Here is a 126289-nt window from a genome sequence, read left to right as displayed (position 1 = left end):
TTCAGAGCTCTTCATGACATTTTTCTTCTTGTCTACCATATTCTACCACACATAGACGCTTCTGTTTTGCCAACCACTTTTAGCACACTGGAATATTCTAGGACTTTGTATCACAACTTCCATAGATTCATCTTCTCCGCACCTGCTTATGTCTCTCGACAACAATTCTGGCAAGAGATTACTTTGCCAATTAGACTGTTTATCAGGACTTTATTGCAATTATGTCAATGGCAAACTTCATGTCACTGAAGACAGGATTTCAGTCACCAAAAGACGACACTTCATACTGAACTTAATATAGCAGGAAGCCTCATATCTTTTAATATAGTTAGAACTGAAACCAGCTACATACCCATTTGTAATAGCACAGCGTCCTGTCCCAACAATAGCAAAGAAACTATGTCAAGTCAAAGGCTTTTAAAGTCTTATCTTGTAACTTAGCAGACAAAAGCAAGAAACTGCCAAAACATGGCTATCAATCTGTGGATCAAAGTTTGGTAAATGCTGTTTTAAAAATATCATCACAGCCAAGTCAGAGATAATAGCCTTTCATGTGGTGTCTCTTCACTCATAAAAGATTATTTGAAGCACTACATCCATAAATGTGCACATATATCTTATTAATGCCAACTGAAATTATACTTGGGTGTGGAGTACAGAAAAGATATCTGAATCCTTCATCTTGAATCAAAATTACAAATCATATATTTAACAAACTCATTTTAAAAAAATCTTTATGCACTTCAGCAGAACAGGAAAGATAGAAATAAAATACTAAACTGGGTTTTGGTAAGGTCTCTTATTGTAGGTAAGAGCTCTCTATGTCAGGATAAAACCTCAGTAAAGCAAGCCAACCTCCTTCTTGCCCTTCTCACGTACACACCTTACAGACACAAACACAGTTACTATCTTGCAAGGGCAAAACCCTCAGAAATTATTAATTTTATTAAACATTCTGCCACAGACTATGCCTTTGGGTTCAGAAGAGGCTTTGACCCTCATGGTAGAAAAGTAAAGAAACAAAGACCTCAAAACAAATGGGTGGTATTGCTCAGACTAACCCAGTCTTCAGAAGTACAGTTTTTTCATTTTCCTTAGCAGCTCCTCTACATGGGAGCAGCAAAAGCAAGGAGACTGAATGAGTTTTCCATTTCGCAGAATACATACTTATTTGAATCAAGGGATTGGTTGGACGTTTTGGGTTACAAGTGCTTCTGTTGAGTCCAAATAGGAAAACAGACAGCTTGCTGCTGCCCTTCCATTTGCTAACATAATTTAAGTGATAGAATTGAAACTTCATGATTATTTCCATCATTCACATGCCGTTTAGTTCAAGTTGCTGGTACAATATTTAAGCTATGGAATGAACTGATATGCCAGAGAATATAAATCATTATAAATCCTTCCATTCATGGAATCAGAGACGGCTTTTAGAGGCACTTAAATAGTGTCCACCTTGAAGGGAAAAGAATCTCAACTTAAATATCATGGGGGAAATCTGTCTAAAGACAGAAATATTGCAAGATCCAATATAAACGCATCAGCTGAGCACAGTTAAAGAATCTTAGACTCATCTCTGCAGGTACAGAAACCAGAAGATACCCACCACATAGTCTACTTAAGAGATGCAAATCAGTTAGTATGGCAGTGTCACAGTCAGGGCTCCCAAAGCCTCAGCAGGCTCTGAAAAAACTCTGAATTTTAACAAAATAGATAAAATCTCTAGGGCACATTAAAAACACATTCAAGAAAAAAAAAAATTAAAAAAAAAAAATCAAAAAATAAACAAACAAAAAAAGAAAAAAAAAAAAAAAACAAACAAACAGACAAACAAAAAACCACCCAAATACTTAAACATAGCATTTTAGAAGTTGTAAGAGGAATATAATGGCTTTTTTAGACTATTTCTACATTGATGAACAAATAGGTATTTTCAAAAAAAGAGTCAGAGTTGGCATTATCAGCTTTTGTTCAGCTGCAATGCTAGATTTTTGGATTAAAAACTGACAAGCAATCTGTATACAGATCAACACTATGGTATAGGGTCACGAAGTGCTTTTATAAATAGCACTAATAGCTTATGCTGTTTCTTTTATGAAGAAAGGCAAGAATAGCAACAACCAAAATATACTATACATACAGAGGAATTCCTCATTGTACAGAAAAAGCTGCAACCCAGCAAAATTTCACGTAGAATAAGTATACTTTGGCAAGCCATGACGTGCAGTTTTCTTCAGCCAAAAGGCACTCACTTGAACTTTGCTTCACCTCCCCATATGAAACTGGAAATGAGGACGACTCTTACTGTGCACGTGGTGTAGATAGAAAACTTTGTGGAATGGATCCTCATATCAGACATTTTACTTCATCGGGCTAAAGTGGGCACTCAGGTGCCCATAAGATACAAAGGTACTGCACGAACTGTATTAAAAGTACATGTGAAACAAGTATATGCACTGGAAATGAGAATGGCACTGAATAAATTATTTGTTTGGGTATATTGGTTTTCCTGGTATCTTTGTGGCAGACGTGTTAGTTCAGTGTCATTTACATTCAATATGATAAAAAGAAAAGGTTTCAATATAAGCCTTTCATTAATAGTCACAGAACACTGAATAACTGAGTATAGATGAAGTTCTTAATAGAGAAACCACAGCTATCATCTTCTAAAATAGTGTGAGAAGCCTCTATAGTCTCTACAAATGTCATAAAAATTATTTTTTTCCTAACACTAACTTCAGTATGCTTTTTTTAAAAAATATCATTATCACTTAACTTCTTAACTCTTCAAAATTAAGGCACAGAGAGGGAAAGGATTTGCAAAAGCCAGCCAACCAGACAAATGCAGAGAAGAATGAGATCTCCCACAGTCCATCCTACTACTTTTGACCATTAAAGAAAGGTTTTTATACACATTGCATTTGGGGGGGAAAGGGGGGGAAAGGGGGGGAAAGGGGGGGAAAGGGGGGGAAAGGGGGGGAAAGGGGGGGAAAGGGGGGGAAAGGGGGGGAAAGGGGGGGAAAGGAAGTGGAGCACTCCATGTTCAGCTCCATAGAAATATTTATATTCTTATAAAACATCCTCCATGAAAGGAGGCTGATAACAGAAGCATTGATTCAACTGTAGTAAAACCACAACAGTTTCCCCTCTTGCATGAGCAGATCTCATAAGAAATGCCAACCTTTCAACTGTTTAAATAATTTTAGAATCTAAAGCTCCACACTCTGAAGATCAGAGATGAGAGCTAAAATCAAGGGAAATAGTCAGAAGGAAATTGTATTATCTGTTTTTCTGGCAATGACAAAGTAAAATCACTGGCACACTTTTTAATGTACTCTTAGGTACCTGACAGCACAGGCTACGAAGACTGTAAACAAGGATTCAGAGATAATGAGCTTCATGACTGATACAGGTTTAGGGCAAGAACGGATCACATTTTCATACAGAGTCTAAATGGGAGCCTCCTCTGCCAGTTCAGTAAGATAAACTGGCACTTTTCTCCTGCTAGTAGTTGTAAAGCTGAAGCAAAAAATTCATTCTGCTGAAATACTGAAATCCAAGTATGTGAATTGGATAAAGGCTCTGGAATGAACAGGACTAGTAAGGAAGCTTCTGTTGTCAGCCTCCTTTCATGGAGGATGTTTTATAAGAATATAAATATTTCTATAGAGCTGAACATGGAGTGCTCCACTTTTGTATACCACCGCCCAGCTTTTACCTACAGTAGAGGAGCAACATACATTTGCTGATTTTCAAATTCAAGCTGCTGCCTAGCTGCAGGAAACTGAGGATTATTGGTTGATCGGCACTTCAAGGCCTTCCCAAAAGTAGAACTCCAATCCCATCCTTCATTTTTGAGGCCCCGAGATCAGAGTCCACATTCACACATACGACTACTGCAAATGAGTACAAAACAGATCAGTATGTATTGATGACCCTGAATGAAAACCAGTGAGTTCAGCAATCCACTCTACATTTCATGTACACTTTCACATATACATCATGTGAATCCTGTTATTTTCTGAGGCACATGTTCATTTCCAGTCCTTTGTAAATCATGCTCTATTGTATTAAAACTGTGGAAGGCCATGAGTTATGCTTAAAATGTAATACCTCTCAGAGCTGAGGGATCTACAGCTGGCATAAGGAAAACTAGTCTTTTTGTGGTCAACTGAACAGACCTGTTCGGTTTCAGCAGACAGAATTCAAAAGATCACAAAATGTTTTGGGTTGGAAGGACCCTTTAAAGGCTATCTAGACCAGCCCCCCTGCAATAAGCAGGGACATCTTCCACTAGATCAGGTTGCTCAGAGCCTCGTCCAACCTGACCTTGAATGTTTCCAGCTACCACCTCTCCAGTCAATCCCTCTATGCAAGTCAAAAGGCACTTAATACTTCTCCCGTGACAGGTAGAAATGGTTAATTCCCAGACAGCTTTCTATATAGATCTTCTATATTTTGATAAACTTCTGAGAAAATACCCACTGTAAGGCTAACTGGTTCCCAAATACAGAGAAATATACAGACAGATGCAGGGTTCTGTGACTAATTTGCGTATTCCTTTTGACAAAATTTAAGTTTTACTTAACTAGCAGAATCTCAGTAACAACTCTTAAGTCAAGCAAAGGAACAGCATGCATGCCTTCATTACTCAGGGACCTGTATTGCCTGTTTGCAACAGAACCAGCCATCTCAATTGCCAACACCTCGGGTTATCATGAAATGCTGCAGTTTCAAATTAAATCAAATCTCAAATGGAGAGCAAACATGCACAATCTGACCACATTTGGTACTGGATATGACGAAGTTTGAAGTGAGTAAAAGGGTATATTCTCAAGCCCATGGTGTCGAACTGGCACTAGACCTGGGAAACACTTTCAGACCTCATGCTACCATCTCCCCCTGTGTCCTTGAAATGACTATAAAAGGCAAGATTTCCAGTAGGCTATCTTCCATATAGAAGCTTCCATTGTAGGAGGATGGATTTTTTGAGAGATCTGAAACCTGATTAGATGCTGGCTCCAAACCTCTGGTTGTTGATCTGCTTTCATAAAATTAAAATTTAATCTCCCTGCCAGGTCTGTCATAATGCTTCATGCTGTAAACTTCAGACGCTCTCATTACGCATTTGTAGCTTTGCATAGCACAATGGAACTAAGACTTATTAGGGCCTCTAGCCATAATACACAGAAAACTAAGTAAGATTCTAAATAAACTCCCTTTCCCTGCTTCAAGTGGCTCTTACTTCACTCACTGACAATACAACCCCAGGAGAGAGGTAACAGACAAAGGAGAACAAACACACAAAAATATTTGCCTTACTCTTTCAAAGCAGTAACCAGTGTCCCACTGTTTTCATAATCTTTGCTATGTCAAAGGCCACTTATGTTTAACTAATTAAAAATAAAGCCAAGAAAGAACAAACCAGCAGGGTAAAAGAAAATGAGAAAAATAAAATAGATTTTGGAAGTACAAACAAAATGGAGTAAATGTGAAAAAGGAAAGGGCTAACATGACTCAACAGTACAACTCCCAGATGGTCTAAGGAGACATTTTTGGATATAAACGTATGAATGAAATCACATTAAACAAATATTACCCTTGACATTTTTCACCCATCATTTTATACCTTTTCCTGGAATTTTCCATAGCAGCTACACTTCAGTTTGCAGCCAAAGTCCATCAGCAATTTGAAAAGAAACTTTTTAATTTTTTTAGTCATAAAATATACTCCTGTTGAGAGTAAATAATTGACGAATTTATTGGTTCTAGTAATATCATTTCTAAGTAACTGTAATTTCTACATGTCCAAATATTAACTTGAAACAAGCATTTAAAACAAAACCTCAGAAATTAATTTTGAGTTTGGGAGATAATTAAAGAACCACCAACTCCTTAGCCGGATAATAATAATATTAGATAATCTATTACTGCCAACAAAAATGATTGATACCACTTAAGGAGAAAATGCAGAGAAAGTGAGAAATGCATTAATTCCAATAAAAAACCAAACTGCCTTTCAACTGAAATGTTGACAGAGCAGCCGAAACAGTAAGTTGTGTACTAGACCAATACATAGTAGCCTAAAATGGTAACACACAAGAAGAAAGCTAATACTATTTGAAACACCTCACTGTAGCAGAGCACACCACTCCTAATTCAAGGTATACCAGCAGCCTGACCAATGCCAAAAATCACAGGAGACATCAGAAAGGCAGTTATGGGATTTCTTTCTTCCCACTAACCACTGTCATCTACTAGTTTCTTTTTGCTGCAAAAGGATTTGTGTTTTCTTGGATCCATCTAATGTACATGTCCGTGAGCATATTGCAATTCAGAGGAACACTTACCTCTAAACCACACAAACTTCTACACCTTACTGCATTGAGTTCCACAGATTGGGAGTTAAAATATTTGTTTGCATGGAGAACACAAGTAACACCCTTTTGAGGCTTGTAGCTATGCCTTCTTATTATAGCTGCAGTCATAATAAGGATAACCTTATTCGGTGCCTTAGAACAAATGAAAAAAAATATCCTGTGAGCATCTCCGTCAGTACACAGTGGGGAATCTAGGCCACATTCCAGGATTTGTTATTTCTGTAGAGCAGGCTTGCAGGTCATTGTCTCACACATCCTCCACAGAGTGCAGCCCTCCAAAAATTTCATTTCTGTTTAACTCTGATGACTTTAGTGATCTGGTTTCAAGGGTTTTCCCAGAAAAACAGCCTCAGTGGAAAACAACAGCAGTGGTGAAATGCAAGGGTGGGAACTTGCAGTCTGTGGAGCGGTGGGGCCATGGCAGCATTTCACAAGCTAGTTTTCTAAACTATTGAAGTTACCACATCATCACAACAGGAATTTATGAAAAATTAATGTAAGCCACTACACAATGCTTCTGTGATACTTCTGATTAATCTGGTCGCTCTGGAAATTACTGTAAAGCACCAAGGACAGCACAGCATAATACTAACTACTTCAGGTAAGCTTTTCATGGCATCCAGCTTGTTTTTGAAGCCACATAACTTAATATTTGAAATGAGTTTATCAGGAATTGTTGTGCCACAACAAATGACACATGAAGGTTGACTTTGAGCTCAACTATTCAGATATGGTGAAAGTTACAGACACCGGTATTAGCTAAATAGAAAGGCCTACTGACACAAGCCACAAGCTTGTGCATCATCAACAGAATCCATGGGGCCACCAAAGGAAACGTGCTCAATCTGACACTTGGAGAAAGTTTTCCTCAAGAGATGTTCTTTCAGTAGGAGGTCTTCAGCCTCACCATTGCTCCTGCTGAGCAAGCAGGAAAGTTAACACAGAAGTCCCACTGTATCCCACACATCTGACTTTCCTCTACACTTTCTTCTAACTGCTCTTTCTGTCCTATCTTTTCACTCAATCTTCAGTCTAACTGCACCATACAAAAACAACTCCACAATAGGATACAGCTTATCCCACTCTTCTCAGCTGAAGAGCAACAGGGAAAGTTACCAACAAAACACCAAATGAAGAAACACACCACAGCTCAACACAGCACCTTTCAAGTGCAAGTTCAAAGCATTCATCCATGCATGATCACAGCTGGTATCACAGCTTTAATGCTTTCACTTTTGGTTGTTTAATTTTTCCTTCACTGACTCTTAGTCAACTTACTCATAAACCAGCATAAAATATCTTCAGCTATGGAACTAAGCCTAACGGAGTCTGAGCTGTCAAGATCTTTGACCACATTTAATGGTTCTGCATCATGGTTACACCTTGTTCTTTCTAGGGGATTTTATTTCTTCAAAAACTAACCTACCATTGCCTTGCTCTCAGAGCTGTGAATAGTTTGGAGAGAAACAGACTCTAAGTTGCCACCAACAGATCAGAAAGGCATAGAATTTGATTTTTATGAGCACTGGTCTCGCATGTCTCCCCAGACCAGGCTGTCCATAAAGCATTCTAGCATTACATTTCAGTAATGACTGATCTAATCACTCCCTAGAGGACCTAGGGTCATGTTAGACTGCAGTACCTGACACATGTTCTCCAATTTCATTCTTTTCCTTGAAAGGAAAAAATTAAATTATGGGTAACAAGTGAGTATATCAGAGACTGGTTTGATTTCAAGCATTGAAACACCAAGATGTCACCATGAAACCATACCAAGGTTGTTAGTTTCCTTTCTCTCAAATCAATGACATGAAATAAATATGCATTTTCCACTGACAGAGATGTCACCTTGTTTCAAATTTACTTGAAAGCAGCTGTACTTTAATACATTGAAGAAATCTGCAACATCTTACAGTAAAACAACTATAAGACATTATCAAGTTTTACAGGATCCTCGAGATATCTTCATAAGTACATTTTTCAGTCCAGGGAAGCAGTACTGTTATCTTAGCTACTGAACTCAGTAGCTGATGAGAGGCTGACGAGAGTAAAGAGAATCACGTTTTTAATATTAAATATATGTTTTTTCTGAGGCAGAAAAGGCATGAATCTAGTACCCAATACACAATGAAACAGGTAAATAGTACATAATATAGCAGAAGACTTCAAACATTCCCCAATGCTACTAAAATGAATGAAAAAAAAAAAAAAAAAAAGGTGAATTTTCTGATGGCAAAGTCAGTTCATTTTTCAATTTGTGAAGGTGAGCTTCAAAAGGTCTGGATCTGCCTTAACAGATAAGCTTGAACTTTTGGCTGCTTATCTGAACAACTAGAAATCTCATGAGAGCAGGCATTTTCATGAGCTTTCTAATATCTCACAATATAGGGCAGTGGTGGTAAAAGAAAAAGAAGAAAAGAAAAAAGCAACTTCTCTTATAGTATTTCATAGCTATAGATTTCTAAGCCTGGATGAAATCTAGAAGAGAACACTAGAATGTAATGCAGTAAAAAAGAAAAAAGAACATTTTAAAACTTAAGTTTTGTTAAATGAGGCCTGGCCAGAAAATAAGAATTCCTCTAACCAAAAATGCTGCAATTGCTACAGCTCTGTTCTGCATCCAAACAAAAATTTTAAACTTCAAAAATAAATTTTAAAGGACAGCAGAATTAAAGAAGCCAAGACTAACTCAGCAATTACAGCCAACAGCAAGGCATTCATTTTACAGTTACCCTCTTTGTTTCAAATCTAGAAAGACAGAAATTTGAATCCATGTCTACAGTAAAAATTCTAATGCTGGGTGTTCTGGAATCATTTATTTAAAACCTTTGCCTCCTTCTACATTCTTTGAAAAAAGAGCAATGATTCATTTCTGGTTTACTTCTGCCAAGCTATATAATGAATACAAGCTCTTACAGTGATTACAAACACCTCCTACCTGTAACAGCACTATCATTTTAGTCTACTTTTACTTACCCATTTCCTTACTTGGCAAAGATATAGATATAGATAGATAGATAGATAGATATCTTTGAGGGATGATAAGACTGACAAAACTTTTGATAGAAAACTGCATTTTCAATTAAGTTTTGGGTAATCTGGAGTAAAGTTCTTCCTTAAGCATTTTCAATGCAAGCAGAAATGTTTTAATTTTTTTAATTAGTTTTCTGCTGCTGTTTTTCCTGATTTCAATTTGGCTGGAACTGCTGCTGCTTGCCTTGTTCCAGTTTCTCCTTGAGTTCAAATGGAATATGGTATTCTTTTTGGTGTCTAGCTAGGGTGCGGTCCAGCCACACCCATTCTTCATAACTTTCTCTGTGACAATATGGCTAACACATTTCTAGATCATTTCACTTTCAAAACTTAACACTAAACAAGCATTAGTTAAAGCCTCAGATGTACATTTTCATTTAAGAAGATATTAGGAGCCAAGTAAATACTGTTAGTGGAAGAAAAACTGGTTTTGGAAGAATAACCAGAAGACTAAGCAATGAAATGCCAAAGTTAGAAAGCTAAAGTCCTGTTAACAGTCAGTGCTTTCTAACAAATGAATCCCCACGTGAGCTGAGGGAGGAACCAACACTATTCTGGGCCAACACACTGCCATATTCTTGAAAAGATGATCAAGGACAGGGTACCTTTTGACTAATGAGGTAACTGCAGTAGGTCAGCTTCAAGTCATGTTACCAGATAAGCAGTGGAGGTAGATTCCGAACTGCCAAGTAATCACTAAGCATGAAACCAATTTTCAAGGCAGTAAAACCAGCATATCCTTACTTTAAAAGCATGTAACACTACAACAGCACACAACTAAAAGTACATCTGAAAAATAGCAGGAAGCAGTGGTCTGTCAGTATTTTCTGAACAATTTGAGTGAGTGTAACTGCCCATTATCAGAAACGTGGTACACTTGCTACTCTTACTTAAAAGGCTAGATGCTTACATTGGGACAGAAAACTATCTGTTGTATTTGGCACGCTGTGACATTCTCTCTTCTTGATAATATTTACATCTCCTAAAAGCAAGAAAAATGTACATTGCTTTGCTCCATCTTGTATTGGCTTTGTTTAACTACAGAATCTTCTAAGGGGACAAAAGTACAAGGGATTTTTCTATAAACCATAATATTGGCAGAATGTCAATGTCATACTTAAAAGCTTTTAGATCCAGATTTAAAAGCATTTCAACTAGTCAAGGAAAGAGATGAGATGGTCAACAGCACTCTCTAAATAACTTTCTTGGGGCAATAAATTAAATGCTTTGAAACAAAGTCAAAAAGATTTATTAGCCAGCAACTTCATAGACAGCTACCTAGGATTTCCACAGAACTGCTTATATGCCAGAAAAGCTGAGAGAAAGACTTTAGAAAAGCCACCACATTGTAGTAAGTAACATACCTGATAACTTTGTGTTATTGTACTAGCAAAACAAGACAGACTATCTCAGCAGGGCTCATAATTGCAAGCAACAAGTATTAAAGAAAAAAATAAATTAAAAAATATATTAAATCCATGCCACTCTTAAGATTTGGTTTCTGCAGTATCAACTGTAGGTGTTTCATTCAAGTATATGTTTTAGGCTTACCTTGATGATGTGCTCATTGTAGCAAGTTCCAAATCTGTCAGGTCATAGGCTGCTCTTTGAAGAGCTTGAAAATTTATCTCAGGGGAATTTCACCAAGATCTCAGCAGTAAAACTAGAAGAAATACAAAATGCAGTTTAGAAGTCTCATTTTTAGGGGACACCAGCCTACCTAAAAGGACAACAGTTTCAAATACAAGACCTCCTATGGAATCAAAAGAATAATAAAAAAAAAAAAAAAAACAAAAAAAAAACACCATAACCCCACAATTGTAACTGTTCACTATAATTATGTAGAAGATTAATGCATGTTCTCATAACATAATTTCCAATACAGGGGGTAAAACTGCACTATCCCACTAGGAGTACTACACAACCAATATCCTACTGTTCAACGTTTTCAGAATTTGTTTGCCCAGGTTCTAATCCCAATTTCTCATATATTAATGGTAACCTAAACTATATACAATTTGCTAACTAGAAAGAAATAAGGGGCTTTTACTATGGGTAGAAGTGGGTTAAGAAAAAAAAACAACAAAATCTGTTCGTTTTCTCTCAAAAATAGAAGGTTCTTCTTGTCTCACTGCAACAGTAAATAACTGAAGTACTCAAAAATACAAATAAAGGTTTATATAGTTACAGAACTTTCCAGATAAAGTTTACAGGTGATTTGAGTCAGGATTAGTTTATGACCAAGTATATTAGTAGATTCTTGCCTAGAGCTACCTTATAGATTCCAGATTTCAGTGATAAGCCATCTCTACTTTCACACACCCCAAAATAACCTAGGTCCTAGATTTGGATATATTAATTGTTTCTTATGTTTTTCTTCAGAGCCTTGGGTATCAAAAGTGTCACTGCATGCACAAGTCTGCTCTTTGTTAGTAACAGAATAAAAAAATCTTCTATTATCACACCAAATCTTTGTGCTTGCCATAATTTGAAACTAACCCACCCTAGTCCCTGTTCCTGAGTGGATCAGAAAACAAAGGCAGACCAAATGTCTGACCCAACTATCACCTCAAACTGTTCCTCAAGCTCTTCCGTTGCACCAGTACACCTGCCAGTTGCTGCTGTGTTTATACACTTCCAGTGAAGCTGACAAGCAATACCACCACAAACAACATTCAGCAACTTAACTGCCCCTTGCAAGATAACTACCAATTTAAAACTAAAACCTGTATCTGATGTAGCTGAAGTTATACCTATTAAATGAGGAGGAGAAAGATGGGAACTCCATGATGCATCACAGTCACATATGGATCGTATTTTCTCTAGCAGCAGAGCATTTCACCAGAGGTTACATGTTGTAACCTGAATCTGCAGTTTGAACGATATACTCTGAATTTTAAAATACAGTAAACGGTTTCTCTCCAGGTGGGCTTTCCTGTATGAAGTGCACAACGCGGTCTCTCCTCTCCCCGTGCCAGTGAGGCAGGCGCTCCCATAGGCGAGCAAGGTTCTCCCAACAGCCTAACGCTCCTCACTCGCGGCCCAGCGCCCCGGCTAGGGAAGCTTCGGGCTCTGCTTGCAGAAACCGGCGGCAGCCGCCGGTGCTGCAGGGAGCTGCTGCCGCCCTGCTTTGGCCGGGGCACCGCCGAGCTGCCGCCGCCGCCTTCGCGCCTTTCCCTGAGGGCAGCGGCCGCACGCGCGCGCCCGAGCCGCCCTGCACCGCCCAACCTCGGCGCGCGGCGCCCACGGAGCGGCCCGGCAGGCGGGAAGCGCCGGGCGCCCGCCCCTGCCCCGGCGCTTCCCCTCAGCCCCTCCGGCCAGGCCGGAGCTGTGGAAGAGACACGGCAGTCAGTTAGTCAGAGCACACGAGAGGCGCGGGGTGGGGGTGGGGGGGAAAGGCTGAACTGAGGTGCCGGCCCAGTTAATTTGGAAATGAAGTTGGGGCTTGCTTCCCCCTTTCCACACCGGCCTTCCACAGCAGCGCACCTCAGGAAGAGCTGCACGGCCTCGCCAGCTCCAACAACTGCTCGAGGCACCGGAGCACTGGTTCGCTGGAGAGCTGACCCGTTGGGGTAACAGCCTGAGCAATGAGTCCCAACTTGCAGAAGCTGACAGGATGGCAAGTTAAATGCTTATTTAAGTCTCAAATTTGTTAATACACAAATAGTCACCTAGCAAACAGATCTGCAACAGTCTTAAAGGGTTGAGTGCTCGAGACTACATCTTTGTGCCTCATTTATAGTGAAAAAAATCTGCTTATACGCACTTTTAGCAAGTTCAGTAACAGCTGTCATTAGTATTTGGTATTAATACTTCAAATGTGACATCCCATTGCTCTCACCCCATCCTCTACAACTGCCATAGAAGAATCCTTGGAGGGCCTCAAAGGTGTCCAGATTAAAAATGAAGTTCTTAAATTCTAGGTAGTCTTATGGATCTTTATACAGACAGCGTCTGGGTCTTCCCCTCCCACCAACTGTAAAAAGGAAGAGGTAGTGAATAAAGGAGAAAAGAGGGCAAGAGAAATAAGAGGTTTGGATACAAGCAATGAGTGTTTTCATAAATGTTCCTGTCTAATCAGATTCTGTAAGTAACTAGAGGTCAATGTCTACCATCTATTCTTCTAAATCTATTATAAATCTATTCCATCTGGAATTAGATTCACAGGTAACATGCCTATAAGCAAAAGTCGTTTAGTAGTGCGGAAGGAAACAAAGGCAGAAGGGATCCCCTCCACCTTCTCTTTTATTGCCTACAGGCCTGCCTAGGTATCAGCTGTAGCATTTGGGGTAGAGGGAAGATGAGAAATAGCCACTTATTGTTGCAAATTCATCAGTAACATTGCCACAATTGTCTAACTCAGTAAATTCCCTCTCCCCAGATACCAGCAAAGCTAAAATTACTGTTTCCCCCTTACTAGCCAGGCTTCTGGACTAGTTTCATGGTGGAAAACCCTATTGATACTATTTTTAAGAAAAACATTTTACTGATGGTAACTTATAAGCAGTTAGTAAATGCAGTAAACTGGAAAATTAACTAATGTGTCTTTCTGTGTAAAGAATTAGAACTAAGCTAACCTTTGCACTTGCTGTTTGCTTTGTGTCTAGTCTCAAAGTGTATTTTGTAATAAAATATCACAAATGTTCTCAAAGAATTAACATTGTGAGAGAAATTAAGGTTATATTTATTCCTACAGGTATACTTTATTGTATGGTTATTCTTTAGACAAGCTTTTTGAGAAAGCCTGCAGCCACATACAAGCTATTGGAACTGATTAAAGAACACGGCCCTGGTTCAGTGCTGTAAGACCACCATTTAACATGTACACGTGGATAATCCTTTTTATAGTGTCACAAGGGCATATGTACTGAAGTACCACTTGCTCAAGCAAACTATGCCCAAACTCAAAGACAGTAAAACCTCATTTGTTGTGCTTACTTTATGGCAGTGGCTTCTACTCTGACAACTTGTTGCTCTGTCCTCAAACTATGAAAAAGTTTTTCTTTCACCTATCGTAATGTGAAATGCTTCGTCCATTCAGTAAGGAGAAGAAAGTAAGGTGAGTACTCTGGGCACTGCCTGTAGTCATGCACCCCCCTTCAAGAGTGCATGGCTTACCATTTTTAGTAATCTTGATATTGTCAAGTTTTCTGATTGCTGGAAAGTTTCTTACAGTACATGTAGTTGCTAGCTGGAGTACCCTAGAATTTACAATCCATTTAGGAGATCTACTGTGTATCAGGGGTTAGAATAAAAATTCAAATCCCTGTAGTGCACTGCAGCATGAATAGAGAGTAAAATGTTGTAAGAGCAATACCAAGTTATAGCAGATCTATTCTGCAGTTTCTCATTTTCTCGTAGGCTGCGCAGCACATTGAAAAGCTTGAGTCTTCTACTTCTGAAGTAGATTCCTCTCTGTGCTTTTCATCTGGTCTGATTCAGCTGAAGGAATTCAGTTACAGCAGTTAACATTTTCTCACATGCACAAGGGACAAACAAGACTGTTTATACAGTTTGCTCACTGTTGGAAAAGCAATTGAGGCTTGTTTGTTGTTGTAGTGTTTTTTAAGACAAGCTAGAACTGGGGTATTTAGCCAGAAGTTGCCACCTTTTACTTCCTTAGTGTTGCACATGGTCTAACATGGGAATAGATTATGAAATAAATGTTTGGAAGTTAGTCAAGCAAAGGACTGCTGGTTACTACATTATCAAATTATAGGGTCTGTTGTAGGAAACAAGAGGAGCAATTTCATGTCCTACATTTGTTTCCTTCCAGAGTCACTATGTGAAGTCAATCTTTACCTCAGCATCTATTTCTTGTGATCCTGGCCACACAAATCATGAAAAAGTCAGCTAGATAAATGAAATAGCACACCTCAAAGCAACAGCTGTCAGCCGAGGACACTCTTAGCAGGTAGGGTAGAGCTCTCTCCAGTTCCATCAGTTAGGCATAAGGGTAACCAGCAGGCTCTGTAATTTTGCAAGGCCTATCTAGTGCCAAGACTCTTCCATACTACTTCAGAAGAGCAGAAAGCCTGTGCAGGAAGACACATGCATCTTTGGAAGGGGGAGGATATGTTAAGATTGTATAAAGCCCTGACTTCGGAAGGGTCCAAGAAGTTTTGTCATCGCAGGGAGTCTTCGCTGTACTTTGTGGAAGACCTACAACCTTGCCAGTATTCCAATTCCCCTGTGACAAAGTGCACTGTACATTGTTAATGTACATGGTTAAACTTGCATTCACAGAAAACTGAACTTAAGTCATGGCATGGGGTCTGTCTGTAATGGTTTCTCTGTTCCCCTTCATACTACAGTATCCATTGTAGTAACAACATAAGTGAAGTGTTTTAGCTCATTAGAATGAGGAAACATTTTTCCCTGGGCTGGCTCAGCAGGATGGCCTGCTGACTCAAAGCTAAGACTGAAATCTCATATTCCAGGGAGGAAGTAAAGGGTTGCTATCTTCACTCACCTTAGCTCCAGTACTCTTCATGTGAATCACTCAGCAATACACACCTTCATTGTTCCTATAAGCACTGAGTAGCAGGAGGACCGTGCAATTCTAAAAGCTTTGTCTTAAAATTCTTTGCAATCCTCTCATGGGTCATCGGACCTCTTTCATGAGTCCCAACAGAATAGTAGCAACAAGGACTAAATCCAAAATAGAATCACAGGGAAAACAGAAAATGCATGATACTGAGAAGGCTCACAGGCAACGTGATCAGATAAATATCCCTTACTGCTTTTCCATACAGCAGCTTTATGTCAGACAGCATTTCCAAGCACCAGATGAATCTAGTGAATTGTTAGGATCTCAGTAAAGTTGGTATACCCATTTTTATTGTTAAATTTTTTTTCTTCTTAAGATGATACAGACCATGAACTCTCCTCTACAGACATTACCAGCCTAGGAAAAACATCTGAATTCAAGCTAAACAATGGGACTATGTTGTCATCTATAAATATTACCAGGAACAAAAACTGTAGTGAGGGTGAGGAGTTACTTAAACTAAAGGGCAGTTTTGTTATGAGAGCAAGTGGCTATAAACTGGGAATAAATCTGGGTTAGAAATTAGAAGGCTTGAGAGGAGTTCTTGAACTAGACCTCCTATCTTAGAAGCTAAGGACAGAAAAAAAAAAAAAAAAAAAAAAAAAAAAAAAAGTACACCACAAACCACCAAACCAAAAAAAAACCAAACAGCTATTTGAAATGTATAACTCAAATTTGAAAAGAATGCATCCTGTTTTCCCACATTCACAGTCCTCATCATTTACAGCTTACTAACTTTTGGGGCAAGCCAATATGCTGCCCTAAACTCAGTATATGAACCAGCTATTTTATCTCTGCTGTTCTAAGGATATTCACAGTGCACTTCCTGACTAAAGAAAGTCATAGTCGTTGCAAGTCTAAAATATCAGAATTTGTATCTTTGGCCATTTAAGTACATGAGCTGAGACATCTTCCAGGTGGAATGTAAAGACATCTATGAGGAGAAGAAATAGGGTATTTTGCTAGTAATGAAAAATATAGAACAAAATAAGTTATCATTTCAATCATACGTATGCAGTTAATGTAAAGCCTTCTTCTGTGAGGTTGTTCAGGCTTCAGCAACTGCTCTGGATTTCGTCCTGCCAGCAATCCTCCTGGAATTCTCCACTATTCTTTGTGGTAGAAAATTCCTAGTGGTGGGGAATAAGGGCACCTCTTTCTTACTTTCTTCAACAATCACATTAGTAATAAAGTGAATATAACAAAGTTGTCTTGGATGTAATAGTACTATTAACTGAACATCACAGATGGACTAAGCATGAACAAAAGTCACAATGGTTAACACAAAGTACCCCTGGGAATATTTTGATATTTAGGGAAGAGGGTAGAGCAAGCATAGTTTGGGAATAGGTTCTTTACTGCATGACAGATTTCAGCCTTTTGTTGTCTCTCATAACATACTCCTCCTTCCTTGCCTTGCACTTACTTCCTTTCTTCACCATGAAGCACTATTGCAAAAACCCTGTTGGCCTTACAGAAGTTAGTTACTTTTCACAACTTTTCCATACATTCTTCCCTCCTATGGATGAAAGAAATCCCACAATAGCACATTAATGAGGCTGTCAAATGAGGTGTAATAGTTGATTATTTACTGCAAGAACCAGTCTTTGCTATAAGTGAAACAGTAGAGGCTAGAGTCCTCCAAAAATACCCATATTTTATTTTGTTTTCCTTGTGGACATCATTAAAGAGGTATCATCACCTGCTCTGCTAGGTCTCGAGGATGTATCTCTGGTGTGTATCAATTCACAGGTGGTTGAGTTCTGTATTGTTTAGAACTGCAGGGTTTACCTTGCTTTTATTGGTGGCAGGAGCCTTGAGCAGCCCCTGTCCCTTCTGAATCTGAAAACTCCCAAGTTCCTGTCTAAAACGGTAGTTCACAAAGAACTGGGAACTTAATATGGCCACTCAAAACAAAAACCCACAAGCTTCCTGAAGGCAACTTCATGCTCAAGCAAAACTAAAGTGTGCTTAGTGCTGCCTCCTGCTCTATCAAAAACATGGCTAATTTTAGAACATCTAACTTGAACCTTGATTTCTTAGTACAGTCAAGAGCATTCTCCATAGATGTTTATAAACCCAAATTCACAACAGGCTTGCAATTATCACAGAAACGTCATCACATCTCATCCCCTAGTTGGGTAAAACACACTTCTTAGCCAAAACAGATTTAATGAGACAAAATAAATAGTATACAAAAACTGTATAGAAATACAGCCTTCCTTTCCCCTCCGTACCTTACACAACCTTTAATTCTGGTCAGCATAAGCATCCACCGTAACTGGCAGTTGTTCCAACCCAGTAGGAGCACACTCCCTACCAACCACATTCTGACTGCAGCTCACGTACAACAGACTATCTCAATAACTAGGCTAAGAGAATTAATAAAAAGACAGGCTATTTGAGTAGAGGGGAAGGCAGAGTTTGCCTCCTTCCTTTTATGTTTTACTCTCTTAGATTTAATATCTTTAATTTCAATCAAATTAGTAGTTGTCTCCCCACTTAAATTTTTCAACCACACCGCTTGTCAGCAGTATATTCTTCCCAAATCAGACTTACTACCAGCTCGCAGGACAACTTTAACACTGATTACTTCACAACTGTCTATTTGCTTTGCAGCTCTCATGGAAAAAATGCAACCGGTCCCAGTTCTGTAACAAACTTTCAGTGCAATAGTAGTAGAGATGGATGCCATCAGTCATGAGTACCAACATTCCAGACCCATTGCTACACTTCTTCCATACAGCACCAGAAAAAGCTTTGACATCTTTCTTGAAGAAATTATGTCAATAGAATCATTTATTCTGATACAATGGCTGTCAAAGCAATGATTCTGTGGAACAAAAACTCCTCAAAAGCTTTTGTCAAAGATCTACTTTGTTCTCAGACAACTCATGTGTGTACCATGTACACATCTGGAATAGGGCAACACAAATCAGATAGACAAGGATGCTGTCAAATTTACTTAATTTCAGGTTGTTAATCATCAAGCTTCATCATACAAAAAGTCTTATTTTGTACTTTGTCTCCATTTGGGAAATGTTTTTATAAACAAAAGTTTTTCTGCATAATGTGGAAATTTTGTCCCTCAGCCAGCTCTGATTATGGTTCTCACACTAAATATATCATGAACATGTATTTTGGCAGTGGTAAAATTACCGTCTTCCAAGTATAAAGAAAGCAGAATCCTGCTGGCTTGAGCTGTCCCAGCTCCACCTTCATTTCATTGTCCTTACTGTTCCGCTGTAAGACTTTTTTTCTATCGCCTCAATTACAGGAAAAAATCTGGGTGTACTTGAATCATACATACCACTATCCTGCAGCTGTCCATTTAGAAAAAATACTGTATACTTACAGTATCCTGAAAAATTAAGTATTTCAAACAGAAGTCTATGCTAAGGATACCGAGGTTTTTTGGTTTTGTTTTGTTTTTTTTTTTTTTAAATACAGCCATGAGCAGAAGCAGTGACAGCAGGGGGCACGACTGCTGAGAGATTACAGCTCTGTGACAACCTTCATACCACTGACCTAGCTTGGTTACCACTAATATGTATTCCCAACAGATGAACTGGTTCTCTAAGCCATAAAAACCAGCTAAGCTGTTTAACTGCTGAATCTTTTACGCAGGCCAGCCAAAAATAATGTATGCTCTACATGTAAGCCATTTGTCTTTACATATCTTTTCCTTCACTGTAGGACAGAACTACAGTTCTCAGATCATCATGGCACACTGAGTAAAAAAGGGGATTTTCCATACTCTATCATGGAAAAGGAGCTGGGTAGGAGCTTTTTCCAGTGCATTTGCAACCCTTGCTGTTTAATTCTAGTGCAATAGTTCATATTTGGAGGACGCAGGAAAAGCAGGAGACTAAAGAGGCAATTCTAGCTGAATTGCTTTTTCCAGAGTAGCAATTACTTCCTCTCATAGAAGCAAAAAGAATAAAAGACCTAGAATCATTAGAAGAGCAGGTGACAGCAAGACAAATCATACTCTTCCTCCCCTCAAGTAGTATTATCATCAGTTTAGAAAAAAGCAGAAAGCAAGGCATTGCAGTCATGAAGAGGTGACAACCTGGAAGTTATCAAATGGGGTACAACTCTAGAAACAGAATATTTCAGAGTAACTGTATGCAAGACAATCTATAATATCTTTCAGTCACAGAGAAAAGATTAGCTTCTTCCTTCACTCTTCCAGACGTTTTACAACAGTGCAGACAAACAGATTTCATACAGGGTATCTTTAGCAGCATTTCAAGAACACTACTGCAGGCTAGAGCTTCTGCTAAATAGCTATGCTGTATATGCCGTATTTGTGTTTTACTGTGTGAGTTCTTGACTATTCAGAGTCAGTGGTCCCTGATATGAACTCCAGAAAGGAGAATTTCTCCACAGACAAGGATATTTCTGTTAGTAGACTCTTGTTAGTAACTGTTGTTGCAGGCTTTTGCTCTCATTACCACAGAAGATGTAAGAACTAAGCTATGTGAGATAATGTCACCACATCAGAGAAGTCCTTCTGACATTTAATCAGTTCTCCCTTAGATAGCCCCTTCACATATTGATACAAATCTTGTATATCCTGAAAGGCTCTTAAAGAAACACAGTCTCTGCAACATTTAGGGAGATGTTGCTGAAGAGGCTACTCAGCAGTGAACTCTCTACTTGCTTGAAAGCAATCTTAATAGAAGTTTGCAAATGTTAAGGTAGGGAAAGGTAAACAAGACAGGCTTTTGTTGACAGTAAACAGCAAATCTCACTGGAGCTTTCTAGACTTTATCTTTGGAGCTTTTAGGACTTAACATCTCTTGCAATAGAATATATATAGGCTACTGAGCCTGCCAAAGTCACCAGTTCCATTTTACACATTAAAAGGCTCAAAAATAAGGGCTTACTGTACAACAGCACACTTAGGACTGAATATGAGACCTCTCTGAATTGGCAGTTTCACCTTTTCTGACGCATGCTTTGTGAACACAGCGCACTGTTCACAACCCATGAAAAAGCGTAATGCTACAAACAAGCTCTTACAGATCACTGTTACAACTCTTTTTCCCTCATCTCCCCTTCCCAACCTGAGAAACTTCAAGGTCAATACTCAGCAATGTTGATTTCAGAATGAGTTTCATACTTGAAAAGCCCAATCAACTTAATATTCGTCCACCACACCCTTCTGACCATTTCCTAAGATAAATCACAGAAGTTTTCCCATAGACTAGCCAGGTTTTTCACTCAAAACAAGATTTAACATTGGTATTTTCAGTAAGCCCCAACAGCGCACAGTAGCAACAGGTTGCCTTTTATTCTGATTACTTGCAGATCAAGTCTTTGGTTCTCTTTACTAGGTTCTATGCTAGTTTGTCCTCCTCACTGTTTCATGCACCTGCTTCTTAAAGGATTGAACTCTGCAGTGACTCCGGGAGCACAGGTTTAACCAAGCAGAAGTCTTATGTTTGTGCCAGATCCTACACAAATCAATGGCAGCTTTACTTGATGCTGATACTGAGGCACCAGAAATTCTTGGGGAAGAAGAGAAAACTCTTTAGGATTACCCCAAAGCTAGAATGACAAGCTGTAGAATCCTATTGCCTGAGCTGCAGTCAGCTTTTTCTTGGAGAGTACTTCATATTTTGCTTTGACTGACAGTAAAAATGCAAATGTATGGCATTCTAACACCTCATTTCTCCTGTAGCTGTGAGCCCTCACACAAGACTCAGATTTCTGTCACTAGCTTAGCTGTCTAGCAGGGCCTGGTTGGTTTTCTGTAGCTGCAGGACATCTTGTGAAGCCTCTAGGCTGTTCCCTCAAATACTCCTGTTCTGGCCTCTGATAACCAGGAAAACAAATAAGTGGCACCAGCAGCATTTCTATTTCTCATTTAGGCACCTTTTCCTAGGGCACAGTGTTTTGAGAAGCTCCACCTATCCTCCAGCTGAAAGCAATGTTCTAATGTTTGGCTAGCTCTGCAGGAGCTATCAGCAGTCAGTAATGCAGGTATGCACATAAACAGGGCAGAGAAGATAAGACAGCTTGTTTAGTTTGTATCCAGTTTATCTTTTGTAAGAAAACTAAGTCTAAGCTTTTCACCACAGAAATCTCTAGGCCAATGCAGCCAAAACAATGGTAGCTGAAGGAGCCAAACTGCTTCTTGCATTTCTCACTCTGTAGGAAGACATTTTGATTGAATACTTTGGAGGCTTTGAGCTTTTATTCCTTATACCTTTCCCAGTTAGCTCTCCTATGAAACTGCCTGTAGATCTTGGGTTTTAAAAAGAGTGATTTAGCTCACTGTCCTACAAGATGCCTTGTATATATCTTGCCCTTCTCTTTTCTGATACCTGAGGGGCTTTTCCACATGTTTATCCTTATAGGGCTGCTCTTTCAGGAACTCAGTCATGTCTTGCATAACCTTATAATCATGTTTAAAGCAAGTTGACTAAAGAGAAAGGACACCAGGGAACCCATTTCCATATTTGTTGATGATAAACTAGTCAGTAGAATAATTGGATTTTTCTATCTGAGTTACAGGTGTTTAATGGGCTTGCCTGCTCCCCAGTTACTAGTCCATAGTAGAAGTTCGCACGCTTGTTAACTCACTCCAGAGTGCCTAAGGTCATACTCCTTCCTGTGGGTACCTACATGTGAGGTAACACAAGCCACCCCTACAGTTTCTTACAAAGTTTATTCTAAAAAGACAGAATAAATAACAGACATTTATAGAGACATTATAGCTGCTCCAAGAATCCAGTTGTACCTCCGACAAGTTTGCTATTCAGTCCTTCAAAAGACTAAAGTACTCCAGAGCTCAACATAAGCTAGGAATCAGGAACAGCTTTAGTCATGGACATCACATGCGTTACACAAAATGCTTCTCACGAAGTTGTTGAGCAAGAGCTGTAGTCTTGCAGAATTCTCACATAGATATTTGAAGTACTGCACCATAAATAGCTTAAGATCCTTAATAACAGATATCTGCAGCAGAGTACTAGGGCTTCTGGGCAGAATCACAGAGTCTTTTAGTTTGGAAAAGACCTTTAAGATCATCAAGTTCAACTGCAGAAAAAGAGATACCATAAAATAATCAAAATCACAAATTATACTAATCGTAATCCCTCCAAGCACCAGAGAAGGAGAGTTTGCATTCATATGGAACAGTAAGGCACATAGTTCTTTACAAGTCTCAGAAGACAACTAGTACTTCCAAAGAGATAAAACAATGAAAGATAAACAACTAACCAGACAAAGACACCCCTAGCATGCAGTACCATGCTGTTCCCAAGATATTCACTGCTAGGGAAGAAGCTCTGCTATACATGAAACTTTATTTTAACCAGGTCAGAAGTTGCACTCACCAGAAACTTAAACAACACAGCTACAGCCTTGAGAAAACAGAACTATTCCTACCACAGGTGGTATTAATACTCATCAGGAGAGCTGCAGACCTGAATGTCAGTCACTGCTGGCCTACAGAAGCCCCAATTAGCTAATTATCATTGCTGCTCTCTGGTTCTGCACCACCTGTGGTGCCCCCAGGTGCCCTCTCTGACTATTCAGGACTCTTTCCCAGATCACCAGGAGTAACCCACTTTTACTGAGGAAAGAGATCCCTTCTCTTAGCGTTAGCAAGAGTAGGTGCTAGAAGAAATGAACAGCGGGCCTAACAGTGGTGTCCAGGCAAACAGGCCACTACAGAGTGGCACTGCTGACTATTTCTATTCACATTTTGTCATAGTGATATGGTGAGCATCTGGTAAATTCTGTTTAAGAGCCTTTTTCTTTAAAAGTATCAATTCAGTGAAAAACAAACTCCTTCCTGAAAGCAGCTGTTCAAATGTGAAACTTCATGGAGTTACCAGAGAACACAAAAATAACACATTTTGAAATGTGGCAGAATAAGTAACATTCAATTGCACAATTCCAGTGGTGAACAAGAAATTACATAAATTCCGAAGGCTCCTATTCCTGCGGGAAGTCCTGAGAAATATGACATCAGTATACTGAGCACATCCTTATTTTCTTTGAGAATTCAGAATGGCTAAAGAGACTTGTTAGAGATATGACATACATAATGTCACTTTCCCAGTGGAAATTACACCCATTCATAACACGTTTAACATTTATTACAAAAAAAAAACAAACAAGCAAACAAACAAAAGAATAATAAAAAGCATAGGCATTTTCCTTGCTGCTGAGCCTGACTGCAGAAATGTTCTTTTACTTCATTCAGTTCATGTACTGAGAGTGGCCGTGACACCATCTGTGCTGGAGTCAGATACATTTTTTGCTGAGAGCAGAGAAGAGAAATCTTCACTTCTCCCTGAGGATGTACATGGTCCATCAGGCAATGATGGAGACAAGTTTTATTTCACATTCCTGGTACAGCAACAAAGACAACATGAAACCCAGCATATTTTTCACTATCCTTTTGAAAAGAATGGTTATTTGAACACGGGACTATGGGACCTGCTGACTGAAAGAGAAGATGGATTTTTATGTTGCTACTATCTGTTTGGTTTTCAATGGTAAAGCAAGCAGCATGAAGGACTGTGTACTTATGCTAATAAGTAAAGTTTTCAAATGTAATTCTGATGAGGAGAGGAGTTAACACAAGAAAAACTCTAGCCTCTTCCTTTGGCTTAGCAGAGGTACCTGGACCTAGTTAAGGTTTCTTTTTTGTTTTATTTGTGGTACAAATAACCTGTGGAGGTGCCCTTGGCCTGCAAAATTTTCATCCAAATTCCATTTTAATCCAGTAACTCAAACTCACAATATTGCATTTGGAGTAATTTCTGATTTTTAAACTGAACATTAAGCGTCCATTTTAAACTGAATTTAACTGAAAAAGGTGCCCAAACGAGCATGATGACATCTGAGTTTTGTTTCCTGAGGAGTTCAACAACTTCTGTGAGCTCTACTATCTCTGAGAAATTATAGATGTCACTGGCTAGGTACCCTAATGCAGTAGGTTTGGAGTCTCTTCATAAGTGTTTGACATGGATTTCTTTGATGATACCAGTGTACAAAATGACTTGGACATCTGAGGTTGAAGCGTGTCTAATTCTTTAGTTACAAAGGTGAGATCGATTTCTTGGCCCATTTTGGTATCTGTGAGATACACCTTAAAGCAAAAGAAACATCAGCATCAAGGGAAGGTCAACTTTGTTAAAATATGTAGACTTCTTCCTCTAAACCTTTTATCTGTAGGACTATCGACTTCTAATATTTTTTTCTAAATTGCCCTCTCCGCTTCTTAGAAAATTTGCCACCGTATGCCCAATTATTATTGAGTTTCCCTAAAAATACTGACAGGCAAGCTGTAGCACCCAGGATTTGATTGTGGACATATGATTAGTAATGAGATTCTGATTAGATTTTGATACTTAAGCCTGGTGTGAGAAGGGTCAGTCTCTTAATCCGGTTAGGCTTTGAAGAGATTACAGCAGTGACTTTTTCCTCCTTACGGACTCTGCTCTGAGAGCTGCCTCTCTTTAACTAGATTGCGACACTAAATATAACTTGATAAATGTTGGCACATTGGTGTATTAGCTATGTAATCACACACACACAAAATTACTCATTTTGTAACCCTGCAGCACTGAATTGCAGTACAAAAAAGAGCACCCCACATATACTCCTACTAGAATAAACTCTTAGTACAATCACAAATGTCCAATTAAACAAGCATTGTGAATTCTAACAGCGTTTGTTCTCTCTGCAGATTTCACTGACAGAGGTACACTAACACAGAAGTAAGACTACTTCAGACTCCCAGTAAGTTTTCTCTGACTTGCTACTTGTGTATGGGTCAGAAATAGTAATAAAGAGCATCTCTGTCACTTCTACTGTAATTTTTGTTCTAACTTCATGCAAAGTGAGGGTTTCGGGAAAATGAACACCGCTCCTGATATTAGAGGAAAGCTGAAGGGAAGGGCAAAGTGCAGGGATATAAATCCATTGCCTGAGAGGGCATGTGGTCTAAAACTTATGATTTGGCATTCTCATCTCACATACCTATCCTTCCTCCACCTCCTCTCCAGCAAGTACTAGCCTTTACAGCCATGAGACATATTTCAAGTAACTAGGTCTGTCTTACGCAGTTTTCAACAGCAATAGCATTTACTTATGGACATATTGACATGTGCTTTAGATCACAGGCGGTACTTGGAATTAATCTCCCTGATTTTGCATATAAGTTTACATCCACAGAGGTCAAGGAGCCTTCAGAGAGAAAGATCTCTAACTGTTACAGAAAGGACAACCTACTTTCTCCAAAGCCGCCATTGCGAGCTGCCGCTGTGCCCAAGGTACAGTCTATAGAAGAAGCTGGAAGCAATTTGGCGCATGAGACGGCAGAAGATGCAAACATCAGAATCAGATTTAACCATATTAGGATGTAGTCATACTGATTTTTAAGACAATGTTATGTACTCTCAGTATGCATTCTTAAGATACATGACCCGAGTGTACAGATGCTGAGGTAAAACACTTCTATTTTACCCGGTGATGTGTATTTAATGCCAGTTTCTATTAATTACTGACATATTAGCTGACAGAAGGAAAAAGACCCCAAACACAAGGAGTAAATCAAGTTGGTTTTAAAATCTGAGAGAAAAAATACATTGTAGAAACCATGTACCACTCTGGGAACAATATAACTGCTACACTTTGCTCACAGCAGAATCTTAAACAGCTTTAGTGTGTGAGAAACAGTGCATGGGAGTTAAATTGAATCCACCTACGAGGCAGGAAGGAGTAAAGCATATCTGCTTTTTATTTTCAGTACGTTCCTTTTAGTTGGCTGGCCTGACTGACCACTTCAATAAGCTCTTTTGAGGTGAGAAATGTCTCCATAAATGCAAGCAAGTTGTTGAAAATGGTAATGAATGGAGCCCAACCAAACACACTTTTATGAAAAACTGAGCTGAAGCCACTTTGACAAGAGTTGTGCTAGTTTAAAGTCCATAAACAATAAACAGGGCCATGCTTCACCCCTAGCACAGCTGGCCTCTGAGGAAGCTAATTGTACTTGTCCTTGAAAGAGAAAAGAGCAGATAAGCCACAAAGAGTTATATTGTGGGAACCGCTTGTATGGACCCTGGTGAAGGACATGAAAGGAGCCAACTAAAAATATATTCAGTCCTGATTGTAGCCAGCTTATTTTGATGGGGACTATTTACATATTCCATTTAGATCTTTAATGTTTCTGTGATGAATTTTTTTTTTTTTTTTAAAGCCTTAGCAATTGATTCCTTATTAACTGTTTTTGGTTTTGTTGTTGTTTTTTTTTTTTTTTTTACTCTAATAGAAAGAAAATCAAAGTATTTTATCATACCTGTAAATTTAAGAGCAGAATGAAACGAATCATTACACTTAGGAGATTGTTTCCAATGCATAACAAGAAAATCCTATGTATTTGGCTATATAAAGCAGAGAAGTTTGTCAAAGTACTATGTTCATATGACCTGCTACCTTGTTACCTATATTAAGTCTTCAATTTAGAATTTGTACCTCTGAATTTTAAGCTGTAATTCTTATCATCCTTACTAATGCTTGCAGATTGAGAGTGGGTCTTCTGTAGAAGTAGTAGCTGCCTGGCATTTGAAAGAGCCAACCAAAAATGAACTCCCACAAACAGATTATGAGCAACTGAGGAGCAGAAATCAAGAACAGATCATAAGCTTCTTGACTTCGGGTTTTTTTGTTGTTTTTCTTTTTTTTCTATTTCTACAAACTATTTTTTCATTCACATTCTCTGCTGGCTGCTGGTTTTGCCTCTTGTTGATGCACAATGCAAAGGACTAAGTTGTTGGAGAGGGACCACACATCTGAAGCACTGACAACATCGTATACAACATCATACACAACTGCTCAATGTAAGTCACATTCTGTACAATAGATACAGGCATGTGGAAAACAGCATTTTTTGAGAGACTCAGCTCTTGTATTTCAGTTTGCTGAAGAGAAGAGCTTTTCAAAGGTATTGGTTTTTGAAACTTCAATGTCTGTCTTGGGTTGGAAAGAAGAACTTACCTTCACTCAGATTCACTGCCCTGACCTTCTGCAGAAGTGCCAAGGACAGGCCAACCCCATCTTACAAAAATATGAAGCTGGTGTTTCTCTTGGACACTCCCACTAAGAGTGTACGTGGTGCATTCCCTACACTGACAGCTATGGTTCGCATCCCCCACTACTTTACTGTATTTAAGTCCTGGAGATGGCCTTATGTCTGGAGATGTACAGACAATATTGTGTCCTCCTGGCAGTGGTATTTTACTGGCAAGAGAATAATTTATGTCAAGAGGACATCACCCAGCTTGGAGCTGGCAGGCAAAATATGTGGTGAATTGTCTTTGGTTCTTCTTAAAAAGCATATTTTTATGAGGACTGGCTTTGCCAGACATTTAACTTTTATCTCGCATCTAATGCTGGAGTTTAAATAGGCATAACTTGTCAGTGCTGCCAAAAGGCGTGGTCCCATCCCGTCGCTACAGGGCTGTCTGACTGCTTGTGCCAGCACAAAACGGGCAGAGGTAGAAGACACAAGAAGCAGCAGGGGAGGGCGGGCAGGACTGCCTCCAGAAGCAGCAACAAGCTATGGCAATTCAAAACCTTTCATGAAATTCCCTAGATCTGAGCAGAGAGGAATGTTGCACGAGAATGAAGTGGCTGTATGCGTATCTGACAGCAGAAATGTAGGCACCTCCTGGGTTGGGTGAAAGGAACCAGATGAATAGTATTGAAGCGCTGAACATTTATGCATCAAAACGATAGATTGCTGCTTTCATCTCCCAGTTCAAGCTAACTCAGAATATCTTGTCATAGATCCCAGCTGCCTTCACCCAGAAGATTAGTGGGCCAGCTGGCATTTTCCTCTTCTAGCTATTCTGTAATAACACTTTCTTTAGTGAAATAAATCAATTTTCGTTTTACTTAATAATGGATGAGATTTGTGCAGCATACAGTCCAACCTCTTACATTTCTTTTAACATCATATAATCACTGGCCTACTTGCACGACACAGATCTCCGAGTGGTTGAGACCTCTGCCTGAGGTCTCTCACTTTGTAACCCGTTAGCAATGGCATCTCTGCAGCCCATGGACACAGCCTGCTGCACTTCTGTTACAGTAGTGACAGCTGTATTACTGACATTGCAAGGGAATAACAGAAATCATTGCAAGCTGGGGAGCCTCAGCACTCATGGTGTCAAGTACTGACAGCTCGCTTGGGACCCCCACGAGATGGTGCAGAGGGGTGAAAGAGAACCTCGGACAAAGCCCTGTGCAGAGAGAAGTTAGGGACAGCACCTGCCACTCAGCACTAGCCAGGAACCCCTCCACTTTTGAAATTGTCCTGTTTGCTCAGCCTTTCACCCATTTCTCAGCTCCGATTTAGCCCATCACACATGGTAAGTGAAGCACTAGAACAGATTTGCTTCGGGAACTGACAGAAGCGATGGGCATCAGGCCTGCCAGGAAGGGCATCAGTACCTGCCTGGCTGGCAGGCGCCTTCCCCAGCCCTTACGTGCCCTTCAGACACTTTTCCCAGCAGCAGGAGGCCTGGCTGGGTTATTTTAAGAGCAGAGAGACAATTCTGGACGGCAGTTGCCAACCACAGACTTCATTTTAGTCAACTCTCTGCTGGCAGGACACATTCTGTTCGAAGAGCTGCCGGAGCTTGGATTATAAAGTGTGACTGTGATGGGAAATGTTCTTCAAATACCCGTCACCTGCTGGACTGCGCAGCAGCTGTGAGTGCTGCTGCCTGGCACGGCCAATCCAGAGCGACGGGTGCCTGTCCCCAGGAGAAAGCAGCGCTTCGTAGTGGCAGCATCTGCCACAGACCTGGGCCAGTGACTGTGCAGGGGGATAATCGCCCCAGAACGGAACAAGAACTTTTGACCTCCAGAGCACAGCACGAGGCAGTTTTTCCCTTCCCGAGGGAACTACTGAAGAAGCAAACATTATTATGGATGACGCAGATGAGAAAATGAGAAATGGGGATGGGGGAGGAGGATGTATTGTTTAAATGGAAAATTTTTAATTTATCACGTTTCACTTCCTATCAGTGCATCTAGAATTCAAATGAAAAACTGCCATTCCACACGGATTTCCAAATAAGCTGGCAGAGTGTGTGGTGCTTCTCCCGGCCCGGGGACCCGCCAGAGGAGGCCGCCGGGTGCCCTCTGGTGGGATGGAGGGGCCAAGGCCGAGCAGCGAGGAAGACGAAGGGAGCGAGGTGCTGCTCCTCCCAGCAAGTGAAACAGCTTTTGGATTGCAGACTTTTTAGATTGCAAGTTTTCTGAAGGTGAAAGATGAAGCAAAGTGACATCTTTGTGCTACCGTAGGATTTTTTTAATAACTTACTAATTACTAAAACTATACTGTAGTGGTTTTAATAGCAATTCACTATACCCCTGTACAAACAGCTTACATCAATTGTGTTGTATTGTAGTTGCGATGTTCTCACCTCCTTCCCAAAAAGGTTTTGGTGTAGGGAGAGGAATGGAAGATGACCATTCAGTTTCCCTCACAGAAGCTGACTCAACTAGAAATTATCTTTTCGACTGTTTTTTTTTTCTTACACGACCTTTTCCACGAAACTTCCACATTTCACTGACACACACCCCTAGACTCCATACTTTGGCCTAAGCTAAGCCTCAGAGGAACTTATTTTGAACATTCTATATGTAATGTCTTACATAATTGGAACCTATTAAATCCTAGAGCCTACACAATGCTGAATTAGGGTTGTGGGGGTTTTTTTTAAATCTACATTGCATAGAATGACCTCCGAAAACCTAATCAAATGTTATCTGTAAAGATATTCACTTGGTTGGTTTGATGTTAAAAACATAATAAAGCCAGAAACCAGTTACTTTGGTTAGGTAATAGATGGCACTGAAATCCTTTTGTAAGGTAGTTAGGTCATCCAAATGAGTAAAATTTCATAAGGAGTAAGTGTATATATTTCTCAGCGTGTTTGTATTAGAAGTTTCCATTTGGTAAAAGAAGGTTATTACCTCATTGCTGCAAAAGTCTGAGGAATAAAACAGTTTTCATAAACTTTTTTTATTACTCCTATAAAAGAAAGCTTGCAAATAGGTGTTAACTATCACGAGTGCTGTACACTTGCATACTACTCAAGTCCTCTGAAGCTGTAAAAATTATCTCTCTACAAATAGCACACTGTTTACAAATAAGCAAGCTCTATTCTTTTCCTTGCTTTTAAAATGTGAGTGAAATGAATTTTCACTTTGCAAAGACTGTCATTAAAAAAAAATAAAATCAAGTAGAGAGCGCACCCTCGAGTTGTTTCCTGGCTGTTATCTTGCAGGGTCTTGCACGCCCTTAGATGATCCTGCTCCCATCGGGTATGTCCTGTTTCACAGAGAAAACAGATTTAGGCTTTAAGTCTCCTCTAAAAAGCATTTTTTTACTATGTTCTTCAAGATAAAAACCCTGGGTAGTTTCTCAGATTTCTGGCTCAGGCAAAGTGGTCATGCCCTTATCAGTGAAACAACCAGGAGTGCTATCACAACAGGGTTGTCGGAACTAGTACACCAACTAGCAAAGGCACAAGGGTTAGAGAAACGTGCCCGTCCCCACCACCTTCCCTCCCACACTACCGCTGCAGCCCGGGGAGGGCGGCTCACACGTGTCCCTTGCAGGGGAGTTCTGCTTTCCCAGGGACCGGCAACCCTGAGGGGCACCAGCTCGCGTGTGCTCCCGGGGCTACAGGTGCGGAGTTGGGCCTGGCTGTTACACATGGTAGTAACTCCAGAGCCCGGCGCCCCGGCTCGCTCGGGCACGCCACCCGGCTGCTCGAAAGCCTCAGCTGGCACCTCCCGCGCGCAGCACTTGCGCCGTTTGGGCCAGCACCAGCACGTCCCCACCCCGTTCCCTGCCCAGGGGGCCCACGCCGCGAGGCGCTGGCGTCCCATCACAGCCACGCAGCGCAGGGAAGGGCAGAGAGGCTCCTCCTCGGGAATTCACCATAGCACACAGAACGGAGAATAGGTTCAAAGTGTATGCAACATTTTATTGAAAAAATACGAATGTTCTGTACATAAAGTACAACTTAATGGGCTTGATAAAATCTCCAGAGACTTATTGGTTAATATAGGTCTTCTTTTCTTCTTAGGGCATAAAGCACACAATGAAGCAGCAGGTCCCCTGTACTTGTGCAAGTGCAATCCCATCGCTGTGCGTGCAGCATAGCACCTGGCTCTACACACGGGACTCCAACATGCTCAATGTACTTTGATGGCTGGTCTGCAAGAAATTTAAAGCATGGAAGAACTGCACAGGACTGGTCCTTCAATCCACTGACGAGTCAAAATTTATTGTGAGATCTTTGTTATCCTAAACAGTCTGCATCAGCGTATCCAATATTTCTGACAAATAAATACAAAAATAAATAGGGATCTGGCCTCACAGAACCTAAAGTCTCAGAAGCAACACAATTTGTAGCAAGCTACATACATAATTTCAACTATATCAACATAATTTATTTAAATCTCTATCAATAAATGTATTAAAAAGTATAAATTCTTATCCAATACTGAGAGTTTAGTTCTGGAAATAAACCCAGAAAAACAAAGCTTTTTTCAGTACTCTCTTACAATTTAGTGTGCTCTTAGAAAATGCTTTTTAGCTGAACTTCAGCAGAAACTAGCTGCTATATAATGTAATTCTATCCCCCAAACCTAATATAAAAAGCTTTTAAAATCTTTTTACAGTAACTGGCTTTCATGTCCTAACTTTACATACAGTTACTAAAAATACTGCACAGAGCAGTGCTGACTAAAAATAGGTTTAGTGTTAAAACTACATGCACAAATGCTGGAGTACCAAAGCAGAAACTGAATAATGTGGCAACTTCACAATTAACTTATGTTGCTAATTGGATGGTGTAACAATACTGCAATCTCAAAAGATATGTATGTTGCAAATGGAAAAACAACAAATAGGACTGGATGAGGAGAAAGTTAGGCAAAGAAACCTTTTTTTCTTCTCCATTTAAAACTGGAATGTCCGTTATCGCCAAGAAGATAAATGTAGACCAGCGTTAGAAGCTTGTACTAAATCAGGAGTAAATTGTGATGACTTCTCGGCCGCCGCCTCTAACAAGCAATACTCTCTCCAGACCCTCAGTCAGGACTTCAAGAAACTCCATATCTGTTGCAGTAAAGTCAAGGACAAAAGAAACACCAAACCCAAAATACACAGTGATTAGCCTCTGCATTGGGTTTGTGACAGGAGGTTTTGGTAGCGGGGAGGCCGCAGGGCCATCCTCTGGGAGCCGAGGCCGGGGGCTGCCCCGCGTCACACGGAGCCGCTTTCAGCCGGCTCCAGAACGGACCCGTCGCTGCCCAAAGCTGAGCCCCTCAGCAGTGCTGGTGGCACCAGGCCACTGTCACACTCCCTCCCAGCTGCTCTGCATGAACACCGAGTGGCTTTCAGCCACAGTGGTTCAGCCTCTCCAGGGAGAGGTGCAGGAATAAGCATCCTCACCCGTAACCTCAAGTTCAAAAATCTCTCCTGAGCTTGAGTAGTTGTGGTTGAAACCCCCTTACGCTAAGAGGAATGTTTTTATTCTTTCTTTGGCCAGCAGGCTGTTGTGAAACAGCCATTACTACTATACAGATTTAGGAGAAAATAATCATTTGGTCTGTGATTTGTGACTTTTTTTTTTTGGCACGGGCCAGTGGAAGGCTTGCTAATTTCATGGTACAAGCCAAGGCTGAAGAGCAGCCGTGGACAAAGAACTGCCATACCAACAGGCCCACCAGATCACAGCCCTCAGCTCTGGCCCTGCATAGGGGCACAGTGCAAGTACCCCTGTGCCAAAACACCGTGGGTTTGAATTTCAATCTTACAAGAGCATTGCAGTCGGAGCTAAGCTCCCAAATTCTGATGTGTGAGCTAAGCCCGAGATGTGCCCTCTCCCTCAGGACTTCCTGGTCACTCGGGTTCAGACATTGCTCTGCCAGAGCGCTGGCTGCTGTGAATGCCTTCTTAGACATCTGCTACATCCACTAATGAGAATTAAATTAAATACATTTAATTTAGTAAATAAATAAATAAACAAAATCAAGTAAGAATTTAGACAAGACTGAATTCAAACCTACAAGGCTTTCAGAGCAACCAGTGGCAACTTTTACTTTAAGCAGTTAGTACATAACGGCCACGAGCCAGTACCCTCCACTCAGTGGATTTTTTGTCACACATTACAGTTTGACAGCATTTGGAGCAAAATGAATTCAAGAGCGCAGATTAAAGAAAGATCTTCTGTGTGGGCCAGGCCTTGCCTGAAAGGATACAGTTTTCATCACCATCAGTATTCTTTGGAGGACCAGGCATGTTGAGGAGAACAAGTCTGGCATCATGGGATCTATTTACAATAACTTCATTCAGCTTCACTGCTGTGTGCATTCTTCGGACATTAGACTGGTTCCTGTAGAAGAAGCACATTCAGACTGAGTGTTAGAAACGTGCCCCTGAAAACTGAACGATTAAAAAAACTCTTAAAAGCATAACTTAAATCTCCTAAATACCCTGCGAAATGGCAACTCAACACACAGTAAGGTTTTTCAAACTTAATGATGAAGATACAAAAGAGATTTCACAGAGTTCTTCAGGTACAGCTAAGTCCGTTGGTTTGAAGATCCCTGGAGTCAAGTCTCCAGAGTTTTTGAAGTCATATTGCTCTTCCAGACGTGTATTTTATAAAGACGATTGTGTCTTGCATACGAAGTTAAAACAGATACGCACAAGGGGACGTGCTCTTTGACCGTGGACACTGGTGACTACAGGGCCTCCCCTCTGGGCAGCCCTCTCCCGATCCCCTCCCTCCCGCCGCAGCCCAGGCCAGGCACCGCTCCGGAGGCAGCTCCGGAAAACTCTTCCTCAGAGACCCATCGCACTCCGTCCACACGTCCCATGAGCGCGCTTGTCGCTTTGGGTTGAACAGCAGTTGACATCTCCAAAGAAAGCCTGGATTCCTACGGATTCGTAGGCTGGCACGCAGCCTCCAAGGGGCTGCACGTGTGCCTGCTTATGGGGCTTTTCTGGTGGATAATAAGGATTTTAACCTTTCCTTCAGCTGACACTAAGCAACCTCTCTCTCTGCCTGGCTGTTTATAAGAAACAAGCATGACCAAAGGATCTTTAAAATCTCAATCATGCTTTCAAATTTGAGTAGCCACTTGGTTCAAAAGTTATGGGAGAGAAGGGAATAGATGCAGCATGATCTCATAAGCTTCTACTCCTTAAGAATTCAGGCTGAGAGATAACAGGATTCATTATTCAGAATATACTATCACAAAATAACACCGATTCACGCAGGAACAAAACTGGAAAGTATTCTTTGGGGATTTTAAGCCAGGGAATGTTTCCTTCCTACAAGAAATCAACCATTATTTTGGTAATGTAAAACGAAAAAGAATACAGAAATAGATTTATCAGAAGGAGAATGTATTTGCAGCTTTGAGGATTTTCCACTTTTTTTCTTCATTGTAATATATTAAAAACCAGCATTACTAGAAACAGATCAAATATGAATCTATAGTTTTGTTAATTCAGCTTTACGTGTTATGAGTGAAAGTCTTCAGTAACCTTACTGCTCTTCCAAATATTTAGGTTTGCAAAGAAATATTTTACACGGACAGAAAATAGAAGATGCAATGGTAAGAATAATGTTTGTTATACTAAGAGCACAATCTACACTGTGAGTTACCTTGCTGTTATTTCATGTTCTTATCTAATTTAGAGCAAGGACATCCTCTGTCTTCACCATGTCAGCTTCAGCAAGCCAGGGACAACACAGAGGCCAGATTATATTTACAGGAAGTGAGGAAGAAACCAGCACCAGAGGCAACACACTGTTATTAACTATGTATAGTTTTGGAAAAGGAATTGAAAACTAAAGGTTTGGTATTCTCTAAAGTGACATTTAGAATTGGCATCTCCCCAGTGATTTGAAGGTGCAGGCTATAAGAAAGGGTTTGTTTAGTGTCCAGAAACTGCCAGAAATAACATCAGAGCAGTATTGTGGAACAAGAGCTTCTCTAAATAAGTAATGTTTCCTACTTCACGTGTCATACTCTGCTTCAGAAAATAGGTTCAGACCTGTAATTGTTTTCTATCCTGACTTAGTTCTTGTCAGGACAACTCTTGTAGTTTTTTATGTGCTATTTATAATGATACTTAGCTTAAGTGGCTAATCCTGCTTCCTTTAAAAACACTGCTAAAACTGCTCAACTCTAACTCCTTTTCTTTTCTTCCATAATTACATGTAGTTTTCCTGCTTTTTGCTGAGAATACGAAGTCTTCCCTCTCAACCATCTTAATGTACTTCCAAGTTAAATAACAAACTTACAAGTTTTCCCACTCTCTGAAAGCATGGAAGAGGAAAAAGTACAGGTAGTTAACACCAAATTGAGCAGAATTTCTACAGTATGATTCAGCCTAAACCAGATTTGAATTCCCACTGATTTATTAGGAAGAAAAATGGGGAACTTTGCCAAGTATGTAAAACTGACTGAGTGAACTCTTTGTGTAAGATGTAGTACATCAAAGAGGTCACAGGAGACTCACACATTTTTATACAGAGAGAGCTTTACTTTTAGCTATTCAAGGGGCACACACACACGGTAATACTAAGGCTGGTGTTACGTGTCAGTGCTCCTTCAATGGCAAGTCTGTCCTGGAGAGTTTTATCACACGCATATTCTAATCGCAGTCATTCGTCACCATCTCCACAGCTTCTTCCTTGCTGTGTTAAGCATCCGCACTACACATTAGCGAGTGAAATTATCAGTCTGGTTTTTAATAGAGTGTTTTGTTGAGGTATTTGGGAGACAAGAGGAAAGTTATACTAGGATTTGTCAGCTCCGATTTAGAATTTGACTATACAGAGTAAAATATTGAGGGATGTGTGCCACATTTAACTGGTTAGAGATTTCTCAGGAGGCTAACTGCTGTCTTTTCAGTAGTCAGGTCTCAATGTTTATTGCGCAAGTCTAAACCAAGGATTAGGAGACAAAACATAACAAAAGCACAGCGCATCTGGTTTCAGGAGATGCAAGCTGTTGACTTAGACAAGACTCACGGCTTAATGCTGATGAGATCTCTGAAGCTTCCCACAGCACTGCCTCGGTTCCGCTTCTCAGCGTCACATTTCTCTTTTGTCCAGGTCATCTGGATGTTCTCAGGAACTGGGTCCGCCTCATCTTCTTCATCTGAGTAAAGACTCTCCAGACGTGCTATTGAATGTCTGTCCTTTACCAGCTGAGCCTAGAGGGCACACAGATGACAAGGTGAACCCACAGACTTTATTTTACATTCTCTGGTTCTGTTTAAGCAGTGAGAGACTTTCTGTATCCTTTATCTTGTACACTCAACTTAGCATTTAGGGCAGTTCTGATACCAGGCATCTGCCCTAGCCAATAATCTTACACACCAAACTGACTTTTAAACTATTTTCATAGAATCACAGAATGGTTTGGGTTGGAAGGGGTCTTAAAGATCATACAGTTCCCACCCCCCTGCCCCAGGCAGGGCCCCCTTCCCCCAGCCCAGGGTGCTCCCAACCCCATCCAACCTGGCCTTGAACCCTTCCAGGGAGGGGGCAGCCACAGCTGCTCTGGGCACCCTGGGCCAGCGCCTCACCCCCCGCACAGGGAAGAATTTCTTCCTTATATCTAATCTAAATCTACCCTCTTTCAGTTTAAAGACATTACCCCTTGTGCTGTCACTACATGCCCTTATAAAAAGTCCCTCTCCGGCTTTCTTGTAAGTCCCCATGTTTTGATGGGTGTAAGCCATGCAGAATTTGGACTAACAGAGGCCTGGATAGATACAAGAAAAAAAAGACAGTCTAGCTCACATCATGACATGGTCTGAAACAATGGTCAAGTCTGACTCAAAACCAACAACAAAAACAGTTGGACAAAACACATGCAGAAAAATTACATCATCTGCACCTTTCATAGCTACATGTCCTAACAGTCCAAACTGGAACGAAATCTTCAGTAGGAAAACAGGATATACTATGAATTGAGACAAACCCTGGGCACCCCATGTAAAGCCAAACCAAGGTCAAGAAAGAGTTGAGACTCTACATCCTCAAGTCATAGAGTATCATTTACACTGCAAAGAGGAGCGCACAGATTGTTTCTACAGCATATATATACTGACATTGTCTTTCCCCAAAACAAGTAATTTCTAGCGCAGTTTTGCAAGTACATCCAGGCTCTTCAATGACTACATGCAGTTTTGGAAAACAGAAAAGCTACACTAACAGCATTTCCTTACATCTTCAGAACACAGGAGTTCAATTTAAGCAGCAGTTATATAACACACTACTAGGAAGGCACTTCATGTCATCCACCTTAGCAGCCCACAACAATCGACCACAAATGACATACCTCCCTCTCCCTCTCTGTTTTTGTCAGCCTCATTTGCCTCAGCATCTGAGATCTCTGCTCCATCATAAGAGTTCTCTCGTAAGTATATGCTGAGATATCACTATTGTGCTGCAGAAATAAGAAAAAAACACTGTGCTTGTAATCAAGTCATAACCAAATACCACCATTTGCATCATAAAGTAAAAAACAAGCTCAAATCCCTTACCATTTCTACCACTTCTACCTCTGCCTCTATTCGGAGTTGATAGAGGAAAGTAGCCAAGTCCTTCTTCATCTGGATGCTGTTATCATCCATCTGAGCTACAGTAAAAATTCGCATTTTGCATTTTCTCCAAACCTGGTGAGGGAAGGTAAACTCTCAGTATTTGAACCAATAATATTCCGCTCTACAAAAGAGAAACTCATCAATATATCCACTCCTGTTTATCAGTTCAGGCTCTAGTACTGGACCTTGTTTCTTTAAGCTAATGCACACAGAAGTAGTTGGGCGACAAAGATTCTTTGGCTAGCTCCTTACTTTGTGCTGTTTGAGAAGAAAAGGAAGCAACATCAACATGCCTCCATCGTGCACAATCCACCACACATCAATGTTGCCTTCATTGTAACGCTCATGGTTGCTGGGGTAGAAAGACACATTTTTGGGAACCAGCAGAGCCAGATGGGCTGCAGTCGTGCAGCGAACAGTACCTGCCAAAAAGGGGGAGAACGAACAGTTACTTCCAATTCTGCAAGAGTGATTTATGGTTCTAAAACAAAACAAGCAAACAAGAAAAAGTTACTCACTGAGCAAATGCCAGCAAACCATAAAAGTCATTGCTTCCATAAAGAAAAGTATGTATAGCAAGGTTTGTATAGACAGGTCAGACCAAATAGCAAAGCTAGGATAAAGCAGACTTACAGCAACACAAGCATGATTTCCTGTCTGAAATAAAAGCATCAATCTTCAAAGCTACGAATGAGGAGAAAGCATCTGCTCTGTTCTAATCTGACCATGTTAAGTAACCGGAGCACAGGGGAAGGACAGGGATATAGGCAAGGAGAGCGTTAGCTCCAGTAGTGAAGAGAGATGGATAGGTTAGGACCGCTGAAAAGACAGATATTATCTAGGAAACAAAGTATAGTTTACCATAAAAACAGTATCTCTCAGGTCTGTAAATTTTTAAACATTCATTAAACAGATGAATTTTAGCTGCTAGATTAATCTTTGAAGATCTTTCATAGGTCTTTTACCTACTACAAGAAGTGATTATTTGCAACATAGAGCAGTTTTGCAAGAAGTTATCTACTTCACTATCAATACTAGACAAAACAGGCTAAAACCCAAAACCAATTTCACAAGGATTCTGTTAAAATCCCCTGTGTGTACCATGTGTATAAACACCTCTGTTCACGATGTTTGATCACCTAGAAATTTTAAAGCTCACCTATAAAGGTCTTCCATGACCTTGGATCTTCACTTTGTCTCCAGCCATACGGCCATCCCAAAACCACAGTATTATGTTTCATACCGCCCAGTCCACAGGACTGGATCAAGTGGGCAATTCCTTCTCGAACTTTATTGGCTACAACTACTTGACAAAATCCTTTTACCTTCTCAATGTCCATCATATTCTTAATAGTCTGCAAGACAGACAAGGAAAGACCTCACAACCAAAAGGAACTCTACATTGTAATTGCATGATAGATAAATAAACTCCTGCTTCACATGTCCACAAGTAAAACACATTTCAAGGCAAAGTTCTGCTCATCCACTTTCCGTAATAAAACAGAAAATACCCACTAATTATGAATAATACTTGTTTAAAACACACATAGTTCCCTTCCAAACATAATGATTTCTAACACATTAAGATAAGGGTTTTTTGGTTTGTGCTATGATTCTTATTCACAGTAGTAGTGATATCTGTGTTATTATCTCACTTTCCATTTTCTAATCCTAAAACATTCACCTTTTTAAACCCAAGATTAACTAACATCATTCAGATTCCCAGTTTCAGATATCTATGTAACACGCTGTCTTATTATGTTCAATTTACAAATATAAGCAGCAAACCTACCACACATATCAAGGATACCATACCCTTTATTTGTTTAAAAACTAAACAAAATTGGTCAACACATAGGCCTATCAATTAGTTTTCCTTTTACAACAGTTTTACTGTATAAAAAGCCTCTGTGGAAGAAAACAGTGATGTGCTAGCTGATACTATACAGATGTAAACAGAGCTATGATGTCGTGTTTACACAGTGAGGAAGATGAAATGGTTTATTAACAAATTTCAGGACCATCCTTTAATGCTTTTTGTAATAACTTTATCACCGCACTGAAAGAGATGGCACATTTACTAAGTTTGTAAAAATTGAGTTACTGAAGTGTTTCTTGGTATGTTCAGAAAACTAAATAGTCCTCTTTCCTCTGTTAATCAGCATACATAAACTGCCATAGTAATTATTTCTTATAAATTAAGCCAGTTTTATGCAGTAAGGCTGCTGACATAATTTGCAAGGATTGACCTTACTATATTTCCAAAGCCACAACTCACAGCTAAAATATCTTTGCAAGCCTTTTACTGAACAGCTGTGGTACTACTCAACTAGTCCTGTATTTCATGGAAGCCTCGTTATTTCATTTTTTTTCCATGTATGACTACAAAACTTTTAAGATATCTGCCCACTCACTCCTCCTTACTTTAGCAATTTGTTTAAAACACTGACCTGTTCAGCAGCCTGGGCTTCTCCATAAGTTTCCAAGAAATTCCCTTGGATCACTGATCCTATGATAGTCAAACCTTTGCCAGCTTTCAGCTGGGATGCAAATGTTAACAATCTAGGATATTTTACATGCAAATCTTCATCAAGTTTCAGAAGCACCAGCAACTGAGGCCTGGAGAAAAAAAAAAGGGAATGTATTTCTTTAACACACTTCTAAAAAAGCTGCCTCTCTCATCACTTTCACTGGTTTGAATATTAACTCTGAAGCAGTACATTCTTTCTGTATCTCACACCTTAGATAGGGTTGAATTATTATTTTCTCTTGATTCAAAGCAGATCTGAAGCATCGAGGGAATTCTTCTGCTGCATTGTTCTGACAGTCATAAAACCTGTTCACATACTTAGCTTAAGAGGCTTGAATTAGTGTTTTATTTACATCGTTGATTTTCAAGGCCCTTTTAAGTACTATCCAGGCAGACACTGTGTGCATACGGTAAGGCTGCCCTTGTAGATCTATCTGGATACTTGTGCCAAAGAGTTGGGAAATAATGAATATTTTCTTCTAAACACAAATCCCACCTGCTTTCTGTCCATTAAGGTATTGCTACACATCAATTAAGTTATTTTCGCTCTTAAGCTATGGTTGAGTAAGTATAAAAAGACTTATAAAACTCTCTTTGGTAGATTCTCAGTCCTCCTGTTCAGAGTGTAAGAGCTGTGCAATGCATAATCAAGAGGAAGGTTCTTGCCCAATTCATTGGTCTTCAACACACAAAGCCAGAGAAAGAAATGTTGCCCGCTGTCTGGTTTTTAATCCTGGAATGACAGCAGTGACTTCTTTGTGCCCCCAGTGCAAACTACCATTGGCCTCTGGACCTCTGCACTCAGAGATCTCCACCATTTCCCCAAGTTCCACTTCTGAATTCATCAATTCAGAGCCCAATTAAAGATCCAAAGGACACTAAAGTTCTGCTCATACAGGGCTTGGGAAGTGACAGGGCAGCTTACTATGGAGTCAACTTTTTTTTTTTTTTTAAATATTCTGGGCATTCAAATTCATTCACACAGACCAAAAGCATCTTGTTTGTAGTCCAGTTTAATTCCTTAAGTGTAAGTAGATAATCACGGCAGTGCATTTTATCAGTCCACAATGAGTACCTCCAGTTCTTTGTGTGTGGAGGGCCCTCCTCCAGCCTGAGTAAGGCATATCTTGCTGCACTGAGTGACAGACCTCGGATACCATCACCCCATTCCTTCTCCGCACTGCAAAGAACACAGAATTCAGCCAATATACGGTTTCATGAACATCTAATTGCACACTTACAGTCATGCTAAAGAGAAATCCTTACCTAATGAGTTTAATTTGATAAATATACATGCAATGCATGCTATGTATAATTTGTACATGTATGTAATTCCTACCATGTATCACATGAGAGAAATGCAAATGTTTCAGTCAAATTTATACCACAAAACCACCCTTCTGTGTTTAATTTGTCACCAACACTCCACTACAGAAAATGCTTCCCAAGCATAAACAAACCTCTGGCACTTCTATAGCTGATTTGTTAAAGTTAAGTTACACAGCCATACTACAGCCTGACTCCATCAGACATTAACCATCTCAGGCAATCTAACCTGCAGATTTAGCTTTTCAAGGACTGATCTAGACAGACCTTTGCACCAGATAAACTGGAATAATACGGCTGCCTTCAGCTGTTTTGGGCCTGAAGTAATTGTGTGTGACAGCAGAAGGATAGCCCAACCTGGGTTTCTGCTTCCTGTGTGTCTCAAGTTTCACCAAACACCTTTAGAAGCTTAACAACAATGCACTCTGGAGCTTTTGTTTAGCACTGACACAGTAAAACAATGAAAAAAATTAACTAATAAGGGAAGCCCTCTAAGTCGTATCTCTGGACAGGTCATTCTCCAAATGTGAAGGCTAGAGATAATTCACAAAAAAATGGACTCAATCTCCTTCCTACCCTTTTCTATCCAGTTATTACTTACCCTTGGTATTCAATGTACTTGTAAATCATGCCTGCAATAAGCATAGCTACCAAAGCATAATACCAAGATGAAATGAACATCAGTGCCAGGCAAATACTCATGCCTAAAAATGAGAGGGCCCTAAAACAAAAAGGGAAAGATATTAGTGAGTAGTTGGGTAGAAAAGCTTAAAAACAAGTCACTTACTCTCTTGCTCTTTTTTCTTTAAATTGCCTATTCTGAACTGGCAGTGAAAATAAAGCTTCTAATGAATCCCCCCAGACCTCAACAGTTTTAGCATCCTGTCGCTGGAATGAAATGCTCATGCCATTAAATAGCTGGGTCTGGTCCACTATGAATATTACATCGACATGCCCGTCTTGAACAGATATCCAGAGAAATAAAACATGCCCACAACCCTCGCCGAGAGGGTTCTTCCAAGCCCCACACAGCAGATCAGAGACTAGGTGTTGAGCATGCTGGCCTTCTGCTTACCAGTGATAGTATTTAAATCGGGGCCGCCAGTTTGGAGTTCTAAGAAGTGTCTGTACTGCACATGCTAGATTAACAAAGAGGTAACACATCAAGAAAAACCTGCAGAAGCAAAAGAAGTGCAAAACTTTTTAGCACACACATTTGTAGATTCTGGCACATATTATAATCACATGAATGACTTACACTCACAGAATATGGCTGCACCGTCATGTGTGACTATCCCTCTGATTTTTATTAGCCTGAACTATTAGTATAAAATAGACAAAAGAGTTTTTTCATTGGATCAAGTTAGATCTATCCGCATCACATTTTCCAAAAGAAAATAAAAAATCTAGTTATATGCAAAAACACTTTTTCACAGAAAAATCCAGAGCAGAATTAAACAGATTTATATGCAGAGCCTGAAGCCAGAGAACTCATAGAAATAATAAGAGTGGATCTCGGGCTCCAGTAATTTGCCTTATCAGTGTAAGACAGGGTTCTGAAAGACAATCAAATTAGAAAAACTAAAGAGATCGTCATTCTTTCCCCCCTGCTCCTTAAATAGCAACCACCCCGTTTCTTACATTGAGAGAATTGGAGCCACCATGTCAAGCGAAGCAATGAGGATTCCCAGCTCAGCAATTAATGCTGTTAACAGAAGAGCCCATGTCGGTTCACCATTAGCTTTTCCATGACCAAAAACCTGAAGAAACAGAAACATTAAGCATATCTTCCAAGTATTTTGTAAGGTTATAAAATGAAAAGAAAAAAAATAATTACATTTTAAAAAACAATAGTAACTTTCCTACATACTACTTCCTCTAGAGCAAGGAGTCAAATTATTCTAATGGCTTTTTCTGCTTCCTTTAGATGTTAGACTTCTTCATAAAGTTACCATACATGTCTATCCAAATTCCTTTAAATATATTCCTAGTTTTTAACAACAGAAAACAAAGCATTCAAATAAAAATATTGACCTTCACTTCAATGCTGGGCAAACTAGGGAAAATCAATCTGATTTCCAAGCACAGAAAGTCTAATAGCTGGTTAGTTACTATGTACAGAATACCTTTTTTTCACAGGCTTTTTGGGGGGGTTTGGTGGAGTTTATTTAGCATGTACGAACCCAGAGGAAAGGAATGATGTTGTCCTTCGCTATGGCCTGCAGCAGCCGGGGCGCTCCGGTAAGGCTCTGTAACCCTGCTCCGCAGGTAGAGAAGAAGGATCCTATCACAATGACCCACGGCGAGGGCCACGAGAGGGTGCCCACCACCAAGTTCTTGTTCACTGCGTCGCCGTACCTGCAGAGAGGAACAGCAAGACGTTCCTATTCAGAGGAGTATTCTGACACTCACACTTGGTTGTCTCAGTCTGTTTTATGATGCCATTTAAATATTAAATATTATCTGTCTTCTTGATTAAGAAATAGAGGAAGAAATAAACAATCTGAACTACTTTTAATACACAGATAGAAAGTGTCTGCCACATGATTTCAGCAATTTGAAAGCTTTCTTGTGATGATGTACATTATAAAACTCTTATGTATTATCACAACATTATTTTCTACTTTTACCTAAGAGGATGCAGTCCTTCACAAAAAAAAAATAGATTTAATGTTTTAAGTTTAAAAAATAAGTTTAATGGTTTTTAATGGGTGTTTTACCCAACACAATCCAGTATCAGACATCCCTACAGAAGACTGGGGGTTTTTTGGTTGCTTGCTTGGTTTGGTTTGTTGCTTTGTTTTTTTTTTTTTCCCCAGCTATATTCACAAGCACTTCATTGCTTGTCCACTGGGAAGAGTCCAACAATGTGAGAGAAGTTTTCAGAAAAAGCACTTGTAGACTCTATTACTGGGAACACTGTTGTTGGGTTTACAGACAGAAACGTTTGATAACTAATAATCCGAGGGCAGAAATAACCAAACTTTGTCCAGTTACAGATGTCTGATTGGGCTTCTATGAAAGAAAATAATCACAAATGCTACGAGGAATACTTCTTCCTGTCAATACCACTATGATCAACACAACATTTACAGCTATAGGTGTGTGCTATCTGCCTGTCTTCTAAGATTTTTCTTTGGCAGACATCAGGGAATGTACGTTATACTTGTCATTGACTTAGGGGACTGTGGTCAGCAAGCACAAGAAAGGTAAGAGCAACTTTTCAAGTTATTTGCTAACATGCTGTAGGCTGAAATCATTCCAGCTATTTGGCATACACTATTGATGTCACCAGAACTTTTACAAAAAAATCAGCAGTAGTACCTCAGATGGCAACGAAGCCAGAAAGCAGTCTGCACAAAGTAATTTTGGCAAAGTCAATAATTAAAAAAAAAAAGAGGACAACAAACAAGAAAAAAAATAAAGGTTCATCTGGAGAAGAAAAAAGAAAAAACAGGAAAAGAGAAAAATAATTTTTGTTGGTTTGTATCTTGCTTCTCTAGGAAAGAGAAAGAAAAAGTAGAAATCTTACTGTTAGGGATCTGATCTTTGAACAAGTAGCGCTGGAAACTGAAAAGGGTACGTCAACACAAGACAAAATAGATTATGGATTAGGGGTGGGGTGGATGAATTAAGAGATGGGACAGAAAATCTGAGGGAGCCATGCCAGAAAATATCAAATCAAATACAAAAAGCTTCCCAAAGAATTGTTTATGATTTACATACAAATATGCTTTAAAAGGCATCCAAAAGTAAAAGCCAAAAAAAAAAAAAAAAGGGGGGGGGGGTCAAGATGGGAAAGAATGGGAAAGAACATACCTTCCCTGCAAAAAAGGAGAGCATTAAAGCTGTAAAACTTACTTATCTCTTAGGACTACACCTTCTATGCAGGCTCCAAATAGTAATACGCAACTGAAGTCTTGAATACAGAGTGTGCTAAGGAAATAGGATTTATTTAGACACAGCAGACACAAGCAACCGTAGAAAGCATTGTGGAAAGTTCAGTATTCTCAAAGTGCCTCCATCCTACGGCATTCACACTCCAGCATCTCCATAAGTACATGGTAAAGCTGGTGAGTAAACTGATGTTTCACTACTCATACATACCTGCTAATGTTAAAGTGATAAAGTTACTATTTTAACTTTCAATTTTTTAAAAAGATAGTTTTAAATGTTACAATAAAGGAGATACTTCAAAGGAAATATTTTTATATGTAAATGTCAATTTAATCTGCTGGTATAGAATAGAAACTGATATTAAAGTATCTTTCTTTTGTCTCTCCTCCTGTGTCTGAAGATATTTTTAACACATAGCAAACCATTATCTTGCACTTCCTCATTCTGTGGTCGTTGATAGCATTCGCATCACCAGTAAGTCTGTGAATATTGGGTTTGTTATTAAACTATACTATTACTACATTGGGGAGGACACAATACTTCAGCTTTTTTGGATCTGACATTCCAATAACGCTTTTGATTTTGTGATTTAAGTTTACATGACTAGTTAAATCCTAAACTCTACCCTCTACCCCTGAAATGCAACTTTAAATTGCAAAGAGTAATAAAAGGGGCAAGATTGAGCACTCCTAAAAATTATGGAGTAAACCTCCCACTGGGTGGCGTAATAGTACCGATGTATAAAGTCACCTACCACGAAGTAAATTTTGAGTTGCAAATATTCTAACACTGGAGTTGGGGGTTACATCTGCGACCTGTTTTAATACGTATGACGTTCATAGGAAATGCAGACTTCTTGCTACAGGGTCAGGTCTCAAAGTAGCATCTGGAAAAGGCTGTGCTCCTAAGAAGCCAGGACAAGTGAGCTGGGATCCTGATTTACAGCTCAGCAAGTCTTGGCAAAAAAACTGTTCAAACCAGGAGAATTTCCAGGAGAGTCACCATCTTGGCCAGGTGCCCTTCATGTGGCATTTACTCAGAAAGCTCTTAAAAAAAAGTTTTGAAGTCCTTGTTCATATTATTTTCCTTTTCATTTTCTTTCTTTTTTTTTTTAAATCTCCTGTGTTGATAAATTATAGCTTAGGACACCAACAGCTAGATGAAGCTGAAAGACCTTGGCTTCATCTCTTCTCTAGCAGGAAAGAAGAGATTAAGAAAGCCTTTCCCAAGCAAAGCTCCTGTGGTCCTAAACCCTGAAGAGTTTAACCACATACAAAACCTGGCAACTTGAACTGGGCCAAAGGCTGTTCCTCTGAACACACACTCAGCACCTAGAAATCTGGTATGAGGAACATCCTCATTTTCTGCAAATTAGGCGCTCCAGTCTCAGTGGAAACCAGCAGGAAACAGCAAGTTACTCACAGCTACGCAGAGCTCACTACTGAGCACAGACTTTGTAACACCTCCACGCCTGCCAGCTGGGGATATGTCTAACAATCATGGAATAGCATTAAATCAGATCAATGTGTTAAAAATCAAGGGAAAACAAACAAACAAACAAACAAACAAATAAATAAATAAATACAGTCCTGAAAGCTGATACAAGATGATCTTGTTTCACTGACTTCAAAAAAATACATAAATTTATTGGTACTGGTGAGCAGGTGACTCTACACCTAAACCTTTCCCCGCTGCAAAAAAACCACACTTAGTCTAATTTCTAACTCCAGTTTATCTTGCCCTAAAATGTTCAAGAATGCCTATAATCCTTAACGTCACTCAAACTAAAGGCTTGGTTTTTTAAAGGAACTGAAATGTATGATCTCTCCTATTTAAAGCCTTTCCTCATCTAAATGTTCACTACATCCTAGGAAAATCCATATATATCTGTACTCCAGTAGCCTGAAAAGCTATGGACCACTGCGTAGCAAAGAAAAGCAATAGAGATGCAAAACCAAAAACCAAACAAATAAAAAAAAAACAAGTGAAATGGAAAACATCAGGATAATAATTCCAGTGCCTTCAACTCAAGGACTGGTTTGGGTTTTTTTCCACTGACCTATCATACTCACACCGTTAATTTAGGCACCTGAAAGCAGTCCCAAAAATCAGATATGCAGACATTCATCTGAGTCACAACATGCCAGGACTCTACTACATCTAAAAGGATACAGACTAGTGATGTGGTGACAATCGCAAGAATTGTTCCAACAGGAATGGATTTCTGTGCATCTTTGAGGTCCCCTGATCTGTTCGAACCAGCCATGATACCTGCAAATACATTTTGCATGTAAGATTGTGGGAGAGAAAAAAGTTCAGAGACCCAAGGTGCCCTCTCATCCCACCATTCTCACCAGTCACGGAAGGGAAGAAGATGCCAACCAGCACCATGAACGAAGTAGCTATATCTGAAAGCACATATAGATGGAGGCTGTTCTTCTGGCCTGCTACATCAACAGATGGGTGATGTGCTTTCTCCAATATCTCTCCTTTCTCCATATAATTGCTCCATAAGTTGTCTTCAGTGTTATTATCACACCATGGAAATGAAAAGCATGTTTCAATTCAAACCTATTCTCATTATAATGGTTCTACAACTGAAGATTACAAAAGCAATTCATGCAATTCATCAATCAACACAAATAGAGAAATATACAAGTTACATGAAAGAAAATTTATGTTTCCTACTTTCAGGGGAATCAGTAACAAAACCAATCAATATGTATGAATAGCCTACAGAAGTCTAAGCAGTTTTTATCCTTTAATATTATTAAATGTAACATTATTTTAACTTCATACCCCAAGAAATACACTGACTATTTTTAATGAACCATACCCACACATAGTAGCTCAGAGAATCCAAAGCAGCAATACTGACCAGCTTTCTAGATATAAATGGATTTGCTCTTTTGTCAGTGGAAGAATTACAGATTTACACAGTTGGCATTTGAAATACCACCAATAAATGCTGAGTCCATTTTAGAAACTAGACTACTGGTTTCTGTGAAAACAGGAACCTTAGGCACTCAGCACCTGCACAAAGCAACTATTCTCTGGAGTTCATTTCAATAATTAACACTTCTCTATTATATTCAGGAGTGGGCAAAGAAGGAGGTATGCTATTTTTATACAAATACTCTTACCTTCCAGAATCTAATCTTAACCTGTCTAAAATGGAGTCTCATAGCTACACAGAGTTCTGAAAAAAATTAACAACTTCCTCTTGTTAGTACATCTTATAATTACAGCTCACTTTCTGCTGAAATTATGTGATGTACAAGGCACATTTAATCAATTTTACAGCAGACAAGTACTGTATCAGGACAGAAGTGCCATGTACTCTTTTAAAAGATTATAAGACTTGGTTTTCTTTATTGAAGATAATTTTCTTTATTGTAATTACATTTCTTCAGCCCCTCTTTCTTAACCAGCAGGGAACAGTTCAACCCATTTCAATTGCCCAGCATGCCTCCTCTTTAAGGGAAAAAAAATATTCTATCATACCTTTTAAAATGCCACTAGCAGCTCCTGGAATTCCTGCTATCTCAGAGACATTGTTCATTAGGAAATATTCATCACAGTTCTCAGTGGTTAAGTTCGTACTGTGGCAGAAGAGCTCCCAAAGCTTCGAAGCCACAGTAATGTTATCCTTAACTATGGTTTTGGCACAAACATCAAACTGATCTCTTGACAAAGTCCTGTTGCCCAACATGCAAATCCTGGAAGGGAAACATGGAAAACAGTGTTATTATACAGTACCGGGAAAATGAAATCCGCCCTTCCCCATAATTCTTCTTTCATACAACAGAAATTTCAAGTGGCTCTAGTCTGCTACATCATTTCTCAGCTTCAAAAAGATGGTGGTAGCACAAGAAAAACTGTGTACCCATTTCCTTTAAGGGTCAGAAGTATAAAGCTACTTTTCCGACAATTTTGAGAGGTATAAAAAGCTACATCAGTGTGATTTATTGAATTTGCTACATTTACCTTAAACAATCAAAGAGAAAGATTAGGTCACCTTTTTTCCCCCCCCACAGTTAAACAGAACTACTGGAGTGGAAGAGATCTGAAGAATACTAGCATGCAAATTACTACGGATTTAGAACATCTAAAGATATTTGGTATCTCATGATCACAGCTTCTGTATAACAGCACTCAAATGACCCCTGACAGTTTAGGTTCAGAATTAGGAACGTACATTTCTATCACATTAAGCAAAGGTTCTTCTTGCCAGAAGATACTATGCATAACTGCATAACCCTCCAGTGCCTGTTGTGTTTCGCCAAACCACAAATATAGTTTATTCCAGCACTTAAAATTTTTAATCCACTCTTCCAAAGATGGTTCCACAAGACACGGTGATACAACATAGCAGCTTGCTGCCCTAACAATTCACTCGGCTTCTCTTCCCAGTGCCAGAAAACACTCCCAGGGGAAAAAGAAAAAAAATAATTCTCTCTTCCATTTTAATAAGTTTAATAGTTTCACAGGTATTATCAATCACTAAAGCCAGGAAAATGGAAGAGACAGGGCCATTTTTGTAGGGTTTGCAGGCTTGTGAACTGTAACTTCAGAAAAGCCTTCCCCTCCAGATATAAAAACAAATACAGTATCTAGTTACTTCAGCAAAAGAAAAAGGAGTACAGCCCAAGGAAGAAAGATAGAGAGAACATTCAAGAACAATCCAAGAGATAATGAGGGGGAGGTAGAAACACTGTTTTATTTTTACTGCTGTAAACCTGCCACTGTTTTAAAACATTATAATCATTGGGCCTTAAATATCTAAAGGGAGCACTTGAGGGTTGCAAGTACTTAGTTATGGTCACAACGTTTTAAGATGTGAATAATTATGCAGACTCAACTCCTCTATTTCCATTCCATTCATCTCTTGTCAGCAGTATCAGGAAATAGTGTTTGCACTGCTGGTAAAATACACATATCCACATTATCGCTGCTCCAGCTCTGGGTTTAAAAAACTGTATTACATGTTTAACTGCCAACACGTCAAGGAACATGTGTTGTGTTCAGAGCAGGGCTACTCACACCGCAGACTAATCTGTTCTCACTCCGAGGGGAAGCTTTGCTGGAGCCTCAGCACGGCCCCACCATCACACCTCCCACATTCCTGAGAGATGCCCTATTTCTCATCGAGCAGCTGCATCACACCGCCACAGCTTCCAACCACGAAGGCAGCACATCATGTCTGACTGGCCTGAGGAAAATGGACCTGCCAAAGTGCTTCCTGCTAACTGCCACACATAACCCAGCAAAATTCTTGCTAAAATTTAACTCAACAGCTGAAGGCCAAGATACTGCATTGTCTTTGCAGGAAGCAGAGAAACGTCACCCTCCATCAATCTGTATACCCACCACGAGGCTTCACTCTACTGAAACAGTTGAAGAATGTAGTACTGCATTCATTTTACCCTAAGAAAATTCTATTCCATGAGCTCTGCATGTGGAAGACTATCACTATAGACAGCTAAAAAAAAATCTGAAGTAATTCACTAAAAAGGCAGCTTTGATAATGTGTTAGGCACAAGTTGTAAGTAACTTCCATTGAGCCCCACCTTGCAGACCTGTAGGCAAAGCTATACTCCCATCCAGAAATATTACTCACGGGAATTCAGGTGGATCAAAGATGGACTTGATAGCTCCGGCATAAATGGACAATATAGATATTACCACGCAGGCCAAGAAGAGGGAAGCAAATTTGTTAACATATTTCACGCCTACAAAGACCACCACTGCCATTAGGATGAGGAATACAGTGCCATACACCCTCATGTTGTTTAGCATAGCACTGGATGCATCATGGGCACCAGATGGATGAAAAATTGCTGCTTGTGGTACAATATATGTCTGAAACAAGAAGAAAGCAAGATGAAGGAACACAGGAACAGAACTCTGTCTACATTGCTGTAGTGATCTTGTATCTTACATGAGAAATGTAAATCCCTTTCCAATCTGCCACATGCTCTTCACCAAGAATCTTCAATTTATAGCAAAAGTCAAGTGATAATGGCCCATTCTATTTCAGTAGCACAACTGAGCCAACTTTATCAATTATGAGCATGTGTCTCTAAGGCATACTTCCACCCATGTTTTCAGGAGAGCTTCCATTCTGGATACCCACAGTGTGCACCTTCCAAAGGGAAGCACTAGCGGTACAGAATTGGACACTGAGAAACTGGAGACCTTCTGGTCTCGACCTGTAAATGTGTATATGAATACAGGACCTGAATGCTGCGGTATTTTCTATATGCTACTTGTCTTAAAGGCAGGACTATTCCAGTACTACTCACCAATAAAATCTCAATGGCACCAAGGATATACATTGCTCCTGCAAATGTTGTTCCCAAATAAAAGCACAGCCCTACAGCTCCACCAAACTCTGGGCCTAATGACCTGGATATCATGAAATAGGAGCCGCCAGCTATGAAACAAGAAAATTAAGAGTAAAATGATCATTTATTTATTGTTATTAATTGTAAAATATTCACAACAAGAATTCAACAAAATTATACACTGTGTATCTACTTTTTGGGGGGCTCAATTGAAGTATCTTTTTGTTAGTACAGGGGTAGCTAAAAATCAAATAAATTAATCTTTAGCTTAATTGATACCAAGAAGAAATACTAGACATGAATTCAGACTTTGTATCCTGGCTCAAGCAAATTTATCTAAAATAAAATCACGTTAACAGCTTATAGCAACTTCTTTTTTTTGTTTTTACCTTAACCACAAATGAAAAGTTTGCTAACTGCACTTACCTGGAACAACACCATTTGTGGCAATAGCACTCATTGATATGGTTGTCAGCATAGTCTGGGGAAAACAAGGAAAAAGAAGCAATTATGTCAACATTTTTTTAAAACATCACTTATTTCTTGACAGAGTGATAGAGCAAAGCAGCCACTGCACATATGATACAATATTTCTATTTATTTTGCCTTGACAGGTCATTATCTGAAAGAAAACAAGGGTAGCAGGAATTTAATCATCAAGCTGTTGAGGCTTTTGCTTGAGAGATGACAACTGCTTTATCAGGTCAACTAATGGGCATCTGCAGACAAAGCAAGATAAAAGAATGCAGGTGTCCCTCCATCTGCAGAGCTGAAATTCCAACAAAGGCTAGTCCAGCAAAGCCGGCAGCCATGACCCGGGACAGGCACAGAAAACAGCTGTTTGCTGAACAAACATCATTTTAAAGACTGTTATCTATATCTGATACAGTTTGTCAGTTTAGAAATACTAGGGAGGAAAGGAAAAAGAAAAAGGGAAAAAAAAAATCCCATGGCTACAAACATAACAACAGTGTCTAGCATAAATCTGGCTTTTCTTTACATATGTATCTATAATGCAGCCTCTTCAAGTTTCTCAATAGCTCCACAGAGGTTATGTCACACGCATTATTTTACCTATATACTTACACAACAGCAGCAAAGTAATACAATCAGGAAGGACTGAAGAACTCCAGCCATTCCTACCATCCAAGTCAGCCGAAGGAAGAGAATAACCCCAAAGATATTCTGCATGCATGGTAAATACACCCCCATCAGGGTGCCCATGCTGGGTGACTGAAAAAAAAAAGTTGATAGACATTCATTAACTGGAATTATTCAAAGCATAGATAACCACAAAAGCCTACAACTTCAGTTTTTCAAATAGTAGAAATCTGGGAAACATAAGGCAGACAGACACAAACACTACTGTGGTGGATTTCTACAAAACACAAAGCAAACTCCAAAACCATGAATTTCTGAACAAATTCTGACCCTATCACATCTCCACACTTGATGTAATTATACTCAGCATTTAACTCCAATTACTAACAACAGAACAAATATGTATTTGTTTTATGGTAGAACTGCAGAGTTTCTAGTATGAAACCTGTTCAGTGCTACAGACCCCAAGTAAGATAGATCCTACCTAACTCTCCAGAGTTTAGAAATTAGTTTAATGGAAAACATGCTTTTGTGATGTTACAACTAGAAAAGATTTGGAAGCAATCTGGAGACATGCATAATGTATTTTCTTCCAGTTTATGTATTCCATGTGAAACTAGTAATTCTCACCTTGTGTTTAACGTTAGCATCAGACTCTGGATTACTTTTGACAGTGACTGAGAAAATACAAGCTAATTACATGACTTCACAGGAACTGCATGACTGCCATCCAACACAGCATCTTGTAGAATTCTCCTTTGCACAAATAGTTATTGTCAGAGGACAGTCAGATTCAAAACAATGACATCAAAATGCCCTTGACAAAGGTTTTGTTTCAAGGAATACAAAAGTGTTCCCTGCACTGGCACACCTGGCACTAGTAGCATTTCAGAATCCCAAATATATGTGGTTTCCTGCCAAGACATTCCATTGGTTCTACTTTCTGAGGTTTTATTTCGCAATTAAAATTATACAGAATGCTCAAATACAGGGGGAACATAAAGTGAAACTTCTCAAAGGCTCGTCCCTTTTCATAATTTTTTTCTCTAAATAAACCTAAATTCCAAAACATATTACAGATAGCCACCATTTAAAGAAACCCATTAACATCTAAACAAGAAGGATATTAAGCGGAGGTGACAACACTTGTTCAAATTTGACTCCACATAGCATTTACTAAACTCAAAAATACATAGGTCACACACACCCTTATAGACAAATTAGCCATGAATCAAAAGCAATAGTACTTAAGCAGTAAAATGGCTGTCAAAAATTTTGTTCTTGCCTTGTCTTCACTATGGAAAAACATAGTTACCTAAGGTAAGTCAAGAGTGTATTTTATTACACAAAGCCAAATCATAGAAAAATCAAATGCTTATAGGATTACCGGGTCAAAATAAGCAACCTAGGAATTTAGTGCTTCAACCTTCAATTGCACATTACAATTCAAAACTTCCTCATCTGCATTAGGAATCTGCCCTGCCAGAGATGAAAGCAAGCTGTGCCTAAGAACATGATCTGAACAGTTCTTTGTTAGAAATGCCAGGAATTGCTGACTGAATTTTCTGAAGTCAGCTTCATATTCCTTGTGTGACTACGGCTAAATCAGATCAACCAGACTTTCCCCACACACACTTGAACCCGGGTGATCCTCTTTAAGTAGAGTGGGCAACAGCCGCGCACTGGCGGTTTGCAGTGGACTCACTCTATGAGACCAACCAGCACAGGACCAGAGAGCTGTTACTCAGCTGTTCCAATGCCACAGTACAAATAAAAAAATCCCTAAAACTTCACTTGACATTTGTACAAAAATTATCATCCTGACCCGCTTTGTCAAGATTACGTATAAGGACAAAAGGAATTCGTGTCTTCTGATATTAACAGAAACGACACTTATATACAAGTATCTTGAGCAGGCTAAGGTAAGGATTTTTAAATTATTTGTTCTAGCACTACAGTGAAGGAGGATCTTCTCAGGATGTTCTTTATAGTGAACCTGTTTCCTCAAGAGGGGGAGGTTTAGGTACTTCTGATTCAAACACCTTCATCTGATTCACACTGTCTCTTCAATTGCATAAGCATGAACTGGGAAAGGACTAAATACTGTTGCCAGGCACTGGGCAGACTTTGCCTTGCATAAGGGCTTCCTATTGTCACATTAATGTACTCTGTCCCTCTCCTAAAGAGACATTCCACATAAATTTATCATCTATCTGACCATTCATCTTTCAGTCACCCCCTCACAACATCTCTGAGCACAGCAGCCAGCATCAAGTGAATTTATTAGAAGTGTCGGTGTCTTGGAGGCAACTAAGAGTTTGTCAAAACTGGCATGTGGGAAAGGTCCTACACAGGAAAAGCAAGTGGAGCACAGCTAGTATACATCCTACATGACAGTTTCCCAAGCCCTATCACCTCAGGTGAGTTTTCAGCCTGCCCTTCACACATCTCCCAACACCTGCTTCCTTTGTGTAAGAATTCACTCTAGCTCAGCTCTCTCCTATCTGTGCCCTCAGTGGCCCCTGCAGCTTTGCTCTACTGATCATCACCTTCTCCATTTCCCTCTTAAGTGCCCTCTTATGCGTATCAAGTTACAAGCTAACTTCAGCCACAGAGGAAGAGAAATTGTGCATTAGTTGTATAGCTATTAGACTACTGCAGAGCAGAGCAGCCTAGGAAATGCACAAGTGTCTGCTCACAGACAAAACCCAACCCACGATATTACTAAGTGTACCTCAGGCGTAACAGTTTACTCTGGATTGTCTTATCCTGTGGAATAAAAAATACTGGTATGAAAGAATCATCCACAAATACTACTTGAACCAGCTTGTTCACAGCAATATTTAACACCAGTAACCTGCAGTGACTTGACTGTTTTTTATAGCCTCCTATAATCAGTAAGTGATACTAAATCAGTGCTGAAGTCTCAGCAGAATACAATCTGAAATAAGAAGGGTATTATGTTCAGTCTCAACAGCTACAAAATGAAAAAAAATTGAACACCCCATGCTGCATAAAGGAAATAAAACACAAAGACATTTTGAAGAATACTGTTTTAGATTAACCAAGAAGGGTCAGAAAAATCTCAAAACCAGTCTCAATTTCAGTGATGCAGATCACGTTTCTGTTCACTCTAATCAGCTGCAGGCACATAATTGATAAAAATATTGATCCAAGTCTGAAGGACACTATTTCCATTGTGCCAGCGTGATGGGTTATCAAAGCACTTGGCTGCAGGGCTCAGGGACATTGATCGGTAATGACAGCTCCTGCGGTTGCTCTGCAGCATGAGGACAAACAGCAGCACGGAAATGAATGGCCTTATTAAAGATACATGAACTAAAATAGTTAATCTCATTTTTCCCATTTTGAAAAGGTGATATTTTTACAGCACTGTGTCTATTAAGTGCTTTAATAGAAGACTATTTAGAAAAGATAAAAAGCAACCCAATTTCTACCCTGTTACATGGAGTAGTGTCACTTTTATCGGATGTGTATCTAACACAGAATGCTACTATCAACAGTATTTAATGGGAGTGCTGAAACAGGGCAATATGTTTATATCAAGCTGTTTTGCACTGAAATTGTCCTGACCTTCATTTGCATCTTCCACCAACTCTGCAGCAATTATTCCAAGAGATTAGAAGGGGGATAGTCAGGTCATGTATTTTTCAGAGCTTGTGAAATTTTCAGGTTTCTTTTGGTATTGTCACTGTAGAAAGCAGGCGCTGACAACAAGGATCTCCACAAGCTAAAGCACATCACTCTCTAGTCCTTTAAGCTTAAACTTTGGAAGAGAGATCTCATTTTTTTGATACACACCCCTCAGAGATTTGGCCACTTCATGTGTACACAACTGCTTTGTCTCCTTCTTTTGTGTCTGTGTTTCTTTTGTTGGTTTGGGATTGTTGTGGTTTGGTTTTGGGTTGGGTTTTTTTTTGTCATTTGAATGTGTATGATTTGGCTGGCAGGGTTGTGCTAGGTCACAAAAAGATATTCACCAAGAGACCTGTCTTACCTGCTGAGATAGAGAATTATATATTGCCTTACTGAAAGGACTGCTTTCTTCATTCACTTTTTGAATGCTAGATCTAGAGTCTGCTCATCCTCCTCACTCCAGGTCTTGCCCATGAGATGCCAATTCCAGTAAGTGACACCTCAGGACACGCAGCTTACCTTTTGTCACACTGGCTGGGTACGTATTTGCTGAGTGCACCCAGTATAGCATCCAGCAACGCATCAGTTAACAATGCTGGTACTTAAAAACAGCACCTGCTATCATGCTGGTGTGGATATTCTTGCTTCTGTACTAATGCTTAAAAGGGAAGGATAAGGTAACAGCAGCGCATTGATTTATACTTCAAAGATTATTAAAAACAAATGTGTTGCACAGTTTCTGGATACCTTCATTCCATAGCATGGTACAGTTACTGCTTTTGACTTTTTTAACTGTTTTTTTGACTTTTTAGATGTATCTTTGGACTGGTTTTAATGGTTATAATTATTGGCCAAGTTAATATTCAACCTTCTTATATTCTACAAGATGTTTCAAATTTCATATTGCTTATGGCAAGAGAGGGAGAGGAAATTCAAACTGCAGTTATGATATTGCAGCTGATGTAATTTATCCCAGAGACAGACATGCTAGGCAAAGATACACTTAAGGAAACTCCAGTGTTTACACAGAAAATACTGAGATATTAACAGAGGATGATATTGTCACTTTTGGAATGGTTGCCCAACCCCTTCTACAAAAAACATCTGACAAATCTGCAAACACACATTTTTGGGACATGGTAAAGCACAATTCAGAACCCAAGCATTAAGTCTGAACTCTATTTTATCATAGGAGCATAGCTTTAACAAGGACAACAGTCCTTTTAAATGGCAGTAAACAGTTTGAAAATATGCAAGTGTTTACATAAATGATACCTATACATAGAAATACTAACACCAAACCTTACATGTTTTTCTGCCAGGGATTTAAAACAACTTCTCAGTTTCCTGTTATTTGCCCCATTTTTACCTTATGAAATTATACTGCATTTGCTTTAACCAACTTTACACTACAGAACCATCACCAAATTCTCCCAATTATTTTTCCAACAGGGAAGTACTAAGAGACTAGCTTTCAGATTAGACTGCATTTTACCCTGGTATTCTCATAAGGCAATTGATATGGAAATAAACAGCAAAAGTGATCAGAACTTTCTCAAAATAGTAAGGACTGTACCTATTGTATCCCCCTCCATTCCACCTTTGTTAGCATAATAATCGATCTGCTTTTGATAGTAAGAGGCTGAAAATTATTTCAGATTATGCAATAACACCATATTAACAGTTGATGCCTGACATCATTCCCACCAAAAGCACACTAAAACAGAGATGCAGCTGACATTTCATATTAGTAATACAAAGGTAAAAACTTTGGACAGACTCAGCAATAAGTATAACACCAAGTACCACATTGAAGAAGTTCACAGTTAAAATGTTTAAATTGCTTTTTTAATGTAAACTTTTAGTACCAGAATGCAGTTATTGTACTCAGTGCATGTAGACTCAGATACAATTAAATTTTAAGCTTCGTGTTGACTAAATGATTTTTTTAACCCCAGTGTAAAACCATGCAGAGCAAGGAACTGGAGTTTAAGGGAGCTGGAATCCAGCATTCAGCATGAGGTAACATGCGTTCTCTTTGAGAACAATGTGCTGGTTTTCAATATTATCGCTGCCATCTCTTTCTGAAATAGCTCAAGCTTTGACAGGGCAGTACTATAAAATCTGCAGAATTCAAGTGCTATCTTAGCTTTTTGGAAAACTTTCTTTTGACAAAATCTGCAAGCAAAATGACAAAGTGCCATAAAATGCAACCACACCACTTGAGGGTTTAGGACTAACTGAAACACTTGCTGGACTGCCAGAGCACCAAGAGCAGCAGTTAGAACACAGCCCTCCCTGATAGAAATCTAACTACCAACAATCAAACCCCACCTTCTACCCAGTGATTACAAGGCCAGCCCAAATGGGCTAACCATCTAAATGCAGATCCTTTGGGGCAGAATTCAGTAGCCTAAGTGCCTAACACTGGAAAGCCCTGAGTTGCCCCAGGGTGGCCGATCTGACCTCCACCCACCACTTTAGGAGGGTGTTGTCTCCTGCAAGTCCTGTGTCATACCTACCAGGCTTGGAGAGATGTGTCAGATATTGCTGGGCAGCTCAAACAGCACTAGGAAAAAGCTGGGGGTTTGGTTTTGTTGTCTATTTGGTTCACCGCTAAAAGCCTGTCCTACTTACCTAAACCCATACCAGGTGTATGCAAGTGCACTGTAGTGCACACCGCTTAACCGCTACATCTGCCCCCATTCTTTGGTAACACCTGGCTACCTACATGTTCTATGTTATTTCTTTGCAACACCGTCAAAGCTCCTGACAGAGGTTAAGATAAAGCAGAAAGGAGTTCAGGACCCCAAAAATCACATAGGGAATCATCCCGATCATCAGCTCATCACAAAGAGAATCCTTACTTACTTTCGATACTTTCTTCTTCGAGCCATCAGTACTTTCTGCCTCTTCATGTTCCTTAACACCTTGGGTAAGGTTTGTGTAGTTGACCAACTTGCCAAGCAGAGATGACACTTTTGGTCGTATATCAAGTTCTTCCTGTGGAAGAAGACAACTAGTCAACTTCGGCAATTCACAGCGTTTATGAAGAGCGGCTGGGGTCACGCCTGCTTTGGCATGTCTGAGGCTGACAGGGAACACACCAGGAAAATCATCCAGGGAATGACAGAACATTTCATTGTGCCTGAACCACTGATGAGAGGTTTTAATTTTCTGAAAGGAGGGCAACTCTTACAGGAAAAGGATATGCCAACAGATCTGCAGCCTTCTCCTTAGGTGCTGAAAAGCATGAATCACAGCAATAAAGAAGTCTGAGCCTTGGGACTGTAAGAAAATGGACACGCACCTTGCATGTACCTCTAATGTTAGCTTACACCTACAGATTTTGAAAAGGTCAAGTTGCCAAACAAATCAGAGATTTAGTGATTAAACTCCAGTCCTTGTAGGCATGCATGCATTCTGATAGTTTTATTACATTTTTCAATCTATCTTATCTAATTCATGTGGGTCTACATAAAAATCCCAAAAGCCACACATACAGAGGCCTCACACCTTTACATTCATCCCATCCAACTTCTGTTTCTAACAGTAAGTTCAAGAGGAGAAACAAAAAATGAAAAAAAAAAATCAGAACAAAATAATACCCTTTTCTCTTTGAAATTAAAATGTCTGGCATGTCTAATGGCACAGTAAATAATGCATGGGAAAGAGAAACAACTTTCTACACAGGAAATAAAAACCAATTAAGCAGGATTTCACTGTCTGGAGTTTTACCGTATCTTCGTGTACCATCACAAACAGTTTCTGGTAAGATCAGTAGCATTATGTGCTTTATACCTGATGCAGAAACTGACCCCAAATGGCTGAACAGATGCCATGAGCCAAGCACACCGTTTGTTACTCCTTCCTCTGATCTACAGTTCACATCTTCAGAAACCTGATTACAATTCCTTCCAGAAAGAGGTTGAGCAGCATGGCCTCTGGGATGCTCCCCTCCCTCTCTCTAGGTACCACAGAAAGAGCCTGCAGGCCTGGTGTGGTACTGTATTATTGCTTGTGAAAGAGGCAGGCATGTGACTAGCAGCAGCCATGCCACAAGTAGCCAACTGTCCATGACCTACAAACGAGTTTATCCTGATCACAGATTTACCATGCCTTGGAGGGAGGAGACACCACAGCTGGGAGCATGCTTCCAAGTCTTTTAGTTCAAGCACACTGCCTGCAGACATGGTTGTAGCATTTTCACGGTGAGTTCCTATCTAGCAGCAGGTTCAGTATACTTGTCCAGGCTCTATGCCATGGTGCTGAATGCTGCAGGCTCCAACCTGGCGGGGTGCAGAGCCAGCTCCACTGCCCCACACCGAGTTCCCAGAATGGGAAACACGGGGTGCATATTGCCAGTACTGCTGCGAGGCTGTAACTCAGAAGCCCAGCTGGAAAGCAGCTGCAGAGACATACAAAGCTCTCTGCACCACTCCCTAGCACCTGAGCTTCTGAAAACATTTTTTAGAAACTTGGTCTTACTGCACCATGATATATTTGCATTTAATGCAGTGCCAGTGAGGTGAGGATGTGGAGGAGGATTCTGCTGGACTTGGTGTGGCTCCAACTGGCCTCCCGCATGAGAGCCTGATCCTCCTTATTTTCACATGGAAACAGTCATACCTCTCTGCTTCATGCTCCTCGGTGGTCATAATGTCAGTTTTTTTATCACACAGGATAACTCTGCCTATTGGTACCTCAGACAACAGACAGACACCCACAAAAAAGCATATGGAGGAGAAATTCGAATTACTCATACCACAGCTATAATACAGGAGACCGTGGCTACTTTGAGTACCACCTTTTAGGCGAGTGAGAGTTATGTACCAATCCAGTGCCTGGAACTTTGCAATGATCTGTCCTCCACTTAATATAATGTGCTCAATGTCTCCCATCTTGGAAGATCACAGATCACATTAGAAGTATGAAAAACAGTTAGACATTACCTCAAACAAGGCCAGATTTCTGTCATAGTAATCACCTCCCTTGACAGCTTCTGAACTGTTCAGGAAAGGGCTGTTTTCTTTATGGTTGCCATGACCTGCAAAGAAAAAAAAAAAAAAAAAAGCAGGTTCTGATAAAAGCAGAAAGACAGATATCCCAAGGAAACTTTGTAACGTTGATGAAAACCAGCAGGAATAAACTTGTGGGTCAATTAAATATGTTTCTTTTTGGTATCCAAAGTTACCCAATGTTATCAATATCAGAGGTGTTACTCTCAAGGTAGAACTTTTTCTATTTCTACTCCTCCATTTTCATTAAAACAGAATTAAAAGTCACCTCAAAGTAAAATTTACAAGTAGGATCACAGCTACAAAACTACCTGCACCTTTATTCTCTAATTTCCCTTTTATAACTATTTCTTATACAGAATGGTAGGCAAGTGAAAAGACAGTTCTTGTGCACTTAGAAATCATTGCTAAATCTAAGAGCAACTTCTGAGCAGTATGTCCCAACAGAATAGGTAGATTTAGTAAGACTACGCAATTCAAAGACTAGATTCTGCTATTACATTAAAAGTAAGTATCAACCAAAGCCCACCCTTTTTTTTTTTTTGTTGGTGGGGTGTTTTATTGTTTGATTTTTTACTGTGCCCACTAATCCTAGACATCAAACATGTTCACTTCATGATGCCTTTACCCTTACTGTATTTTGAACATTTAGACTGTGCATTCTTCAGATTCCTCTTATGCTTTTAAGTTAAAGCCTAACCTCAGGTACAATAAAAACAAAGCATTCACATATGCAATGAACAATGTTAAAAAAAAAAAAAAAAAAAACCAACATGGAAGATTAGTAGGGCTTTCTGTAACAAGTAGTAACTTTACAAAAAAAAACAAAATGTAAGGGCACTACAGTATAAAATGAGCTCTGGAGAAGAAAAAGATAAAAAGATTAAATTGATTTTGGTATTCAGAAGTTCTCAGACCTGTAGGTCCCATTACATTCTGCTTGACAAACAAAAATTCCTTTCTGTTGCCTATAACTCTTCACTCCCTCATCTTTCAGCCAATACAAACTAAAGAGACTTCCAACAGTATCTCCTTAAGAAAGGATCAATCCAAGGAATACTTTTTTTTTTTTTCTTTACACAAAAGAAGTAACCCCTAAAGAAATTGAAAATTAAAGAAAAAACTTATTAACTCAAATGAAAATACTGCAAGTTAAACAACTATTGTACACTTAATACATAAAAAGCAAGAGATTGAATAGCTGGATTTTTTGGTACATATTTTCAATGATTAAGGTAATCAATTCAACAAGGCTACACTAACTTATTTAATATAATTGAAGTGAAAGTATCTCTTCATTTTGAAATCTGAATCAACTTACAAAATGAACCAAACACGCAAATGGAAGACTCCTCTGCTACACACAGTGATCAGCATATACTGCACTGTTGCAAAAGTAATTTCTATAAACAAAAAAAATATGAGAAGGTTCAATACTTCTTTTACTGAGGGAAAGGGATGCATGGAAAGTAGTACAATTTGCTGGAAACTGCTCATGGGTGCTTTTAACAAAACTGTTGGAAAAACAATATTCAGAAAAGTCCTGTTAAGCTTCTGGAAGTAAACTCTTAGCTGACCAAAAATATCTGTAGATAGAGGTCTGCTATGTTTATGTGCCTATTGCTTTTCTCACAACTCTGACAACAAACACCAAATTATTAATTAGCAGTTGCCTTGATCAAGTGAGCTCAGCTTATTTGCTGACCCCACCTACATGTAAGAGATGCTCACATTGCTGTAGATTATAGAATTTTTTACACTACAAGAAAAATATCAGTAAGCTTAGCAACACAGTATATCAAAAAAAAAAAAGTTTATCAACTTCAGTAAATGTAAACATTTACTAAAAATCTGCAAAAACTGTTTGCTGTATTTGTTATGTCTATACTGGCAGGAGGAGTATACAAGATCAATTTTGTTGCAGTACATATTCTAAGCTGTGCTGCAGTCCATTCTATCCTATTGTGGTTGAAATACATTTGCGATTTTTGCTGAGGAAGTGTACTTATCTGCCATATAGGTTTTACTCGTTAAACTGGACACAGGTGCAAATGATAATGACATCATCAACAAAAATACTGTCTACTCAATTCTTCAAGCCTTTGGTCTGTGCAGTATCGTCTCATTATTACACTTACCAAACACAGTAAGGTCATGAGTAGCTTTGTTTTGTTTTTTTCATTTCCTATATATTAGCTCTGGTAATTGCATGTTTGAAAAAAATCAAACTGATTTTTTTTTTTTTTTAATCACTGGGTGATTTTTAAATCACTTCTTTGCTGTCTAGTTTTCCTTGTTCTTCCATCAGGAACTTCATCTCACAAATGCAGCTTATGACTGTCTCAAAAAAGTATAATGGTGTTCCTTTACTCATAATGTTTACAGAGGCTCTCATCCTTTTTATGTATAAAAATCACATTGATGTCATGATAACTCATACATTCAATCTCAGATTTTTATATAAGATGACAATTGTTTTGCTCTTTCAAAATGCCAATCCTCTCATTACTGTCATCGGTACAACCTATCCTTAGTTAAGAAAGACTACTTCATACCATCTCTCTGAGCCTGACAAAGACCAGTGACTTAAGATGAATCTCCCAGTCAACTGGCATGAGTTTTTAAATGTATCTCTATTTTACCTCCAGTAAATTTTTCACAATTGGTCTCTTCAGGAGCTTGCTCTCTCTCTCTCTCTCAAAAAGAGCTTCCAGCTTCTCATCTTCCATTTGCATTTTCAAGGATCACCCAATTCCCTCCCATTAGACTTTCTCTCTGAATTTGACTCCTTAGTGTGCTTGGTTTATACATCTTCCTGCACACAGGAAGCTCAAACAAAGAAAACTGCAATAGAAAAATCAGTAGAACTAGCAACTGGAAATAGAGTATTGTTGTTGAAATTCCTAGGGCACATTCTTCTGTCAATGGAAAGTTCAAATTGTAGAGAAATACAGCTGGCTTTTTACCACATTCACAGCACTAGCTCCATTATCCTGAAGGTATATACACATCATGAATTACTGCACACAACGCAAAAATAAGTGAATTTTCAAACTGCCTGATGCTACTGATCCAATGAAGTGCCACATCAAACCCCCTCTCAAACACTGTACACTTTCAACAGGAAGCAAAGGAGTGTAAATTTATATTCAAGTTCTTTACAATGACATTCTATTTTAACTTCACCAATATGTAGAATTGGGTGCTGCAGAGATGTGTGCCCATCCAGGAAGAGTACTACGTTGTTAAGTTAAATACAGCTAATTAAGTGATAGCCAAAATCACCTTCGCCATAGTTGCACGTCCAGTGCAATCTCTATTTTTCAGACATGTCCTAAATGACATCAATGAGTTCATCTCATTTTCTCTCTTTTCACAATCTGTTTCCAATTTCATGAGTAAAACCTATGGCAGTTGACCCATTTCCTCAACAAGAATCACAAAGTACTTTGACAAAATAGAGTAGAACAGATCGCAGCACAGTATATGATACATACTACAATCAAAAAATTCTCTAGTATATTCCATCTGCCAATAAGCCACACCAGCAGCTTCAAAGAGACTTACTTGCATGGGAAGAGCTTGTTATCTCCATCAGTTTTGGAAGAGAGCGGCGGTGACCTCGGAAAGCTACTCCGGGGAATTCTTGCCCCAGCTTCACACAAGGGCAGTTTACATTCGGAAGCATGAAGTCTCCTGGGCAAGCACCATCTTGTGATATGTGTACAGTTTTCCACATTCTTAGTTACCAAGTCTTTGGTCTTGGGTGGAAGCTATGTGGTGTTAGTTTTCATCATGCATGCAAGATTGTTTTGCAAGGAACGTTTCTTAAAGAAGGAGCTATGTACGCTGCAACAGAGAATAATTTATTTGCCTTAGTCCCTAATTAATCTCAATTTTTGAGGCAGGCAAGCTATATTTCGAGTAGGTTAATGCTTCCTCTTCACTTGTTTGATTGTTTCTCAGTGTTCATTATCTTGCAATAATTCAGGCATTTTATTTCTGAATGCTACCAGTTCTCTTCCAAACCAAATAATTCTATTCGCAACCACTACTACAATTATACAATTTATCTAAACATCTCCACCACATTTCCCAGAACTTTTTACAGCTTCCCTACTAAGGCACAGACACAGGTCTGTAGAACAGGGTTCATCATCATGTGATATCATCTGAGTTCCATAAACATCAAAGATGCTCCACGGAACAAAACCTAAAAATCCTAAGTGTGCATACTCCTAAAACATGCAAATACACAAACCCAGGAGACAGAATAAAAACAATAAATGGATGTCCAAACTTTTATCTCATTGACAAGAAAAAACATTAGCAAAACTGTAGCAGATATTCTACTGACTGGTTTTATTCTGTTCTTCTCCAAAAGGTTTATATTGTCTTATGGGAAAAAAAAAAAAAAAATAAGAACACAGAGGACTGTTCACGCTACTACTTTTCTTCTGGAAGGGGATTAGGACAGGTAGACAGAGTTTCACTGCTTGAGCATGCTGAGTGCAAGTCTTGTGCAACCCACTGCGGTTTTTTTAGTAACTGAGGGATGAAAAACAGAACTTAGAGAGAACTACAGACATAACACATATATGACAGTAACTATAAGTAAAACAGATTAGTGAATATAAATGAAAGTTGAACAACTAGGCACAGAGAGACTATCCTAAAGAAAGACCAGGAAGCTTCACAGCAATCAAGTCAGCTCAGTCGGACTACTAAAAGAATAACCATCCCTGCGAGCAGGTGGCAGGAGCAGTTGCATGACTCGACCTGTCCATGTTTTATTCTCCTCTACTGTCAGTTTCTGAACTCCCTTAAAGAAAACCACCACTCCCCTACTTCATCACATTCAGGTAAATAAGTAGAAATTAGTACATCTTAAAACAACTTCAGATCTTTCCATTTGCACATGACTAACTTGGAGAGATGCTCACCTAGTTCTTAAGGAGGCTCTATCTACCTGGCAAGTTACAGCATGCTGAAGGCACAGACGGACATAGTCTGACTAGCTTTAGCCTAGCCAACATAGATAACAGGAAAAGTGAAAAATATAACAATATTAATTAAGCTGCAGTAAGGCTTAAAGCATTAAACAAAAAAAAAAAAATCCCAAGAGGGCTGAACTTTGATAACAAGTGCCACTTTGCTTTTACAGGCATACATCTGAGCTAACTAAATGCAGGTTGGTAGAGGCCCACACACCATGCTCATCGTAACCCAAGAGGAATGCACAGCCTCTCAGACATGCTGTGCCAGGCAGGCAAGCTGGACAAAGCTCCAGATACGGCTACAACCAGTGATGATGGCATGCAGTGTTGCCACAACCCTCCCTGCTTGAAACATCAAGAGCTAAATCTTAACTGATGGCCTAAATTTCTTCAAATAATTTTAGTATGGATCAGAGTTAGAACTGAAATGCTAGACTTAAAGAAAGAAACCCATTGTTTTATTTACCTCTTTGTAACTGACAAACAGCAGATATTTACTAGAAAACTGGCTCAAAGGACAGCCCAGCACTCCTCCCCTCAATGTAATTTAATTTCTGGAGCAGCATGAGAGCTAGTATCTCACTTATAATTGTACTATGAGTGTACAGACTCTTTTGTGTGCACCACAGTTTAAAAAAAAAAAAAAAAAAAAAAAAAGAAATAGACTGCATAGTAGATAACACCCATTTTTTTCTGTCTTGCAGACACTACTTTACAAGCACCACTGTCCACAAAGCCTGTGACAGCTAGGGACACACTGAGCCATTTTCATGCACAGAGAACATTATTTAACCTTACCAATTATTTTTTTTTTATTAAAAAAAAATGTATTTTAAAAATTCCATCTACAAATAACACTATAATCTAAAATGAGAAATTAGAGTTGAAACCCAAGCAGTTGGTATGGGCTTCCTTTAACCTTATTTCACTCAACTAAAGAGCAGGCAGTTATATTCAACTAGTCATGTAGGCTCGCTTTTTACCCAGATGGCTCTATTAGCTGACCCCTGGAGTGCCTCTGCTCTACACACATCTTGGAACACTGCGAACTACCTTGAAAGAGAGCCTAACTTAAATAAAAGCCTCATTTATAGATACATTTCATATATGCAAAATTTATCCCACTTTGGAAAGCAAGTTAGTACTGTTCTGATTTATTTATGCTTTTCTAGATTTTCATGTGTCCACATCATCTGCAAATTTCTACATGATTGGTAATTAGGACAGAATTCAGTTTGATTTTTTGATGGCAAAACCAAAATAGGCTTGCTACACTTACTGTTCTCACAAGACCTAGAAGCAAATGAATACACGCAAGGTAAGTATTCTACAGGGAAAAAACTTAGAGGAACAACAGAACTGCTGCAAACAGAAATTATTTTCAGGCAGAATATTTCTTCCTTGCATAATCAGGTAATTTTATCCGTCATAACACTATTTTTGAAGAAATCTGTTCACAGCTTTGAGGATAAAGTTTTTATATGAAAAGCTATCCATGTCCATTTTTATTACTCTTCAGGGGTTTGGTTTGGTTTGTTTGTACTAAAGAAGCTGTTTTAACACAGTTCTTGAGAAAAGCACTTACCAGATGTTAACAATGATACTATTTTCCCAAGCACTTGTATTGTGAGATAAAACGTAGTTCCCTTGAAAAGGCTGTGCTGTGTTCAGATAGCCTTTTTCTCATCATCCATCAGCAGTAATGTTTTGTAGAAGTGAGTACTGCTGAAGAACAGAAAACCCTAAACAAGTTTCTTGGCCTCTGATAGTTCAAGAACCCCAAGATCTCAACATTTCAGCGGCAAAGCATTCAGGAGTATTGTTGGAGTATATCAAGGGACTGTCATATTAAAATAACCTAAGAAACACATAGAGGACAGTTTGGTTTCAAATACATTCTAAATCTGCTTATATACTTTATTTACATGGCTCCTCGCATGTGGCTGGGCTAAACAAAACTATTATTCACTCTCAGAACTGTTATGAAACTTCTTTCTCGGTTCATTTGAGAGACAATAACAAATTATTCAATTCACAATTATATTTTTGCACAGATCACTACCTATAAATTTCATAAATAGAAATCAGATAGCGCTTCTTTTCTTCAATTACTCACATTGAACTGTTTAGCAAAAATCCTAATCCAACATCAGTAAATGTCCAACATAGAGATCTTATTTTAAAATAATAACAATAATAATTTAAAAAAGACAGCCTATCTGACATGCTTGTTTCTCCATGGACAACACACAGATAACCAGAAACATGAAGCACTTCAAAAAATGAAAATTCTGATTACAAACCCATTTATGGCAGCAGAATGGACAGCTGGGCATCACAAATCTGATAATGAGGAATACTTATTTTCACTTTAGCTACTAAGTGCTCAGTATTATCCAAAACACTTTTTTCATGCAAAACCAGAAAAATCACGATTTAAGATTTAACTGTCTGGGTTTTCAAAGCTAAAAACAAGAATTTTGTTATTTTGCAGTCATAAAAGATTGATAGTGACATTTCAAGCTCAGAAAAAAGTTCTCAAACTATTTTTAGAACTTTACTAAGTTCTTGGTGTTGGGAGGGCAGGGGTGTTTTAGGTAGTTTTTTTATTAGGAGAATTATATTTACATCAGAAATGGGAGAAACAGGAAATAAATAGCACCTAGTTAGATAAAACTCATTCACACTACAAACTAGGCATTGATAATGAGGTAACTGACTGAAATCCGTTAATGCCAGTTCACACAAGTCCTTGGGCTACTGGGTCTTTTTCAGTGAAGGTGGCGGAAAGCATGAGCTGTAAATTCCAGGCTGACCCAGTATTTTATGAAAACAAAGGCCACAGTTGCACCAGACAGCAATCTGTGCAACGATAAAGCTGTACAAGAGGAAAGAATAGCAGAATGAAAGGACAGATCTTTACCTGGATAGTTTTTAGGCAACCAAGAGATCCTCTGTACTCTAAACACAGGCTCAAACTATCAGTTACACCAAAGACACTGAACACTCTCATGCCAGACCCAGACACATTCTTCCATCAGAAACTGCAGCTTAAAGGCTAAACTATTGACATTCATGGTATTTTAAGAATATAATGTGTTCATTCACCATTTTAAGACTAATACATAACACTTTAGTTCACTATTAAATTGTCACTGTCGTTCAAGTTTTGAGTTTACTGAATTTTTCCCAACAAGGTGTGCTTCTTAAAGTTCATTACACACTAAACTGCAGATACCATGTACATATTTATAATCAGCAACGGCTTTTGCATCTACAAAAGTAACACAAACAAAGCACAGTTTTACCAAAAAGTAAATTAAAAATCTGTATTGTTGATAATATACTAGTTCCTCTGAAACAGTTCGGAGTTCTAAAGACTACAATTGTTTGTGTTCTGCATGAAAGAAACAGCCAAAGACTCCCAGACAACAACCTGCGCAACAGTTAGGCTGCACCCGAGTACCGAATTAAGTGTACAGTTAAGCACAGATCTTTGATTTATCTCTAAACATGTGTGAAGTTACTATCAGACTTCTACTGTACTTTGCAAAACTACATTAGAGAGCAGCTTTACCAATCAAGTTGACTGATACTACACAACTCAAAGGATTTAGCGATTTAATAATCCTGCGTTTCAAAAAGTGCAATGATTTTATTCTTCAGTTAAGATACACTGATAGTTTCAAAACACTATAATCCTTTGTAGGTATTAATAACAACATGAAGTACTTACCCTTTAACAATAGCTCTTTGCTATTTTCAGTAATTTGGTTTACCATTATTCTTCTGTCTGCTCTTAGTACATGCTTTAGTAAATGAGTTCTCTGTGAAAGTCCTGAGAATTGATCAAGTTTAATATCATATTCCGAAAAGAACTTTTTTCTACCTCTTCTGACAAACTGACCACTGGCTGCAATGTTGAATGGGTCTGATCTCTTGAAGGCAGCAAAAGGGTTTCTTACACAAAGCTAAGCTGACATCGGTATAATCCTGGCATTCTAATCCCTTCAACACTATAAAAATATACAAATGTCAGGATCTTACTAAAAATGCTATTTGTAAAATCCAAACCCAGCCATATTTAGGAGGCACACGGCCAGCTTTTTGCACACTTACTCAGAAAAGTGTGTGCCACAAATCTGCTGCTTGCTGTGTGTGGAATCAAACAGCGTTTTAAACCTGCTAACGCCATGAAAAGTATAGCTCTGTGACGTTAGCCCTCCAGGCATTTCAGCTTCCAAGTGAAAACTGTGATGTGTTTCTTTCCATCTTCAATATTTTTTAATATGATTACCCATTAATGGACAAACCACATGCAAGATCACCAGAAAAAAAAGCATCAGCACAATGAAACGGAGGTTTATGTAAGATACAGAGGTAAATACTAACTCATTGACTCTAAGCAGCCCGTAATTACCAGAGCCTCCTCCATTCTGCTCATTCATAAGGAGGTCCTCTGGATACCAGCACACACCACACTGAGACTTATCTGCATTATACAGTAGGTGTAATCACCAAGAATGCCTATGTAATTAAAGATGCCGAGTCACTTCTGAGAAATTGGATTAGGAACTCACATCACTTAGGAGCTTTCATAATATAACTTGTCATTGCCAGCTGAAAAACACACTATAAAAACAACCTTTGTACTTCACTGTAATCCACTTCAGAGATTCTTTCATGTGGAACAACTCCAAATCATTTCTCATGGCTATCCTCCCTGAAACACAGTCCCTTCACATGCATGAAGGCACCTCAGATACAGCACACCCTGTACCAAAATATAGGGAGAAGCATTCTAGCATTTTCCCTGCCTCAGGAAAAGCCTCTTACCTTGCTGCAAAATGTTCTCACTTTCTCTGAGACAGAGCAACGTACATCTATCAGACCAGCATGCAGATTTCATGAGACAGTCAATTCACTTTTCTCTCCAATACCAAATACAAAAAAATTTTTTCAGCCCTATACCTATTCAGCTGACCACGACTGCACAGTAAGAAAGATGAGAGAACAACAAAAAAATCCAAACTCCAAAAACACCCCCACAACACACACCACGATTTCAGGCATATCTGCTCCCTTCTCCAGCTCAACATTTGTCAAAGAAACAATAGCACAGGCACAAACCATGGAGTGAGAACAAGCAGATGGGAACAGTGACCATTAAGGCAATACTGCCACTAGCTCAAAAAACTCCCTACAGGGGACAAGTGGAAATGAGGGAGAAATGAGCCAGGGTGCTAGGTATCTCCAGACACACAGAAAGCAGCAGAAAAGGGAGGTATAATTACATTGAAAATTTCAATGTATGCACATTCTATGCATTACATACTAGATAATGTACAATAACAGGCATCTACTATCCATTCCTGGAAGGCAGCAGAAATACATCTGCAAATGGTTACAGCTTACTGTGAAGCCCTAAATGTTTTATTAAGTTTTCAATTAACTCATCTATAAAGTGCTGAATATCAGATTTTTCTTACATTTGAGAAGTACTTTGTTCCACATGAAAACAAAGTGTGTGAGAGATTATTTTTTTTTTTAACTAAGGAAAAAATAAGACAGACAAAAAAGAGCTAAGCTCGTATATGTTCCAAGGATGAAGAGCTGACCTTTCAAGTACAAAGTGCTGCAAACAGCCAAAAGTCACTGTAACTCCAGTCATAATAACTGAAGAAAGTATAAGTTAGCATGAGACTTCTCCAAGCAAAGGAAGTCACTCCACCTCACTGAAGGGAGAGCACTCTGACATTGCACACAATAACTAACAAACCACAGTACTTATAAAATACATATATTGAAACACACGCTTATGAAGAGCTCACATGTTTTCCAAAATAGCACAAAATATTTCACACTGTGCAACACACAGCACAGATCAAGACAAAGTCAGATATCTGGAAAATCCCCAGTGGCTTTTATCACCACTTTACAACAAGTTCATCAGTTTGCAAGAGCATCAGAGCAAACTGAGTACAGCACATCAGCTTACAGAAACTCTTCAAGAAGCAGTGGGCAACATTAGATGACTTGTCTTCTGCTCCACCAGTCAGGAATTACATCAAGCACATGCAAGAGAACCTAAGTCAGAAGAAACTCAGGGACATGAAATGCTGAGATTACTACTGCTAAACATATCCTTCTATGACAAAGTCCAGGATGCAGTGCCTTCGAAGCTCCTTGCATGTACGCTAAAAAATGTCTTAACACAAGGCATATAATCATCCCACTATCTGGTTACATAGTATTGGGTTTTACCAAACATAGGCCAACTGTACCTCCCTTCACGTTTGTCTGCAATGTCCCTGAAATTAAACCGACATTGTCACTGCATTCTCTGGAACATACAGACACATCAAAAGTGAATAGTTTGTGTCTGTTTAGGGGAAGTAGCCAAGATATAAGTTATATCCATGTGGGAATTGAATTTGGATAAGGTTGGCCAGAGTTGGCTTGCGATGCTCTAGAAACAGCAGTGCCCTGGAGATCACACCCCAGTATAGGGTACAGAAAACAAATATGAATCAAGGGAAAAGAAGAGATACTGTTGTAGTGAGACAGACAAGTGATACTGCTGCTGAACACTTCACATTGTAAAAATCACAAACTGGACAGTGAAAAGCTTGAAAATATTTGGGACCAGTAGGTTCTTAAGTCAGACCTGCAAGACTATTAAAGAACTTCTACCTTCCTCCTTTATATCAACTCTGGATACAAATATATCCTGTACCAAGTATTAGTAAAAGTGATGTCAGTTATTTTAGCAGTGGATTAAGAAGGCAAAGCTCCTGAAAGCCCAGGTAGAAGACAGAGGAGAAGCAGTAATGCGCTGTCCTCTATCAAGACACAGCAGCATCTACAGCATTTTCTTGAATCTCTCAGAGACTCAGATCTGACCTCCTACATAGAAATCCAGAGGTGGACTTTGCACACAGTAACCAAGCTCTGGGCTGCTCAGCTTGCAAGCACAGACAGGGTCATAACATGAAGTAGCATTGCTACAGATAATTTTATTAAAAACAACTATACTCTAGGGCATAAAAATTGTGGTTTACTGCAGCAATCAGCAATTTAAAGTATGCAAGAGCAAGTCTCAACAAGCTGGCTCTCCTTAGGAGTTACCCTAGCTCAGCAAATGGGCAGCTTCTAATGGCACACCATAAAAATTCTTTTTTCCCCTTTGACATGGAAGTGAAAGGCGAAAGTTTCAATGGTCTAACCTGCTGCATGATAAGGAGGTATCTGTAATGACTGAATGATGTTCTACATCCCTCAGATAAACATAAGAAATTGCTGGGTATGGGTAAGAGATGAAAATGAAGGTTGGCAATTGGACTGCAGAAAAAAAAAAAAAAAAACACATGGTTTTGTTCTGTCATAATTAGCTTCAATGTATACATAGGACAGCATGCCTCTGCCCTAAACGCAGCTTTGTGCCATCTCTCCTCTCCCAGGATCCTGTTATACAATCTCTGCTACAGTTTCCTGCCAGCCAGCTTCCAACATCAGCTTGCAACTTTGATACCAATTTTCAAAGTAATCAATGGATTGCATCCTAATTATACTACAAACCACATGTCAATCAATGACAGTTATGCTTCTAGGACAACGCAGGTCACTTGGGTGGAGTGGGGAGAAGGGGGCAAATGAAGCATTCTCAATTCAAAGGGATGGACATGGACATGTGGGACAAATTTCCAGGGACCATTAGGCAAAGCCAGAATCTGAATACCTTTGGAAATGCTGCTAGAGTCATGTTCCAAGCAAATTAGATCCCCCTGTTTCCTGTCTGAGCACTGCGATTACCAATACAAAGGTGGGTGAAGATCATCCTCTTGCCAGTTACCAGCAATCTCTTCCCTCACTGCTTGCCCCAGCTGCCCAGCTCAGCCTGGCACTGGCCTCTTGTCTTCTGCTCAGCAAAATGCAATTTCATTTACATTTATAACAAGGCTGCCTCTAGTCAGCAAAGCACAGCGAACCTGGCAAGACTGCCGAGTTACCAACCTTCCCCATGTATCCAAAAGCTGAGTGAAAGCTCTTTTTGGGCAATTAGCGCTTTATTCTGCACGTTGAACTCCACGTCTGTCCTACAGAACAGAATGAGGATCAAAAGATGATTAAGAAAAAAATTCCACCAAGTACCTTTAATAGCAACAAAAATTTTGAAAAGTATGTATTCCCAAAACTGTTCTAACCTATAACTCTGTTGCTCAGACATGAATTAAGACTGCTGGAAAGCAAGCAGTCTTCTTTTCCAGGCCAAACCTAATACCTACCACAAAATCCAAAGCTCTATTACATGACCTATTAGGAAAAAAAATGCTATTCCTTTAACTCCAGTAACTTATTTTTATGGTTCAGAAATGACAGTCTGAGACTTGGGAAACAATGTTTGAAATAAGAGTCACTGAGGACAAACAGGTGGCAGACAGCCTACAAAATAACCTCCAGATAGGTGTGCAGAGGATGGCAGAAGAAGGGGACCTCTAACACACAACATTACACAAAACGTTATCCTATCCAAAACACGGAGAAGTTTACCCTACACTCATTGCAAGAGCAGTACTTTTCCTGGTCATGTAGACTGTTTATATTTAAAGACAGAGCAGATTAAACATATGTCAAGTATTTGATTTTGATAAAAGTCTAATATTTTTGCGTATGGTATTTTGTTATTTTGCTTGCTTAAAAAGAAGATACGGTTTGCTTAGCATTCACTACAGCAGTCACTGTGAAGGATCCACAGTTCTCCATGCATGACAAAATCCAAGTTTACTGAAAGAAATCATCCAAGGCAGCTCAACTGAAAGAACAAGAACAGTACTACTCATTGCTAGGGGATCACTTGGCATCCTTTACACAGATGCCTACTGAAAACTAGTAATTAAAAAAGAGGTTTTAACTAAATCAAAAAAAAAAAAAAACCAAACACACACAAAACTGGAAACTTTCTTATTTATCAGAATAAAAATCAGCCTAGTATAATTAAAAGATTCAAAATTTCTGATTCAAAGGTTACTGAAGACAACGGAAACATCCCTAAAATCTAATTCCAGTAGGCTTTAGACCACATCTTAAAACGGTTCATTTTGTTCCTCCATAGTTCAGGTCACAGATCAATGTATTTAAAGAAAAATCTTGAACCAACACGTTGAAGACAAAACGATCAAATAAATCTTGCTCCCACATATTGGTGAAAACAGCAATTTTTCTGTAATATAAATCAGTTTGCAAATTAAATTGCTTGTTATATCATAGTCAAGAACAGGTGTAAATCTTTAACTTGGTCTTGGAAGGGGAAGGTCACCAAATGCAGCTTTTCACTCCCTGTGGTGCTGGGTATCCCCCATTCTGTTACATGCACTTAAAAAGAATGCACTGATCACTAAGTTTGGTCTTCCTCAAGGTGGCCGTTGCTCTTTAACTCCAGGAAATGGCATTTATCGTGCTTGGCTACATTTCCTAGTCAACATGGCTGCAAGGTACCATAATCTCCATTCTACGTAGAACTCTAGAGCAAAAGCCAAATTTAAACTTTACATTGAAGAGCATAAAAAAAAGTTATTCTTTACTGTTGTTGCAGTGGGGAAAAGAAAGGAAGTGTCACTATTTTCTTTAAGGAAGTGAAACACTGCAGAAATCTGCAAGGGCAAATTGAATCACACACACAGAGGTCAATTTTATGCACTAGAGAGATATGTAGTACAAACACAATATAAGAAATCCAAAAATGTATTTGAATTTCTTTAGGAAAGTGCAGATATTAAATAAAAGATATAGCTTCAGAAAGTAAAAAAAATTCCCAAACTTAGTCTCAACTCAAGTTTGAAATGAGCACTTAGCAAGTCAAAATGAGCAAGCATTTGAAGGTAGAATTAGACGGAAAACCCATGTCTTTTCACATGCAATTGCTTAGCCTTCTAAAACAGGTGTTCTCTGGAAAAAGAAAAAAATCAGCAGCTACAAAAGAGCAGCAGATGGTTGTTCGGGTTTTGGTTTTTTATCTTCTCTTAGTTTTTTTAAAAAAACATGCAGACCCACACATACACAGCTACAGGAGTTACTTTCAAATCACTTAGTCGTATCACAAAGATCCTTCCCAGAGCTTTTCCAAATAACTCAAATACCAGAGAACCCACAAAAAGGCCCGTGTTTTTCTATATTTAGCTAAGTCTCCTGGCTGCCAGCAGTTGGCACCAAGATCCCCTTGGTACTGGACAGCTGCAGCCTCTCCAGTTCTGTCTTAATCACTGCACAAATTAGAAGAGGTATGAAAGACATGCTTAGCGAAAGTAACAGTTTATGCAGTAACATGAACTGTTTTCCTAGAGAAGCATTTTAACAGGTGAATGAAACCTTACAACACTGCATGCCGCTAAAAGAAACTTGAGATATTCACCCACCAGGGACTCCACTAAAATGAACTTCTCAGCGAAATTCCTTTGCTTACAGGCTACAAAGTATATGCCGTCTCCTTCATCCAAGGAAGCGTTACAAACAGCTGATTATGTCACAAAGCACTTCTCCACTCTCATTTTTCACATATCACACTCTTATCTTTCCTTATCTGAAGCAAGAGTTCACTTATCTATGCACCTGTATTGTTGTTCAGTGCTGTGCTAATTGACAATTGCACAAACAGAAAAAAAATGATACAGGACTTCACAAGGATGGCCCTGCTGCTAAGACCCCTTTCAGGATCTGTATTTCAAATTATAACCATTGCTGTGTAACCTACAAGTATCTCACAAGCATCCCTCATGAAACAAGAACAAATGCTGATGCATTTAGCAGTGACAGGACACCTTTAATATCTCCAAATTTACACATCAAACTTCATAGAGGGAAAATGGATGTCACACTTAGCAGTACTGAAAAAAAAAAAAAAAACCAAAAGAAACCCTTCCTCATCCAAATGCAACCAAATTGAAGACAACGCAGTCCCCATACCATTTTCAGCAAGTCAACTGTAAACAAATCACCAAAAGAGACAGTTCACTGACATCAGTCTATTTCTATTCTCAGGTTACTTCCTTTCCTCCCAAACAATTCAGAGCTTCTGCCACAACTCCTCCATGATTCCTCTCTGCAGTTTTTGAGGCAACATGAAAAATGTTGCAGATGCATGTGCTACAGAGGTCATGCAAAAATACCCTGCTATGACCACTGCAACAGCACCATTTACCCACATGGCTGCTTGCAGAAGTTCTTGAATTTAAGATAACCTAAAATATTAGGACACATGTTTCTGTCACTTCTATACAGCTGTAGTATCCAATTCATTACATGACTAATTTTATCTTATCTCTGGACTTTGACAAAACACCTACATATAAAAATTAAGCGCTTTGAATAGGAATTTGTGAATGATTTATGTATCCCCGTTGAAAGTATCTTCAGACGTATTTTATATGAGCTTTATTTCAAGTCTTACAAAAGACTTAAAACCTTTACTAGTAAGTTACCACATATTAAAAAGCAGTGAAGCAGGAAGAAGCTTAAAGTAAAAGCACACTGCTATCACACCAGAACTTTCTTTATCCATCTTCTCAAAAACAGATTATTGCAAATGACCAGCATCATCCGTTGCTGCACAAGGGCATTGTACATACTGGTGCAGACTGTAAGCATGAGGAAAAGGTCTCAAGTCTAGTTAGAAAACTTTGGCCTGAAAAGAAGCCATGTGATAACTGAAACATAAGCAAAGCAATTCATTGGCAAAAACCAAGGGTGGCAGCTGACCAAAGCTGGTTAGTGACACCAAGCTGATTAGTGTCTCATTTCCACAAACAAAAGTCACAGGAAGATAAATAACTTCCCACAGGACACGTGACATTGCCACACTTTGGTTAACAGGGTGCACAATCACTGTGGAGCTGAGATTCCTATTAAAGCAAAGCTTATTTGGTTTTTCTAAACACCATTCAGACCCCGATGTTCCTCCTCTTACCCTGTGTACCCAATCTAACATTCTGGCATTATTTCAAAGACTGAAGGGATGCCAAATTCACATTTCTCATCCCTGCCGATCCATAAAGCAGGGCTCACAAGCTTATCACCGGATAATTCTTTGTACTTCTTTTTCTAAATGGAAGATGTCAAAATCTATTACAAGCAGTGGCAGTCGGTGGAACCTGCTTAGAAAACAAAAAAAAAAAAAAAAAAAAAAAAAGGCTGATTTTATTCACAAGCAAGTACTAGAGCTATCTGGGAAGGCTAAATTATTGCACACTGACTAATTTCTTCTTATGGAAATGGCTAACAAGAAATTCTATTGCAGAATGACTTCACATCTGTAGTGCTTAGATGACACCATACCACTTGATGTCCCACATAAAGCAAAATTCAGAAAAAACGTTTAAAAACAAGGCTATGACAAATAACAGTTGGAGTGAAAAGGTCAGAGAGAAATAAGAATTTGTCAGAATCATAAGCAGCAGCCTAGAAGACTGCAAAAAGTATTGGACAACAACAACACTGCTTGTCACACTGTCACAGACTGGCTATAAACAGGTACATTACCATGACAGACCATATGCTTGAAGGGCCATATCATCACTGAGTCACTTTAACCCATGTGCCATCAAACCAAGCAATCCAAAAAAGTCTTTCAGTAAGGTTCTGAATAGCAAGCTGATAAAATAAAATCTTCCCTGAAGAAGATTCACCAGAACAACTGCAACCAATTCTTCATATTGACTGCAGTGGTTCTACTTGATCACACAAAAAGACCGGACAACTGGCATTGCTCAGGCAGCTCCGCGCGCATTCATGCAGTGCCAGTATGAATCGTAAGCACTTTGATAGGGCCACAACCTAAAACTCTGAAACCGTGCACTCCAGTCAAACAAAGTTTGCCTTATCTGGAATCAGGGGCATCACCAACACCAAAAAATCCTTCTAGGTGCGCTGTAATCAGCTGCCACAGAAGGCTCTGGGGGGAAGGTCACTCCCTTCCTGTCTGCAGGATCCAGCCGGGGCTAAACAGCTGTGACATGCTCTGTCTTCAAGAAGACCTTCCCATCTCCACCATGTCATATTACCAACGCTCCCCCAGTATGAGAGGCTACTGAGCTCTGCACAGGATGTAGAAATCAGCACCCAGAACCAAAGAAGTAACACAAAGGAATTCAGATTCCCCTCTACAGAGCCCAAGAAACCTAGGTAAAGACAGAAAAGGCTAGTGGGGAAGAGCAAGCTTGTCAGTACAGGCAGGCAAGACAGCATATCTTTATACGTACGCCCTGAAGATATGAAACAACATTTAATTACTGTGAAAGTAAATTAAAAAATAGAAGGCAGTTACAGTTCAAACAGAAACAGAACTAACTACCATATATTAATAGAGATGTTACTAGATATTTATCGGTTTTAAAACAGAGATCCAGCTAACTTCCAGCAACATGGTTCTGTACTGCAGTCAGAACAGCAGTACTTCAAAGATCACAGCTTTCCAGCTACTGATAGACTGTGACAGGGAGCTGAGTATCTTGAAGTGTGTTGTTTGCACACATCCTACAGGCAGTCTCATACCCAAATGACAGGCACTTTGAGTTGACCTTCCTTTATCCACCATGGCAGCAGCTTCCCCAAGTCACACTTACCAACCCACGGCCAAAGCTAGCTAGTGGAAAAAGTACTCCATGAGGTCTCCACCTCGACCTACTGAGATGGGCAAAAACACCTGTTACTTTCATACACATGAACGTTACGTTAAATAACCCAGGAGTAAAATAGACCTTTTTTACAAAATGAAGTCAAGGCCCTGCATAGCCTTTAGGGCTAAAGCCTCAAGTTGTCTGTGATAACAGCAAGCTGCAAAAAGCACCTACTTTCCATCATTCCAAAATTAGAACTAGAACTGGAAAGAACAGACATAATGGACATGAGGCCTATGTAAGCTACTTGGTATATGAAATCTAAAGTTCTTTCACAAACTATACAAAAAAAGAAAAAAAAAAAAAAAAAAAGAATGGTACGTATTGGAGATTGAAGCACAGATTTACAGGGAACTGAGCAAGGTGCCAAGGCAGGAACTGGACCTTGATCTCATGACAGTTGAGTATCACTCAGCAAAATAACCCTTTTCCCTTCCTCAAGCACAGGCCTGAGCAGTGCTGGCTCCCTTCAGGGGTTACTGTGCATCCAGTAACATTTACATTCTGAAAAGTTTGACTGCACGGGCAAGGAAGAACAGGTCAGGTGTTTACTAATTTTTCTTGTGTTGCCTAGAGTCATGCATGATTCACAGAGGGCAAGTCAGATTCACCAGCTGAGCCCATGGGAAGATCCTCTTCCTAAAGGTTACAGAACTAAACATAACCAAGGCAGAAAACAAAAACAGGTCCCACAGTGAGCTGAAAAAACCTTTTACCAGAACTACTCTACTCTCCAAATCTGAGTGTCCTTCATTTTCTCACTAGAAATGCACACTGTATTTAAACTGATTTATCCCTAAAAGTCACAGCAAAACACCAAGGCAGGCTGAGCACTGATATTAGCTGCCTAATTAAAGAATGTACTTCTCACCACCCAAAATCCCCTCCTACTTACGTGATCCTTTTCTGTAATTGGAATAAATTAACCACTAACAAAAAGCAGCTCTGCCTAGCAGGAGCGGTTGTGAAAGCCACACAGACACAATACACACGCTGTAGTATTCAAGGGCCCGGTTTGAGGGAGAGAAACCTGGCTGGGCAGGCGCATTTTTTAAGATGACATAAGCAAGAAAAGCAGTCACCTGAGATTCGGCTAATTTAACTGAATTCTGTATCACCCGTTCATTTTGGCAGTGGAGCACTGAAAATATCTGAGCCTATCTCCACGGAGTCTTATCACCTCTGGAGGCTGCAGTCTGTGGGAGCAACGATAACAACCCTCCCCGTGCGCCGGCTCCGCTCCCCGCTGCACCCCGGGTTGCTAGCAAGGGGCGGTGGGAGTGCCGGGGGGGGATCCCCGGGCGCGCCCGGCTCGGCTCCCCGGCGGGACGCCCCGGCCACCCGCATCCCCCGGGGCGCCCGCCGCAGCGGCCGGCCCCGCCCGGCCCGGGCTGACAGCCCGTTCATCCGCCGGGCCGGGCTCCCTGCAGGCCTCTGCCACGGCGGCGCGTCCCGGCGCCGGTAACGGCGGCCCCGGCGGGGGCTCCTCCTCCGGGCGCGGGGCCCCTCGCCGCCCCCGAGAGCCGCTACCGGCGCCCCCGCCTTTGTCTGCCGCGAACGGCGGCAGCGAAGCGGAATCTGTGTGTGTGCTTGGGGGGGGTGGGGGCAGGCAGGCTCGCCCCGGCCCCCCTCCGGGAGCGGTCGGCACCGCCGCCCCACCACCACCACCACCACCCCGGCCGTGCCCGCTCACCGTCGGAGCTGACGGTGTCGTAGGAGTCACCAGCGGCGGGCGCCGCGGTCGGCTCCCGGTAGTCCACCCAGCTGAGCCCTTCTACGCTGTCGTACTCGGCGCGGTGCTTGTCTTCCACCGGCACCACGGTGAAGTGCGGCATGGCTGGCGGGGCGGCGAGGGCTCCCCGCGGCACCGCGGCGAGGCAGGCGGGACGCGGCGCGGAGCCGGCGGCGCATTCCTGCCCCGTGCGGTCACTTCCTCTCAGGAAACCGCGCTCCTCAACTCCACCCATTCCCCTCCGAGCGCCGGGGCGGCGAGGCGGCCGCCCCCCCCCCGGGGCCGGCGGGCAGGCCGGGGCCGCCCCACAGCGAGGACCGGGGCGCGGGGGAGTGGGACGGGACGGGACGGGGGGGGGGGGGGGGGGGGGGTCGCTCCGCCGGGAGGTTGCGCTCAGCAGCGGGGGCGCGGAGGAGGGGCCGGAGGCGGCGAGGCGGCGCGGGGAAGGGGGAGCCTTCCTCCCGCAGTCATCGTGACAGGAGCCGGGCCCGGGGGCGGCGGGAGCCGCGGCGCGCTGGGAGCCGAGCGGGGCGGGGAGGGGCGGGCCCCCTCCGCCCGTAGCCCTCCCTTGCCGGCGCTGCTGGGCTGCCCCCGGGGGGGGGCGGCGGGGGGGGGGGGGAATTTCCCTCCGCCGTGCCTCGGGCCGCCTCCGGCCTCCTCCCCCCCCCCCCCCCCCCCGCCGCCGTTTGCTGGGCGGGAGCGATGCGGGGAGGGCGGCGCCGCGCCCAGGCCCGGGGGGTGGTTGCGGGGCTGGGGAAGGGGGGCGACCCCGGGGCGGGGGCCGGGCGACCGCGAAGACGCTTCCAGGGGCAGCTGCCGGCGTTGGGGCGGGGGCGGGGGGGGGGGGGGTTGTCCGGTGGGCTTCCTGGCAGGGGCCGGATGGCCTCAAACCCCTGGAGGGGTGGGGGAAACGCGGGCGAGGGAGACGGCGGCAGATAAAGCGGGAGCCCCGCTGGGCTCCGAAGGAGCAGAGCGCGGCAGTTACACGTTCTCAGGGCTCCCAGCAGGGTTTAAACACCGGTCTTGGGCTGATCAACAACTAACTAATTAAAGGCGTGCTGTCACCCCCAGAACGGGTTTACTTCTCTCCGAGTTATCGTTAAGAGGCGGCAGCTGTCCCCGCTTCCTGCGTTTGTGGTGGCAGCAGGGTGGTTTCGCTCCTCCGGCTGCACAAAACCCGCGGAAATAACGCGGCAAACGGAGCGAGCCCCGGGGAACCAGGAAACATGGCCGCACAAAAGGCGGGGAAAAACACTACGCTGGGGAAATTTGAATGCTGGCTGGAGCCGAGGGTATTTCTAGCTCTATGCAAAGGAAGCGGTTGCTAAGGCAGCAGACTGCCCGGGCAGATGAACTGTGGCCCTGCAGCTCGGGCAGGGGCCTGGGAGCCGGCCCCGCACCATTGTCCTGTCCCGCTAATAGCGGCGGGGGGGCCCGGGGCGCGCCGGCCTCTTGTGCCCCCGGGAGCAAAATTCAATTTTGCCTTCGCGTTTGGAAAAGCTGGCGCCAGCGATGGGGATCTTGGCCTTCATTTCGTATGTGGTAACCTTCACAGGGAGTTTAAGCATGAATTGATAGTGGATAATGCTATTTAATGTCTGTGTTTGAAAGCTAGCATTGAAAGTAAAAGGAGCCCTTTCTAATGCATTACGTAATTATCACAAAAAAGCTCTAGAGAACAGTTTCTGTGCTTTGCTATGGAATATCAACTCGAACTAGTTCTGTAGATTTTTGACTAAAATACTCCTTAATCAAATCTGTGTACAGTGACAAATCAAGCCAGTGCTGATGCAAGTTCTGTCTTTTGACTGCATAAGAGTCTATGGGAGGATATAAAGTTTAGAGCAGAGGAAGAGGGTAAGACTAGATATTTCCTGTGCTCAGAAGAACCTTATCCCTAGTTCTCTGAATTTGTCCTGCCTTTTTGACAAAGCAACCCCCAGGTCACTGGGAGAAAGAAAAATGTGTAATGAGCAGAAGAGAGACAAACAGGAGGGAGAATGCTTTGTTCACAAGAACTGAGTAAAAAGTCTACTTTTAATTAGTTGGGTTTTGAAATAAACAAGAAGGATCCATGCTGTGGAGTGGCTGCTGCCAAGGGGCTATAGGTCTCTCAGTTCACTTCACACAAACTTGCTGGTAGACCACCTCTGGGGAAAGCCAGAGCAATTACACCTCTCAGTATTGATCAGGCAGGTGGAAAGACTTCTAAGACTCCTGTGCTTTCATATAACCTACATTTTAGTCTCTTTGTTCTGTTAAGGAAAACAACAATGACCTTCATGTGGCCATGTGTATCTCAGTAACAGCCTCATCAGTTTTGGAGGACATTAAACCCCCCAGATATTCCTGTATTCAAAACTCATGGTATCTTGAAGACCTAGGATGACATACTTCTTTTTACAGTAACCTTAAAATTAGTACTTTTGTAAATATGATCCCAATGAGGTCTGTAAAGTTTTACCTGCAATTTATGTGGGCAAGTTGGACTAATGTTTATAATCTAGAAATTATTTTTGGCAGACTGGAAAGATCCTGGTGCACCACTGAGTCCACTATCTTATCTCCAGCAATATTCCACACCCCCTTACCCCCCTCCTGCCGCCTGCCCCCCCTCCCCAGAGGGAAGTGTAATGCTTGGCCACAAAGTAGCATTTTCTGTCTAACCCACTTTGGCTGAATTATGTTTCCTGAGTGTTCATAATAAGCATGACCTAATAAACTTGAGTCCACCAAGAAAACCAGAAAATTAAGAATTAATTGATAGGGTGCAAAGAATTTTATACTGAAAAAAGGCAAGACGATAAGTAATCATTGAACAAAGTTAATTCATGCTTAGTCTTCTGTTTTCTTTGCTGTTTTCTAGTTTATAAAGCGTTTGAGTGAAAGTGTCTGATCTAAGTAAGCTGTCCTAGAAAAAGGAGACAGGGATTGTAAGAGAGAAGTCTGAAGAGTTAAAGTTTTTGGAGTCATGCTTATTCAGAAAGTATTAAACTGGGCACTTCCTTCTTATCTTGCATTTGAAAGCAAGTCTGACAAGGAGTTCTCTTTAGTCATCAAAAAATGCATCTATGCCACCACAAAATGTTTTAGTATCATGAAATAAATGGCACTGAAATTGTACCCCATGAAGGGAAAAAAATAAATAAGATCAAGCTCATGCACATATACGAGCAACTTCCCTCTCTCAAATGGAAACTATACACAAATGGCTCAGGAGAGAATTTAGCCCTAGGAAACTATTCAGGTTTATTGAAGCAAAAATATTTCTTTTGTCTAAAGACAGTGGTTCTTTACTGACTTGTAAAAAGTCCGTATTTAAAGATAAGAAGTTATCTACCCATACTAACTTTGTTGTTTAGTGTCTGGTTTGTAAGAGAAGTGAAATTTCAACCTGGGTGACTGACTTCTTGTGTTTTTTTTTTTTTTCCCTCTGAGTACGAATACTGATTGTTAGTTCAGAATGGTACGAGTGGCCATCACAAACTTCAGAGTTGTCCGATACGAATACCGGGCGGGAATTAAACTAGATGATCTACAATGCTACAGCATTTACCTGAGACAACATTGCTATCTCTCATTAAATAATGGGGATGAAAATTACCTGTTCTCTACAAAGCTAAATGGAATTTGAGATTATGGTTTCATATGGGTACAGACTAGTCAGTGAAAACGAAAGAGCAGAGAGAATAACATTAATTTCCTTCTTGTTTTTCCCTCTACGCACCCCACCTCCAACAGACAAAAACTGCGCTGCTAAGAAAGTCTTGTGGTTTCAGTGCAAAAAAACATTGAGACCAGTTTAGCAGAATCAAGGCTTATTAGATGAGAAAACACCTGAATTTTCAGTACTCTAGTGTACATTAACAGCAACAGTGAACTCAGCAGCCTAAAGATCAGCAAATCTCCTCTCTGATACACAATCAGGAATTGCTTTTTAACTTGTTTATTACCTACAAATCATATAAGCAAAGCCACAGTTCAGTGCTTTATTACTAAGCCACTGGGTATTTGTCAACTACCTTAAGTAGGTATAAGCTTCCAGCTGAAAGGTCAGTGCACTGCCACAGTAAACAACTATGCCATTCAACTCAAAGAAAAAGATTGTATGGGAAACTCGTGCAATCTTCTAGGAAGATTGTCTGGTAAACTGCTGAAGAGCCTGATACAAATCCTCAGGGCAGGCAAGCAAGGTCAAGTTTGTCCTGAACACTTCTTATCACAGGTGACACCACTGAAGCATTAAAAAAAGCAGCTTGGCTTTTACAGCCCAGCATCAGATAGTGACTGGGCACGGCATCGGCTGTTACAGAAACAGGCTTGACTTACGCATGCAAGGTGTTTCAGCCCTTCCCTCACAGACAGCAATTCACAGGTTCTGTGGTGCTCATAGAGTCATCCTAGGAGAAAGTGAACATAGAATTAATATCAACATTCATGATGGCTTTTAAGGATACAGTAGAGGGAACAGCTTGCCTCAGCCTTCACAAAGGGGTGTAAATACATGGGAAGGCCCTTGTAAATGAGCTCTGGAGTATTGTCAGCTTGTGGACTGGCAATATATGACGTTAACCTCAATCAAACAACAAAAAGTAACATCATTTCAACTCCTCCTCAATTAAAGTGTTTTGCCACTTGTTTAAGGAGAGGAAGACACAGCATCTGAAACAGTGTTTGAGAATAGCTTTTCTTATCTTCTCTTCTTCCCAAATTTCATGGGGAGATGCTTAGATTTAAATAAACTAGTTTATTTTTTCTAACTAGGAAAATCAAGTCCAAGCAAAAAGTATCATCTTTAGGAATAAATATCTCATAAAATTACAATTTGGATTATTTATTTTTTTTAAATAATCTCTAAAACTGTGTTTCCCCTAACATTGTTTGGAGTGCTGTATAATAACACATTACGTCAAAAAGCCTTGTAGAAAGTTTAAATTCGCTTTCTGTAAATGAAGCTTTGAAATGCCTCATGGGTGGAGTAACCTGCCCAGTTACTGCTGTCATCACTAACTGTAATGTTTATGTCCCCTGGCAGAATATGTGGCCTCCTTAGAGGTATATACACAGGATGCACTGCCCTGTAAGCCTGAGAGATAACATCCATAACTGTAGTTGTCCAAAATACGTGCAATTTCTTGAGTGGAATACCTGCATGCTGATGTTTTAGATAATAATCGTACTGCATCTGTTAATACAGACCAGTATAATGCTTCTCTTTGTCAATGGGACAATCTATGCTTTGAAACCACAGGAAATTTCTAAACCATGTAACATCAAACGTATTTCTAAGATAGCCTGGATCATTGAATTAGTAGCATGGTAGTGGCTCAGAAAAAAAAAAATTCATTCCATTTAAAACAGGAAAAGTGTTGTTGGTTAGAGGAAAGGTTTGCAGATTTACAGATGGCATAAATCTAACATAGTAAAAAATCTCTGGGAACTGGAAACCCTGCTCAGTTATCTCCCAAACAGCTAGGCACAAAGCCCTGATACCCAGAAGAATGAAATACTTGCAAGTTTTGAAGTCAACATGTTTTTTAAAAGCATAAATACATATATTTATAACTGTGTAAAGAGAACGGTTGGGATATGCGCAGCACTGGAGCCGTAACTGTTATTTATTGTTTCGAAAGATTTTTTCCACTGGAGTGGAAGCTGGGTTCCCAGGTTCAGAGCAGACCAGAGCTGGCCATCAGGAAAAATAACAAAACAAAACTTGCCACTGCCAAGGTACAGCTTCCCTGGACATGAGGCTTGGCAGAAATTTTGCAAGTTCATGGCCAGCATTTCACCATAGTGACTTCTGTTTTCAGCACATTCCTGCATCTCCACATCCGAGGATCACACCAGCCTTGTGGACAAAGCAGGCTGGAAACTGGCAACCTGGCTGCAAAGGCTTCTCACTAAAAAAGATCAGGATCTATTTCATCAGTGACGAAGATAAGCAGTGACTGAAAGAGGTCCTTTGGAGAAGACCGCAACACGTACATCCACATGTAAATGACTGGGGACAGAGTAGTGAGAGCTTATGGGAGATGCAATATGCAGTCCTCCATATGCCATTTCTAGGAAGAAAATGAGGCAAGGAAAGTCACATTATGCTGGAGCTCATACACTAACTGCAACTGAAAATTTTGCTGTTCCCATAGAAAACATGTCACAGCCCAGACATTAAAAGACCACAAGAGGACACTATGGTGCCGCTTCAAAATTTATTTACTTCAAGAAACTCTGCCTCAGATGTAAAATTACTCATAACTGTATTCAATACTTGGAACAGCCATTTCTACAGTAATACCTCAATCTCATTTTTAGCGACTGAAAAATTAAATCTTTGAGATTATCTTCCCACCCCACCCCCCCCATCACATTCTGTAAATTTAGATAAGAAGAACCGGATCAAACTTTTCTCCACTAGACTTGTTAAACATTGCAGAAATTTTCAGGGTAAGATTAAGATGCTGAAAAAATACTACTCAGGGTGTTTTGTTTTTTTTTTTTCCTTTTTTTAAGGGATCGATTTGCAATTCAGTTTCATTTTTAGCATGGATAGTTTTGTCATGGTCTATTTAAGTTTTTAACAAAGGACTCAGAGAAGATACTAGGCACAGGCCTAGACAAGATTCTTTAGATGCTGAGTCTAACTACAGGAGGACACTCAAGAAAGTTATTCAAAACGGTCTTTTCAAAGATATATTAAACCTCTTTTCAAATGTTTGTATTCCAGACTAAAGGGACCTCCTTTTGATTTGTCTGCCAAAACTTGTATTCTTCAGTTTTTATCTTAGCTATTTTAATCTTTATTTTGTTTCTCAGCAACAACCCACAGGGGAACTTGAATTCTTGCTTCCTGGGCTCTGTGCTTTTCTTTCATTGCAGAACTGGCAAAAGAAATGTTTTATGAAAACAGTGAGACCAGGTACTGAGAAAGGGCTTCAGAAAAAATATACTTATCCATTATATAGGTGAAAGAATCATCATCATGAATTTTACAAAACAATTTAGGGAGAAACAGTAGAAACAGAGCAAAATTAAGTGCCCTCTCATTTGAGTACTGATTGTTAAGGCTAAAGCCTTGATTAAAAGCAGCAGTGTTTCTGTGATGTATGCTAAATGCTGAACTTGGCTTACTTAGTTTCTTGGTTTCCCCCCTCCACACACACACACACTATTTATTGACTTCTGACAGAAGCAGCTGAACTAAGTCTAATATCTGAGGTCACAGTTTTAAGGAAGAGGGGATATTTGTTGCTTTTGCTTTGCAAAGTAAAAGAACTGCACAGGTTGTAATAATTTCTCAAACTGTACAGACATTGGGGAAAGAATTGCCACCTTTGCAATTTGAGTGCCAGGAAATGAAGCAGACTACCAACACTGACTCTGGTAATACTGGACCAAGTGACTGAGAGGTTCTAGCTCAATCACTGAAGATCCTGGACACTTGTCAAATACAGAAATGGGACAAAAATGCTTCCCATTGCCACAGATTTTCTTTTTCCTCTGACAAACTACACAATAAACTTATAAATAAATATGAAGGTTAGTAAAAGCTTTCCATTTCTCTTGTTTCAAAATATTAAAAAAAAAAGAAAACTGTAGGAGCACCAAATGCCCACCAATATCTCAGGTTGTTCTATGTAGATGTAAGGTTTCTAGGTCCCATACGAAGACAAAAATCAAGACTAGATTAAAAAAAAAAAAAAAGTTCTTGAAACTCTGAATGAAGCCTTCCAAAATGCTCCAAGGAGAGTTATCCAGCATCACAGTCTGTCCTGAATGCAGTTCAGCAGATCCACTAACATACTGCTCTGGGTTTGTGAATTAAATTAAACAAATAGTAAGAGCAAATAAAAGCCACTGTTAGTGAGAAGAATCTTCTGGGTGGGTTTGGGGTTTTTTGGTTGGTTGGTTGGTTGGTTTTTTTCTAGTTTAGACATGTTACATTTTCAGAATTTTAAGCAATTTGATCATTTCCATATGTATAAATCCAGAGAAGAGCTAACAGAGAAGTTGCTGCTTTCAACAGCAAATAGAAGAAATCTAAATTCCTGCAGTCTCACTGCTTTTCTGCTCCTCCCTTCCACTAACACGGAAATGGTTAACCCAATCGCTGACGATCAGCAGGAAACACATCACTTGAGCAAAGAAAACAGTTCATTTTCAGCTAGATGAGCTCCCTGAACGAGCTTACTGTACAGTTACACAAACACCAGTGCTGTCTGTCACAAGGAACAGAGAAGAAAACATGCAGTGAAGAAACAGGGTAGGACTGCAGCAGCCAAAGTTGACACAGGCATAAACTTCTATGGCACTGCACCTTACTCCAGAAGGTGATGGAAATACAATGATACCCGGCTTTTGAAAGTTGAATCTGTGGAGCAGATGCCCACTGAACCTTATGTTTAAGATCAAACAGAAGTTAATAAACTTATATTTATAGAGGTGGTTAGACTTAATGCATGATGCTTACTGACTTTGAAATATAGAAATATGTGGGCATATTGCTTGACCAGCTCAATGACATGCAAGAAGGAATGCAGATGTTAAGTGCCAGCACAGTTCAGCAGTCCGTGTCCAATGTAAAACATGCAAAAGTCCTTCCACGGCCCAAACAAGTCACCTACTGAGAAGAAGTTAGATACATGAACTGAACTACTCAGATTCCACATACCAGATCAGCTGTATATGTTAGACCATCAATAGACTTTTTAGGCTTGGTTTCTAGCATCACCACTTACCCAGATGAGACAACTGAGAATTGAAGTTGTTTATTTCTGTGGATGCTCCAGTCCATTAGTCTGGAAAAAGATAGTACTGGAGGAAGGGTGCTGGCAACAACCTTTTAGAATCAAATCAATAGTCTGCATCAATATTATGTCTGTAGTTTTTGGTTGTTCATACCACAGACAAAAGCATGAGCCTCGGGCTGTTAAAGATGCCTTGAAGATTGGGTCTTACTTAGACAGACAGCCTGAAGTACTTCATAGTACATCGATTTTGAGATTTACAGAAATAGTAATAACTATTTTCAGAACTCATGTTAGCACAACTCATTATTTAGAAGAGGTAAATAATGACTTGCATTCTTCCATTTGGCAGCCAAAAAAGCTTATTACAAAGTTAGTATCTCAATTATATCTGATACTGCACTGGTACTACTAGCCATAATAGAATCTATCACTTGAGCTAGCGTGTATTACAAATTACCAATGCAAATTGCTCTTATTAATAGGTGCAGGGGAAAGGCATTCAATTTCAGGATGAATCATCCTCTCCATTGGGAGGCAGAAATCAAAGTACAATCATTTATTTTATGCTTGAGCTGTTAGAAATTCAGTGTTGTGACTACTACTACAAGCTGCTGTCAGTAGGACTGGAAACACTAACACTCACACTGAAGGGTCACTAGAATTTTTCTGACAGAAGTCACAGCCATATCTTACATGATTTTAGCTTTGAAATTGAATTCCAATGAGATTCCTTTCTACCATGTTTCAAGCTGTGTGATTTTGATCATTTAAGAAAAATAAACTAACTGCAGCTATTAGATAAGCTAGATACCACGTGCATAATCATTGCATGATGCACAGAATTCCATTCCTTCTTTAATGATTTTGCACTCCGATACTGGTTTCACACAAGCAGCTTATTTGAAGCATTCTGAATTAACATTGGAACTAGTAATGGAAAAAGAAACTCCTAGGTCATCTGTGAGAAATGCTGTGAAGTAGAGGTTGTCCTAACCTTGGTGCAGGCAGCCTTTCTAGTTCCCCATAAGCCTTGTTCTCTATGTCTTGACTAGCTTGACCAAGTTTGCTGCAGGAAACACTGTCATGGCCTCACTGCAATGACTGAGTCATCCCTGTTCCCTTTCAACAGACACCTGCTCGGACTTCTCTATAGGTTAGGTGGTATCAGAGTGACAATGAGGCGAACTGCTTACACCCAGGATGCTCTAGGGTTAAACAAACCTCTCCTGCCTGCCATGGGAGAGGCCACCTTCCCTGTGAAGAACCCACCCAAAGCCCTCATGAATCCCTAGCCTTCCTTCTACAACAGAGTTGAATGGTTCTTTTGGGGTTTCCTGGCGTTATGAACATTTAGATAGTTTTGTGAGATTACACCAGTATCTATACACAATTTTAAAAAATATTTTATTTAAATTTCATGTATATGTTGTGCCACAAGGCTACAAATTATTCATTGCACAAAGCAGTCAAACAAATAAGTGTAATACAGTATAGATAAAACAAGAAAATAAACAACAAATATATATAGTATGATGGAATCAGTCATATAAAAGTATTATCCATATCTTTAAGAAAAGGAATATATTTTTAATCCATGCTACAGCATGGAAAAAAAGCAGAAATAAGTGGGCAGGAAAGTGACAACACAGTAGAAAGAATTAAAGCTGGAAGGAATAAGGAAACTTTTCAAATATGTAATGAAGTTACTATCACAGTACCAATTCTGTGAAAAGAGACCACAGATGGCAGTTTTGCAATGGTTTATGAAGCTATTTAGAGAAGTACTGATGGGAAGTAAATATTTGCCCTAGTGAATTCATAATTTTACCAGTAAAACAAGTTCTGGTGTCAGTCAAGCAGTATCGGGAAGGCAAGACATGAGTCAGCGTAGTAATTCACCATTACAGATGCATAAGCAGGATCAGTATTTATTGAGAAACTTCTCTTAAAAACTTTGCTTGTATGCAGATATTCAACATGATTTGTAAAGAATTTAGTAAGTGACAGTAGTATATTCAGAATATATTCATCAAGGAGACCACCTTATCAGAAGACCTAATGAAGCTTCATTTTGAAGCAAAGAACAGTATTCTTCCAGAAACCCTACTTGGAATGCAGAAATGGATGACAGGAACAGTCCTGAATGACTAGAAAACAATTGACTTGCTGTTTCCTTTCTGTTCATGCTTAGCCTTGTCTTTCAGTTGTTAAATACTTTGTGTGTTAACAGATGCTGTCCTTAGATCAATTACAGGGCTTTAATTTTATACAAAGGCTAAATTCCATAGATGTCATCAGTAAATAACAGCACATATCATGGGATAAAAATCACAATTAACAGCAAGTATCACAAGAAGACATTTACCAACAACCACTGGGAAATGACCCTACAAAGATGTAGTGCTGCCATCTTACAATTTCATCACAAATCTCAGGATTTTTGATTAAAATTCCAGGTTTGAAGCATATATGCTCTTTTGTATAACAGTAGCTCCTAACCTCACATACCTTGTGTATCTGAAAACGTGTTCCAAAGGCTGAAACAGCAGAAGATTTATCATAAAAAGATTTTTTTCTAATCTCATGCCTATGAATCCTTTGACAATGGTCTGATTTTAGCCAGCTAGAATAAAAATAAAATAATAAAACCTGTTATTGATAAGGATCACTGTTCAAATGCAAAAAAGATTTCCACAAGGCTGTGGAGCATTCTAACAAAATTTTTATTTAAATACTCATTTTATACTTTTCAGACTGCAATAAAAATATCAGAACAAGATCTCACCCTCTGAGTAGCCAGAATTCTTACTTTGTCCTGGCTTATTCTTGCTCCCAGCTTCATAAACATGCAGCAAACAGCAGTCCCAAAATTATAGAAAAGTATCTACAGCATTGCCTGATCACCTGTACCTGAATGCAAGACACCTCCTTCTGCCCTTCAGTAACTATCCACTTGCCCAGTGTCCTGGTCAGCGTTCAAAAGTAAGAGTTTAATACTGCAGGATGGATCCCTAAAGCTAGCAGTAGAGATGAAATCTGAATTGAAATAGCCATGTCAATCACCATGTCATCTTAAAAAAAAAAAAAAACAAATACAAAAACAAACAAAACAACAACAACAAACAAACAAAAAAAAAACAACAAACCAAAACAAAAAACCCCACTCTTCTACATATACTGGGGGGTTGTCTTCTCTGACTAAGCCATTGACTGGTGTTGAAAGTTGTCTGATTTAACAAGACGTAATATCTGAAAACATCTCAGCACAGGTGTCTTAATCATATTCTTTAGTTCCTGTGTGGAACTGCTGATTCTGGACTCCAGTATTGATCCAAGTGCCACAATATGGGTGCCAAAACCATGTGTCATGTACTAGAGAATTTATTTATTCATGGAAAGTATTGACACCTAATGATGTTGGTCCTGGTTTAGTCAAGATGACGTAGAATTTATCACTTAAAATTCTGAATGCTTTTGCTACAACATTTAAAATCCACATTATCTATCAAGTATGCAGGTGAATTTATAGGCATTATATCAAAAAAATTAGCATGGCTTTACATAGCTTTTTAGGGTAACTAGTTGCATTGCAGATTACTCCATATGTCTCTCTCTAGACTCCATAGATCTTATGATTCAAAATACAATATTAGATATGATACAATTACAAGACTGAAAGGTTGTGCCACAGAAGGAAATCCAAAGGACCTGACTGTCTGAAGCTGATGATTACGTAGATCTAGGCGACAGGAATTTTGTACTTCTTCTTGTGGAATTTCACTTTCACCTACATCCATTAGTCCACTAATGTTCCGCACCTAGAAAAGTTGAAAAGATTGCCCTGAGAGCCAGACTGGCACAACAGCAAAAACCTTTATGCAGCTATCAAATTCAATGCTATTTCAAGTGAAACAACTCAAACTGTATTGCAAAGCCACATGTGAACGGGAAGAAATCAACATCATTACCCTGATGTTTGCATTCCTATGAAACACTTCCCAGAATTCAGTAGACATTTCAAGCAAGAGTCACAGGTCTGGCTGTTCTTTGTCTTGGCTCCCTCCACATATGGATGCATTAGCTGGAAAACCTTAAGCAAACTCATGAGCTTCCTTCCCCAAAGTCAGCTCACAGTCTCAGGACAAGAGCTTCAAACATCTCTAGAAGGAAAAATATTACTAAATCTCACAGATCAGCTAGGTGTGATGAATTTCAACCTCTTCATAATTTCAGTCTGCCAATGTGCAATTCGGCATTAGGTAGATATTTTGGCAGATTAACTGTAACAGTACAAAATTCCTTGATTTCTCTTTATCTAACATACCCCAAAAAGGCAACTGGAAAAAAGATCATTGTGAAATGTATGTTGTCTATAAGGCTTTGTGTATAATATCTACTTACTTATCCCTGTAAATTAAAACATAAGGACACAAGCAATTTGCAAGTTTCAACAGAGGCTTTTGAAAAAGTTACCATTTAGTGTGTCCTTATTCCCATATAGTCTCTCTCCTTCCCTCCTTTCCTTCCTCATCCTCTGGATTAGCTTCTACCATTTACTCTTAAAGCTTGTTGTGATCTAGTTGTTATGTTCATGGCTTGTTAGTGGTCTGGTCATGGCAGGAGCCTTTTGGATACCCAGCCCAATCCCATGACAAGAATTAAATTCATTTGCAGTCAGCATTCCTTCCTGCACCAGCGAACACAGCCAGACTGTGACACTGGTACGTCCGCAGTTTCTCCAAACCATGAAGTGATTCTATTTAGAAGTCAGTGATGTGTACTTATCAGATTACCACAGAGAGAAAAATTTCCAAAGAGCTTTGTCCACTCTCTCTCACATTCCTTTATTCTGCTAACACCCTCTTGCCATCTTGGTTTCTTTCCCAACATTTGGAATTATTGCATTAAGTTCTTACATTCCCTCATAGCACTCTCACTGAAGAAAAAAAAAAAAAAAAACCAAAAGAGGCAAAAAAGCAGTAAGGCACCAACAGTTCCTCTCTCCATCTTAATAAGAATCAAGATTTAGTTTACTTTTTATTCTTACATTTTCCACTTCCCTGAAGACACGGAGAAAGTTCTCTCTTAAGACCCCTTTCAGTTCAGTTTCAGTCCATCCTCTTCTAAGAAGTTCCTCAATCAGAGAAGGGTATTTAGAAACATCTTCCAATCCCTCAGGGAAACTGTTGGCAAAAGTCACACAAGAACATTCAACACACATCACTGAAAAAATGTAGATTTTCTGATTATTCTTTTGCACATATTCACTTCTGGTGTGAGCTCACTTGGACCCAATTCTTCATCTGAGAATTTAAAATAATAATTAATAATTCAACTGACAAACAGAAGTAGGACTGGGACACAATGAAAGGCTTTTTCTGCACAAAGAATCCCATTAGCAGAACAAAACGGTGTATTCCGGAATGAAGATGCACTTGTGTATAGACAGAACAGGAGCATGGAGGATATTAAATCATAACAAAAAAAAAAAAAAAAAAAAAAATCAAACTCATGTATGCATTAATCCACTCTTTATATCTGGCCTTTAAAGGAAGAAGCAACAGCTGCATCACAGATGTAGTTGGTGCAATCCACTTGAGAACTGAGAACAAAAGGGAACATACAAACACATGATGAGCTAAGGACTCACAGGCCATTTTGTGTACTCTATTATTTACAAAGTCATTTTTCCAAAGAAAATGAAATTAGAATAATAACACTGTCTTGAATTCAGCAGTTTAGGCAATGAAAAGAAAGCTATTCACAACCCTGTACTGAGGAAATGACAATAAGCAAAAGTGACCTATGTCTTGTGCTAAGTCTTACGAAGATAAAAAGGAATTGGAAATAAGAAGCTGAAAAACCTGCATTAAACAACTGTTTTAAGCTGTATTTCCATGAGCCTTTGACTCTGTTTTGAGATAAATAATATTTTCTGCTATTTTTCTGTTCCGTGGAGGTGTGAGGATAAACATGTCTCAAGAAATCTGTGCCATTACTTTCTATCAGGATTTAGGACCTTAACAACTCCACCACCAATTAAACTGATGGTCTTTGCAAAAATGCATGCAATAAAATGTGTCCTTTTGTTGCAAACTATGTTTTTATTTTGGAGATTATAGTTTCAGAGCTATGATTAGCTAACTGTCATGGGAGCTGATGCACTGGTTTTGTGGTCCTACTTTACAGATGTGAGTCTGTGACTTCCATAACCAATTGTATGTGACCTCAGGGAAAAAAAATAAGAAGAGGACATGAAGATTCAACAGAAAGATAAAAAGCAAAAAAAGCTTTAGGGTTACACCAGCAAATGCCACCCAATCTGCATTTACTTCCTGTGCTGAAACATCACTAGCCCAGGAGTGAGCAGGAGAGGTTATGCTGTAGGCTGTTCACCATGCTCCACTGGCCTCAAATGCTCCCAAGCCCCAAAGGCAGGAGTGGTTTCACAGCCCCAAAACACTTCGGGCTTTCCCCACTAGAAAGCAATCATGGAGGAAAGAGTTTTGCAGCATCTCCCTGGGCTAACCCTTTTACCATCTAAAGGCTGAGGCAGCTTTTTCATCATTCATCTTTGGCTTCTGGAGGAGAGCACCCTCTGTCACTGTTTTTGTATGCACAAACCACTGCCTAGAACAACGCAATTGCAGAGTTCACAGGGCATTAGAATCTGTTTCCACATTTGTAGCACTGCTTCATACAGTTCTATTGTGCCCCTCTTTCATAAAACTTGTTTCAGTGTTCATCACAAGACAATTTGCTACAACTCTTTTAGTGTGCCGCCTTTTTTCCCCAAAAGGAATCAAAACCTTTATCATTTAAGGAGCAGATGTCACTGTGTGTAAAATTTTACTAACCTTTTCACTCCATCATAGTCACCACCAATTCCTATAAATTCTGAACCTACAATTTTCTTTACATGATCAAAATGATCTGAAAGAAAATATCAAATAAAACAATGTCTAAGTATCTGACAAGAAGAAATAATACAGTTCAGACATATTGGTACTAGGCAACTGTTCTCCTTAATCATGGATTCATAATTAAATCCTCCTAAAGAAAAGTCAAAAGACATCCTGAGAATACAGGTTAAAATTTAGTAATGCAGTTGACGTATTCTGGATATTTACTGATGCTTAACCAGATGTTACTGGTTATTAAGAATATCAGGCAGCGATCTTCAAAATAACAGCTACACTGATGAGATGCAAATGGGGAAAAAGACATGATCACCACAGCACATTAATTCCCAACAAGTAGCCCACATATGCCAACAGATTTTTCATTACCCGTTACATACCTATGTTTTCCACTCTTTTTAATTACAAAGGTTTAAGATGTTTTCCAGAAAGTAACAACTACTTTGGGATTAATGGTTCTTGGCTCCATTAAGGAGCATCATGTCCTCCAGTGACACACCTTGTGCCTCTTGTTATTTGATGAGTATTAGCTCCAAGAATACCTAGAGCTTGGGTAAGATGTGGAAGGGTATAATCAGGCAGTGTCATTTAAACAATCTCAAAAATGACACAGGTACCTGGAAATTCATAGAGGCCACCCACAAAAAATACAGTATATTAGCTTCAAACCTGCAAGGGTAGAAACATTAACAACTTTTCTGCCACAGGCCAGTACATCTGCATTGAAAGTCACCATGATAATTCCCTTGTTCTTTTTCTGAAAGAGATGAAGAGACTGTTGATGAGTGGACACTCGTGTGTCCTGCAAACCTCACAGACATCTCATATAGATCCTTCTACATCCATCAGTGAGCATAACAACAGACTATTAACCAAAGCTCAGGTAGCAACACAAGGCTTTGCCTCTCTGTTCCTTACCCTGGATTCATTATATTCTCATGTAGCCTGAATTAGCAAAAGTCCAGTGACTACGTCAAACAAACTCAACCAGAACTTCAGAAGTATTTGCAAACACTTAATTTTTGTAGCCAAAGACAAAACACAAGCAAAGAAAACATCTCAGAGGTGAATGTATAATTTGCTGCTCAGGGATCTGCTCACAAATCCAATTCAGAGATGAGAAGGTGAAGAGTAAGCACCACAACTTGAATGTGCAAGTTTGCCTCAGACTAGCCAAACACTGCCATTAAAACAAACAGAAAACAAACAAACCAACCAACCACCAAACAACCCCCCCAAAACCCCAAAAAACAAAGACAAAACCCATATTGTTCACCAGTTGTTGGAGGATATCATCAGGAACATTTCTTGAGTGATTACAAATAGCAAATGCCGAGGAATGGCTGAAAATTACTGGTGCTTTTGAGATACTTAGTGCAGATTTTGCTGTGGAATACGAAGTATGAGATAAATCTATCATCATACCCAGGCGATTCATCTCCTTTACCACTTCCTAAAACAGATTTACAGACAACAGTATCAGTAATAAGCTTCCTTGAAGGAAACCATATAGCTGATATAAGTAAACAGAAATAAATTCTGCAGCTGTCAGCTAGTCAAAAACATGCTGTGCCTGTATGGATTTCTATTTACCTATTAATTAAAAAGTAATTTATTCACTCACAACTAACTAGCATACCATCACATGCTCAAAATTCAGAAAACTTAGTCAATCGAAATTAAAAAATTTGCGTTGTTACTCATATCCCACTACTACTGCATATTAATTCATACATCTGATCTGTATTGAAACAATTGTTATAATTAAATCTAGAGCTTCTTTTACCCTAAGGAGCATCATGGAGAATTTGTTTCCACTGAACCCTGATCACCTCCTAACTATCAAGGATTTCCAGTAATTAATTTCCAATGACAAATTGCTTTTGACAAGATAAAGCCAGAAGTTTTTAATTGCGTAAGACATTGCTTGGGTTAGCATTCAAAAGAGATCCTTACTTCGCCAAATGCAGTCAGACCAGTAACAGTAGGATAAAAGTTGTGTATTCCTTTAGATGATGATTCAGACCTTAAAAGGGGGAGTTAGGGAAGAGAAACATCATATTATTATGAAGACTATAATATCATCAAAAACTTATTATGCTACACACTGTAAAAATCACTACAATGTCACATAGCCAAATATAGGGATAATGAACTACATAATATGTATCTTGTTCACAAAGTGCTTTTCATGCTTGTAACTGTTTTCTGGACATTATGCCTTCACACTCAGGACTGTTTTATGTTTGTGAATCAATGGAAGACAAGCAAAAAGATGCTTATGAAAAATTTTCTGATTAAACAAACCTTCATCAGAGAACAAAGATACACTGAAATGTTGGTTACCTGTCAGCCAAAAAGCCTGCTTTTCATCCCACTCTGAACACAATTCCCCTTTCCCTGAGTCAGTACAAAGAGGAATTTTGTCAATCCAGCAAGGAGTAAGTCCTAATGTTCTGATACAGGAACTAGGTACCCATATCTGTAGCTGCACTTCTGAACTGGCAAGAGAGGGCAGCGTTGAAGGCTGCTGACTGTTGAGTTCTTACAGAGTGTTTACCCTCTTTTATCTACATCATATGCATTTTTAGTACTACTTTTTTTTTTTGGTCTGTTTTTTCCTATGTAACTTTCCCAATAAAGCAAAGGGGAGAGCAATTTTACCATCTTTGTGTTGTTAACAAGGTTTAAAAGTTTCCAAAATTGTCAGCGTATCAAGCACTACATAACACTCCTTCCGTCACATACTTGACACATGCGAAGTGATGTACCCTAAAAACCTATCATCTTTGACTTGGTTCAGAGTCTTTCACAGGTGAACTCTGTGTCTGAATCCATATTTTCCTCATCTTGGATCTGCCACCACTTTGCATTAGATGGTCAAGCAAAAACATGCACATTAGTTACCAAGGTGTATTGCAGGAATGTGTTAAAGTCATGTAACGAACACCCAGGTCATAATACATCCTCAGTGTTGCCAAACTGCTGTCAATGGAGTGACCACCTTCTATTCCAATCAAACACGCAATCCTTCTACTGTCAGAGATACCTGGAGACAACAAAGGAAGATAATTCCAAAGTAATTTCATGACAGATAAGAAGTCGGCACTACTGAGCAACAACTGTTATGGTCAATTGCAAGCAACATCACTGACATTTTCATAGAACAGGAGCTTATACTAATGCATATTTTTATGGCAAATTCTCTTATGACTGCAGTGGGCCAGGACCATGCACAGAGTCAGTTATTGTGATTCAGTGGAAGAACTGAAGTTACTCTTTAAACCAGGATAACTTGCCTGCTTGCATCTCTCTGTCTTTTGCACATACCTCCTGCAATTCCATTTTAAAAATTTCTGTTACAAGAAAGAGCATCACCTTGGGAAGTTGTCACAAGTTCAAGCTCTTCATAGTTGTGACACATCCTCTTGACAACATCAATTTGCTCTAAGGTCAGACGCACAGCATCCTTGTTCTGAGCGCTGCAAAGAACATACACTGACCAAAACTGAAAGAGACATTGACAAGTAAACTAGATAACTTGTGTTTTAGCTTGGAAATTTTCATTTGATAACAGTGAAGTTCATGAGCACAGGCAAAAATAATTTCCTGCAGTTTACAAGGGAGTTGCCACTACAGTTCTTTCCCCCAAAGGAAGAGTGACAATGGAAGGCAAGAGCATGCACCACAGACATGATTAAAACCTCCTGACATGCTCAGCTACTCCACAGTACACACAGGAAAGCAGATGTAAGTTTATGTTAATTTATTTATCACAAAATGAACACCACTGTTTTGGTTAAGGGTACCTGGACTATAAAACACAAAACTTTTGAAACACAAATGTTATGGAAAAGCATCTGTGGCTTTTCAGTTTCAATGTTTTTTCTTCTTCAACAGAAAGAGCCAAAACCAAGGCCAGGTGTACTTTTGTGATTGGGAAGGAGGCAAATGTAAAAATATGTTCTCAAACTCACAACCATGGCATTACGTACCTGAGCTCCCACATAACCAGCCTGAAGTTTCTCAAAGTTTGTGTGGGTCTTGTTGAGTTCTCTTAAGTTAACTCCACTGAGTTTATTTTGGTAAAATATTCTCAGTCTCAGCGCAAAGTCATTGTGGCTAGAATTGAAAACAAATAGAGCTTGTGATAGGAATAAAATGTTCCACTTCTAACCCACACATAATTTCTTTTTCTGTTCATAGTCCCTTAGATATTAATTGCCAATCCTTCTAGTAATATGTTTAAAATTCTCCCTTCTTTTGCAAACAAGCTTTATTTCTTAGTTAAGAGGGCAATAAACTTTTTTTTTTTTTTTGCTTCTCTCATTTTTATAGCTGTTGTGTTTCTGTATCTATTTTGCTCCCTATCATTTCTGAAAGAAGAGCTGAAATCAGCCACCACACTCCTTAGAAGCAAGTACTTGTGGTAGAATAACCAGTGCTGCCTGTGCTAGAATAATCAGTGTCTGTGTTGCCAGGTCAAAATACACACACCACAGACATCATTTCTTCAAGTTCTAAGAGTACCCTTTCAAACGCTGATGACTGCTTTATGGCTCTGCACAGAAGTCATTGGTAATGAAAGATGCCACTAAATTACAGGAAGGATACAAGGACATTATGTAAAGGGAAACAAAAATTAAGTGGCAAAACCTGATCAGAAAAATCACAATTATATTTAGAATAACTTGATCCTATAGTAAGTACCATCTGAACCAAAATTCCTTCCAGATGAATCACTGAAACAGTAACTGCTATGTGCCTGTAACAGCCTATGTCTCTACTGATCCAAACAGCACTTCTTCCTCACTTGTCAAGATTCAAAAAGAGGGTTTAATTTAACATATTTTGTATACCCATCGATTAAACGTGCATCTTGCATCAGCTCGATAGCTCGCTCTCTCATTGATTTTTCATAGCTGAATGGCACAATATCAAAGAACATCAACAGCCACAGCAACTTTGTTGTATTTCTCTTCATTTCCATTTTCCAGTTTGCTAAAGCAAAGAGATACCACAATTATTCGCTGATGACAATGAAACAGTGAAGTCTCCAGTCTACAGAGGTTGTAGGCTTAGAAGTACAGGCAGAACAGAAAAGCCTTTCCTTCTAGTAAGACGGGAGAATTCTGAAAGAGAAAAAAAAGAAAGATAATAGTAAACAGAAGGGAAGGTAGTGGCAGAAACCATAAAACATCTACCTCCTCCCAGAGATTTCAAGGTCTCCAGCTATTGTGTTTCTGCACATACAACCACTCCTTAAACTCTGCTGTTGCCACCAGCTGACTGCTGAAGGGAACCAACTCCTCAGTCAGAGCTGGCAAGGCGAGCCTGGTGGACCCTGGACTCACAGCGCCCAAAACAGCGTAACAAGATAGTTTTCTTATTACATTAACTGGTTTGTTCTCATTATTTGGGAGACCTCACACTGAGATGAATGTTGAAATAGTCTTCGAGAAATTCCAAAAATCAGCTGCTTCTGAGTAAACTGTGTTGTTAAAACAAACTGCACATCAGAGTATTTTCAGAAGAAAGCTACTGAAATCCAACACTTGTCCATACCTTAGCAAGGGTAATATGTGCCAGACTTGAAAGAGTCACTTTATTTCCATGCAGAAATGGGTATGGCAACAATTTAAAGAATAATCCAAGCACTCCCTGCCATTTTTAATAATACAGTACTGAAACACCTAGACAACTGCCTCTCAGGTGTGAGTCAAAAAGCATTTTTACAAATAGGTTTGAAATATTTCTTTTTTCATGTAAAGTAAATATAAGGTCTGCTAGGAGGTGAAAATACCTTTGCAGGGAAAAGGTTGTTTTGTTTTGTTTTTTTTTCCCCACATTCAGAGTTACTGGCAACATTACCTATAAAGCTGAGGAGCAGTCATCTCTTTCATTCATTGGAGTGACATTCTAATTAGATGCATGTGCCTGTGAATTCTTTCAAATCAGAGAAGTTTGGCTAGAATTCTAATATTGCAGAGCCAATGTCTAAATTTTTCCCAAATAAAAAAAGAAAAATAATGTTGACTTTTCAGCTTCCACTGTGAGTGAGTAAAGTTTTCATTTATAAACTTTCTTCTGGCAGCACAAAAATTTGGTTTTACTAATAAAGAAAGTTGGTTTTATGTATTCCTTTTCTGCAGAGGTAAAATCACATAGCAAATATCCAAGATATAGTCAGATTACAAGGCAATTCACCTTGCCTGTGTGCTTTGCTTCTCTTGTCTTTAAGCAAATTTTTGTAAAGCAACAGGAGGTGGACATAAACCCAGGAAATGGTTTCCTGTTATAAAGCCACATATTCATCAGTAAAATCACAGATACCACAAGGGAGACCTGCAGGTGGCTGTGACACTGAAAGAAAATTCAAGTCACACTAAGCAAATTCCTTACTGATGGCATCCTGTTCTAAACACATTTCTTTCTTCCCCTTACTAGAACATTTTGATTATAAAAATCAAAGCAAAAAATAAGAGTAGGCCTGTACCAGGATACTGAAAAGCAGAAAGCAGCACAGTGAAAATCATATTATTAAGAATCTTATATTTCCAGCCTATATATTAAACCATTTTCCTGTCACCTGCAACATGCAGAGTGTAAATCAACAGAAAAGTTAACTGGCTATGCCCTGCCTATGTCTGTTAAAATGTAAATACGTTTGTAAAGGAATTCTATTTAAGCCAGTATAAGTTTAATTAAGCTGTGCAATTAAGATTTTTTAAAATACAAATTAGTCCATTTTGCAAGTATTTTAGCTCTAAATCAAAATAATCTAAAAGATTAAAAAAAATACTAAGAAATTACCTCACTACTTGGGTTTTAAAAGGTGCAAACTGCTATTCTAAAAAAAACCTTTAAATTTGACAAACATTCCTAAGGTTCCTCCTTTAAGAAACTGGCTCAGGCCTTTTCTGTTTCACAAGATTTGGGAATGTGTTAAATAGTGGGACCATGTGGCAGGAAGCATTTTTGATCAGTGGGAACATACAAGCTTATACAAAAGGGAGTGTAAATGGAGAAGCAGGTTTAAAGTCAGCCCTGAAGTAGTCTCAGAAAGAAGCTCTAGGACAGCTGAATAAACACAGTAGTATGAAGGCACAAATGAAGATCCAATGTAAATACAATACCAGGAGAGCTGTGGCACTAAAGAAAATTAACAACCCTCACCCCTTAACGTTTCCTCCAAGAAAAACATAATGTAAGGAATGGCATAGAGAGTATTTTGTGAACTACAGAGGTCTAATACTACCTAGAGGAAAGCACTCTGGAAATAGATTTGTCCGTCAAGGATGCTTAAGAGTGTATGTTCTCATTCATTAACAAAAATAACAAACATGATTGACCCCAAGTTTCTTCTCATGTGTATAAAACTCAAGAGTTTTTGGCTAGGCCCTTAGGACAATATGGGAATCAATTTGCATCATAAGTCTACGCATCTGGATTTTCTCATGGGAATGGTTTCCTGCAGGCCCATCTCCTTCCCCTGGAGTCAGAGTAAGGACCAGACCTTCCAAGACTGGGATGATACTCTCAGACTGTCCTTCACCAGAGCACAATCGACTCCCTGGCAATAATTTAATCTGCCCAGGATTTGTGCCATAGCTGATAGAAGAAGCCCTTACTCCTCTCATGTCTGCACAATAACCAAGGGAACCTTCTGTGTTCTTCCCACATTGACGGATTAGAAGGGAGATTCTTCTGATTTATTGCCACAGGTTTACATTTATATACATGGAAAAACTTACTGGGAGGGTAATTTTCTATCAATTTTTTTGTAATGCTGCCCTTTAGCAGAAAAATATTTGAGTTATCATTTGAAACAACTGTGACACATCAATGCTGAGCAAGTTGACCTCTGTTATTACTTTTACTCAAAGAAATTGAGTATTTATATATTATGTATTTGAGAAAAAATGAGGCAGGTCACAGATACATGGGCTTGCACATTGTATCTAGGTACAGTGAAATCCATATTCAAAATATGAGCCCTGTTGTGCTACTATGACATGGTGTTTGATTTCCTCATTTCCAATAAAATCCATTTATGTAAGAGGGCACACTCCAAAAAGAAAAAGATAAACAGAATCCTACTGAAATCTTACATGCATTTAAAACTGCAGCAGTTTGCTTACAGTTGAATTATTTTAATTAATTGCATGCAGAAAATTGGAAGGTACTATTCAGTGGAGATATAAAGTAAACCAGGCCCAACAGCCTGCTACTTCTCTTGCCACACTTCTCTCTCCCAGCCCTGGGGTACCTAATGCAAAGCGCACCACAGGACAAACCCAGAGGCAGTCTGGTGATGCTGCTCCAGGAAGTGAAACATTTCCCTTCAGTTCTGAGTTAGGCACCGCAGCTGAGTCTCCCACAGACCGAAAGTCTGTCCCAAAGAAATATGTGTAACACTGCAAGGGACAGTGAGCACAAAGAGAAAACTTCTTACTTTCAGCTCCACTCCATCCACACAAAACATCACAAACTTGCAACATAGAGACACACATGGTGTAGAAGAGATAAGGAGAGAGGTGCAGAATGCAGCTCTCTCTCTTCTTCCACATTACATTTCAGAGCCAAAATGCCTCTTTCCGTTCTAACTTTGCATCTCTCATTGAGAGCATAACTGCTGTTCATCCCCACCACGTCTCTGCACACAGGAGAGGCACAGCAATTTTGGGGCAAACTCGGAAGAGCCATCAGCCCACAGCCGGAAACAAGCAATGACAGTCCCTGGAGAGCCGCAGCAGGCACACAGTGAGTCTTTGCAGACACACACTACAGAAATAAAGCTTTACTACTTCACACTAGTTAGCTTCTACCATTGGTTTACATCCTGCAAGCTCTTAATGAACAGCTAGGAAATTACTGTCAATAAAACAAGAATGCTGAGAAAATGTACATTACACTGGAGTGTTCCCACATCAGGGAGGACAGAGCTACGATGAAGCAGGATGGCCATATCTGCCATATAAGGATACAACAAAGAGTGTTTGCTCTTTTAAAATAGATACATTTTAATGGAAAGTTTCACAGTAAAAAAGGAAAGTTCTTCTGTGTGCTTCTGTCATTTACCATCTTCGGAAGTACGGGCAAGCTGCCTGGCCCCACTTCTCCTTTCCAGCAGGCAGGCCAGACCTCAGTGCAGAAGGTTCAGTAAACAGATGCTATTTAAGTGCAGCAAATCTCAGTTAGGAATAGCATTCCTTTCATCCCATTTGAAGTCCTTATTTTCCATCTTTATTAAAACACTTAATGACAGCCATTACTTTAAATACTTAAATTTGTTGAATTATTGTGCCAAATCAAATATATAAAGTGCAATAAAATAGAGCTCACAGCTCAAGATAGTAACATATCCTGAAAGATGAAGAAGTTTCATGCCCCCATAGCCCAGTTATGCTGAAATCTCATGAAGATAATCCTAGTGTAGCTCTGAATTAACTACCTCAGATCATGGCAGCAGCTTAGTTGCAACAGCACAGACAACACAAGGTGACCAGGACCCTAGGTAAAAACTTCCTTGCTGACCACTAACAAAAGCATGGATTCTCCCTATTCCTTAAATAATAAGCATAATTAATAACACATAAATATTAAACATACTTTTAGGAGCAGAACACATGCATTGTACTATGAAGTATGTTTCTAGGAAAAGATACCAATCCATTTGAAACTCATCTTGTCATCAAATCTGTACCTTGTCTTCCAAATCTTTCTCAATTTTTGCTTGAAATTTGTTCCACCATCACCAGCCCTAAATCATGTCAGATTTACCTGTTTCTCTGCTTAGAAATCTCCTTGGTGGTGTATTACACTTTATGATTTCCAACCTGCTATTCCTTCCCTGACTGTGCAAAGGTGCAATAAAGTGCCACCAAGCAATGAGAAAACATGGTGCTGCTAAACTTCTTGCTTAAAACAGGGATAGAAGGGAATAAATACAGTAATGGTTGAAAGGCATTTCAGGATCTCTAGGGAAGGGAAAGGAACAAGCAGGACAGCTTGTCCCAAACTTCCTGGAAAAGAGAAACCCAATACGGGCAATTAAAATACTTACATATATAAAGTCACTCAGCTTTCAGCCTTGAATTTAAGTGTATCCTTAGGTATTTCACATACTATCCACCACACATGTAGACAGCAAGTTTTTCACATGTAATATAACCTCAGTTGGAAAGATTTCTTTGCAACTGAAGTGTAGGAGATTAATTTATTTCTGTTTTAAAACAATTCTGTAACAAATTTTATTATTACAGATAAAAATTATGTTTTAACTCCAGAAAGATTTCTCATACCTTTCTTTAAGAAAAGGACAACTACTGAATTTCTTTCCTATTAGGTTCTCACCCTTTACTTCACTGTATTTTTTTCCTGTCCACAATTTTTAAGACTCTCCGACAAATTCAAATTGCTGAATCCAGTAATTTTGAAGTAAATGGGAGCTCTGTTATTGCAATGCATTTTTTTTAATCTAATTACTAATGATGAGGACTATTTTCTCAGAAATCCTAAATTACTGAAATTCTTCTAACTTCAAGACAGATACCCTTTATGGCATAATTTCTTAAAGGCACAACAAACCACAACAGCCTGACAACTACTATAGCACTGTAGCAATCCACATATTAACAGGCAAAATGGTGTCTGGCTTAAGCGTGCTGACCTCAGTGGAAGGGCTGACCAGGAGTGTTTGCTGTGGGGAGTCAGCTGTCGTCTTCGTTAATGTGTAGTCTCCTCTTTCTCAGATCTGGTGATACTGCTTTCCTGGAATGCAAACCAGAAACCGTGGAATAGCACGTGCAGACTTGGGCAAACAACTACTCCACGGTTCCCCTCTGCAAAGGTACTTTCTACTGTATGGACCACAACAGGTTTCAAAGCCATAGACAGCAGATTGTATGAAAGGAATCCTCTTCCTCCCAGTCATGTTGCTTGGGCCCTCTACCCTGTGCTCCTGCCCCTTGTTTAATGTGCTCTTCTCCATGCCAGGGCCAGTGCAAGCCATGCCCCCTCCAGCCCCTTCTCCTGACAGACTCATTCATTTTGGCAGGGTTTTGACCAGTTCCAAAATATTTCTAATATTCTGAAAATGTTTGGATACTGCTTTCAAAAAACAATGCTACAAAATAGTGAGAGAGACAGACAAAGGCCACAAGGATGAGCATTACTGAGCATTAAAAATGGAGTTTTATCATAATGGAAGCAGCCTGTGGAAGTATTGCTCTCACGGGAGGTAATGAACTTGGCTTCAGCCCAAGAGAGCCTATTTGGGTACTCATGCTGCGGGGAAGCTTACCTGCCTCACCCTCACAGCTGTGTTAAGCAGCATACTCAGGTAAGAACTCTCAGTAGAGATGGCCATGAGCAGTCTTAAAAAAAGAGCATTTTCAAACACATCATGGACTTTTTTTTTTTTTTTTTTTTTTTTGCTTCACACATGTTTCCAATCTACAAGAGAACAGTTTGTTTTCTTCTGGTCATGGCATGCAAATGAAAGATTTTGAGGAACAGCAATTACTGGAAACACAGTCATTCTCAAAATCCTTCCTCAGATGGGAGTGCAGTCTTAGAGAAGCTTTTCTTTCATAAGAAAATAGACATGCGTTGTGAGACCCAAAAATTCAGGTGAAACAGCACTTTTACAGAACTGTAAAGGATAGAGAGCAATCAGAAATTGGTTCTTTTCTGCTTTGTGGCAACCATGGAGATTTCCCTCAAATGTCAAAGCACAAATAAAGACTTACCTTTTTACCACAAATGCTGACTTTGTTACCACAGTGAAAAAATTACTCATACCTCTAATCTAGAAAATGTTAAATCTGTTTGTGGCAGTTCAACATGCAAAATGTTAAAAAGGAAAGGTCAAAAAAATTGCCTAAACATCAGAATTCTTGCAAGTTGGCATCAAAAAGGCAAATTAGTTTCTGCAGGCTTTTTTTTGGTTTCAAATTCCTCAAACCAAAATATAGATCAGATCTGCAATGTATATCTCTAGACTCTGCCAGGTCCTGACAAAATGACTGTAAAGGGAACACTAAGATTTTATAGCTTATTGTGTACTCTGTGGCATAGTACAATATAACTGCTATTCCAGAAATGCACATAATTTGTCAGTTCAAAATGCTTAATGAGAAATTAGCAAACTTTGTTCACACAATAACACCCTTCTGATACTATAAAAATGGCTACACATTGCAAATTTTGGTCCAAGTATTTACTATTTCCCATCAATATGAAGTCCACAGCTATTTTCAGGAAGATTTTTAAGCAGAAAGTGTATCTATGTGTTCCTCAAGCAATTTGGCTGCTAACAGAAATTATATCTATCTATACATTACCAAATCTCCATTCTGTGACTTTGTACAAAAACACTATTCTTGCTATCTAGCAAAATTTCCTATAGGTTTGCTATACAAAAGTACCCTCTAGGTTTCATGCAAAATATTCTTTATACTTTGACAGTAAGACTCCTTTGCCTTTGAAACTGTTTAGGTAAAAAAAAGACACCTATCATTCAGAAATCAGTTCTTGAAAATTGAAAGAGTATTGCAAGCACCACACAAAATTAAGAACATGAGATATTAGGCATCCCCCCTATTTAAACAACATCTAAATTACAAAACCCACACAGCTTTTTTCCATCCTGACTCAGCAGAGTTGAAAAGGGGAAGTTAATATGAGATTTATAGCATTTTCTTGTTTATCCGAAGGCTCCTTGAAGCAGGTTACCTTCTTAGGAAAATGCAGCGGAGTCAAAATCCACATTCCACAATGTTGGATGCAACAGCTTAAGCTTGACACGAGGTCCTCTTGGCATCAGAGCAGCAACAAAGAAACGTCCTCTATTTCTTTATCTCGCATGTCACAGGCTTCAAAGTCAACAGACATTTGGAGATTGTCCCTTTCAGAGATATAAGATCTGTGAAAGAGATTTCAGCTCAGCTACCGCCCACCCGAGGAACCCACAACCCTTGTGCTGTGTTCAACACCAGGCATTTCCTCCCTCTTGTGGCAGGCTCTTCGTGCAGTCCATCGTGCTTCTGCTCACTAACATATGATGTGTTTAACACTGCTCTGTTTATACTATTTAGAAATAGGTGCCCTTCATCACTGAATAATTTAGGTTGGAAGGGATTTCTGGTGGGATGTCATCTAGTCCAGCTACCTGATCCCAGCTAAGGTAACCTCAAAGTTAGATCAGGTTGCTAAGGCCCTCATCCAGTGGAAGTTTCGATGACTTCAAGGAAAAAGATTATACAACCTTTCCAGGCCCCTGTTCCAGTCCTTGCATCACATTAGGATTTTTTTTTTTTTTTCCCCTTATATTCAACTGGAATCTCCCTTGATGCAATCTGTGGCGGTTGCCTCTCATCTTCTTGCTGACCTGCTCTGAGAAGAGTCTCTTAGATCTGAACTTACAGTAAACACAGATACTGGTATGCACTTTACTGCTGACATGATTTTGCCATATTGACTATACCTAAGCCAATAAATATCTACCCCTTGTTACTATACCTGATGGATTTTAATCAGGACTTACAGTGCCATTGTATGGTATTTGTAAAGGTCAAAATGCTCACAAGGTACAGGTGACTTTTCAAAGATACTTATGTCTCTGAACCTACTGGGAATGTTCACTCCCTTTGTGTGAGCTGACAGTTTGGAAACGTAAAAATACGTGCAAGAACATGATCCTGCATTTTAACAAGTAGTAAGGTTTGTTTATCATAGTTTTGATTTTACTTCATACTTTGTATAGAAAACCAAAAGGGCATCATGCTTTTTGTTTATGATTCCATTGCAGAGAAATAACCAAGTCTCACAATCAAAACTCCCACAGAGCTGTTGCGCAAGTCATGTCTTAACTGGAACATATGCCTGTCTTCAATCCTCTAGTTCACAGCAATTGTAAAGCTTAAACATAAACCCACACATCACTTGAAATGTGGAATGCTTCTGCTGCACATTGCTAATTTGGTGAACTTCACTTATAAACATTTACCATCAACTCAAATGGACTAACGAACCCTAAATTATATTAATTTAGTATCAAGAGAAAAGACAAATATTTTCTTTAAAAATATCTTCTACCTAATCTGAAGCTTGATCCAGACCAGGTCCATTTTTATGCTTATGACAGGAAACTATTTCCCAAATTTAATTTAAAGCAGCAAATAACAGGCTTTTTCCCACTTGTAGTCTAGTTCTAGCTCCTGTTTCCTTCTTAATTTTCAACTTTGCAAATTCTCATCCCCTACTTCCAAAGTAAGTAAATATCACATAGCCATCGCTGCTTGCAATTTATTTTCCCTATTTTCTATCCTTGTAAAGTCAAGATTAATCTCTGATCCAATTTCTACATAAAACTCCGTTTCCACATGCCTTCAGGAAAACTACGCTCACTAACTCCTTATTCAAGAACAATTTTTGCTGAGCCACTAAGCTCCTGCTTGGACTTTTAACAGATCACCTCTTTGCAGATTCAGAATGTAACTGATTTTTAAAACTGCTAAAAGCCAAATTCTTCCTTTGGCTCACAGTGAGGTCTCTTCTATCTTTTTATTCCAATAGCCCTGGATGAGCCTTAGCAGCTGTTTGTGTATAATAATTCTTACGATGTGGCATTTGTGATGTACGTCCTTCCTGCAGAGTCCATCTGGTAGGACAGTTCTCTTAATAAATATCCCTAGAGCTATCTTTATTGTCCAGAATGTTGTTACACAGCTGTCTCTCCCTGATAATAACTATCCTTATATTTATAACATGTTTTATTCACCCCAAACATATTTTGGAGCAAGCTGAGAAGCTATAAAATAACTGCAGCATTTACAGTCATACCAGCTGCTGTCAGGACACAGAGGGATAACATTATGTGTTGAAACTATTTTTCACACTAGGAAGGCTTGTTCCAGCCACAGAGAAGCTTTACTAATTCCAACACTTACATGTCCAAAGCACTAATGTTTTTACTACCAGCACAGATTAAACTGTAGATTACTACAGCTGGGAAAGTAGGGCTTTGCAAATGCAGATGCCTACTGTGGCAACCATTTCTAACTGCAATTTTGTTTCTCCATAAAATCCTTATACTCTACCAAGACGTGGCATCATCTACCCTACATAATAGCACTCCAAGCAGTCAGCATGGGTACAGTTTTGTGTGGGAATCAGCTTTAAAATCACATACGGTGAAATGGCTTAGGGACAAGACACATTAACATAGTATTATAAATGCTGCTTATCAAGTATCCAAAGCTGGTATCTTACTTCCATGTATCTTACTTCCAAGATTACAATCTCCAAGGCTATCAGTTTGGCATTTCTTGAGTGCAGCTATCAGTGTTTTAATTAGAAACTGTTACCACATGTTAAGAAAAGGAAATCCCACATATCAAGATTTTGGTTTGCATAAAAATAGGAATACAGGAAGTCTTAACTATTGCAAACTAAATTCCATCTGTTTCTTCTACTGATCTCAGTATTAGTTTCAGGTCCTAAAATGGAATGAGTTCATATTTGCAGGAGGTGGTGATGGTACGGAGGTTCATTGTTTGTTTTAGTCTGTTTAAATCAGCATGGTTGCAACATATTTCTCAGATAAGACCTCACAAGAAATATTAATCTAACGTTAGGAAATCAAGGATGCAACAAATCTAGTCAGTAAAGAACTTTTTTTCCCATGTCAGCCTGTCTTGTGGGTGCCTGAAACTGTCACAGTTTCAGGACCCTAGTTTGACCAGCATCCATGAAACAGTTTACATGACACCATATACTCTCAGGATATGTACATACAGAACCACATCAGTTGGCATCGATTACCAAATGCAAAAGAAACAGGAAGGAATACAAAGATGAATGTTTCTCTTCACAGATGCCAGTTTTATTTTCCCATTTTCTGAACAGAGAAAAGGTTTCAATGAAGCACATCAAGATGTCACAAAATCTCAGTGGTCACTAGGAAAGAAACTATAGCTGAATGTTTCCTACAGTTGAAAGCAAGTAGTGCCATAATGTAAGCAGATATCTTGCAGGATGAACACAAACTACACTGACACCCATCAATGACTCTTGTCAACAACTTTTTATACAAATACCACAGTTGTTGTACATTCTCCTGGTGCAATACTCTACTTGCACAGAATTAATTTCTATAGTGCGTTGGAAAGAAAGAAGGAAGAAGCTGCTGCAGAAAAAAAAAAAAAAAAGCTGCAATCAGCTTATGTATTAATCTTAATTATTCTTAATTTTAAAATATTATTAATATTTACAAATGATAATCCGCAAATAGTGAAGCAAACCAAACAAAGTGTCTGGCCTCCCTGCTTGCTGTTTGTTTAGCTATACATTTGTTCTACAAAGGTATTAGGTATCCACTTTAATTCTTTTGATTCAAGAAAGGTGAAAGTTCTTGCCACAAGGTGGCAGGAGCTTCCCAATTAAAATCATACCTGCTGTGTGATCTAATGACAGATTACTAATTGTCAGGACTATAGACCGTTTCTATGAACCAAGATGCAAACTAGCTTGCTTCAGATGGGTGAGCTGGGGTTTTTTGTTTGGTTTTGTTTGGTTAGTTGGTTGGTTTTTTCTTTGTTTGTTCATGGTTTCCAGCAAAATTTCTCAGTTTTGGGAAACAGGCATTTCTACCAGAAAATCATCATGAGTAAAAGCTCCCAACCATCTTCAACTGCAACCTTGTCAGCATACTCTAGGATATTGGAACAGTCTAGGTTCTATTGATACTCATTTTAGTGTTCTGCCCTCTATTTAACACTTCAGCAAACACACGCCTTTTTTTTTTTTTTTTTTTTTTTTTTTTTTTTAATGTCAATGTAATAGGCAATTCCATGGAGAAAGCCAAGTCAGTTATTCTCTAAGATGCTGGTGGGTAGGACAGTAAATTAAGAAACCTGGGGCTGTTTTTGGGGGGTTTGGTTTTTTTTTTTTCAGTTTAACAGAATATATTGAGGCATCCAAGGTTTTGTAAAAACCTTTCCGGTTTCAAAGTGTCAAACCTAAACTTAACATTCCTGACAAAACAACAGCTTTTGCATTTATACACATAAATACACACAGGGTAGAAACTAGAACTAATCATTAAGTGAATCCACCTCCACTTTCCCACACTTCAGGGGAGGAAGCATACTCTTTCCCACTGCTCCTTCTCTCCATCCCAGCCACGCCAAACCACCTCAAGCCAGCTCCAGCTTGCCATTTTGGTAGGCAGCAAGAATGTGTAAACTCGGACATCAACCCTCCTGACCTGCCTCATTCCCTCCTCTCCCACCTAAGAGATCTCACAGACCATCTCCCAGTCTGTGGTCCCGTATGCGCACTGAAAAAGCAAGAACTGCCCTCAAATGACTTGGGGTCTCTGAAGCTAAGGATTTACCACAAAGAGTTCAAACTTCTGAGAGCCACTAAAAAGGTCTCACATATGTCTTTATTGGCAAGACTCAGGGTTAATGAGAGCAAAGTATCAGCAAGGGATATAGACAAAAAGTAATAAGTCATTTTCTTTAATTTTTAGGAGATGATTCCTTACCAATATTCTAAATTTCATGACTGGTTTCCAGCCCTGACAGATGGTTAAAGCAGATGTGTTTTACTTCCTCCTCACCTGCACAAAGTCTCTTTCGAGCCTCTGCAATGGTCCAGGGATTATTACTAATCTATGCTTTTTGAAGTGGCCCCAATCCAAAACAAAATACTGTTGTATTTTGTACAACAGAATACTGTTGTATTCTACAACAGTAATGTATCTACCAAGTCACATGCCTAAGCATAAGTTACAGGACAAAGGAGAAAAAACAGCAAGCTAAATATGAGTAGGGCTGTAGAAGGTCTAATATTGACTGTTACACCTCACTATACCACAACATAGATACAAATACAACAGACATCCATTATATGGTAGATGACTACTGTATTTACACTGAAACACATTCATCTCTTATACTAAGTTTCTAAATAATCAGTTTTGTGCTTGTCACTTCATTAACAGTTCCTAAAGCCTTACGCAACGACTTTTCTTTGCTATGTATCTGCAACTAACTGTACTAGGTACACACACAAGTAGAGGTTATTTTTCTACCTCAAAAATATTATGAGTCTAAAGACAGCATGGAAATAAATGGACTAGTTGTGCCTCTTGTCCAGATCACACAGAGCAAACTGGAAACTAAGTAAAATTGCTCATTCAAAGTCTGTCAAAGGCTTTCAGAGAAACAATTAACTCAAATCTAAAAAAATCTAAAATTTGCTGCAAGCATTTTAAGTCAGCTGCCTCAGAATCTGATATGAAGCATAAGCATGTACTCTTAAACATCCAGAGCTGTGGGCAAATAACAGATCCTATATATAACATTGTTTTTATAGAAGTGTTGTTAAGAGACTTCAAAGTATCTTTGTCTTGGGATGTCTTTATTAGACCAGAAAATTTACCAATTTAGAATCTGTTGTTTCTGAGGTACTTTATCATCTATACAACATAGTGTGATGCCTAAGAACAGGTTTCTTCAACTGAGAAATTTTGTAATAATCTGAATAAGGTGGCAGATAGAAAACTGTGGTGATTTTATTAAAGAGAGAGCTCCCTTGCAGCTATGAGAGAAAATCACCATGGAAACTTTTTGCTAGGTTGATATTAAAGCACATCATGTACACTTACATTTCTCCTTTTGTAATAAGTAGCATTTTGTGGTACAGTCTGGAGTGACTGAGTAAAAGGGCTATTTGCACAGCAAGACACCAGGACTTACACAGGAGAACTACTGGAGAATTTTGTTATGCTCCAGAGCTGGCCAGCTGACAGTATATCTTGTTACAGGAAGAGGATTATTAGAAGATGAACTGGACAAGTGATCTTACCAACCAGCTAGATAAAGTCAAGTTGATAAACACACAGGAAAAACAGGTTTGTGAACTGTCCTTAAAATAGGTTATCGCCATGAGAAGCTAAGTGTTTTCATGGCGTCACAGAATGATCTGTTTTTCAAATTGGGATGGACCAAGCTCATAAAACTCCAGTGAAGCTGTAATATCTTCTCACTTTTCTTCATCTAAACACCAGCAAGTCTGGTGTTTAACAAGGGGAACAGGACCTCTCCAGGGTGATGTTCTGTTTCTAGCTTTCACAACACAAGTATGTCTCCTCAGACTCTGCACTGGGATTTGATTACTCTTTGCATAGAGTCATATATATGTTTACAAATATATTACATATGATGACCCAAATCAAGACATCTTGTTCTTCTGTGTAAAGCCAAAATGTGAGACAACACTTAGATCACTTTGACCACACTCAGTTCACAAAAGAGCTGTGCACAAAACCACAGGAATACACAGCAAGAGATACGTTGTCTTGAATCTGATGACACAAGCCAGGACATGTTTCTTATTCTCTACAAAATAAGCAACAAGCATCAACAAACATCCTGTTTTGAGGTTTATTACCATTTTGGTGTCCTCTTGTCCCACTTTTGTATATACCTGCCAACACTGTACACCAAACAGTCTTCTCTTTCCACAGCTTTATTCCAATATAATTTCTATTAGAGCCAAGATCATAATTTGTTACTTGGTTGGTTGTAAATGAATAACAAGCTTTGTTAAACAACCTCTACCTGCCTTATCAAAAATTAAACTGCAGAAGAAAGTTTGCAAACAAAGTGTGGATACAATACTTTTGTCTATTCATATGGAGTTGGTTTATTTTTATCATAAATTCTAGGTAAGGCAAAAGTAATTTGTAGGGTGTTCGTAATCAGGAATAGCTGCCATGAATCTACCTGTCCAGTAAGGAAGACATGAAGTCTAGTAAGGAAGTCAGGTGAAGGATTTATCCCCACACTAAGAAGCATCTGAATTGCTGTGTGTTTAACCAGACCTGCCTCATCATGCCTGGGATAGAGCCAGTTTAGGAGAGACAGGGAAGTCACAACTTCTTAGTTTGCTTAACTGCTTCAAAAGAGGCTGCCAAAGTGCCCAAAGCAAAGTCAATGGCATCACACACTTCAGTTTACATAAAGAGAGCCTAATATTTCTATGCTGCTGCTTTTATTCATATGTGCAACCATGATACCTATTACACTGAGAAAAATCACTGTCTGAATTTTGAATTCTTACAGTTTTCAAGTTGCCATCACTTCAAGAGAGGAGCTGATGGGACTTATATTGTTGACTAGGTATCTAGCTAAAGCTGAAAAACTTTCGCTGAGGTACTAATTTATTTTCTTAGCAGTCCAATTCATCAGCATGGCAAAAGATATCTGTGGATATTTTGAGCATATTCTCAAGTAATTGGAAAGTACTGCTACTGATTCTTTATCAAAAGGAAAGGTTTCACTAAAAAGTTTATGACTAACAAATCAAAGATAGCTGAGTAGTTCAACTTCAGTCTTCCTAGCCAGTTATTCAGCTTGGATATATTTCTGCCAGGAGGGCTGATTTGTACCTCGCTTTGAAGAGATTCTCACTGGAGTGCACAGAAAAATGTACTCGAGTTCCTGTCATGTACGTACAGTTAACCTAGATAATCTCCAAGTTAAACAAAAGAAACAGACCTTGAAGTACTGGGTCATACTCTGTGGGAGTTGAAAGATTTCAAACACAGATCAAGTTAAAACTGATTTTGATAAATCACCCTTTATCACCTAAGGCTCCTGCAATGTAGAGAGAATGATGCAAGTAATTTGTTATTCACTAGTAGTTTTGAATAACATAATTGTTTCTATATAACAGCATGAAGCTTAACTGAAAACACTTCCCTATGTAACATTACAGAGTATCTAACCACAAAAGACTGAATCATTTTAGGCATATTACAACCTTCACTGGCCTAAGCATACATTGCATACTGAATCTGAAACCTATACTAAAACTTGCACTGATTTATATGTGACTTACTTCCTATTCCTAGTGAAGAAGTCAAATTAGAATAAGCTGAACACAGCATGAAGTTAAACTATAAAAAAAAAAAACAAAAAAACAAAAAAACATTTTGAACACTGAACTTTCAAGTCACAGAAGACAGGGAGCAAAAGATATTCTGTGTTTTCAAGAGATGGTCCCAGGCCACTCTACAAAAAATAGAGGGTTTTTTTTAAAAAAGAGCAGATAAAATATTTTAGCAGAGCACATGAAGTGTATAAGAGTTACTGAGAGCCTTAAGCCTTTTACCAGAATGTATATTGAAGTTTCCTTCTTTAGCAGATGGTAGGTTCTGGTGTTGAGAAAGTCTTTATCTTAGCATACATTATGAAACAACACCTCGAGAGATAAAAGAGCTTGGCAAAGAGATTATTATCAGTTGTTTTAGTAACTAGGTGGTAGAGTGCTCAGAGGAATATTGGACAAAATGTTTCTGCTCCCTTGATCTGCATCAGGTTGAATGCAATCTGTTTATTACCAACATCATTTTCTACCTTGGAGACTGACTTTACAAGTCATTATAAAACAGCTCTTCAAGGATGAGAAAGGCAAATCTCTGATTTGTTTTGAAGCTTTATACAGACACACCCTTAAAGACAACCGTTTGAACATGAGCCACATATGTCTATGGTTTAGGTGACACCAAATTACGTACCCACTGAAGTAGAAATTCTTTAGAAGTCATTTTAGTTTTTTTTTTTTATTTCTATCTGTTTCATAAGCTTCTGAATAACTACCTTATTTTTGGATGTATGAGAAAAAACTGTTCTGTAACACTGGATTTGTCTCCTCACCACTACAGGTAACTATTTTCACACAGCCTACATTATGCAGGAAATTAGTTGTTTTTTTCTTCTGAAATATATGCAGTCATTGAGTGCAGGCAGTGTAAGCAAGTCAGGCGGTCAGCATGCAGAGTACATGTTCAGTACTGTGGCCTGAATCTCCTATAAGGCCTCCAAAGAGATTTTTAGAAATACTTTCTATTTCAATGGCATTCCTTCAGGGAATGAAGACTGAGTCCTTAGCATAATTTATGTGTTAAGACACCTCCAAAATAGATAAACTACCCATACCACCAGACACTTCTAGTGAATAATCTGAAGATGTGGCAACATATAGGATAGAAAACAATTCAAAAAAACCTTCACTCAGGCACTGAGCAAAACTAAATAGTTTATCTTGAAAACTGAGACTGTTCCATAAATCTGTGTGCAGGTAAACTGGTACTATACTTCAGCTCTCTCTCCCAACCCATTATAATGGGTGAGAAAAAGATGGAAGGCTTGCAAAGGCTGACACTCCTGAAAAGAAGCATACTCCTGAAAGCAGTGCAGATATAGTACTGAAGGACTTGAAACCAAACGGGCTTTTCTTAGTTCAAAGTACCTTCTACTAAATGAGCCATTTCTTTGATTAACAGCCAAAAAATCAGTTGCAATTTTATCTACAATTATTTGACCTTTGGGAATAGGTTAACGGTCTAGTCATTTGAGGGAAGAATATTAACTTCTGCTCAGCTCCATGCAGACTTTAGAGTGAAATGTAACATGAAGTTATGCCACATCAGTACATTTCCAGAGTTTAGTTTATGATATTTTAGCTTATGCTTTTACTAGGACATAGTGCAGGCCAATAGAAGCCGATTTGGAGAGTGACTGTGGTACAAACCACAAGAAGCAGGGACAATTGGCAGTCGCAGTTCAGAAGTGCCCTTTTGATGCAAATTTGTGTAGATATACCCTGTCCTTGCTGGGGATGGAAAGCACAGAAGACTTTTGCTTGGTCTGTCACAATTTCAGTATTTAGCCTATGTTTACATTTAAGAATATGCTTGGGTTTACCATTGTTACACAGCTGTATACTCCACCAGCTCTTACCTCACTCAGCAATTAAGCAATACAAACAAAGCAGATCCACAGAGCCAGCCAATACCCCACTCAAACAGTTCCATTATTATGACTTATTAAAGAGAAAAAATAGTACAAACTTATCTAATAGAATCAAACAATAAACTTCCATCTGCTTTAAATCCTGACTGTACAATCTCAATGGCAACACCACAGGGCTCAGAGAAGCTATACTAGAAGCTGTCATCAAATAAAACTAAAGCACTCTCTTCTCAGTTATGTTCAGTCTAGATCCCTTTCACTGGTAAAGAGTATTACAGCCTAATAAACTGTTCAGATCAAGTTGAAACTCTTCAAAAGAGATCCAGTGATTGATGTTTAGTAACTGTGACTTTAGGTAACTATATGCAGCAGAGTACCCTTTCAGTCAGCTTTTTGATTAAACCAACCCATTCAGTGCTTTGAAGGCTCTCCCTTGAGCACACACGCAGAGGATTGTGCCAAACAGGCAGTTATTTACCAAATTCCTGTTGAGCCCTCCAAAATCCACAAGTGAGAGGGAATGGCTCTTTATGACCTCTGAGGTTCCAGTTTAGTTCACATACTGACATGGCACATTAACAATTTCACACTCTTCATAAAAGATGTTTCCATCTTTTCATATCATACAGTTTGACATTTTTATGGAGTGAGATACACAGATTCAATTCCAATCCTCCACCCAAGAGACTCAAAACTTACAGCTCACAAAAGTTTAAAGGATTTACTTATCCATTATTTTGACTTTTTAACCCTAAAATTCACAAAGCAGAATAGTCACACTTCAGAATTCCCTCTTTCCTCCACCAAGTGCCTAGTTTGAATAGTTACTTATTTCTTCTTCTGACCCTGTGATGTTTGCACTCGCTGCAGCACTTCATCATAGTTCATACATGAGCAAAACTTCCCCATACAGTTTGGCTTACGGCCATGGTGGACAGGTGACTTAGTGTCTAGGGGATGAAGGTTTCAGTTCCTTTTGAAAAGGGATTACACAGGATTGGAAAGGATTTGAATCTGGACTCTCATTTTTTTGGGGCAGTATATGCAAAGCAGGCAGCAGGACCTCCTGCTCCTCTTGAGGTCATACTTCAAGCTGAATGGACACTGCACCTTCTTTAACCAGGGCATAAACAAGCTTGGGATCACAACTGAAGAGGGTTGCTACAAGCCAGATGCAGGGATTTCAGACCTACCCCTGTTTCCTTCCTAGCAGTTGCATGTAGGTAGCTTGTTACTCAACCTAAAGGGCTTTTCAGCCCAAGTCAGCCTTCTAAAGAGCATGGTATAGAAAGACAGCTGCTGAACTCAAAGCCACAAACTAGACATTTGGGGCTGGATGCCTGTTTGTTTTCTTTTAAAAGGATCTGAGCTGTAACCCACATTCTCCAGAGAGAAAGAGAGACAGAAGTGTGACAGAAAAGTTCTTGCTTGCTGTTATACTTGAGTGCCCTCCTTCCACTCAAAAGTCAAGAGGCTTAGAGAGCTAATGCACCAATATCAAAAAGCTGAAGCATGACTGTCAAAACAGTAAGAGTGATTTACAGCATACCTGATATTCAGTGTAATTAGGAGCTGAAGCACCCATTAGCAATCAGAAAATGGACAAATTAGTTTGTACCTACACAGACTAAAAATGTTACTATTTAAATACTACCATCTAATGTTTTGGGTTTTTCCCCCCCTACCCTTGGTTCCTAGGATTGACATTGTCCCTCTTTTCTCCTTACAGTGGGATTGACAATTTATCCATAGAAGTCCAGTGCTATCCTCTCTCAACAAGACACCTCTGATGCCTGTTTAGTCAGGGACTCAGCATGCGAGTCCAATGCTTTAATTTAGCCCAGCATCAACTCAAAGGCAACAGCATCTGGACTCCAGTTCAGTCTTTATCTAGGTAATGTCTGTCAGACTTCTACCTTTTTTTTTTCATCCCACAGAGAATATTCAGTTTCCTTTTCTTACATCCTCTTACTCATGTTTAAATGTTTGTTGTCTTTATCCATGAAGCAACAGAGTTTCTAAAGAACACTAGAATTTGTAAGGCTGAGATATTTCACACAGTTCAATCCACAGTGCATTAATTGTTTCTGGTTTCCAGGTGAAACACCACAAATCTGAAAGTGACACACACAATGTGGCTGCTCCTAGCACATCAGACATTACAAGTTCTCTTGATATTTATGCTCCTGCACTCAGTAAAGTGACTTTATCTTCTCCAGCATTTGGGCTGTGAATTCTTGAGGATATGGGATTTCTCCCTGTCAAAAACACACCATTTAAAGCAATTACGAAGTGGCAGAAAGAAGGAAACAGAAGAAGGAATTTTTACCTTTTTTAGAACTTTTGAGCGCTACAGTAAACACGCTTTCAGGTTAAGTTTTCAGCAAAGCATGTAAATTACCACTGGAAATTATTTTCTCCCAAGTAAGACCAGCCATGAATATTCCCACACCAGCCAGCCTCCACTTGAAGTCAGATTTGCAGCATTTCAGTTCTCTACTGAAAACAAGCCCAGTTTTTGCACGTAGTTTACTGGATGTCTAGTTCAGCAGGTCACTGCTACTCTCCATCTGGAATATTCACCTTCCTCCACAGTTATAACACTCTCACTGAAATCTGAAATTTAAATTTGAATAGGATTCTGAAGATGAAGAAGAAAGCTGGTAATGTCCCTTCTGTAAGAGTTTAGAGATTTTAAAAAATTTTTTTTACAAATCTAAACAATCATATGACCTGTCCCTCCTCACCACTAGAACCATGTCACCCTCTGCCCATTTTCCGCTTATCATGCCATGAAATATTTTAGATCTGCAAAGCTGTGTTTTTTCTGCAGGTGACACATGCAACTGTCAAATTCCTGCATCCATTGTCTCAAATCCCCTGCAGAAGAAACCATTCATGTTGCAGTTTTTATTATCTTGCTCAAACCCACTAAAAGAAAAAAAGGCACATTCTCATTTGCTGTAATTGTTATGAGTGCTTCTTAAATAATACTTTCCAGTATGACTGGCCACTAAAGAAAAGAGGAAAAAAAATCCAAAAGCCAAGCAGATCTAAAATACAGAAATAGCCACTGAAATAACTTTCAATAGCTTTTTCTAAAATGTTACATGAAGTTACATTAAGGTTATTTCTTGTAATACCATTCCAGTGGTTACATGTTATCACAAAAGGAAAAGCAAGCCTATTTCAGTTTGATGATTTAAGGGTGTGCACGTACTCAAGGATGAGAGAAAGACCACAGTAGATAGAGTTGATTACTGAACGGTAGGAGTGTGTTTGAGGGAAAGAACGGCCACGGACCTCTACAGGAGCTGAGGGGAAGCAGTGAGGGAGGGGAAATGCCAGTAGATGGCACTGAAACCTGCAGCACAACCCCAGCGCTCACAGGGCCCCTGAAATGCGGCACGTTGAAAGCAGCTGTCTGCAAGCTGAGGGCAGAGATCCCAACAAACAGACGGAATGTTTTGGGGACTGGAAGATGTAACGGCGTCTGAGGTGCTGTGCCACAGCACGCAAGGCAGCTGGGCAACAGAAGACCAAGAGAGCTGCAGGCAGCATCCAGGTAGTTGGTCCAGCCACGGTGATCTGCTCGCTGGCACCTCACAAGGGTAGATATATTTTTCCATTGTAACCCAGACATCTTTCACTCCCTGGCCACTTCCCACCTCTCCCCTTAACTAGCTTCAGAACTATGGGGGGAAATAAGTAGTCTAGCTGCATAACAGATTTTTAAACAAGAATGTATCAGAGCAGGCTAAGGAAGGCAGCACTACCATCTCTCAACAAGAGTTTAGAAATAAATCACAAAGTGGGGCAATTCTGTTACTGAACGTTGTTTCAAAAATTAAGTGGCTCCCTCCGGCCTGACCTTCACATCCACAGGAGCCAGTGCTGACCCACTCTGACCGACTGCCTAGACTTGCAACCACTGAAAACAGAAATGTGTACTCTTCTACACAAGAAGTTGTCCTGCATGCATAAATGACTGTGTGCAGGTACTGTTCTTGTTTCCCTAAAATATGTTCCCTCCTTACTGCTTGTGGAGTTCACAGCATCCCTTAAGAAACATGAGGAAGCAGACCATTAAAACCAAGTTACTTAGTGCCGTCTGAAACATAACATTGTTTCTATAAGTAAGCATAAAAAACACATGATAACAAACCCATTAATCCTCGATAAAACTTTTTTTTTTTTTTTTTTTTGTCTTAATCTATATCTCTGTTCTCTGGCAGGGAATATTACAGCTGCTTATAGCTACCAAAACAGAACCATCCCTTTTCCAGTGCAGATGCTCTCAGCACTATTGGTCTGAACCCAGAACTCCTTTACAGCTGGATCACCAAGATCCATGAATATTCAGGCACTGAGGAATTTGAGCAGATAGTCAAGAAGTGGCAGGACCCCACTGCTGAACCTAAGGCTCTCCCAGCATTTGTGCTGAAAACAGAACTATTCATGTTGCTTTATGCTCTAATATGAGCACATTAAAGACTATGAAACAAACAAACAAAAATCCTGCTCGGTTAACAGAAAATGTATTTTAGCCTTTTTCCTCTTCATGCAGCCAGTTTCAAAGCTGCTCCTCACAGAACTGCACACGCTATCACTCAGCAGCTGCTGCTTGACCCGTCCCTCTGGATGAGACTTGCATTTGCTCTGCTCTTCCCCTCCTCATGAGTAGTAATGGATGGGGACAGAGTTGATCAGGGTTTATTTTCTGAAGGGCTCAGATCACAGACAGCATTTGTTCTCTCTGCCACAGCTCTGAGCAGAGCCAGGGAAGCAGGCACGACAGCCGCAGATCCAGGGACTGGAGTGGGAGGGAAGCAGAAGAGGAGGGGCATGAGGAACCTGAG

The 126289-nt window shown here is 39.6% G+C and overlaps 2 protein-coding genes across 11 annotated transcripts; both read right to left on the bottom strand.

Annotated features, from left to right (window-relative positions):
- Positions 1-31979: 31979 nt before the first annotated feature.
- SLC12A4 (solute carrier family 12 member 4) lies at positions 31980-83509 on the bottom strand. 7 transcript variants are annotated; one of them, XR_006165730.1, is made up of 26 exons: positions 82890-83509; positions 62467-62561; positions 60386-60517; positions 53843-53989; positions 53183-53237; positions 52715-52845; positions 52030-52271; positions 49914-50128; positions 48764-48928; positions 48582-48680; positions 46374-46431; positions 44696-44870; positions 44154-44272; positions 43588-43686; positions 43114-43233; positions 42262-42366; positions 41107-41275; positions 39816-40011; positions 38909-39078; positions 38597-38728; positions 38392-38499; positions 37074-37258; positions 36342-36356; positions 34285-34418; positions 32964-33139; positions 31980-32355 (listed from the first exon to the last, which is right to left on the bottom strand). XR_006165730.1 is itself a non-coding variant. In XM_042797477.1 (25 exons), exons 1-25 carry the CDS (start codon positions 83161-83163, stop codon positions 33048-33050), a joined length of 3432 nt encoding a protein of 1143 aa, XP_042653411.1. In that variant the 5' UTR covers positions 83164-83508; the 3' UTR covers positions 31980-33047. The 7 variants fall into 7 exon arrangements, 5 of the variants coding, with proteins under 5 accessions (XP_042653411.1, XP_042653415.1, XP_042653413.1 ...); XR_006165731.1 differs by having other exon boundaries at positions 31980-32233; XM_042797477.1 differs by having other exon boundaries at positions 31980-33139; positions 82890-83508.
- Positions 83510-93583: 10074 nt separating this feature from the next.
- Positions 93584-111553, bottom strand: LOC104362520 (dipeptidase 2). 4 transcript variants are annotated; one of them, XM_042797740.1, is made up of 13 exons: positions 111337-111553; positions 109904-109976; positions 109271-109371; positions 103458-103730; positions 102594-102720; positions 101977-102106; positions 101506-101647; positions 100555-100624; positions 99875-100051; positions 99268-99355; positions 98536-98611; positions 96726-96861; positions 93584-95496 (listed from the first exon to the last, which is right to left on the bottom strand). In XM_042797740.1, exons 4-13 carry the CDS (start codon positions 103586-103588, stop codon positions 95308-95310), a joined length of 1266 nt encoding a protein of 421 aa, XP_042653674.1. In that variant the 5' UTR covers positions 103589-103730; positions 109271-109371; positions 109904-109976; positions 111337-111553; the 3' UTR covers positions 93584-95307. The 4 variants fall into 4 exon arrangements, with proteins under 4 accessions (XP_042653674.1, XP_032854856.1, XP_009967136.2 ...); XM_032998965.2 differs by lacking the exon at positions 109904-109976; XM_009968834.3 differs by lacking the exon at positions 109904-109976 and having other exon boundaries at positions 103458-103599.
- Between the last annotated feature and the right edge of the window lie 14736 nt (positions 111554-126289).

This window comes from Tyto alba, unplaced genomic scaffold, assembly GCF_018691265.1.
Source record: "Tyto alba isolate M040663 unplaced genomic scaffold, T.alba_DEE_v4.0 Super-Scaffold_26, whole genome shotgun sequence".
NCBI classification, from domain to species: Eukaryota; Metazoa; Chordata; class Aves; order Strigiformes; family Tytonidae; genus Tyto; species Tyto alba.
This window is presented reverse-complemented; position numbering and strand designations above follow the sequence as displayed.

What these genes read in the sequence shown, in the direction of transcription:
- SLC12A4 (XM_042797477.1), bottom strand. Translation starts at nt 83,163, where the DNA reads ATGGGTGGAGTTGAGGAGCGCGGTTTCCTGAGAGGAAGTGACCGCACG. An exon ending in CGAAGAAGAAAGTATCGAAA is followed by an intron (nt 53,990 to 60,385) that starts GTAAGTAAGGAT and finishes TTTTTTTTTCAG; the next exon opens with TCACCCAGCATGGGCACCCT. An exon ending in CACAAATGGTGTTGTTCCAG is followed by an intron (nt 52,846 to 53,182) that starts GTAAGTGCAGTT and finishes CTTGTTTCATAG; the next exon opens with CTGGCGGCTCCTATTTCATG.
- LOC104362520 (XM_042797740.1), bottom strand. Translation starts at nt 103,588, where the DNA reads ATGGAAATGAAGAGAAATACAACAAAGTTGCTGTGGCTGTTGATGTTC. An exon ending in TAATGTTTCTACCCTTGCAG is followed by an intron (nt 98,612 to 99,267) that starts GTTTGAAGCTAA and finishes ATTTTCTTTCAG; the next exon opens with ATCATTTTGATCATGTAAAG. An exon ending in GACTATGATGGAGTGAAAAG is followed by an intron (nt 96,862 to 98,535) that starts GTTAGTAAAATT and finishes TTTTGCCAACAG; the next exon opens with TTTCCCTGAGGGATTGGAAG.